Raw genomic sequence first — 113,098 nt, 5'->3', positions numbered from 1 at the left:
GCCGCGCTCGCCGTCCGCAGCACCTGCCACGCCGGCCGCGCGCCCATCGCCGGCCACCAACTCATCGCTCCCAACGACATCTGAGATAGTGACAGAGAGAGATTGAGAGAAGAGGGGAAGAGAGATGTGTGAGAGTATGACAGGTGGACCCTATCTTTTTTAAAAAAAATTGCTTGACTGGATTGCTACGCGGACGCCACGTAGGACGATACCGCTTTGGATTGGGTTGAGAGGGGTTATTCGTCCGGTATAGATAGTTCAGGGTATAAAATGTCTGGTTTTGTGGTTTAGGGGGGTAATTCATACTGTCGTCATAGTTCGGGGAGTAATTCGTACTTTTTCCTATAAAATATGCTCACAATATAATATATATATCGGTGCTAATAAGAGTTTAGTCGGGAAAAAATTATTACATATAGTTTTTCCTCTAGAAGCAACTGATGATAAATGATAATATATCAGTGCAGTGCACAAAGCTTTTGGCTAATTAATACTCCCTCCGTCCATACTCGTAAAAGAAGTTATTTTGGACAGCGACAAGGTCTCCAAAACACAACTTTGACTTCTTATTTTTATAAAAATATTTATTGAAAATGATATATGTATACTTTTATGAAAGTATTTTTCAAGACAAATCTATTTATATATTTTTTACATTTTCAAACTCAACAACTTGAGAGTTATTAATGATTTATATTTCTAAGGTTTGACTTAAACATTGTCCTAAACGATTTTCTTTACGAGTACATAGGGATTAGTTAATTTTCCGAATCCCTGGTAAGATTGAATTTAATTAGGAGGAGAATCAGCATTATTCTAGAGAACTGCTGCTAGCAGAATATCTTGGCCGTCCGTTCGCCGAGGGTTGATCCGATCCGTCCAAAGCTACGCGCTGACTCGTACGTGCATGGGAGGATCGACGAAGCTTCTTGCTAAGGTTTACTATTATTAGAGAGAGAATCATCTAATCAATCACTAATTAAGTACAGATATTACAGAGCTAGCACAGAGTGAAAATAGCCGGCCTAGCCAATTATATATTTTCTTGTATAATTAATCAATCAATTGATTAATTAGCCTGTGTCACTGCGTGTGGTTGATACTGTCAGCTAGCTGCAAACATGACACGTATTAGGCCAGAGCAGGCGATCGATCCATCGACAGCAATTAGCAAATTAAGCCGGCAGATCGATGAGATCGATCTCTCGTGTCATCTCTGTCTTGATCATGTGCATGCCTGGCCGGCCGTGTGCATAACTGCATATGCAATATAGCTCGAGAATATCTGATCGATCAGCGGAATCCGCTACCGAATTAATCGATCGATTTGATTAATCAGATGCTTGATTAATTAATTCCCCTCGTCCCAAAATCAGAACCGTTGATAATTATATTTACTCTCCTGTTAAAAAATAAAAAGACACGTATTATGGCTTTTTACATATGGGTGTGCCAACGTTTATACTTTGACCGTCGTTTTTTCTATAATATATATTAATTATCAACAAGTACAATTTAACATATGATGAAAACATTTGTATATATATGAATTTCATGAGACTACATGCGTGGCATTAAACTCATGTTTTTAGTTCAATTATTAGCTAGGTAAAGTTTTAAAATGTTGGATTTTCCTTGGGAAAAAGAAAGAGGTTTGATTTGAGATTTGTTGCGGACAAACACTATTAGAAAAACATTTTTCTCAAGCGGCCCAAACATATTTTCGTAGGCGGACAAGCCATCCACCTGCACCTCAACGCCTGCGAAAATCAACCATCTTCACAGGCGTACAACAGGTCTGCCTGCGAAAATAGCTCCGAACGCTAAAAAAAATGGGAAGCCACCCATTCCTCATCCAACCCATTCAATTCATCCAGTTCATCCAAAAATCACCGAATCAATTCATCCATTTCATCCAAAATCACCGAATCAATTCTAGCAAAGAAAGCAAATAAAAACAATCAAAAAATCATGGCCGCCGCCCAGCCATCGTCCGCCGCTGCTGCACGTCCGCGCCGGCCGCCACACGGCCGCGGCCCGCCCTCTCTGGCCAAATCTGGGAGGGAGGGGCGGCCGGAAGCCGCCGCCGCCGTGGCCGCGCCGCCTCGACCCCCCTCGCCACCACCGCCCGCCGCCGTGCTCCCCCCACCCCCCTTCGGCCAGATCTGGGAGGGAGGGACCGGGAGCCGCCGGCCACCGCTCTTCCCCCGCCCCTCTCCGGCCAGATCTGGGAGGGAGGGGCTGGGAGCCGCGCCGCCTCGACCCTCCGTGCCGCCGCCGCCGGGAGAGGAGGAGAGGTGGGGAGGGGAGAGGAGGAGAGGTGAGGGGAGGGGAAAGGCCGGCCTTGGGGAGAGGAGGAGAGGTGAGGGGAGGGGATGAGAGGTGAGGGGAGAGGCCGGCCGTGAGGGGTGAGTTATGGACATCAAATTTCTCTCTGATTTATATTTTTGGAGGCGGTCATTTGGCTCTAAGTGTCATGTCCGCCTGCGAAAATAAGATCCCACTTTGGGAAAAATGCTTTTTCTAGTAGTGAAACTTCGTTTCATCCATTTCTAAACTCCTTTTCAAGTCTTATCGACATTTAACATTGCGTTGAATACTCGTTCTTCATGTTCCACGCAATATTGAATGTAATCATCTATTTTAGCAATTGCAGAGAGATGTGTCCTAGTATACATAATCTCTTTATAGTCACCTAATGTTCTCTGTCACCGATATCAATTTTAAGGCTGGTTTTATAACCTATGCAAGACTTGGATGATGGACCTCATCCACGGTGAAACAAATTAAAATGAGCATTTGTCGCCGACATATGGCTCAACAAGGAGGCCGCACCAAGCCCAAGGGAAGCCTCCTTGTTAAGAGAAAAATATAACAAATTAACAAATTATAAGTCCAGTTTATATTATTTAGTGATGAAAATTAATTATGTTTTACATATATATCGTGGGTCGCTATTTATAATCGGAATAAAATTTAAACGCTAAAAAACTTGTTACATTTTTCGATGGCGAAAGTACACACCATACAATCTGGCCAGCAACATATATGGATTACTCCCTCCGTTTCACAATGTAAGTTATTTTAGTATTTTTCACATTTATATTGATGTCATTAACATCAATATAAATGTTGGAATTACTAAAATGATTTACATTGTGAAACGGAGAGAGTAGTTGCTATAGGTGTACATTGTTTCTTCAGTTCCTCACAGTCACCGTGCGTGTACGTACAGGGGAGATGTACGTGACCGTCGTCCTTAATTAGCACCGTATCATATGTACCTAATGTCCTAGAAAATGATTTTCGCAGGTGATTAAATTTAAATGTAGAGAGAGAGCTAGAGAGGCCGTTGGAGGCGGCAAGGACACGGTACAATATATAGGACTAGCTCCATATTTTAATGTATGACGCCGTTAACTTTTTGTTAAACGTTTGACCATTTATCTTATTTAAAAAATTTATGTAATTATCATTTATTTATTATGACTTGATTCGTCATCAAATGTTCTTTAAGCATGACATAAATATTTTCATATTTACACAAAAGTTTTGAATAAAACGAATGGTCAAACGTTGGTCGAAAAGTCTACGGCGTCATACGTATTAATTAAAATACGGAGGGAGTACATCCCCACACGGTCATATATATGTGAGACTCATCAAGAACGAATTAAGCAAATTAAGCACCACAAACCATTAATTCACCACCCTAGCTTAATCAGCTAGTTAATGCCAGCACACTGATAGATCAAGCACACAGTTTTGCTCTAGAGAGAGAGAGGCCATACTAGGTAATGTAGCTTTAATTTGGACTACACCCTGATGAGAGATGTAAACTAATTCACCTAACCTAACTAAAAGCTGGGCCATTGATCATCCCTGCTGCATGATGCATCACATGGCCATTGCCAAAACTGAACTGAATTAACAACAAATGCGTGCATGCATTTGCATTGCATTCTAGCTAGTTAGATACTATTCTAAAGCCAATTAGATACTTAAAAAAATCTCTAATTTAACCAATTTAAATTTCAAAAAAATATATAACCATAGTTTTAAAAATAAAAATTCTTATATTTTCAAACATAAGTTGTACTACCTCCATCTAAAATATAACAATTTTTGACTCTATATCTGGATAAAGATGTATATGTTCACTGGTTCACATACATAGGCTGTGTTTAGATCCAAAGTTTAGATCTAAACTTTAGTCCTTTTCCATCACATCAACCTGTCATACATACACAACTTTTCAGTCACATCATATCCAATTTCAACTAAAATCCAAACTTTACGCCGAACTAAACACAACCATAGTTAAAATTTGCTATATTCTAAAAGATGCATGAGCTAACTAGAATAACATAGTACTAGTACATTTTTTTCAGCAGCAGCAAACAGCAACAGTGAGGAGAGAGAAAAGGTTGAGATCTATAGAGAGAGAGAGTGAGAGAGAGATGTAGAGAGAGAAAGCTAGAGAGATGCGAGAGGAGGAGGATCGATCCGACACATCACGTGGTGGTTTATTCCGTGCATGCGCGTGATAATCAATCAAACTAACTCCCCCCTTAACCACCTTTAATTTTAGATCTCTCTCTCTCTCTCATCACTCATCTTTGTCTCTTTAACTAATTTATTATCAATTAATTTTATTTCGATTTTTTTTCAACTAGCAATGGATCGATGTGTGCATGCAGCTGCTAGCTACTACTCCAGCTAGTTGCTGCCGTTGATTGCTCTGATGGATCTCTGAAAGATACTCCTACTGAACACACACACACACAAGAGGGGCCTGGTTTTGGGTGTAGCTAATTGATGGCCTCACATGGCCACTGTCTGCTTGCATGCTCTGCTCTGCTCTCACTCAAAGTGTTGGTTTTAATTAATTAGTGCTAGTAGTAGTTCTCTTCCTACTTAAGGTTTTGATCATCACTTAAGGTATTTCGAGATGTTCTCAAAATGATCATTATCTAACATGTATCTCTTTATTTATTTGCACAAAGAGTAAATGAGTATTATTGTAACCGACCAAGATTAATTCCTATCGGTATAACTACATGCAATATTTAAAACTTGATATATATATATATATATAATCCACGGGATGCGAAGCAACATAGTGCCTTAACCGATGAAAACTAATCACAAAATGTTGAATGTTTAGTTGTTTTTGGTCTTTAAGCTCTTTGTTTAGGTGATGATCAAAATAAGAGGGAAAAATAAGATGGAGACGAAGTATGTTTCTATGTTGAGGAAGAAGAAGATGCCAATATTTCATTTTCTTATTATGGGATATGTTTGCATTGGGGACAGCTAGCCAAGACCTACACGCGCGCTGGCTCATATGTATGAACATTAGTACACATAAAGTATTAATTATATATTTTTTTATTTCCTTCTCTCATCAGCACGATTGATCGATCGGTCGTTGGGCTTTGCACCTTAATGTGATGGTCAAACCTGTGATAGAATATTAGCCACTAAACGTGCTACGCAGTGCTATGTTTGCTTACAGTGGCTATTAGTCTAATCACAATATAATATAAATTGTGTGGGGTTAATACTATATAGCCCAGGGTTTTCGTCGTGTATAGTAGGTTGGATTATAAATTAAGCCTTGCAGGTTATTCATCTATTTTTCTTTATTTCTAGACTTGTTCTGATATACTCCCTCCGTACTTGTAAAGGAAGTCGTTTAGGACAGTAACACGGTCTCCAAAACACAACTTTAACTTCTTGTTTCTATAAAAAAATATTTATTGAAAAGTGATATATGTATACTTTTATGAAAGTATTTTTCAAGACAAATATATTTATATAATTTTTATATTTTTAAACTTAATAATTTGAGAGTTATTAATGATTTATATTTCCTAGGTTTGAATTAAATATTGCCCTAAACGACTTCTTTTGTGTGTATGGAGGGAGTATATACATTGAGTGCAATTTCGTACATAAATGCAGATTTGAAAATTTGAAATTTATTAGGACCACTTTTGGTAGCACGTCTAGACAAGGGAGATGGCAACATGGGTCCGCTCTTCGTCAACATATATGGAGGATTGTGTCTGGAGACTGGCTGGACAACCTCTAATTAAGTTACTTTCTCCGGGTTAATAATACTTGTCGTTTTGGATAAGGGCACGGTCTAAAAAACAACTTTGACTATTATTTTTCATTATAATATGTATAAAATTATTAGCAAATATATGATCTTATTAAAGTACTTTTTAAGACTAATCTATACATGTAGTCACCATATTTGAAAGACAAATATTTTAAAAATGATTCATAATCAAAGATTCTAAAGTTTGACTTCACCCTTATCAAAACGACAAGTATTATTAGCCCGGAGGGAGTAAGTTCCACCAATGGCCTCTAGCCCGCAATTTTAGTTACTATAGTTGTTTAGTTACATCTAAGATATGACTCATTTGTAGGAATTAAGTTTGTATTGGTCCCACATGTCATCTACTCTCTTATTTCCTATGTTTTAATTCTCTCGCGCTCTTTTCCCATCACTCTATTCGATCTCTCTCTTTGCACTAGAATATAGCCAACAAAACATTATAAGTGTACTCAAGAAACTTGAGTTACGACAACGGGCAGGGCAGAAGCAAGAATGGTGTTACATAGGGCCTGTTTGATAGAGCTCCAATTTCTAAATTTAGCTTTAAGAGTTGAGTTTGGAGTGGAGTTATGTGGAGCTGCTTAAACCCAGCTCCACCTCTCTAGTTCGTTTTGTGAGAGAGCCTATCCAACTCTGCTCCCATTTTAGGTGGAGCTAAAACTGTTTGGCTAGACTCTAGATCCAAGAGAGGTGAGTTGTACTAAACAGGCCCCAAAGACTACACACATACTCCTTCCGTAAGAAAAAAACCAATCTTAGGTTTGAACCTAGACGTCCAGGTTCAAACCCAGGATTGGATTTTTTTTTGACGAAGGGAGTAGACCCCTAAGCTATAAATAGTCCTTACTGAATGATATCAACGGCTCTACTCACTAACTCTATACATTATAACACAATTTAGGAAGTGTATGGGCTTATTTGGCAGAGCTCGAGCTCTAGCTTCATCTATCTTGGAGTTAGAGACTAACCAAATGGTTTCAACCCCACCCAAAAAGGGAGTGGAGCTGGCTAAAGTACACTCTCACAAAATAAACTAGAGAGGTGTAGTGAGGTTTATGCTGCTCCAAAACTTCACTGCATATCCAACTCTTGAACTTAAATTTCAAAGTTGAAAGTTGAGTAAAGTGCAGGGCTATCCCTAATTAAACTTGTGCATGTATGTCATATATATCCCTGAACTCTCAAAGTGTATTTTTGGGTCTCTAAACTTGCATTAGGTGTCATTTAGTTTCAAACGGGCTCCAACCCGCTTTGTATGTTGACGTGGCATGCCTTGGTGATGCCTATGTATCAGTGGAAACCCACATGCCAGTCGCATATAGAAAAAAATACAAACATATTTTTTCTCCTCCCGATTTTTAATTTATTTTTTCAAAACTGAAAACTTTTTTTCTCATCTCTCTCCTCTCTTTTAAAATTTTATTTTTTCTACATGGTTGGCATGTGTATCCCAATGACATGCAGGTGTCACTATGGCATGCCACGTCAGCTCATAGAGCAGGTTAGAGTCCGTTTGGAACTATATGACACTCATGATAAGTTTGAAAACCTAAAAAATGCATTTTGAAAGTTTAAGTATCTAGATGACACAGTTGTATGAGTTTAAGGACTGCCCATATACTTCACTCTTAAAAGTTAAAGCCTTACCAAAACAACTATATAATGAAGATATAGGAGAGCAATACTGTTGCTTTATGGCTACATATTCATTGTAATGTGTGATTATGATGAAAGAAAGAAAATATCTACCCATCCAAAGGCATAAAACTCAACAAAAGTTCTAAAGACTTGATTTGTGCCTAATCATTCAACACCTAAAAATAGACAGTTACTCGAAATATATATAAATAGAGTAATAGCTATTGTCAATTACCACTGTTTGGAACTAACATACTCAAAATAGTTGTTTGTGAGAGATCATGTACTCTGCATGGTAGCAGATGCATATTCCCATATCCCAGGGCCATGTTTGGTTCCATGGGCTAATTATTAGCCCCACCTTTAGCCCTGAATTACTCCCTAAGAATCCAAACAGATGGACTAATTTGAGGCTAAAGTGAATTAGCCCTCCTCAAAACATTAGCCCCTTCAAGGGGTGCTAATAATGGGGCTAATTTTCTGTAGAGACCATAAAAAAGTAGCCCTATCTCCCCTCTCTCTCTCTCATCTCTCTCTACTCTCTCTCCATCTTTTAACTCTGAATTAGCCTATGGATCTAAACATATCACTCTAGACTAATGTTTCGCCTACCAATTCAAGACTAAACATTACTCCCTCCATTCCATAATATAAGGCACAACCATTTTTTTTAGATGTTCCATAATATAAGAAATGCATGCATGTAGGCAATTAACTATGGCCCCTTTTCCATTAAATTATTACTCTCTCCATTCCAAATTGATCTACATATTTCATAGGTACACCAAGACCAAGAAAAGCTAATAACTCTCTCATGTTATATTTACTCTAGCAACATACTCAATGCATGCACCATCCCCAATATTTCCTAGCCAATAACAAATCAAGATATTGCATGTGGGTTATAAATACTTGTGTGCATGGATGCATGCATCAATGTCAATTTATTCTAATGCACAAATAACGAATAGACTCTAATAAATGAACACAATTATGTAGATAATTTAGGAATAACCTCAAAAAAACTATATGTAGATCAATTTGGAATGGAGGGAGTACTTTTTTAAATCTTCTACTCTTATGTTCTCTAATTCTATTGGATGCATGCATTGTATTTATTAGGATAATCCAAAATACAAGATGATAATAATTATTTCTTGGTCTTTGGGTTAGGAGTGGTTATACCTTATATTTTGAAATGGAGGGAGTAGCTCTCAAAATTAGCCCTGGGCTAATATTCCAAACAAGGCCCAAGTCATGTATTATAGGCTATGTTCAAACAAAACTACTTGTTAGTACATCATTAACTAAGTATTAGCTAAAATAGACTTAAAAAGTAGATTAATATTTTTTAAAAAACAATTTTCTCAAAAAAAACTTTAAAAATAATCACCGTTTAGCAATCTATAAAACATGTTTGTGAAAAATAAGAGAGTAGAAAATGAGAACTTAAACTGCGGAACACACTTATTTTTGGCTATGAGTTACATATGTATTATGTCCTACGCCAATTTCAGCCTTTTTTTTAAAACCAAAACAACAACATTCTTCTTCTTCTTCTTTACAAAATCCAAGATAACAATATGTTGGTTGGCAATGTACTCAAAGCAAAGTTGAATAGAACAGACGCGTCCAAAAAATAAAAATAAAACAGGGACACTCCAGTTCGTACGTACTTTCGATATTTTCACAACCAAAATAATTATACAAACAACATGTTAGTAGAATGATAAGATTACTGTACCGCTAACTGTTTCTACAGATTCAAATTATTTCAAAATCATTGACAGTCGACAGCGCAACTTTGAATTCCAGGACTAGTACGTGCACAAGAAAACAAAGAGTGATGGAGCGGAGTGGTACGAATTATTCAAAAAAAACATTTTATTTTACTAGCTATGACAAGAGGCACCCTCTACATAAAAAAAAATGCACACATGACCAAGCCATGAGGAAGAAGAAAAATAAAAAGGGCCCATCTTTTTTATTGCCACAATAATGACAGCAGTTTTGCCGTGCAGGCCGAAATTATTTCCTCTTGTCCCCTCCACCAGCTTTTGTTCAACCCTGTTTCTCTCCCAATTGCAAATATTGTATTTATTATTGAAAAGATTCTTTTTTTTCTTTATACTTTTGAAAGGAAAAAAAATGATATTTGCCACTATCCTGTGGGTAAGCTGTCCCCTTTGTTAGTGTTAAGCCATAAGGTGTTGTGGTGCAGCTTTCTTTATCTGTCTATTTAAGGGCTCTCATCTCCTTCTTTCCCTTCCTTCCTCTCCTTGTCCTCCTCCATCCAGCTCCTCTCAAAGTTTGAGGCTTTTTTCTTTTTTTCTTGTTTTATTTTCTTTCTTGGTAGGAGTAACAATACTAGGGTCTCTTCCTCTTTCTCTCTCTCTTTATCCAAGGAGACGAATCCAGAGGCAAAACTTCAGGTAAACTTGCATGATATGCATCTCACTCTCTGCATATTTCAGCTTCTAATTTTTGAAGATTTTTTTGTTTGTTTGTTTGGTGTGTTCTTGTTGTTCTCTAGAGGAGAGAGCTATGTTCTTTTGTGTACAAAAAGATGTGTTTTTTTTTCATGTTTTTGTATCAAAAGGACAAATCTTAGCAAAACATCGTGCCATGTTGCAAAAATTTGAGAAGATTCGATTTTTTTTAAACCAGTTCCCCTCAAATCTGCTTGAACTCTCCTTTTATCTTCAGAAAACACTCTAGCTCGAGTAAATCTGAGCAAAGATTCAAAAATTTTTAGTCAAAATCTCACAAATCCTCCGAGAAAACCTTTAGATCTACCACATAATCTCTCGAATACTTCAATATTTCACTCTCTAACGATCTCTCTTGCGTTCCTTGTTCTTGCAGGGTTTGTAAAAATTTTTTGGATCTAATCGACTAACTCCAAAAAAAAAAGAAGAAATCAGCGAGAGAGAAAAAAAAGATGAGCCACTTCGCCGCCGCCATGAAGAGCCCTCTCCCCATCGCCGCCTCCGCCGCCGTCGCCACCGGCGGCGACGGCAAGAGCCCGCTCTTCTGCCCCAAACCTCGCCGCCCCGTCGCGCCCCTCCGCTGCCACCACGACATGGATCTCCTCGACCTCCTCCTCTCCAAGGTTGCCATCCATCCATCCATCCCTCTCGCCGCCGACGAGATCGATCTCCGACGAGCTATCTCGCTGACGTTTTTTTTTTCCGATTCGCAGGGGGAGGAGACGCTGTTCTGCGGCTCGCCGCCGCGGCGCGCGTCGAACCCGGTGGTCCACGACAGCCGGTTCGGCCTCGACTGCCCGCCGATGCCGGCGTGGTCGCCGGCGCCACCGGTGGCGCCGCCGGTGGTGGTGCACCGCCCGACGCCGCGGCCGGCGGTGGCGATGCCGATGTCGTCGCCGCGCGGCAGCGGCGGGTGCACGGCGCGCGCGCGGCTCGCGTTCCAGCCGGCGGCCGTCCGCGTCGAGGGTTTTGACTGCCTCGACGGTGGCCGCGGCGGCCGCGGCCATGGCATTACCGCCATGGCCTAAGCTTGTTGCTGCACATACACCCCAAAAAAAAATAACCTAAGAAAACATCACCTCCTCTTCTTCTCCACCATGGATGCCCAAAAAAAACCACAAAAAAGCTTTTCTTGGATTCTTGGTGGAGAGGGGAGGAGAGTGAGGAGGAGAGAGATTAAGCCCTAAATTTAACCCTAAAAAAAACTACTACTACATAATCAATCCATCATCCCATCCTTCCATATAATCCCACAAGTATAATTGAGAGTTTAGGTAATTTACCAAGAAAAATCTTTTTGTATGTAAATAAATCTCAGGTGTCAAGGTCCTTGATGTAAATTCTATGGGGGGTTTAGAAAATTTAGAGGGAGGAGACAGGGACAAAAGGGGTTCATCAAGGAGAGCCCTTTTGGATTTAATCAAAAAAAATTTTTCTCTTCATCTGTCCCTGTAAACTCTCTTTGGGATTTAGTAGCTAATTGAATTAGTAGGTGGGAAGGGGGGTTGGGATTAGTTAGGTATCTGTCCCTAGTTTATTCTATCATGATGATGATGCTTATTTTTGGTTTTTGATGGAATTGTTTTTTGTCCATGCAACCAAGAAATGCAAAGGCCATGGAGATATGTACAAAAGAGTGGCTACAAGAAGAGAGTAAGAGAGCAGCTTAGCTTTAGGTTCAATCAGTGTGAGGGAGACATGAATGATGTATCTGTGAAATCTTTTTCTTTCTTTTTTGTATATTGTAATATCTTGTTGGATTTCCAATGAAGCAATCTGTATAATATGCTATGATTATCAATTATCATCACCACTACTTATAATTTTTGGATTTTTTTTCTTTTTCCTTTTCTCTCCTCTCTTAATCCCTTCCGGTGGTTGAATTGTCCATGGCAACACATGGTTTCCATGTGCCCAAGCAACATTGAGATGTGATAATGATGGAGACCTGCCAATGACTACTAATAAAGGAGCCTCTGTGACTAATCTGAGGCTGACTCATTGAGATCTTAGGGGCCATGTTAAGTAAGTAGTATATTCCAAAATTACTACACCACTTAAATCTATTTTGGTCCCTTTCCTAATGTCATTTTCACCAAGGTACGCTACTGATTTTCTGCTCAAACATCTCAATTTCTTGGGTTAGTCAATCAGCGCAGTTGACACAGCTGATTAGTGGAGTACTAGTTACTGGTACTACTCTTTTGCAGAATTTTGAAGATAAAAACTGCAGAAAAAGGGACACATGGTTTCATTTCTTTTTCACTTGTGCAAGTCAAAATCTCACTATTTCTTTCTTGTAATTCTTGTGCCGGGCAGAGCGTAGGATTGCAGCTAACTTTGTTGTATCGCTCACCTCAAAAGAAGTCTTGGGTCTGAAAAGGAGAGGGCACAGAAAGACGCAAGCAAGCAAGCAGTAGCGTGACAACTTGAGTGCACTTGAGTACAAACATATTCAGGGCATCAGAATGTAGTCTAAAACTAGTCCATAAGCAATAAAATATTATATTCAGCTACCTCACCACATTGTGAAACTAGTCCATATCAAGAAAATAGCAAAAGCTACCCATAAGCATATGGGTTGCCCATATAGAATAAAATATGTTATTTGTCTCTATTTCCTCTCTCCTCCTAATACTAGTTGCTATCTATATACATTGTGAAGATAATAGTTATAGTCCATATATGTGGGTCCTATCTATATGGACTGCTTTTGCTATATACATTGTTGTTGCCCTCAGGCATGGAGTACTGTATATCTATACTAGGGGTGGACAGAAAGCTCGTGGCTCGTTAGCTCGCTCGGCTCGTAACAGGCTCGGCTCGGCTCGTTTGAATTTTCTAACGAGCCGAGCTGGCATTTTAGCTCGTTAGAGATAACGAGCCAGCTCGAGCTGGCTCGCGAGCTGCTCGCGAGCCTTAACGAGCTAGACTCCATCACAGCCCAAAAGCCCAATACAACAAAAAAGCCCAAGCCCAAGACACTGCAAACCCTAGCTAGTCCTCACTCAATTCCCCACTCTCCCCCAGCCGCCGCCGCCGCTTCGCCTCTCCCCCAGCCGCCGCCGCCGCTCAGCCTCTCCCCAAGCCGCCGCCGTCGCTGCTCCGCCTCTCCCCCAGCCGCCGCCGCCGCCGGGAGATCGAGCACCCGTCGCCGCCAGTCTCCGCCTCTCCCCCACCAGCGCCCGCCGCCACCGGTCTCCTCCTCTCCCCCGCCAGCGCCCGCCGCCGACGGGAGATTGAGCGCCCGCCGCCGCTGGTCTCCGCCTATCCCCCACGCCAGCCGCCGCCGGGAGATCGAGCGCCAACGGCCCACCGCCGCCGATCTCCGCCTCTCCCCCAGCGATCCAGCGCCCGCTGCCGCCGGTGCCCGCCCTAGCGCCCGACGCTGCCGGCGAGCTCGAGCTCATCTCCTCCAAGTGCCGGCAGAGCTGCATCGAGTTCATCCCCTCCACCGTCGATGCCGGCGAGCTCGAGCTCGTCTCCTTCAAGTGCCGGCAGAGCTGCATCGAGTTCATCCCCTCCACCGTCGAGCTCCTCCCTGTGTCTGTGGTCGCCGGCGAGCTCGAGCTCGTTTCGTCCGCCGTCAAGCTCCTCCCCTCCTCCCAGCGTCTCTTGCCCCTAGCTCGCGAGCTTAACGAGCTGGCTCGAGCTTGTTGACGAGCCGAGCCGAGCTAGGTTTCTAGCTCGTTAGGATAACGAGCCGAGCCGAGCTAGCTCGTTATCCTAGCGAGCCAGACCGAGCCGAGCCGAGCCAGCTCGACATCCACCCCTAATCTATACCTATGCTGTGTTTAGATCCAGATCTAAACTTCAGTCATTTTACATCACATCAACCTGTCATCACACGCAACTTTTCAGTCACATCATCTCCAATTTCAACCAAAATCCAAACTTTGCGCTGAACTAAACACAGCCACAGGGATTCTTCAGTTTGGGAGGAATTTAGTTCTACAAGAATAAAATTTAGTTCTACAAGAATTTAGTAGTAACAAGGCCGTGTTTAGTTCACCTCCAACTTCCAACTTTACGTAACATCACATCACATCCAAAACTTTTCTACACACATAAACTCCTAACTTTTTTTTCAAACTACCAACTTCCCTTAAACTTTCAACTTTTTTCAGGAACTAAACACAGCTAAAGCTAAGGATTCGTCTTCGGGTGGGGAGGAATTTCATATGAGTTCTACAAGAATAAAATTCTACTATTAGAGCTTCATGGGATTAACAGTAACACACGGTTCTTGCATAAATTTGTTGGGCAAAAATGGACATCGGTGCTTGGGTTTAAATTCCAAAGGATTACATAAATCTTTTTTAGAAAAAAGAGCCCTTATAAATCATAGCTTTCACCACATGCATATTGACTTATCAACCGTAGCCAAATTATAGATTTTAAAACTTAGTACTCCTTCCGTTTCATATTACAAGACTTTCTAACATTATTCACATTCATATAAATGTTAATGAATCTATATACATATATGTCTAAATTAATTAATATTTATATAAATATGAATAATGCTAAAAAGTAATTTTTAAAGTATATTTTGATGTCTTCTCCTCGTAGTCTATTTTTCTACTCCTACATGGCCTTCTCAATCGCTAATAAGACATGTATACAAATTTTATCTATAAATTATTTTTATCTATTTCGTACATTTTTTTCTCTACAACATATTATCCTTAGCTCAATCGATAAGACTATGAAATTGAACCATGCCCGATCAATTCTTTTTACTACAGTTTCATGTACTTGAGCACATCTCATTGCGTTGACTATCCCCGAATTATTTTTCTCAGTTTTTTCAGCTCCTTTTAGTAGTATACTAGTATTTCTTTGTGAAATTTTCCCTGGTCAATTTCAATTTATTAGGAGCATGAGTTATCGGTTGCCATGATGGATTAGAGAGAGTTAACATAGCTGTCCGTCCGTCCGTGTAGTTGGTGGTTAACACGTTGTACTACTGCAGTGCAGACTGCTGGGTATCGAGTACTGACAGGTGGAGAGTGACGTGTGGGGCCCACTCGTGACTAGATCACATCTCATCCCATGCGGCCAGCAGGCCATCCCTAACCGTGTATGCAGAATAAAATAAAGTTTTGGTTCGTTATTTTATACTAGTTGTAGGACCAAAGATTCTCCGGCCATCATATTATTGTCTTCTTTCAATTATTCTGTTTTTTTAATTGTAGAAAATCACAAAACATGTATAAAAAAAAGGTGAAAATGATCGGCCCAAAATTATAGGCCTGTTTGGGGGAGCTTTAGATTCTGAGAAGCAGCTGTTTGTTAGTCAGCTTCTAAGAATCTGGAAAAGCTCTGAAACCTAGCTTCTCCAGTTTCTGGCTTCTTAGTTTATTTTTCAAAATCTGTAACTACAGATTCTCAGAAGCTGTGGACTGTTTGGGGCAGCTTCTAGCAGAAGCAGCTTTTGGAAAAAGCTGCAGCTGGGACAAGCTCCCCCAAACAGGACCATGATTGGTTGAGAAGAGAAGGTAGAGACTGAAGAATTTTATGGATTAGTTTTAATTGGTTGAGATGATGTGGTAGTTGAAGAAATAACTTTAATTTGAGATAAATCTTGAGTGGTAGAAATAGTTTTATTTTAGGATGGAGGGAGTATACTAAGTAGAAGTACTCCAGTAACTCTGCACTCTTTTGAATCATATAAAAAGAAAAAGAAATCCCTTCAAAGACCTCTGCTACATAGAATTTGTCATCAATCTACAAATTCCTTTGCAGTTTCTATGAGGTGAACAGTTTGGTAGGAATTCATAGGAGGAAAAAAAAATTGTGAGATCCAACCCTATGGTTCTTATATTATTCTTTTTCTTGTGGAGATCTTACCCCATGGAGGAATTTCGAAGAAATTATAGAGGACTTCAACTAAATCCTACAAAGGGTTTATTTGGATCAAAGGACTTTTGATTTGTAGAAAAAGTATAGGAAATTTGAAGGATTTCAATCCTATGGAAAAAAATTCCTATGAAAGCCTTTGAAACAGATGATTGAATCCTATACTATCCTTTAAAATTCCAATGGAATGGGTAATCCTATAGAGATTTTGGAGAAAAGTTAGCAAGAGGTCCAATATCTTGGAAAAATTCTATCTCTCTCATCTGATTCCTATGTTTTTCCTGTGGTCCAATCAAACGGTCATTCATGTGTTTTTCTTGTATTTTTCAATCCTCTGTTTTACACCTGCATTCCTGTCGGAATCCTGCATTTTTCCTATTCCTCCGTTTTTCTATTTCTGCGATTCAAAGGGGCCCTTAAAGGAATTTTTGTAGGAAGTGAATCCCGCAAAAACTTTTCCTATAGGATCCTTTGGAATAAAGAAATTACCTCTCACAAATTTTGTGAAATTCTTTACAAATAACCAAAACCATAAGAATTTAGAAGACTCTTAACATTTGGGTCCTATCTTTCATCTGAATCCTTTTTTTTCCGCGCAACATCTAAAAGGCGATTCCTATAGTTTTTTTATATATTTTTCCATCGTACGATTTAAATCGCTATGATATTCTAATTATGCGTTTCTCCTATTCTTATGTTTTAAGAATCACATGTTCCAAAGGAGCCCAAAAACCTTATAAAGTTTGTGTGTTTGAAGGAGAAATTACCAACAACAAAGTTCTACTATACTACAGCTGAATTTTGAATTTCAGAATCATCATTTCAATTCCATATATCTCACAGGTTTCAAAAAGGCCACTTGGTTGACTGCCTTTCTTGAGAGGGTGGAAGTAACTTTATTTCATATTATTCTTTTATCCCCAGCTCATGTGAATAAAGATGAGCCGTCGTTTGATCCCCATGAAATATATTCCGAGGAAAAAGAGAGGAGAAAAAAAGGATCCAAACGTGTCGACACCTGGCTGGTTTACTGTTTATTTCCACGTGGAAATAAGGTCACATCCAACAAGGTCAAAGGCAACAGAAATATTCAGTAAAAATTGTGCAAGTTGCTGTCTGAATCACGCACCCAGTAATCTCACAAGCTAAAAATTTAGCTTCTGATGACCTCAAAAAGTTGAAGCAGATACAACATCAAAATCTGGAGTTTACCAAAAAGTTGCACAACACACATCAACGGAACTGCCGTTTATTCATTGTAGATTTTACACAAAATAAAGCTTTCCAAGATGGAGCTATCCCTTGTACAATATCAGTCTCATAGGCACAAAAACATGACAAATTGTAAAGGAGATTAAAGAGAGAGAGAGAGAGAGAGAGAGAGAGAGAAGGCAGCATGTGTATTATTTTGTTTTTGAAATCAGACCCTTTCTTGTTTTGAAACTATGATCAACTAAAATGGTATCCCCAGAGTTGAAGCCAGGAAGCATGTTGATGAATATTGTGCATACAAGCAGAATACCAAAATTGTTTTTAACACTGGTACTCTCCCTCCAGTCACTATTCACTAATTGATGTTTGATGATGCTTGCCATGGTTGTGATATGGTTTCAGCTATACTTCACAGCCTTGCATGTAATCTGGGGCCTTCGAATTTCATCCTGGCTTTGAATCAAGCGGATCTCTAGGCTGCTGGTGGAGGGGTCAAACCCAGCTCTTTTATAGTCTTCCACAGTTCTCCTTAGGAGTGCCTGCAGAAAATTTCTGTACATATCAAAGCTTCTAGGATAATGCGAGTAAACTTCGAATCTGAATTGTCTTGCACCTAATACTTCGAAAGCAAACTTATCCTAGGCCTTAATGGCTGACTTGTCATTTGCATTGTATAGAAAAGAAAGCCTTCTACAGAACATGTTTGAGCTTAGAATAACACCTAAACTGAACCGGATTTAAACATGGTCGATGTTATATAGAAGAAAGAGGGTTGGCTACAAACAGGTAGCTGCTGATGTCAATCAATAACTGACCATTACGAACTGGGTCCAGCCTGTGATTTCAAATTCCTGTCATAGCTCTAATTACATGAAGCACATAAACCAGGAAACAGGATTGCGAATACACCATGCTGCTAAGCTAGGCATGCAAAACACATGAGCGATCTTAAGTATTAAATAGCAGCACAACTGAGATACCTGCAAACTGGATACCGCCAGTTCAGCCGCCCTCTCAAGGTTATCAGGGTATTTCTGTACAAATCAAAAGCAAAGAGAACTTAGAAGTGGTTTTAAAATGACAAGAAAATTCTATAAGAGCAATGGTAAACTTCATCTGCTTTCGAGAAAAAAATGGTAAAGTTCATCTGGGACCTACATTACTCCATCCTAGTAGAAGGGCAGTTGTTAAATCTCCAGTGCCCTGCAAAGCATTACGAATTCAGGATAAAATTTATGCAACATGAAAGTACTCGATGAAGTAGTTACTGATAGCAATGCTATCAAGACCAAGCTGGCACAGAAGTATTTGTTCAAAGGTAACAAAGAAAAGTTCCTTGCTTACTCCTTTTCTCAACCACCCCTTGATCCACTTATGTCACTTAAAACTTCACAAACACAGTCTAAAAAGGAAAAGAAAACCTAGCCTAGTTTGTGTCTAACCTTGAGACAAGAAATATGCTTTTCTTCATATTAGAGCACTTTTTGGTTGTGCAGCGTTTATAGATATTATGTAGGGTTATTCTTCAACACTACGGCTTTGCCCACACCCTGATATCAAGATCAGCTATGGCAATCTGTTACCTACACAGTGACCTAGATGTTGACTATGAAACCACAAAAAAAGAGCATGGAAAATTACGTCAATATTAGAAAGGATCCCTCTGTCACCACAGTTGAGTGCATACCGTGAAATATGCAGGTATCTTGGGTATCTCAATCTTAAATTGTTCTGGTGGTTGTTCCTGAAAATCAAGACAATAAATTGCCATATGAAGAACAAACTGGAACAATAATATGGATTCAACTTAAAATCATTCCAATGCACCAATTACACAAATAAAACATAAATTGTACTAAAACTGAATCATATATCATCAGGTGTTGACAGCATTCTCAATGGAAATAGCTGGTGCCATTTCTTTTATCCCTATCCTGTTGCATTTTGTTGTAATTGGGAAATATGAATAACTGGTAATCATTTATGAACGAATTATGGTTTTCTGAATTTGTTTTTCTGTGTTACAAGACACCTTGATGAGGAACCTCTACCAGATAGATAATAGCTTTGTCACCACTAAATAGCTAGCAGGACTGAACGCCTGGAACAGATAAACCTCTGCTGTCCCATGATTAAACGTATCTCATTCCATGATGAGGGTTTTAAAAGCTGAAAACTGGATATTCTGGTAAGAAACAAGGGGATTTCAAAAATTTTCCAACTTTTGTACTTTGGCAAGGAACCTGGTTTACACATCAACCTGACAATAGTTCAATACTGTGTACCTAACCTAGTTGACAACTATTCATGAGTACATGTATATATGATAAATCACATCCCTGAGACATCCTGCCGCATGAACTGGCCAGCAGCTCCCAGTAGAGAACATAAATAGCATTGCAAGAGACATAGGGCTCGAATAAGATATGCAAATAAGATTGCTTTTAGGATTTGCTGTCTCCATAAATTGCCAGCATAAGTGTATCTATTGTGTTCTACTCACAATTCCCATTAGGCTTCCTAGGTAAGATAACTTTTGCTGAATAACTGTAGACCAGTAAGTTTTCCGTCTTCAATTGCAGCACACTGACAGCATGTGCAAAGATGTTGATCACATAAACGTTAAAAGTTTACCTTTGCTTTTTTGTGGCTTCCAATGAGGAGCAGCTTATCTTCAATAAGTGCACTAGTTATTACCACCTGAAGGATCATGACAATCAAACAAGTAAATAAACTAGTGACTGCACAGGGGGATCATATGACCCAAAACACTGAATACTTCTCTTGGTTTAACTATCAATCAGATAAGGGTCAAACCTTTCGCGGTCCAGCACTATGTAGCGCATTGCAAGCTTTCAAGCCATCTTCTTCACAGGTAATCCTATCCACTATAAATAATTAGCTCCCTGGTACTAGGTGACAAATAATATAGAAGTCACAGAACGAGACTGGATTTTCCCATAAAAATGGACCTTTCAGACCAAATCAGCAGTAAGCATATTGACAAGCTTTGCTTCTGAAAAGAATTTGTGTGATAATTGTGCTAAGATAACTAGATAAGTTTTTGTGGTATATGAACATAACAAAGAATTACTTGTTTTCTTTTTTACCAAAAGAAGAGCATGACTACCTTAAACCAGTGAGTAGTTCAACTTCAAATTGGTTAGGTGTAAGCATTGTAGCAACTGGGACAACCTAAGGATGATTAGATCACAAAATGAATGTATTAGGATAAGTAATCATATATGGGGGCATGTGCAAGAATTAGAGCATGCTTAAGAATCATGAGAAATAAAATAACATATTTGAAATGACAGACTCTGGCCTAGAGTTTTTCACTTGATAACTAGATCAGCAAAAGTGAACACAAGCTAAGAAGACCAACTTCTGAACACAAGGTGCACAGCTTGGGCTGCTTGGTCCTAACTTACTAACCAATTCCTCTTTGCTCAGAGGGGTTCTAAAGTGTAATCACTTGTTAAAGAGATGTACTTTAACTGTTGCATTCTATTCCCTCAGTTCTTTTTATGTGACGTTGGCTAGTCAAATTTGAACTAGCCAGCATCATACATATAAAGATGGAGGTGGTATAACAAAAGGTAGCAATTCAGTCAAGTGAAGGGATTTGCTTATAGAGGTTGCTCACACACCATGTCGGAAAACAGTCAAAGCTTTCATTTTTACAATCAGCAGCTTTTACATGCCCAAATGCCCAACAATAAGAAATTTCCAGCATTTTATATTTAGCGACTTGAATGGATTAAATCACCTTCTGTTGATAAACAGATATTAAATCCTGAGGGACATATAGTTTCCCTTCATCACCTAGAACCGGGTCACAAACTGCAGAACATTAGCAAACAGATATCAGTCATTCGTAATCAGTCTTGAGCTATGACACAATTGCCCTATAAAATTTGGTAGAGACAAAACACCATAGAGAAGAATAGATAATGAAAGATGAGAAAAGATTACCATATACAAGATCAGGATTGACTGATCGTAATTTGTCAACAACTTGTAGTACAGTAGTTAAAAAGGAAACAGATCCAATATAACCTGAATACCATAAACATCATGTTACTTTTTGTTAAAACACACAAACCTTATTTGGCAGTACAAAGGAGATGGCTAACCGGTATGCATGCCATTGTGATGAAAACATCACCAGAAACAGGAGAGCTTTTTTTTTCTTTGACAAAGGATGGGAAAGTGTAAAATGAAGAAGAAGTCATTCACCTGTTAATAAATGGGTATAATGCAATAAATCGTTTTCCGCCAGCCCTTCAATAAGATCCCACAGCTGACTGCCGTTGAGGACCTGTCCTCTAAATGTTGGGTACCCTGGGATATGAAATAACAGGGAATTATTCAGGTGTGTCAAAGATTGCACGTGCGATGTTGAACGAAGCGCAGCCCACCTCTACCTGTATGATTAGAAAACTGTACCGAGTTTATCGGATCCACATCAAAGCCCAGGAGTTGCAGGGGAAAGACTGCTGATTTGTTGCCAACGTATCCCTAAATTAAAAAAAAAAGGCAGGCCCAACAGACCATACATATCAAAGCGAAAAACTAAAACATAATTCACTACTTGTAAAACAAATCCATCATACACTAAAGAATTCCCCAAAACAACTCAACCAAGTTGTATTCTATGTCAAGGAACTTGCTTCCTGAACTCTCATCTCATCTCATCTCACAGAAGGACAAAGCAGCCTTGGTCGCAAGCTCTGCGCAATCCGATTTAGCAAGCGCTAACGATTTTACTCACATCCTTCATTTTCCCACATACATTATCACAACCAGAGTAACACACCCACAAGAGGCCTAAACTAAACACCTGCACATGTAAAAGCATCCCCAAAAAAAAAAAAAACCACACATCTTGAGAGCACATCACATCTTTGGAGCACAACTCCAAGAACCTCAGATTTGCTCCCGAACCCACTCGATATATATACGCTTCCATGGAATGAGGAATGAAGAGCAGATTGGGATTGAGGGGGGGAAGAAGAAGGAACCTGGACGGTGTGGGACTGGATGCTGAGCACGCGTCCCGTGTCGGAGGGAAGCGCGACGGAGAGCACCGGCGGCCGCGCCATCGCCGTCCTCCGCCGCCGCAGCAACCACCTCTCCTCCCTACAAACAAACAAAAATACCAACACGAGCTCACCAATCAATCCCTCCTCCTCCTCCTCCTCCTCCTCCTCCTAGTCAACAATGGCTACAGGACGGACGAAGCAGAGGGAGAGGAAGGAGAGGTCAAATCATCCAACCTAATCACCTTGACTAACAACTTACTAACCCCAGTTAGTATTATTATTCGTATTAAAATATCAATCCACGCCCACCCTGACCCACCTCAGGAAGAAGAAGAAGAAGCTGGGGCGCGGGGACGACCACCACGAGGGGCACGTGGGGTGGAGGAGCGGCGGCGACGGCACGGCGACGGCGGTCATGCGACGGCGGCGGCGGCGGCGGCGGCGGAGAGGGAGAGGAGAGTGTGTGGTAGGGATGATATGGCGTGATCTGGACCGTCCGTAGATGATCCGACGGCTGGCAGGTACTTGGGTGGATTGGATGGCTGGAATGGACAGTTTGGGCCCAACTGGGCTGGGGCCTAGTGGGGCCCACGTAACAGGCCTAGTTAGTACTTGTGTGCGGGCCTAGTACGGAGATTTTATGGGTATTTTCAGAGAAAAAGTACACCGAAGGTCCCTCAACTTGTCATCGGGATACATAAACATCCTCGAACCGCAAAACCAGATATGCGGGGTCCGTTAACTATACAAAACCAGTAACCCGAGATTCTTCGATTGTTTTGACCCCGGTTTTGGTCTACGTGGCGGCTGAGTCAGCGTGTGACGGAGCGTGGGGCTCCTCACCGGGAGACCGCGCAGGCCCCCCTTTGCCGGTTCGGCCGGGGGCCCTGGGTGAGATTCTAAGCTCCCAGTCTGTGTGTGGAAGGTTCGCGAGAATGGAAACACACAAGACACGGGCGATGTATACAGGTTCGGGCCGCTGAGAAGCGTAATACCCTACTCCTGTGTTTTGGTGGATCTATGTATGAAGAAGCTACAAAAGAGCTGGAGAATCAGAGAGCTCTTACTCTCTCCCTCCCTGATCGTTCTGGATCCGAAAAAATCAATTCCCCTTCTAAGTGGGCAAGGTTCTCCTTTTATACCTCAAGGGGATACCACATGCACCATCTCTCTCTTTTTTGTGGGGACTTATCCTATCTTTTCATAAACAGACGGCGACTTGTATGGTTGCCGTCCGAATGACCTTCTGATGGGACGGCCCATACCTACCTCCACTTCCGCCGGAAGCAGGCGCGACGTGGGAACATGGCTGTCTGCTGACGACATGACCAGTGTCAGACCGGTCACAAATCGGTCATTCTTGTCCACCACGCGTCAGTTTATCAATCTGCAAGTTCGCCCCTCTTCATACAATGTCTTGCTTGTAATGGTTAGGATGAAGCCTGGTATATATCTGACCGGGACCAACGTGCCATCTCCAGGAGCTAACACGCCGGCTCCAGTTAGGGACAAGTGCTTGGAGACTCTCATCCTGACGGGATGGGGCGAGGCGTGCGTCAGACCGCCTGTCGCCACCTAACCCACGATCTGATCGGTCTATGACTAGTCACTGACCGGATAAACGACCGCGCTTCACTGCGTTACATGCGGCGTGACGCGCTCGTCCAAACCGCAATAAATGTGGTTAGGTGAGCCCCGCTATGCTCACCTACCCCATATACGCGGCGCAAAACCCACAAGGGGTCGGGGCGCCTCGGCCCTCGGGGCCGAGCCGGGAGCGGTCCGACCCCTCGGGGAGACAAAGAGAAGGGCGGCCGTATCACCCTCGGGCCCGACCCCCCCCCCGAGGGGGTTAGGCCACGTGGGTGATCGTGTCTGCCTCAAGTCTCTAAGTCATGATACTCCCGGTCCCATGTCACCGACAGTAGCCCCCGGCGTTATGCCAGGGCGATCGCCCTCCTCGAGGGAAGCGGTCGGGCGTGACGCCACTTCCTAAGGCCTGGTGACATGGTGGGGCCGGTCTAAAAATCGGGACAAGCCGGTTCGTTTTTCCTGGAGATATGGCGATGGCGCTTTGGTCGGCGAGCGTAATTAACGCGCGCACGAGATGTTCCATCTCGACTGCCACAGCCGCATATCCACCTCATGCACCGCAAACGGGAGAATGGGATTAGTGGAAGCGTGGGCGCGAGAAACGAGGGGGCAAGATAGTGGGCGCGAGAAACGAGGAGCCGGGCACAGCGTTGGCAAGGGTATAAGGTCGCCGAGGAAGAGATTTGCTTTCTTCCTCTCGCCATTATTCCCCTTGTCTTCGCCGCTTGCGCCCTAACTCCTTGTTTCCTGTGCCCTACCTTCGCCACACGCGCTCGCTCTTAAACATCTCTTCCTCCGGCGTCATGGCACGGGGCTCCGCTTTGCTTGATGGTAGCGTGCTGCCGCCTTCCCGCATCGTGAGCGAGAGGCAGGCCGGGCTGCCGCGCCGCTTCATGCCGGAATCTGCCACCGGCCGGGAGATAGTTACGCTGGGCGAGGGACGCCCGGCGCCATGCTACCCGGGACGGTCCGTCTTCTTCCTCCCTTTTGCAATGGCAGGGCTGGTTCCGCCATTTTCTTCTTTCTTCATGGATGTTCTGGAGTTTTACGATCTCCAGATGGCGCACCTCACCCCCAACGCGGTAATGACATTGGCCATCTTCGCGCACCTGTGCGAGATGTTCATCGGGGTGCGCCCATCCCTTCGGCTGTTCCGGTGGTTCTTCACCGTACAGCCGGTGTCGCCGCCGTCGGTGGTTGGTGGTTGCTACTTCCAGCCGCGGGGGCCGGTGCTAAACCGCTACATTCCCTGCGTCCTCCGCAAGAAGTGGGATGACTGGAAGAGCGACTGGTTCTACACCCCCCTCGCCGACGAAGCGCGCCTCCGACTTCCGAGCCAGCCTCCAGCTGGCGGGCGCCGGTAGATCTGGGAGATGGCTATGACGCCGTCCTCGACCGCCTGGCGGGCCTGCGATCCCTGGGGCTCACAGGGGCCATGGTGTACGGCGACTATCTTCGTCGCCGGATCGCGCCACTCCAGCAGCGCGCCCGGGGTGCCTGGGAGTACACCGGGTCCGAGGACTGTATGAGGACCCACCGGGGGGTCAAATGGGACTGGGTCCCCGAAGACTTCAAGGTAATGATCCAACGGGTGTTGAATCTCAGCTCCGCGGAGGCATCCCTCATCCCCCAAGGAGTCCTCCCCCTCTGCAGCGATCCAGATCGCGCCAACATCCTGACCATCATGCAGGCGGTCGGGGCGTCGGAGGAGCGGGCTCCTCGAGGCCACGATGGCTCGGGCGGGAGCCGCAGGGGGGAACAATCTACCCCGGGAGGGGGTCGTGCTTCTGGGCCCCGTGATGGGGGCTCGGGGGGCAGCCGCCCTGCCGACGTCCGAGGGAAGAGAAAGCAAGAGGGTACTTCCTCCCCATCTCCTCCCCGTGGGGGCGGGGCGGCGCGTGTCAGCAGCAGGCGCCCGGAGGGGGCCGCGCCGACGCCGCAGCCCGAGGGGGAGCGGAAGAAGAAACGGCTCCGCAAGATGGGGGGGACAGAACCATCCCGGGGAAACCTCATTTCCCCTCCAAGGTGGTCGTTTAACCGACCCCCTCGCAGGTTCGTCCCACGCCCATTGTGGCTGTATTCATTCTTCCAACACAAGTTTTCATTCACCCATCTTGTTTGTCTTCTGGCTTTTCTTCTGCTTCAGCGAGATCCCGTCGCGTCCCTCCCGCCATTCCAAGTCCGGCCAGTCTGAGGCCGAGGACCCGGCGACCACAGAGGCCCGGAGGCGGGAATCTGACCGGCGAGAAGCCGCGGATCGCCTTCGGGAAGCCGAGGAGGCCGCTCGGGAGGTCGCCCGGGCTCGCCAGACCGAGGAAGCCGCTCGGGAGGAGGCCGGACTCCGCCAGGCCGAGGCGACGACATCCTCCGAGGCGACCCGTGAAACTGACCGGCAAGAGGCCGTGGATCGCCTTCGAGAAGCCGAGGAAGCTGCCCAGGTGGCCGTCCGAGCTCGCCAAGCTGAAGAAGCCGCTCGGGAGGAGGCTAGACTTCACCAGGCCGAGGCGACAACGACTTCCGAGGCAACTCGCGGCGAGGCCGCGGGTGCATCGCTTGGGCCCACTCCCTCGTGCGACGCTCAGGACAAACCAGGTCCGGGGGACATCCCCGAGTCCGGCACGTCCATCGGCGGGCCAAGCCGCGCGGCATCCTCTTCGAGGCGGCTCTTCCCCACGCCTTCCGTTGCTCCACTGAGCGCAGAACCCCTTCTGCAGGCCTTGGCCGTCGCAAACACCACGGTGTTGGACGGGTTAAATGCCTAGGTGGAGGCGCTGCAAGCAGAGCGGGCGGAGCTCGACGCCGCATGGGCGCGTGTCGAAGAGGGGCGACGCTCGGTGGAGGCCATGGTGGAGGTGGGCCGCAAGGCACACCGCCGGCACGTCTCAGAGCTCGAAGCCCGTCGGAAGGTGCTGGGGGAGATCGCCAAGGAGGTGGAGGAGGAGCGGGGGGCTGCCCTCATCGCCACCACCGTGATGAACGAGGCGCAGGACACCCTCCGCCTTCAATACGGGAGCTGGGAGGCGGAGCTAGGGAAGAAGCTCGACGCCGCCCGGGGGGTCCTTGACGCTGCCGCTGCCCGAGAACGGCGGGCGGCGGAGACCGAGGTGGCATCCCGGCGGCGCGAAGAAGCCCTTGAGGCCCGTGCCATGGCGCTGGAAGAGCGTGCCTGCGTCGTGGAGAGGGACCTGGCGGATCGCGAGGCCGCCGTTGCCATCCGGGAGGCAACGCTGACTGCGCACGAGGCCGCCTGTGCCGAAGAGGAGTCCGCGCTCTGCCTCCGTGAGGACGCGCTCACCGAGCGGGAGCGAGATCTCGAGGAGGCCGAGGCCGCGGCGCAACGGCTGGCGGACTGCCTGTCCCTCCGCGAGGCTGCGCAAGAGGAACAAGCGCGTCGCAATCTGGAAAGTGCCCGCGCCGAGAGGGTCGCACTGAACCAGCGGGCCGCTGAACTCGAGGCGCAGGCAAGGGAGCTGGATGCAAGGGCGTGTAGCGGCGGGGCGGCCACGGGCGAAAGCGACTTAACCGCCCGCCTCGCAGCTGCCGAACACACCATCGCCGATCTGCAGGGCGCGCTAGACTCGTCCGCCGGGGAGGTCGAGGCCCTCCGCTTGGCAGGCGAGGTAGGGCCCGGCATGCTTCGGGACGCCGTCTCCCGTCTAGACCGCGCCGGCCGGCAGGCGGGCCTCTGGGGCGGGCGGACTGCGAAGTACGCCGCCAACCAGGGGGGCCTCGCCCAGCGCCTCTCGGAGATAGCCGGGACTCTCCAACGGCTCCCCGAGGAGCTCGAGAGGACGATTAAGTCATCCTCGAGGGACCTCGCCCGAGGAGCGGTGGAGCTCGTACTGGCGAGTTACCAAGCCAGGGATCCTGACTTCTTCCCATGGACGGCGCTGGACGAGTTCCCTCCCGGGACCGAGGATGGCGCACGCGCGCAGGTCCGGGACGCCGCCGACCATATCGTCCACAGCTTCGAGGGTTCGGCCCCTCGGCTCGCGTTCGCCCTCAACTCCGACGAGGAGGACGATGACGGCGGAGTGGGCGACAGTGGCGACGAGGCTGGCGACCCGGGTGCATCGGAGTGAGCCCCCAGGCCCCCGCCAATCTTTAAATAGTTTCTTCTTTTCTTCTTCCGAGGCCTTCGGGCCCCCTTCTTGTATAGACTAATTTAATCTGCAATCAAATAAAGAGGAAATTTTTTGTGTCAATTCTATTTGTTGTGTGTATAAGACGAGGATGCCTGTGCCGCGGTCCTTTTGTGTCTTGGCTTGAACAAGGGCTCGTGCCCAGGTCCTAGTCCTCAAATGGCTCGGGTCGGGGCTAGTGCCTGGGGAGATCCACATGTCGAGACTGGCCAGGCCGGGAGCGTGGTGACCGAGGGTTATGGGTGACCCGATTGTGGGTTTTTGCCGATTCCCCCCCGGAGTTCACCACGCCCCGGGGCACGGCTCGGTTCTGGGCCCCGTTTGGCGATTTTAGCCGACCCGAGCCCCCGAGGGCAGGATTGAACATGAGTGACCTATTTCAAGTCAAGATCCTTCAAAAGGAAACAACAGCACAGATACAGCCTTTAGGAAATCGAAAATACTTTTATTGAAATACAGATATAAGAGAAATAAGAATATGCATATGTGGTAGCCCCCGGCCAATCCTGCACGCCCGAGGGGGGTGCGGGGTTGGCCCGAGCCCGAAACCTGACACCCGATCCCCCTTTAGGGGTAGAAGCGACGAAGGTGTTCGATGTTCCACGGGTTAGGCAACTCTGTGCCGTCGCCCGTGGCTAGCCGAACGGAGCCCGGCCGGGGGACGCCGATCACTCGATACGGACCCTCCCACATTGGTGAGAGCTTGCTCAATCCAGCACGCGTTTGGACGCGGCGTAGGACGAGGTCGTCGACGCAGAGTGATCGGGCCCGGATGTGGTGCTGATGGTAGCGCCGCAGGCTCTGCTGGTAGCGCGCGGCTCGGAGGGCCGCGCGCCGCCTTCGCTCTTCCAAGTAGTCGAGGTCATCTCTGCGAAGCTGATCTTGATCAGCCTCGCAGTACATGGTGGCCCGAGGGGACCTCAGGGTGAGCTCGGATAGGAGAACTGCTTCCGCGCCGTAGACGAGGAAGAAAGGCGTTTCCCCGGTTGCTCGGCTTGGCGTAGTTCGGTTCGCCCAGAGCACCGCTGGCAACTCCTCGATCCACGAATCGTCGTGCTTCTTGAGGATGTTTAAGGTCTTGGTTTTAAGGCCTCTGAGGATTTCCGCATTGGCGCGCTCCACTTGGCCGTTGCTTCTGGGGTGGGCAGGTGAGGCGAAGCAGAGCTTGATGCCCATGTCTTCGCAGTAATCGCCGAAAAGTTCACTAGTGAATTGGGTGCCGTTATCCGTAATAATACGGTTAGGCACCCCAAACCGGGCTGTGATGCCCTTAATGAATTTAAGTGCGGAGTGCTTATCGATCTTGACGACCGGATAAGCCTCGGGCCACTTAGTGAACTTGTCGATCGCGACATACAGATACTCAAACCCGCCCGGGGCCTGCCTAAACGGTCCCAGGATATCGAACCCCCAGACAGCAAATGGCCATGAAAGTGGTATGATCTGCAGGGCCTGGGCCGGCTGATGGATTTGCTTGGCGTGGAATTGACACGCTCTGCATCGCCGGACCAGGTCGACCGCATCATTGAGAGCTGTCGGCCAATAGAAACCTTGTCGAAAGGCTTTGCCAACCAAGGTGCGCGAGGCGGAGTGGGATCCGCATTCGCCTTCATGGATATCGGCAAGAAGCTCGACGCCTTGTTCCTGAGGAATGCACTTCAGGAGGATTCCGTTAGCCGCACGCCGATAGAGGGTCCCTTCTACCAGCACGTAGCGTTTGGAGATGCGTTGGACGCGTTCACTCCCTTCGCGGTCCTCGGGTAGAGTCTTATCTGTGAGGTATGCTTGGATCTCAGCGATCCAAGCAATCAATCTAAGGGAGCTGGGAGCGCTCCCCTCGGGTCCCGAGGCCTGGACTCCGACGGGCATCGGGGGCCTGTCAGGCGCGTCCGTCTCCCCTAAGGGGTCGGGTCGCGCCGACGGCTGGGCAAGCCTTTCTTCAAAGGCGCCCGGTGGGGTCTGGGCTCGCGAGGAAGCGAGCCGTGAGAGTTCGTCGGCAACCGTGTTATCCCGTCTGGGCACGTGCCGAAGCTCTATCCCGTCAAAATGGCGCTCCATACGCCGTACTTGGCGCACGTAAGCGTCCATCTGCGGGTCAGAGCACCGGTACTCCTTACAGACCTGGTTAACGACCAGCTGGGAGTCGCCTAACACCAGGAGGCGGCGGATCCCCAGTCCAGCTGCCACCCTGAGTCCCGCAAGGAGTCCCTCGTACTCTGCCATATTATTGGTCGCCCGAAAGTCAAGGCGAACCAAATACCTGAGGACGTCTCCGCTCGGCGAGGTCAACGTGACCCCCGCACCGGCGCCCTGAAGAGACAGGGAGCTGTCAAACTGCATCACCCAGTGGGCGGTGTGAGGCAGTTGTGAGGGGCCCGAGCTGGCCTCGGGGACTGAGACGGGCTCGGGAGCTGGGGTCCACTCTGCCACAAAATCGGCGAGGGCCTGGCTCTTGATAGCGTGGCGTGGTTCAAAGTGCAAATCAAACTCAGAAAGTTCGATTGCCCATTTCACCACCCGTCCAGTACCCTCTCGATTATGCAAGATTTGGCCGAGGGGGTAAGACGTAACCACCGTGACCCGATGCGCCTGGAAATAATGGCGCAGTTTCCTCGAAGCCATCAGAATAGCGTAAAGCATCTTCTGGGCCTGAGCGTATCGGGTCTTGGCGTCCCGGAGGGCCTCACTAACAAAGTAGACGGGCCGCTGCACCTTTCGGTGGGGCCGATCCTCTTCGCTAGGGGCCACATCCCTGGGGTGCTCTTTGTCCAAGCGGCCTCGCGGGGTGCACTCGTCTTCTGTGCCGACGACCTCGGGGTCGGAGGACGACAGGGGCGGCCTTCCCACAGTGGCCTCGGGGCCGTCCTGGGGGTCGGGGGCTCCTGGCGTCGTCGGACAAGCGGGCAAAGGGCCAACTCCGGTCGTCAGGGGCCTTAGGCCACCGTTCGGCTCGGGGGCCTCTTCTCCCTGCTATCTCCCGGGTCGAGTCGGCACAGGGTTAGTCTCGGGGTCAGAGGGCGATAGGTGTGGCCTTCCCGCAGTGGCCATCGGGCCATCCTGGGGGTCGGGGGCACCTGGCACCGTCTGACAAGCGGGCAGAGGGCCTGCTCCGGTCGTCGGGGGCCTTGGGCCACCGTTCGGCTCGGGGGCCTCTCCTCCCTGCTCTCTCCCGGGCCAAGCCAGCACAGGGTGGGGGTGCGCGGAATGAGGATTGTCCTCATCGCGCTCCACAACCAACGCCGCACTAACCACTTGCGGGGTCGCCGCTAAGTAGAGTAACAAGGGTTCATTTGGCTCCGGGGCGACCAGAACTGGGGGAGAGCTGAGATACGCCTTCAACTGAGTGAGGGCACGTTCAGCTTCCTCCGTCCAAGTAAACGGCCCGGAGCGTTTGAGGAGCTTAAATAAGGGTAGCGCCTTCTCTCCCAGCCTCGATATGAACCGACTTAGGGCGGCCATGCAACCGGTGACGCATTGCACATCCCTAAGCTTGCTGGGGGGGCGCATCCGCTCTATAGCTCGTATCTTCTCGGGGTTGGCCTCGATGCCTCGGGCAGAGACCAAAAACCCGAGAAGCCTGCCCGCAGGTACACCGAACACGCACTTATCGGGGTTCAGTTTTATGCGGGCGGAGCGGAGACTCTCAAAAGTTTCCGCTAGATCCGAGAGTAAGGTCTCTTGGTTGTGCGTCTTTACAACCAAGTCATCGACATAAGCCTCAACATTACGTCCTATTTGGCTACCCAAAGAAATTCGAGTAGTACGTTGAAAAGTAGGACCTGCATTCTTTAACCCGAAGGGCATTGTCGTATAACAATAAGTTCCTATGGGGGTAATGAATGCAGTTTTTTCCTCATCCTCCCTAGTCATGCGAATCTGATGGTAACCAGAGTATGCATCTAGAAAACACAAAAGATCGCACCCCGCTGTGGAGTCGACAATCTGATCTATGCGAGGCAGGGGGTAAGGGTCCTTAGGACATGCCTTGTTAAGGTCGGTGTAGTCGATGCACATCCGAAGCTTGCCGTTCGCCTTGGGAACGACCACCGGGTTCGCCAGCCACTCCGGATGGATGACCTCGCGGATGAATCCGGCCTCCAGAAGTCGCGCCACCTCCTCGCGGATGAAGGCTTGACGTTCCGGGGCCTGCCGCCGTACTTTCTGCCGGACCGGCCTTGCGCCCGACCGCACGGCGAGACGGTGCTCAATCACCTCCCTGGGGACCCCGGGCATATCCGCCGGTCTCCATGCGAAGACGTCAGCGTTTGCCCGCAGGAAAGAGACGAGCGCGTCTTCCTATTTGCCGTCCAGAAGACCACCGATCCGTGTGGTCTTGGACGGGCCGTCGCCCAGGGCAACCTCCTTGACCGGGACCTCGTCGCATGTGACTATCCGCTGCCTCGGGGCGGCGGGGGCGGAGGTGCCAAGCCTCTCGTCGCCTCCCTCGGGCTTGGACGCGGCGGTGAGGTGGTCCGCGCGCTGCTCCATACAAGCAAGCGCGACTTTGAGGTCGCCATGGACAGAGATGGGGCCACCGGGGCCCGGCATCTTCATCTGGAGGTAGGCGTAGTGGACTGCCGCCATGAACTTCACCAACGCGGGCCTCCCTAGGACCGCGTTGTAGGGCAGACTGAGGTCCGCCACATCAAAGTTCACCCGCTCCGTGCGGAAGTTGGCGGATCCACCGAAGGTGACCGGGAGGTCGATATGACCTAGCGGCCAAGTGTGACCCGGCGTCACACCGATAATCGGCTGGGACGGCCGGAGCACCATCCCCGGGGCCTTGATAGCGTCAAAGGCTGCGGGGGAAAGGATGTTGAGGGCTGCTCCCCCATCAATGAGGACACGCCCCAGCTTCACGTTGCAAACAGTGGGGGAAACCACCATTGCGATCTGTCCTCCCCGGGCAACGCACGGTGGGTGGTCGGTCTGGTCGAAGGTGAGGGCAACCTCCGACCACCGCGCCCGGCGCGTCGCCTCATGAGTAGGGGCCGCGGCCAGAAGCTCTCGCTTCATGGCCTTGAGGCTCCGGCGAGAAACGTGAGCACACGCTCCCCCATCGACAGTGGCAATGGTGGCCCCAGGCTCTTGGAAACCTAGGTCATCATCGCCGTCATCGATGTCCTCGGTGGGGGCCTTCTGCTTGGCCTCACTTCGCCGATTGCCGGAAGGAACCGCCGGGGACTTGCCCTCTCGGCGCTCCTGCCTCCTCTCCTCTTCCCACTTCCTCGTCCGCTCAGCTAAACTTTTGACTGCGCGGCAGTCCGCGAGGTCGTGAAGGGAGGTGTTGTGGACGATGCACCACTTGCCGGTTGGGCGCTCCCTACTGGGAGCGCCGGCCTCCTTCTTTTTGTCGCTCGCAGGCCTCCCCTTTCGGGTGGCCCGCGAAGCGCCCTCGACGGCGAGGACATGACCCTCGTCGTCGGAATGGGCTGACCTCTTCTTCCTCCTCCTGTCACGCCGCCCTGTCCGAGCAGCGGATCCGGGGGCGGCCGAAGCTGCCACACCGGAACCGGAGGGGTTCCAGGTCCATGCCTCTTCCTTACGAGCCACTCGGTCCGCGAGCTGAAAAAGCTCCGCGGTAGTCTGGGGCTCTTTGGAGGCGATCTTTTCGAGCATGCGGTTGTGCCGCACACCCCCCCTGAACGCGTAGATCACCGCGTGTGCAGGGATGCATGGTATGGTGTTGCGGACTTGACAGAACCGCTGAATGTATGAGCGAAGTGACTCATCATCCCTTCGCTGGACTGCATGTAAGTCCGCTTCTTCACCTAGGCGCGGATATGTGCCTTGAAAGTTCATGGTGAACTGTTGGCACAAATCCTCCCAAGAGTGGACGGACGCGGGTGGCAAGTTCATTAGCCAACCCCGTGCCTGTCCCTTCAGGGCCATGGGAAAGAAATTCGCCATGACCCTGTCGTCACCCCCGGCGGCCTCGATCCCGGTCGTGTAGACCTGGAGAAACTCGGCGGGGTTGACGCTCCCGTCATATTTTTCGGCGATGGTGGGCCGGAACCTTGGGGGCCAACGGACGTTCCGAAGGCTCGCCACAAAGGCTCTACAGCCGACACCACCAACCGGGGGCACGGAGGGCTGATCCCCGCGTCCGTGTTGATGTGACACTCCGGACGAGGAGGCGCCCTCCGTTGCGTGGGCAGCACGCCGGCCATTACGCCGGCGCTCGATACTGATGCGGGCATCCGGCCCCCCACGCAGATCTTCCTGGGTCGGAGGCGCTGACGAAGGAGTGGCGGCTGAATGGCGAGCAACAGCCGCCGCTCGCCGCGCCCTCCGCCTTGACGACACGGAGCCGGTGGTAGCAGCGCCAGAGGTCTTGGTGGCGGAGGACCGCCCACTAGCACCTAGGCGCTGCCGTGCCGTCATGACCAAGTTGGCCACGTCGTCCAGCCAACGTTGGGCTGGAGACTCCGGGTCAGGGACAATGGGCGGGTGACGTGGAGGGGGCGGTGGAGTACGAGCTCGACGGCGTGGGTTCGGCTCCCCGTCGTCACCGCTAACACTCGGAGAGAGGTTGTGCGCCTTTGCTTGTTCGGCCATTGGGCTGAACAGGAAAAGCTTGGCGCACACGAAAGAATGCGAGAGCTTAGAAAAACACACGCAAAGCCCCCTACCTGGCGCGCTAGATGACGGAGCGTGGGGCTCCTCACCGGGAGACCGCGCAGGCCCCCCTTTGCCGGTTCGGCCGGGGGCCCTGGGTGAGATTCTAAGCTCCCAGTCTGTGTGTGGAAGGTTCGCGAGAATGGAAACACACAAGACACGGGCGATGTATACAGGTTCGGGCCGCTGAGAAGCGTAATACCCTACTCCTGTGTTTTGGTGGATCTATGTATGAAGAAGCTACAAAAGAGCTGGAGAATCAGAGAGCTCTTACTCTCTCCCTCCCTGATCGTTCTGGATCCGAAAAAATCAATTCCCCTTCTAAGTGGGCAAGGTCCTCCTTTTATACCTCAAGGGGATACCACATGCACCATCTCTCTCTTTTTTGTGGGGACTTATCCTATCTTTTCATAAACAGACGGCGACTTGTATGGTTGCCGTCCGAATGACCTTCTGATGGGACGGCCCATACCTACCTCCACTTCCGCCGGAAGCAGGCGCGACGTGGGAACATGGCTGTCTGCTGACGACATGACCAGTGTCAGACCGGTCACAAATCAGTCATTCTTGTCCACCACGCGTCAGTTTATCAATCTGCATGTTTGCCCCTCTTCATACAATGTCTTGCTTGTAATGGTTAGGATGAAGCCTGGTATATATCTGACCGGGACCAACGTGCCATCTCCAGGAGCTAACACGCCGGCTCCGGCTAGGGACAAGTGCTTGGAGGCTCTCATCCTGACGGGATGGGGCGAGGCGTGCGTCAGACCGCCTGTCGCCACCTAACCCACGATCTGATCGGTCTGTGACTGGTCACTGACCGGATAAACGAGCGCGCTGCACTGCGTTACATGCGGCGTGACGCGCTCGTCCAAACCGCAATAAATGTGGTTAGGTGAGCCCCGCTATGCTCACCTACCCCATATACGCGGCGCAAAACCCACAAGGGGTCGGGGCGCCTCGGCCCTCGGGGCCGAGACGGGAGCGGTCCGACCCCTCGGGGAGACAAAGAGAAGGGCGGCCGTATCACCCTTGGGCCCGACCCCCCCCCCCCGAGGGGGTTAGGCCACGTGGGTGATCGTGTCTGCCTCAAGTCTCTAAGTCATGATACTCCCGGTCCCATGTCACCGACAGCGTGGGACCCACGTGGGCCCATCATGTCAGGTGTCCACGTCACCCTCTCTCTTTCCCCTTTCTTTTTTCTCTTCCCTTTGCCGCGGGTGAGTAGCAAGGAACGGGCGGCGGCCAGCGGAGGCAACTCGCGAGCGCGCGGCGGCCGGCGAAGCGGAGGCACGGAGAAGGAGGCGGGAAAGGAGGGCGGCGCCGCGACAGCGGCCGGCAGCGGCAACCTCGGTGGGGAGGCGGTCGTTCCATGAAAACCTAACCACTACCAACCCTCTTACCCAGATGCGGACAAAGTGGCGAAGCTTGGCGCCGCCGTGTCTGATGGCCGGAGTGAGCGCGTCGCCACTGCAGCGGACAACCCAGAGACACTGGAGGAGGTGATTGGCTTCTCCCCACAGAAGCTTGAGGCCATGGGTGTGGACACGCTCATGATCTAGGCGAAGATGGCCGACGAGGACGTGCCGTTCGAGGTGGCGTTGGCCGCGGGTCACCATCACCGTGTTCGACTCTCTGGTGTCGCCCGACGAGTGGTCGGAGTCAAATGACTCCGACGCCTACATCATGCCGGTGGCGGCCATCCAGTTGTGTGACCCGTCGCGGCGCTACGAGGCGTTGGGCGCGCCGAAGGTCACCGTTGTGCAGTCGGTGAGGCTGCTCGGCGCAGGGGGAACAACAGTGGGAGGTTCAAGGTAAGGAGCGCAGGGGCGCCGGCCGCCTGGAGGCTGTGCTCCGCTTGGATGGCTCGGACCTGGAGGCGGTCACGACGAGGGCCCACCAGGGCCAACCGGAAGACGGCCACCAGGCTAGTGCCTCGCCGGTAGAGCTCGGCTCCGGTGAAGCCGAGAAGAAGGCCGGGCCGGCGTAGACTAGCGCGTCGGCCTCCGTGGAATGGCCGCCGCCACGTAGAAGAGGTGGAGGACGATGCTGGCCTTCGCGCCGCGGCGGGATTTGGCGGGGACGAGGCGGACGGCGATGGCGCCGCCCGCAAGCCACCTCTACCGGCTGCCGCTCAGCCCTATCCGCCATCACACCGCGCGCTCGCCCGCACGCCGCCGTCTTGGTAGATTGGATGGGGAAGAGAGGAGAGAGAGAGAGAGGAGAAGAGGGTATCTAGGCACTGACTCAGCGCCGAAGACCGTGGTCAAAGCGCCACGGTGTACAAAAACAGCGCTACGTAGGACAAATCCGGTGTCAATACTACGCTAGGACCTCGGGTGACCGGTTTTGTAGAGTTAAGGGACCCCATATATCTGGTTTTGTTGAGGGACCTTCGGTGTACTTTTTCCTTTTTTTCAGGGTTGATTGGCTGGGCCTGGAGGCAGATCGCATTAAGCCCGTGTAGTAAAACCTTGTTTTTATTTGTTTGTTTCTCTTCTAGGAAAATTATGTGAAATCTTTGTTTGTGTGTGGTTATTCAGATGGGCCCGTATATATAGGGCTTAATTAATAAATAAAATATATGGGCCATGAAGCCAACCCATGGGATACGTTATTACTGAACTACGTGGTAATTCTATATATATCTATACAAATCATCCCCATACAAATCATCCCCACTTAGTATAATTGCATACTACCTCCGTTTGTAAATATATGACGCCGCTAATTTTTTTTTACAAACATTTAACTATTCGTCTTACTTAAATTTTTTGTCAAAATGTAAAATACAATAAGTCTTAATATGATTACGAAGCTTATGCCACTTGATTTTCCAATTAAATCTAAATACACACAAAGAAAGATGGAAACAATCTATAGTGGTATTTGACCAATAACGGTGTTATAAAGGGGTAATAATTACGGAGTAGTGGTTTTGCTGTTAAACATGAGGATTAGATGAAGATCTAACAAGGTTAATTAATTTATCCATTTAATTGATCAGTTTTGCCTTTTTTTCACTCTTTGTTCGAGGATAATTATGTGGGTATATATATTCATGCAATTTTCATTTATTAGTTTCATAAACTTATTAATCCTCATAGAAAATTGTATATATTTCTCAACCGGGTACTTCTTTTTTTAATTATAAAAAGTAGCAGATTTATTACTCCCTCCGTTTCACAATGTAAGTCATTCTAGCATTTCACACATATTCATATTGATGTCTAGATTCATTAACAACAATATAAATATGGGAAATGCTAAAATGACTTGCATTGTGAAACGGAGGAAGTAATATTTACCATGGGATCTTTAAATTACTCTCTTTTAAATTTGAGCAATACAAATAGCTAAGCCATAGATACTACACAACTAGTGAAACAAACAAGTACAATACGATAAATGCTACTAGAAGTTAAGTGAAACATCAAACACCAACCACTCATGCATACATGATGAGCAAGTCAGCAAATGGTTTTCTGCACATCATATAATAAATGTGGAGTATAAAAGGAGTAATCAGTTGTGGGGGATGCATGATATTTATGTTATCGTAAGCCACGCTATGTCAATTATAAATGAATGAAATTGTTAGACATCAATTGTTCCATATGTGAAACCAATGTAAAATGTAAAATAATACAAAGATATTTACTTTCATACTAGTTTATGAAGACCAAGCAAAAAGTTTGCATAGTGAACTATCAATTTCAATTCGGCAGCTTTCTACTACAAAAGGCAAATATGTTTTCTTTTCTTTTATAGCTCAACATACGTTGAACACATGGATATATAAAAAACTTTAACGGTGAAAATGGCTATGATGTGATTTTGCAAACTATCAAAACAATCCATGAAACTTATAATCTTTGTAATATTATTATGTACAGTTTGACTTTGATGCAGACGTGGCAAAATTCGCATAAATAGGCATTATCATATTTCCTAGAAGAAATTTATATAACACGAAGTGAGACCAATGGCATTGACCACAAAGAAAACAAAAGTGACTCCGCACTATACTAAAACTAACGCAAGATGAAAATTGATCCAACAACAGTGTTGCATTTGCGAGTCACTAGCTATTTGTTTTGCATGTATACACCAATCAGATATCATAATGTCTTAATTTCTTCGCTTCAAATACAAAAGTGCTTACACTGTAACCCATCTACCCGTGCACGTTGGCAATACATGTTACTGCATTCATGCTTAACATCAGTGTTGTACAGCATAACATATGAATTAAAAATTGTCACGGCGTGATCACCTTAATTATTCTCCACTTAAAGCAAAAAAAAAAACTTACAATTAAACGCACCTAATGGCGCACACCGATCCATGCATACGACGATATTTGATACGTTAGTCCAGTGCTACCAAACATAGAATGCTTATCTTCTCCAACTTAGCACGCATGGAAAAATCCACCCAAAGTATTTCCCAAATACAAAGTATCAACCTTTGACACGGTTGAACAAACTGTGTTAGCATTTCGATACAACTTTTTACTACATTCATATCGTGACATTAACAAGTTAGTTTTGCTTTTCATGACAAAGAAAATAAAATAAACCAATACATGATATATTTAATTTGATACTAGTTTATGAGGAACAAGCAAAATGTTTGTTTAGTGTACTATCAATTCTGACAGCTATGTACTGTAAAATGTACTAAATGACAAAGAGGTTTTTTTTTTCCTAGCTCAACATATGTGTTGATTGCACGGATATGGAAAAAAAAACTTTTGCAGTGAAAACACCCATGATGTGATTTTGCAAACTACCAACCAATCTTGTGGTACTAGTGCAATTCGCCATATAATGTCCTCCCTGGATATGCTTACGTGGTAAGTTTGATGCACACATAGTAAAATGCACAGATATAGGCATTGCCACATTTGTTACCAGAAATTCTTATAACACAATAGTGAGACCACTGCTTTTGAACACGAAGGAAACAAATGTAACTCTACATGAAAACTAAAGCATGATGTAAATCCAACCATATTAGATGTTATTCCATTTTGTTTTGCGTGTACAACACAACACTTAGCGATCGTCGTATCATGAGTGTCTTCTTTTCTCCGCTTCAAATACAAAAATGATGACACTAAAACCCATCAGTCGGTGCACATTGATCCATGCACGCGACGACTTTCACGCTTAATGCGAGTGCTGTAGAACACGACACATCAATTAGAAAGCTAGCGTGGTGTAATCACCTGAAATTTCTCCACTCAAAGCCTAAAAAATGCTTACGTTTAAACCCACCTACTGGCGCACACTGATCCACGCATACGACGACACTTCATATGTTACTCCAGCGCTACCCAAAGATAGAATGCTTATCTTTTTCCAGCTCAGCACACACGGAAAAAAAAACCCACCCCACAATATGCAACGCATCGCTCTTTTACACAGTAGAAATATCTGTCTTGATGTTTCGATTCGACTCTCGCTACATTTATACCGTGACATTAACACCACCAAACCTATATCAGATTAATTTTGCTTTTCACACCAAAGTAAAAAAAAAAAGTAAATCAAAACAAAAGGGTTGGAAGAGAAACAAAAAGGTAAAAAAAAAGAGAAAAAAAAAGAAAACCAACCAACCCAAAGTGCCTCCCCTCCTCCTCCTCTTCCCCTCGATAAATACGTAAAAATACCATTTTTTTTTGGTTCCTCGTCGTCGTCGTCGTCGTCGGCCTCCTCCTCCTCCGCTTCGATCTCTCCTCCCATTTCCACGCTCCGGAGGCGGCGGAGGGGGAGCGAGGCGGCGTCCCGCGGCATGCGGAGGAGGAGCTAGGAGCCTCTCTCTCTCTCTGTCTCTCTTGCCTCGGAGGGGGGCCCCACGCCATGCAGACCGGGCCCGCATCGCCGGAGGCGGCGAAGGAGGAGGAGGAGGTGGTGGAGGAGGAGGACGACGAGGAGGAGGGGGAGGAGGATGGGGGAGAGCAGCCGCGGCGGGAGCGGGAGCGGGAGCGGCGGAGGCGGAGGCGGAGGAAGCGGGAGGCGGCGGCGGCGGCGAGCGAGGTGGTGATGGTGAAGCGGGAGCTCCTCGCCCGCTGCATGACGTGCCCGCTCTGCCGCCGCATCCTCCGCGACGCCACCACCGTCTCCGAGTGCCTCCACACCTGTAACCACCCCCCCCCCCACCTCTCTCTCTCCGTGCGGCGCCACCGCACGCCGGAGAGCTCCAAAACCCCCTTTACCACGGCGATCTAGCCGCCGCCGCGTTTCTCGAGCATCGCCGCTGGCGACGGCGAGCTCGCCGCATTTCGTGATCCCGGCGGAAGCTTTGTCATGCTATTATCGCCGATTGGGTTTTCTTTATTTTCTTTTTCTCGCGTTCTTGCGTGATTTTAGGGGGGGATTCTTGACGTGCGTTACCTACGGTTTCGTGTCGCGGCTGCTGCACGTAAATCTGGGGGGAGAGAGAGAGAGAGAGAGAGAGCTTGGGCTTTTGGGGCTCTTGCTGTGTTTTTGTTTGACTTGACCACGTCTATAACTTCTGCTGCTACTTTTTTTTCTCAGCTTGCAGAGATTCTTGCCTTGTGAAGCTCTGCTTCAGTGCATGAATGTGTTTTTAGCTTCAAGATATTGATCTTAACGTGCACTGATATATTTCTGTACTCTTTGATCTTTTATGCGAACCTGGCAAGCCAGCTGCTGCTGCTTTGCTGGCTGTAAACTCGTTGGCATTGTTGTTTGCGATGTGGTATACTTGTTCATGATGTTGTTCAAATGCAATGCTGCATTGCTCTGGTGCGATTCATAGTCTATGATTTATTAATTTTGGCGTAGTAGTGGATGGTAACATATTGGGAGGATTGGTTCAGAGTACATCATTTCCCATTACATGTGGAGTCTCTGTCTCTGAAATGTTAGCATGTATTGGTGGAACTCTACACATAGCTGTGTGAACTCATGGTGCGGTGAGCATTTGCAAACAATTTGGTTCCTCCGCATGCATGAATCAGTGATGAATTTGTCTGAACCGTGTGTGCGCGCCAGTAAGATGTTGGGAATCTCAGATTTGTTTCAAACGCTTGCAAAATCCTTAGTTTCTGTCTGGTATTGTAGAAATGAAATTGCCATTTCTAGGAAACACCTTTTAGGGCTTAAATCCTTGTAGTATAATGTTTTATGCACTTGTTTCACTGTCACATCCATTGTATGGATGCATATAATCTTCCTCTTTGTATGAATGCATATCATCTTCTGTGATTTATCTTCTTATTTTTACTGTTTAGTGATGTATCCGCATACCAGTTTATTAAGCCAAGTGTAGCTTTGTCCAAAAGTAAGACTGCCCAAAGACATCATTATGGATAATATGTGTTGTAATGAGGATGCATGATTGCTTATTTGCTTTATTTCTGTTTATGATGAATATCTTATTATCAAAACATGCACATCTTCCTGTTTCGCTTAAGTCTGCAATATGTTGTTGATGTTTCAACTGTTTACTGTACATGAACCTTGTTGATCAGACGAATTTATTTCCTTTTGACCCTCTTAGTCAAACGTTGGTTTTGAGCATTTTTGTGCTACATGGCCCATTCTAGTAGAAATATCACAGGCTTTTGTTCATTTACATGCACCATTTTCTTTCTCATGGTAGAGAAAAACATGGAACAATTTTATTACACTTTCCATGGAAAAGTTTTTTTTTTCTGTAGATTTCTCGATTTCTGTGATTTTAAGTATATTTCCTTGTCCCACTCTTCTACACTATGAAATATGCACCTATTTATTTACTCACACTTTCTTGTTTGCACTATGCAGTTTGTAGAAAGTGTATCTATAAGAAGATTAATGATGAAGAGCTAGAGCACTGTCCAGTCTGTAAAATTGATCTTGGCTGTGCTCCCCTCGAGAAGCTTAGGTATTATTCTTCTCATAACCTTTTCTTGGGAGAAATTACTTATAGAAGTACATTGTGTCATATTCTTTTCTAACTGTTCTTTTTCTCTGCCATATATGTTAGTTACCACTACTTGACTTCACATAAGTTCCCTGGATTTCTTACTGTAATGCACATATTTCCATTGAACAGGAAGATGTCATAACTTGATATTCGATCACAAATCATCACGATAGATTGTCTTGCTGAACTATAGATAATAACAAATAATAGATGATAACAAGCAAGGTAGGCATGGAAAATTATAAATTCTTAAGCATAAACGATTTATTCAGCTTGTGGATAAGCTGGAATGTGGCTATGTTACTGTCTGTTTGATGAAGTGGTGGAACTATTATGCAGTTACACTCCAGTTATGGTTAGCAATTCTCTGTAATGTTCCAAACCACCAAATAATCTATGTTGCTTAATGCTTCTTGAATCCTATGAGGTTTAACACAGGCATGCATTGTGTAACATTAGATGCCAGTTGTACAATAAGGCTCTCACATAAGAATTCCTTATACAGATGTGGAATTATGGATAATTCTTTGATCAGCAGTGTTGTTTCTTGTTGGCATCATTTTGTTTTTTTAATAATTGTTTGACATGGTTTGAGATCTATGAGTACCATAGCTTCTCTGTCATTGGATCTTCTTTTTTTTGAGGACTTCTGTCAATCATTTGTTCATGAGAAAGCCCATTTAGAGAAGCCTCTGTATTAGGTGGGACTTAACTTGTCTTCACCAGAGACACGCTTGTTGTTACGTGTAACTGAAATGTAGCTATTTGACCAAGATTTGGCAAATAAACTTGATTATGTAACCCTGATGAATCATGGAAATTTTAGTGAAAACAATTTTGGTTGTTGACATGTGGTTCCTCATTTTTTAATATCTTGATTTCAGAGCTGATCACAATATACAAGATGTGAGGTCAAAAATATTTCCATTGAAAAGAAAGAAGGTTAATGCTGAAGAGGTTGAATCTCCTATTGCGCCGCCTGCTAAAAGGAAAGAGAGATCTATCTCTTCATTGGTGGTCAATACACCTGAAATAACACCAAAGAGTTTGACAGGGCGCCGAACAAGGGCATCTACCAGGAAGTCTGCTGCCGCATTACGTGACCTTGGTCCTATCATTCCTCCTGTGAAAAAGGATAGTGATAACACCAATAAGAATGCTGATAATTCAAGCTTGCTGGACAGCTTGAGCAAAGTACCTCAAACAAGAAGACAGGTAAAGAAATCCTCTAGCAATCCAATCGAACCATTCCCTGTTAGCCAGTAGCTTTGTACTTTGTGTTTTCACATTATCTACATGGAGCCTGTGCATCCCCAAGTGCCTTGGAAATTATCAAAAACTAATCAATGGAAGAACCGTTTGCAGGTATTGTCAAATGCGGAAACATCGAGTCATCCCTCCAGTAAAGATAAAGGAGGTGACGATAAGGACTTGGACAAGTCAGAGCTCTGGAGACCTTTAAATTGTCTTGTAGAGGCTGCAAGCAAAACAAAGTCCTATAGATCAAGTTCAGCTGCTAGGGGAAATCAGCCCACTGAATCTCCTAGTAGTGCAAATGCTAGCAGAACTAAGGCTAGGGAGTATCTGCTTAAGTCCAAAGTTCAAGATGAGAAGAAAGAAGTTCCTGTGGCAACAGTTCCGTTTAAAAGGAAAGGACCTGGCCGGGGGAGGAAACCTGCACAACCCCCAGCCGCTGCAGTGTCTAGTCATTCAGCTAGCAAGCATGAAAAATTATTAACCCCTGTATGGTTTTCATTGATTGCATCATTTGACCAGTAAGTCATCATCATAATACCAATTATTCTCAAATTCAGTCCAAACAACCTCCTGCATGTGTTTTCCTTCCCCCTTATCTTCTGTGATCCTATTCTTTTCAGGAAAGGTGCTCCACCCTTGCCGCAGATACCAACCCATTATTTGAGAATAAAGTGAGTCCATGTTCCTCACCTCTGTTTGAAATGCATGTCTGATCTAATTTATAATTTGCACTGAGATGGATGTTCTTGGTGTTTGTATGAAATATACGTATCCAATGGAAATGGAAAAAGCAGGAAACTTGAAAGTTGGTTTGAACATAGAAGGGATAAAGACTATTTCCAGAGACATTATGCCATGACCTTTAGCAATAGTGTCATTTGCATGTGCGTGTATTCGCATAACTGGTTTCCTCCAACGTATATAACCTTTCTGACCTACTATTTGACAAAACTTGATTCCATTTAGCTCCGCATGCATGTGCAGAGGATTTAGATAGACAGATCGGTCATTGGTGATTGGTGGCTAGTTCCTGCAGATAACTGAACATTTGATACCTTGACACCACAACATTCTTTGTTTTCAATTGTGTCAACTACACTGTGCTAAGCGGGAATCCAATTTCAGATTTCCAGCCTTTGAAACCAAATTGGTTGTTCATAAGGTTGTTCCTCAGGTAGTTTCTGCATGGTCTTGTAGTTGTCATAAGGTTGTTTGTGCTGCCCTGGATAGCTTTAGCCTTTAGTCCATCAATAGTGCGTAATTATTTACATATAATCTAAATGGTTTATTACATTTTATTAGCCAACATACCAGCAGATTAGAAGGTCATCCAAAGCTCTAAATTGTATTAATACATTTTGTTGTGAGAAAGTGCTTATTATAGCCAAGGACTGATGGTCTGGTCTGTTCTTGCTAATAACCATGATAGTTAGCCTAGTTGAGGATTCAACTGTCAACTTCAGTAGCTTGCATATTACTTCTTTAGCTTAGTACCTAGTAGCTAATTTTAGCGTAGCTTCAGTTACTTTGTACGCCTGTTGGTGTACTTGGCAGTTATTTAGTTATTTAGCAAAAATATATTCTTTTATTTTTCTTGTAGCTTAACGCATTGTTTATTTATCCATTGATAGAGATGACAATATGCCCGCGTCATCCATCCAAAAGTATATCATGCAGAAGCTCAGTCTTCCAAGTGAGACTGAGGTGAGACTTCTACCCTTCCTGTATTTTTGAGCAACTGTTTTCCTGTACTTTATTTTACTGCAGTTATGAAATATAAGGTTATAAGTAGGCTGCTTGAAAATAATATCCTTAATGTAATTAAACGAAATGCCGTAAATGGTGGTATATCTTGAAACTGAGTAGCTCATTAGCTTAGAAGTAGATATAAGGACACACCTGCTGTTTCTAGCACTTTGTGGTCTATATACCATGTTGTCTGCTAAAATGGCATCCGGGATCTGGCTATCTTCATTTTCTATTTTTACGCGGATGCCAGCTTTGAGTTCAGCATTACAACTCGTCTGAACAGTACCAAACTTTTCATTTGCAGGTTGAAATAAGCTGCTGCGGTCAGCCAGTGAACCCAATTCAACCCCTGCGCAATTTAATAGAGCGGTGGCTGAGGTTCGGCCCAGCTCGCACCTTGCAGACTGTGGTCGGCTCCTCCGGGGGAGACTATGTGATGGTGATATCCTACGGGCGGCCAAAGGCCGCATAGTCTTGAAACGAACCATCTTCAGATGTCCCACCTGTCGACGATCACCGGATTTGGCACAAGGTCGTGAAGTTCCGCCACCCGGGAAAACATATCACCATATATGGGAGGAGGATTCTCTTCTCCCCTGATGACATATACTCAAAAGAAAGCGGCTGTGCCATACTCAAAGCTCCCCTTCCCTCCATTGATGCTGTTGAATGCTGCTCCATTCTGGCAGAATTTGTTAGTTTTTTTTTTCGTTCTTGATATACAGGTAAATTTAAAGTTGCTGTAATTTGGTAGGCGCAGAGAAAACTGGTGTTTAGGTTGGTCAAAGAGAGGATACATAATGTCAGTTTTAGCTGCTCTTCCCTTGGAAGGGATTAAATTGGCTTCAGTTTTTAGTGGACTGCAGCTTGGTTGTATCCTGGATTAATGTTAAACTGATGTGGTACTAGACTGAAAATTGCTTCCAAATCCTAAACCATAAGATCAAAGTGATAGCCAATCTGTTCTTCAATCTTTTCTGTATCATCTGTATGCTAGATTTTTTTTTTCTTTTGCTCCTTTGTTATCCTCTGAGGTCTGTTTGGTACAGCTCCAACTCCAGCTCCACCCCTCCTGGAGTAGGAGCTCAGCCAAATAGTTTCAGCTCTACAAAAATTGGGAGTTGGGTGGAGCTCTCTCACAAAATGTTAGAGTTGTGGAGCTGGAGCTCCAACTCCAGCTCCACCCCTCCTGGAGTAGGAGCTCAGCCAAATAGTTTCAGCTCTACAAAAATTGGGAGTTGGGTGGAGCTCTCTCACAAAATGTTAGAGTTGTGGAGCTGGGTTTAGTCAGCTCCACAACTCCACTCCAGACTCAACTCCTGGAGCTGAGTTGGAGCTGTACCAAACAGGCCGAATGTCACCCATCTTCTGTACCAGCAGACATGCACAGGCTTTATCCCATTGTGAAGCCGTAGCAGTTGTCCATGAGACGATGAGAATTGATTGCTTGATGACATTTATCTGACCTGTCAGTTTTGCTTCAAATTTAAGCTGTCTGAACGTGTGAATAGGGTGAAAAAAAAAGTTTTGATCAGTTTTTTTATCGAGCTTTCTTCAAATTTATATTTTTATGATTTATTATTTTTTTTCTCTATCATTTGAGTCTTCTTTTTTTTGTTAATGAGCTAACCTAACGAGCCGAGCTGAGCCAAGGTGGAAATAACTTCTGTTCAAAATTAAATATTTTTTATTTAAAAGGAAAACTGGATCAATCGAAGCAATTTTGAACTGAGCCAGCTAAACGAGCTCATACTTTGCTTGAGTTGATTAGTACTTCCTCCGTTTCACAATGTAAGACTTTCTAGTATTACCCATATTCATTTAGATGTTAATGAATCTAGACATACATAGATTCATTAACATCTATTAACATCTATATGTATGTGGGCAATGCTAGAAAATCTTACATTGTGAAACGGATGGAGTATCATAGAAGTTCATAACAAACCAAAGTACTGAGTTCAGAAACTGACGAACTTTACATATCATATACTATTACTGCCAGTTTGCACTTGCATGAGTTGCGCACAAAATGGAAGAAAGTGCAACTGCATATGTATGGGTGATGATGACCTAGCAAACCATATGGTTTCTGACCGAAAGACAGTGCATGTTCCTGCCATACGTACTCTGACAGCAGAGATAGCTAAACAGTCAGCATGGTTTGCAAAACCTAGTCGTTGGTAGTTACAGTGGAAAGATGTGAAGCAGTCTGACAGGTGAGGTGAGGCCAAAAGGACGATGCAGTAGCTGCTCAAGGGTTATTCGGATCTTCAGATCAAGCAGCTCTCTTCAGACACTCGATCGCCTCCCTGCATTCATGTAAATTTTTAGTGAAAAATTCTGTTTGGAATTACAAGAGCACCTATCAATTTTAGACGTCAATGTTCCGTGGATTGAGTCAGTCAAGCCAGCAATAGAAGATAAATTTAGCATTACCTTAACGCGTTCTTGACCTCGTCGCTCATGGGGTCAAGTTTCAGTGCCTCCCCGAATGCGTCCACTGCTCCTTTGTAGTCCTTTAAATAGACAAAGGCCATCCACAAGAGTGAGTGAGGCGCAGCTGTGAAAATGTAACTAGATTTTGAGAGCAAAATCGATGACGAGGTTATACCTTCATGAAACTGAGAGCTGCGCCCTCACGGTACCATGCCTTGGACCAACCAGGGCGCAGCATCCTGCACTGCTGTGCATCCAGTAAAGCTCTGTCCCCTTCTCGCTGCCGCAGCCAGCAAAGGCTCCGGTTGGCAAACAAGGTGGCATCAAGTGGGGATTTATCCATTGCCTGCATTCAAGACCAACAGGTGCTGTTTCACATGATTATTTGGAGTAAATTTGAGTGGATCTAACAGGTTACGGAATACAGCGTTTCCCCCTAGCATTCAACTTAACATATCATGAGAAATCACTGTAATTACTTGTAGATGACAATAAAGAGTACTGTTCTTTTACAAGGACCACGGATGGTCCAACACATGTTATTAACAATTTATTGTTCAGCAAAAAAAGTCGTATGGCTACAAGGAAAACTGAAGCCCCTTCATGTTTCCCGTACTTGATATTTTTAGAATTAGCTATTTCTTGTGTAACCTTGTACTGTTCCAAATATGATTGTTAAGTAGAACTTTTACTTTTCTTAGCAATCATGAAAAGAGAGCTGGGCAACATAAGTGACAAACATACCCCCGAAAATAATCATAAAAACAAATACTAAAATTGAAAATCAGCTTCGGATTATAACCCAAATCTCAAATCTGTATCAAGCAGACAATAATTGTGTCGTGCACTTGTGCATTTACCAGGGTGTAGAAGTAGATGGCTGTAAGGTAGTCACCCTTTGCAAATGCTTCCTTTCCTTTCGACTTTGCATCAGACACTTGTTCTTCCACAGGAATAGCAGACTATACAAATAGCATGTTTGGTTATGAAGATTATGTGCATGAGGTATGACAACATTATCAAAAAAATGAGGTATGACAAAGTTCAAACAGTATGCGATGTGTTGCAGTTGGCAAACTAACTATTATGCCCTTGTGACTGATTCAAGGGGAATGCAGCATAAAATGTTCATAAAAAGGCACAATGAATAAGTTAGAACACAGCAACACAAGATATGTTAGAATGAAGCAAGCAATCACCTACATACCTGAGGTTCAATACGTGTGGTTCTCATAGTTCTAATTATCCCGTCAACATTCCAATCTGGCAGACATGGAATAGGTTTTGTCCGAGGAAATAGAATTTCAACAAGCTCTCGTTGACCACGAGCTGCTGCCACCATGATAGGAATCCTCCCTTCCTGCATTGAATTGGTCAGACATTACAAAATGGAAGATGGAAAACATCCCAGTATGAAGAGTAAAAAGGATATCAGTTCAACACTATGACACTCTTTGGGAAACAGTTGCAAGAAAAGCGAAACTGTTAGAGGAACAGAGCATAGCTCGAAGAAAAGCTAGAGAAATTATTCCAATCAAGTACTGATGGGTGAGCCTAGACAAATATCCTGAACAATGGAAGTCCAATAGCATGCTCTGGACCTAGAGATTTCACCATATGAGATAAGTAAACCTATTGTATGGATTAAATCGAATTAAAAATTCACAATTCCAAAACATGCAATGGTGAACTGTCACTATCTACTAGAGCTGCCAATCATGGAATGTCTGATCTAAGTGTAGTCAGAATTAAATCCAAACATATTAATCAGAGTTCATACACACAATATTGAGTTGACATGTCAAACTATACAATGCACTCATGTTCTTAAGAGACCTTTGTTTAGATTATCAGCCAAGTATACAATCACCATATGTGCAAGGCAGATAACATTCAATCCTAAGAGCTGTCAATAACCAGTATGGGGCAAAGGCAGAGGATCCGTTACCTCGTCAGGAATGTTAGGGTCAGCTCCAGCCCCTACCAAGAATTTGACAACATCGGTTAAACTGTCATCAACCGCTTCAGTTAAAGGGGTAGGTCCATTGGTACTATTACCGTTCACATCAGCGCCAGCCTATTGATTTGAAAATATACATAGCAAAGTAAGGTAGCTTTAGAGACAATATCTCAATATAGAACTAAAAAGACATCAACTTTCATCAAATTGACACAATGGCTTTGTTAATATGGGATCTCCTCCCAACCATCTTTTAAAAACCAGGACACATTTAAGCAGAAAAACACATGAGAATACATTAAGTTGGTTGAATATGATACCAGACCTCAACAAGTAGCTTCACGCATTTCAAGGAGTGCCCGCAGCATGCCATCATGAGTGGTGAAAAGATATGATTGACAACTCTGTTGGGCTGAAAAGGAAAAGAATCACAATTTGAAAAAAATGACCAGTCAGATCACAAAATAATAAGAGAGAAAAGCCCACTGCCTCCCAAGTTTCTGCTCTAATTTTTAAAATAAGACATTTAATCATCAAGCCAAGAAAATTTACTGCATTTGTCATTTCATCAATTTATTGGTTCATGTAATCAGGCGACGATAACAACGAGAACCACCACTTACATCAGCACCATGTTCAAGCAGAACCTTCATGGCTTGAACCCGGTCCTTTGAGGCAGCCAAGTGCAGTGGGGCCCCACGATAATTCAGAGGATCCACATGAACTCCTTTGGACAGCAATAGTCTTACAGCCTCATCATGCCCTAGGGCACAACAAAATTAGCACAAAGGTTCAAACAAGATAATCCACAGACAGATATCATGTCATTTGTATGCAAGAAATGCCATATAAGCCATCCTTAAAATCCAGATACGGCAAGTGAACCGAAGAGCACAGTAAGCAGACCATTCTCTGCCGCATTGTGCAGCGGCGTGCAGCCCCTCTCCTCGGGTTTCACCGGGTCACCACCATGATCAAGAAGGTACCCCAAAACCTGAACGTTCCCATCGATCGCGGCATAGAACACTGGCGTTTCACCTACAAGGAGGAAGGCATTTCAGATGTTAGCCACACAGTAGCCTCTCTGGGATTCTTCCGAAAACAATAAACTCCTGGTTCATGCTCTCAAATCGTAAATAAATAATACATCACCAAATGTGCCTGCACGCACCTTTGTGACCAACCGAGTTGACATCAAGGCCCGATTCCTCCACAAGGAACTTGCAGCAATCCAGGTGCCCATGGCTTGCAGCGAAGTGAAGCGCGCTTAGGCCATTCTTGTCCTTGACTCCTCGCAAATCCAACTTCTTCGCCATCTCTACAAAGGATCGATTCCACCAGCAGCAGCAAAATCCGAACAACACAGCCATGTAAGTGAATCAAACAGATTAAAAAAAGGGGGGAAAATATACTGTAGCTAATTCAGCAATCCGCACAAATGGGAGTCCAAACCGTAGAAATCGAGTAAATCCAATCCATCTATCCTCGAATTGGAGGATTTCCATCTAAACTAGCCAGCAAACCGTACGAAATCAATACCCGAATTCGTCATTCCCCCACAAAAAAAAAAAGAACAGTAACCGCACAGAGCATCAAACTTGCAACAACCCCCCGAAACATCACGCGAGCGTCCCGATCCCGGACCGAAACAATGCGAGATGCGCGAGGAATCAGGCGACGGTTCATCGACTCATCACCCCCGAGACGAGACGAGAGAGATGGGGGCAGCGAAGTGGGTGGCGCGCTTACTCCTGAGGAGGCGGAGGTTGCCGTCCTGGGCGGCCTGCAGGGCGACGTCGGAAGGGGAGGGGGCCATCGCGGTTCCAGAAGGTTCTGGAAGGCGGGGGCGTGGTTTTTGGGGAGGGTTTTGGAGAGGAGAGGAAGCGGGTGGAAATGGAAGGAGGAGGCATTAATGGCGGGAAAGGTGGAGGGAGTGGGTGATTCCACGTGGCCTGACAGATGGGGCCTCCGTTCTGGGGTGGGCTGGTCTGGGCCGAGATGATATGGGCCTAGAGAAATTCAGGCCCATGGTTTGGGGGTTCGGAGAATAAAGAAAAAAGTACACCCAGGGTCCCTCAAATTGTCATCGAGATACAAAATCGTCAACCCAATAGATACCGGGCGTCCCTTAAATATCAAAACCGTTCGCTTTAGGTCCCTCGTGGTTTTGACCCCGGTTTTGTTTGGCGTGGTGGCCGAGTCAGCGTGGGACCCACATGGGCCCCACATGTCAGGATGCCACGTCATCTGTCCCTTCCTCTTCTCTCCATTTTCTCCTGGGCAGGCTGGCCAGCGTGTTGGGGAGGAAGTCGACGGGGCGAGGCGGGAGAGGAGGATCGGCGGCGGTGGCCGGCGACCGGCGATGCAGCGGCGGTGGTGACCACGCAGGAGCAGGTGGGTCGGCGGAGCGGGCAGGTGACGACCATCATCTCCGAGCAGTTCCCGCCGGACGTCGACGCCAGCATCGCCACGTTCCGCTGGAGGGAGGCGCTGCAGCCCGACGCCGAGGTGGGGCACGACAGCTGAGTCCACGTCGTCATCCGCTGCTCCGCGTCGGCCTCCACCACTGGCGGCGGCGCGGCGTGCTCCGGCGTGTCCCGGGCGTACGACGCACCCAACGCCATGACACCGCGCGCCTCCAACCTCACCGGCGTGGAGATCTACTCGCTGGTGGAGATGAAATGGAAGGAAAGGAGCGGCACGGTGAAGACAGCGAAGCGGCGCGGCGGTTGGGGAAACGACACGGCGAGGACGGCGGCGGGCGAGCAAGAACGGTAAGCCTCGCAGGTGCTTGGTGAGGGTGCTCGTCGCCATCCCGGTCTTGATCCAGATCTCCGTCAGCGAGGTGGCGAGGACGTTGTCCAGGAGGACCGCCGTCGGCGGCGGCGGCATCGCCGCGACGCTGGGTCGCCCACCGCTCCTCCTTGTCAGCGAGCACGGAGAGGAGGCTGACGCCACCGCCTTGCTCCCCCCCCCCCCCCGGCGCCGCCACCACCTTGCTCCTCCTCGTCGGCGAGCACGGAGAGGAAGCTGCCGCTGCCGACGCCGCCTTCCTCCCCACCCGTCGGGCAGTGCCGCCGTCCTGCCTGGAGCCCCAGAGAGAAGAAGAGTGAGAGAGAGAAGAGGGGAAAGAAAGATAAGGCTGACTTGGACAGGCTGACATATGGGGCCCGCGTGGATCCCACACTGACTCAGTACCCACGTAGGATAAAACCGAGAAAAAACCGCCGAGGGAACTGTTGTGATCGGTTTTAAGGGATCCCGTATATCTGGTTTTACGGTTCGAGAATGTTTTTACCCCGATGACAAGTTGAGGGACCTTCTGTGTACTTTTTCCGAGAATAAAACTGCGAGAATCTTTTTCATACGAGGTCCTCCATGCAAAACAATACGATTATTTTTAACCTCCTGTTATGAAGCTGTGGCGCAGTTTGTACCGTAAGAATCGACTGCTTGATTATTCCGAGTATATATGTTAACCTGACCTGTCAGTTTTGCTTCATATTTGTCAGTAATGGCTAAAATGTGATGTCCATATATACTTTGTTTCGGTTGATTGCTATCATTTCTTTTTTTTTATAGCAACCCAAATTACTGAATACTGAAACTGCCGGACTTCACATATATCATATACAAATATCATGCTGCCAGTCTGCGCTTGCATTAGAGTCGCACACAAAGGGAAGACAAGTGCAGCTGCAATATGTATCGACAATAATCTATCAAACTACAGGAAACTAACAGGAAACTATTTTGATCTCTCAAGGGATGTCCCTTCCCAGCGAACTACTCCTAGTTACTACGTTTTTTTTTTCGACCAAAGGACACAGATGCATGGTGATCAGCTAAACAGTTTAGATAGTTTGGGAAACAGGCCGTTGGTAGTTACACGTAGAGAGAATGTGAGATCAGAGATGTGGCAGTCTGAAAGGTGAGGTCAAAAGGGTGATGCACTGATGCAGCAGCAGCAGCAGCTCAAGGGTTCTTATCTTCTTCAGAGCGTGCAGCTCTCTTCCGACACTCCAACGCCTCTCTGCTTTCACAGGCAAGAAGGTTAGAGTCAAAATATGCTGCTCCTTTCCTGTTTTGATGCTAATGCCCCATGGATTATATTACTCCAGTCAGCAACAAAAGGAAGATGATAGCATCATTACCTTAACGCGATCTTGATCTCGTAGTTCTCAGGGTCAAGTTTCAGCGCTTCCGTGAAAGCCGCCGCCGCTTCTCTGTAGTTCTGTGCATAACAGAGGTAAATGCCAACCACAAGAGCGAGGTAGGCACAAAGTGTACAAACTAATGCGACTAGATTGCAAGAGTGGAAACTCTGACGATGGAGCTACACCTTCAGGAGACTGAGGGCCGCGCCCTCACGGTACCATGCCTTGGACCAACCAGGGCGCAGGGCTTTGCAGCGTCGCGCATCCAATAGAGCGACGTCTCCTTCTCGCAGCCGCAGCCAGCAGAGGCTGCGGTTGGCGAACAAGGTGGCATCAAGTGGGGCTTTTTCCAGTGCCTGCATGCACGCCCAGCAAAGCGTTGTTTCGCATGGTTGTTTGCAGTAAACTTGGATGGATCAAACGTGTTATGGAGCACAGTGTTTATCCCTTTTCATTTAAGATAATATACCATGCCATTAACATGTGAAATGCACTGTGATTAGTTTCCTGATAGAGATGACAATGACGGCTACTGATGCATGTCTTTTGACAAGAACTTACTGGTGTACCACGTATGTTGTGCAGTATTGTTCAGCAAACAAGTTGTACGGCTATGAGGAAAACTGAAACCCCGGCCATTTTTCATGTACTTGACGTATTAGAAGTAGTTATTTGTTGTGCAACCTCGTACTGTTATAAATATAATCCAAAGCTATTTTTCATTTTTCATTTTTCAAGAATAATTTTGGGTAGATTTTTTTACTTGTCTTCTTAACAATCATGAAAAGAGAACAGGGTAATGGAACTGATGAAGAAACCTCTAAATTAATCCAAAGCTGTACAAGAAGACACAAAATTGTGTCATGCATTTACCTTGGTGTAGAAGTAGATTGCTGTAATGTATTCACCCTCTGCAAATGCTTCCTTGGCATTTAACTTCGAATCAGATACTAGTATTTCCACAGGAACTGCATCCTATAACAAATAGCATGTCCCATTATGCAAAGTATGTGTCATATGAGGTATGACAAAGTTCCTACAGCATGCAGCATGTTGTAGTTTGCAAAATAACCACTCTTCCTAGTTCTAAATCACTTCAATTAGAGTAAGGTGTTTCTCTATTAACTTGCGAACTCGGATTAGAAAAATAAAGGGTCCAGGACAACTCATGAATATGTCCATGGGTGTAAACACAGCTCATGAATATGTCCATGGATTATAGCAGTCTACTAGAAAAATATTATGTGGTTGGAATTAAGGATTTTTAGTGCTGGACATAGGTATTAAGGAAGTAGGTGGAATTAAATGTGCGAATGTTGTGAATTGTGATTGGTTGATAAGAGGAAGTAGACAGAGAAATTGAAAGGAGAAAGGTTGTGATTGGTTGAGAAGAGAATGTAGGCAGAGAAGTTATATTTTGGGACAAATTTTGAATGCTAGAAGCTGCTATATTTTGGGATGGATAGAGTAGTTAATAAGCTAATACATGCTATATTGGAGTAAAGTAAGTAATCAGACAGATACCTCAGGTTCGGTACGTGTGAATCTCATAGTTCTAATTATCCCATCAACACTCCAATCTGGCAGACATGGAATTGGTTTTGTCCTAGGAAACAGAATTTCAACAAGCTCTCGTTGACCACGAGCTGCTGCCATCATGATAGGAATCCTCCCATCCTGCAACAAGTGTATTAACTTGCAGGCATTACAAAATGGAAGATGGAAAACAACCCAAGATGGACAGTAAAAAAGATTTGCCAGGCCGGCCCAAGCTAGGCCGACCAAAGTTACTTAAGATTGAGGATACAAAAGATGAGCTCAACACTACGAGATTCTTCTGGGAGAACGGTTGCAAGAAAGGTGAAACTGTTAAATGAACAGAGCAGAACTTGAAGAAAAGCTAGAGAAATTATTCCCTCATAATCCTAGTCAGTGTGATCAAGTACTAGTGGGTGAGTCTAGATGAATACTTAACAACGGAAGTACAATAGTATGTTCTGGACCTAAGTAAATCTGTTATATGAACTATGAGTTCAGAATTCCAAACCATGGATCAGTAAAAAATGTTACTATCTACTAGAGCTTTAAATCATGAAATGCCTGATTGACAGTTGTCAGAGGCAAATCCAAACAGATGTATTAGAGTACATACATACGGTATTGAGTTGGCAAATGATCAAACTATACAATGAGCTTCCGCTCTCGACAGACCTTAGCTTTACATTACCATCCAAATATCCGATCACCGAAAATGTTCAAGGTAGATAACATGACCTTAAAATCATAATGTCAAAAGGTAGTATGAGCCATGATCTGAGGAGCAGTTACCTCGTTACGAATGTTAGGGTCAGCTCCAGCCTCTAGCAAGATTTTGACAATATCGGCTGATCCATCATCAACTGCAAGCACTAAAGGGGTCGTTCTTGGTCCAGTAGAACTTCTATCATTCACATCAGCACCAGCCTATTGAATTGAAAATAGACATCGCAAAGCAATAGAGAAATGCTTTCAACTTGTAGTTCAAAAGACAGCTAATTATATCAAAGCAACATAACTGTTCTACTGTCTACAATCTCCTCCCAACCTTCTTTTGAAAACCATGACACATTTTACCAGAAAAAACATATGAGAATACATCAAATTGGTTCAATATAATACTAGACCTTGATCAGTAACTTCATGCATTTCAAGGAGTGGCTGCAGCAAGCAACAACGAGTGGTGAAAGGACATGGTTGACAACTCTGTTGGGCTGAAAAGGGAATAAATCACAATTTCAAGAACTAGTCAGACCACAAAATAACAATAGAGAAAATGGGCCCACTGCCTGCCCAAGTTTCTGCTCCAGCTTCTGAAACAAATATCATCATCAGGACAAAATTTTTTTTGCCCCATTCATCGTTTCAACTTATTGTGGTCCATTTAATTAGGTGACCACGAGATCAACCACTTACATCAGCACCATGCTCAAGCAGAACCTTCGCAACCTGATCATGGTCATTTGCGGTAGCCAAGTGCAGCGGGGCCCCACTATAATTCAGAGGATCCACATGAACTCCTTTGGACAGCAATAGTCTCACAACATCAACATGCCCTGAGGGCACAACGATGTTAGCACACAGGATTCCTAACAACTTGTATGCAAGAACCATCCTTAAATCCCACAGATGGCGAGTGAACTGAAAAGCATGGAACGCACCGTACTCTGCTGCGTAGTGCAGCGGCATGAAGCCCCCCGCGTTAGGTATGGCTGGGTCACCACCATGATCAAGAAGGTATATTAAAACATTAATGTCCCCGTCACATGCGGCGAGAAGTATTGGTGTCTCACCTGCAAAGAAGGAAGGAAGCATTTGAGATTTTAACACACACATAATAATTTCCTGGTTCCTTCTCCCAATGCGCGAGAAATCATTGATGTGCACGCACCTCTGTGAGAGCCTGAGTTGACATCAAGGCCCGATTCCTCCACCAGGAACTTGCAGATCTCCAGATGCCCATAGCTTGCAGCCAAGTGAAGCGCATTTCGCCCATTCATGTCCTTGAATCCCCGCAGGTCCAACTTCTTGGCCATTTCTACCCAGGATAGATAGATAGATAGATTGCGAGTGAATCAAACAGAAAATTTGGGGGAAACAAAAGGCTAATTCAGAAATCTGCAAACTATGCAATACACATAGCCCCCAATTAGGTATTTCCACCTAAACCAGCGATCAAACAGAACGAAATCAACACCCGATTCGTCAATCGCCACCCAGATTTTTGCTATGAGCTACCGCGCAGAGAACATCGCAGCTGCAACCACCCCAGATTTCCCCCCACATCCGGAATCGTGCATTGCAAACCAGTACACCACACGATCGCACCTTGCCGAATCAATGGGAGATGCTCGCCTCCAAAAAAAAAAAAAAAGAAAGGGAGAGAAAAGAGGGCGATCGATTGATGCTTACCACACAGGAGGTGGAGGTCGCCGTCGAGGGCGGCCTGCAGGACGACGGCGGAGGGGGAGGAGGCCATCTCGGCGGCGGCGCCGCCTTCGCGGGGGCGAGGGTTCCAGAAGGTTCTAGAAGGAGAGGCGCGTGCGCGGAGTAGGGTTTTGGGAAGGGTTTGGAGACGAAGAGGAATGAGCCATTAATGGCGGGGAAGAAGATGGAAAAGGTAGTGGGTGGGCCCCACGTCGCCTGACAGGTGGGCCATCCATTCTCCGTTAGGCCGGGCCGAGAAGCTTAAATGGGCTTAGAGGTAGAAATAGTTGGGCCCATGGTTTTGAGGGCCCATTTGCGAGAATCTTTTTTCATACAAGGGTCTATTTGCAAAATAGTCTTGCATTAACACTCCTTACAAACTTAATTATTGCACGGATTAACTCTAACCAGGTGGCCTAATCAACTGATTAATACTAATTAATTACAAAGGCGAAGGGCCATTGAGTAATTAATTAGCTAGGGTCCCAGCATGGAGGCGACGACGGCGTGCGCGACGATGGCCATGACGCTGAACCGCTCGTTCTCGCGGGGAAGCGCCGCCGCGCCGCCGCCGCCGCCGGCCATGCCCTCGCACCCCAGAGAGACGTACTGCGCCGACTGGAGCACCTCCCGCGCGCCGCGGTACCGCCCGGCGGACACCGACCGCGCCGCCCACTCCAGCGCCGGCACCGCCCCGGCGTACAGCTGCAGGCACGACCGCATCCCCTGCCTCCTCGCCGCCGCCGCCGCCGCCGCCGTGCCGTTGCTGCTGCTGCTGGGATTCTGTTCCAGGGCGCGCGACGCGGCCTCGACGCTGGCCCTCGCCGCGGTCGCGTTCGCCGCCGCCAGCCTCGCCGCCAGCGCCGCCACCTTCCCCGCGCCGCTGGCGGCGCGGCACGGCGACGACGACGACGACGTGTCCCCGCCGCCGCCGCCGCCGCAGAGCGCTGACTTGCAGAGCTCCGGGGTGACGTAGTATCCGCCCAGGTCGCCGCACACGCCGTCCAGCGCCGTCCACGCCGCCCCTCCTCCGCCGCCGCCGCTCCCAGCCTGCACGCCGGCCGCCAAGAACACGACGACGGCGAGGACAACGGCCGCCCGCGCCATGGGCAAGACGGCTCCTCTGTTTCTCTCCTACCTCCTCTGCTTTCTTGGCTAAAGATGACACGCCTTTTATGCTAGAGGAGGAGAAGTGGGTGAGCGAGGAGTGGAAACGCACGCCCTCGCCATGGGCGAGCTTGAGCTTGAGGTTGAAGACGCTCACGTTCTCAGCTACCTCAGCTGCTGCATCACAAACACTTGTCGTCGTCTTCAATGCCACCAGCGCGCAGGCAATCAATGGCGGCAGGGCAGAGTGACGAGGAGTACGTCATCATCAATGCATCCATGGATGGATTCGAGGCTTTGCCAATGCCAGCCAACCAACCAACTACCTCGCCCAGCCGCACACCGGATTGAGATTCATTGAGCTCACACGTAGTACTCTACTACGGCTAAAATTCAATGCTACAATTTTAATTACAATCTGACCGGACGCATCCACAACCAAGATTCATCCACTGTTTCATGAAACTGAGCTTAATGGCTTAACTCGGTAAGGAAAATCGACGTACCGTAGCCGATTTCTGTTGCTATTATCATGTTCATAAATCATAATCATGGAGGATATTTGTTATCCTCTAAAATTTATATGTTTTTGTCAATCTTTTACGGTTACTCATAACGTGCACACACTCACTCCTATAAACATATACACGTACACTCTATCCGTATAAACACCTCCGAAAGACTGGGCCGATATATCTTAGGATTGGCGAAGACACCATAGACGAATCTGTAATGAAGTAACAAGATAAGTGATCTTTCATGGGACAGTACTGGTTGGTCAGTGTTGAGTAGGGTTGGCAGGCGAGCACGCAGTAATGTCTACCTCCAAAACGGCGAAAGTAAATGCATGCCAATCTGATGATGATCCCACTACCATGCATCGCATGCCGCCATTGATTAGCTCACCTAACTCCAACAAGAACAACAAAGAAGAAATTAACAGGAGTAGAGTACACTTTGCATTAGACATCCACCAAGAAGAAACGAGCTCGATCGCTCTGAAGCCATCAATGGCGATGGGGTCCTCCTCATTACTACGCGGCACCGTCCTCCTCGTCGCCGCCGCCGTCGTCCTCGCATCGGCGCCCGTCTCGCCCGGCGGCGGCGGGGTGGACACGGTGGCGGAGTCGTGCAACGCCATCAGGGACTTCGTGGAGGTGGCGTTCTGCGAGGCGGCGCTGCGGTCGAGCGGCCCTGGCGCCGCCACGGCCGACCGCCACGGCCACCTCCTGATCGCGGCCGACCTGGCCGCGGCGCGCGGGGACTCGGCGAGGGACGACGCCGTGGCGGCGGCGGCGGCGGCGCGGGCGAGCGGCGGCGGAGAGCGGGACGGGCTGGAGGCGTGCGGCATCCTGTACGGGTCGTCGGTGGCGGCGGTGCGGCTGATGCGCGGGTACGCGGCGGCGCGGAGCTGGGAGGCGGCGAGGTCGCTGCTGTGGCTGTCGGGGCAGGCCGGGATGGGGTGCGCGGCGGCGCTCGACTCGCCGGCGCCGGGGATGGACAGGGCCAACGAGGATTTCAGCCGGCTCACCACCATGGCCACCGCGCTGCTCAACAGCGTCGCCGCCACCAGCGGCTGAGCTCTCCGCTAGCTCCGGCCACGGCTGACGTGGCATGACATCATCATCCCATCGATGCATGACGTGGCACTCTTTTTTCTTTCTCTTTTTTTTTCTTTTGCCTTTTTTTTTATGGTAGTAGAGATGTTGTGGGAGTTGTTTGATGTAATGTAAGCTGGTGACATAAATAAATAATGGCAATTGCATTTCAAATCAGATTAAAAAGCTTGGAAGTGAGTCAATACCGTAATTAAAATTCTATAAAGTGGTATAAATATATTTCATAATAAACATCTACGTTATACTCCCTTCGTTCTTAAATATTTGATGCCGTTGATTTTTTTAAACATGTTTGAAAAATTTAAGTAATCGTTAATTTTTTTTCCTATCATTTGATTCACTGTAAAAAAATACTTTTACTTTTATGTATACATATAGTTTTACATATTTTACAAAAGTTTTTAATAAGATGAACGGTCAAACATGTTTTAAAAAGTCAACGGCGTCAAATAATTAGGGACGAAGGGAGTATTAAGAAATGGGGATAACCTTCCTTCACATCTCTCTCTCCCCATGGCGGCAACAACCTCCCAAAGGCTGACTCCCTTCTAATGCCACTATTGGGATGGTTTTTTTTTTTGGGGGGGGGGGGGGGGCAAACTGTGTGAGGATGAACCGGTAGTGTGAGGACGAATGAGACACGACGATATATTGGGCCAGGGTGGATCGATGACCCAATAATGGTGACCTAATGGGGAAACAGATCAACCAATCCAAGGCCAAGCTCCATCCCCGGTGCCAAGCTCCTTGGCTAGCGACACCGATCTGAAAGGTGAAGCTCCATTCAGGCGACAATGAACTCACGACAGAGGCGGTATGGGTGGCTTCAAGCTTGCAGTGCAGGCAGAGAGGGTAACGACAAGCTCCACGACCTCAACACTGCTCGCCTCTGCTAGCTCAGCTGCAGTCCATCGCCGCTCTCCTCCAACCTCGGTCGCCCCCAACCTCGGTCTAGCTAGCTTCGCTGCCTATGCATCAAGCGGCGATGGTGGTCGCCAACGCCAACCGAGATCAATCGATCTATATAGAGAGAGAGATGGGGGAGAAGAACAAGAATTTGGGCGGACAAGTGGGATGTGTGACAATCGAGGAAAGATGCTATCTTAATTGAGATTTCCCTTTTAGATCTACTCTACACTGAGCTTCTATCGTCTGTCGCCTTAAACTGAGATTCCCGCTGTTGACTAAGGTTGTGTTCGCAAGTCAAGGTACCCAACTTCCACTCCCTCGTTTTCCTGTGTGCACGCTTTTTGAACTATTAAACGGTACGTCAATAAATTTGTATAGGAAAGTTGCTGTAATTCATAGATAGTTGTTAATTCGTGGGTGGTCTCACAAGTGCTCCAGTGTTAACCTTGAAGCTCTCACTAGCACTGAACTCCCAAAACACACCAACCCATGCATAAAGGGGGCAGAGTCTGATACACACCGGACCTTTCAGCTGGCCGACTGTCCACTCCAGCCTCAGCCCGAACATATCCGTCATTTGATTTCTTTCTTTCTTTTCTTTTTGAGAATCATCCATCTCATTTGGTTTCAAAGGAAGTAATATGCCTCCAGTCCTTGAAACATGTTTTTAACAATTAGTCAAAACATATCTACTCCTAGCTAGGAGGTGATCTAAATGCAATTTCAGTATCTGCAAATATACACAATCTAACCGTGTGCAGGCCAGGCCAGCATCAGCAGCCTTGTTAGTATACTGCTTACGCATGCAGCATCAGGACCGACAAATTTGGTATCGGTTTTTTAGTCTCGGTCTCGGTTCTAACAGGAATTCAACAACATTTTCATATATGCAAAGAAATAATGGAAATTTTCAACATAAAAATCACAAAAAAAAATTCGTAAGCACTTATGAGTAAAGACTCTTATTAGGTTGCATGCATAGAAGAAGTAGGGATGTGAAAATTAGAGTTTAATCCTATTAAACATAGTGGATTATATGTTATATTTAGATATTTTTTTTGATATTTCGGTCTTTTCTGTCTATTCGGTTACCCGAGGAGACTAACCGAATTGACCGAACAAAATTCGGTCTTTCACTACCTAGGACCGAATTTCTCGGTCTCGGTATTTTCGGTCTCGGTCTCGGTCTTTTCGGTTCGGTTTTTTTCTGCCCACCCTTAGCAGCATGACGTACGTAGATGCCTAATTATCTATAGTACTCCACACGCGCCATCCTGTTGCTGCTACCGGCATGTACGCCACCTGTTGCTGCTCACCAGCTGAACAAAGGATGCTGGCGCCGGTTTGCAAGTAGAGACGACACCGACGATCGATGCATGCCTCTAGCTAGCTGCTGCACCGATTGATGAGTCATGAGTGATGTACACTGTACAGATCGATGCCTTTAATTAGAACATGTACAATAATAGCAGGCTATAAACCAGCTATAAACATATTTTAAAGAGATAAAAAAAAAGAGAAGAGCAGCGGGCTACAGATCTGTAGCCAGCTGTAGCATATACTTCAAGATGTAATATATGTATAACAGGTTGGATCAGATATTAATAGTATAGTAAACAACTATTGTATGAATTGGCTATTAAAATGGCTATTAATGTTTTGAAGCTAGTAGTCAGCTATACTATTAAACTTGCTCTTATTCTATCCATGTATGCATCCACAAAGAGATAGACTTTGTTTCTTACTAGTTGGCATAATTCGAATACTATATATGCAGTTAAGGGCATGCTCAATGTATATGGACTACATTGGTGTTATGTTAGGTCCCACTGAAACATATTATCATGTCCACAATGTATATGGCAAGAGTGGATATTAAGGTGAACCCTACAAATCCAAGATTAGCCACTAAAAGAGGGAGAGAGAGTAACACTATTATGAGAGAGGAAAGAATAATATATTTTTTTATTCCTTGCGGGTAGTCTTTATGCATATGGCTAGCTTAAGCAAATGCCACCTATAAGAACTACTCTCACAATATATAAGGTTCACTTAAGAGGCTTAAGACCCACCCTTATAGCTCAAGACAGAGAAGGCTATGTATGGCCGAAGAAGAAGAAGAAGAAGATCACAAGATGAAGGAGGAGGAAAAGAAGAAGAAGCTGGACGGCGACCGGGTGGGGCACCCTCCTGCGCGTGGGATCGATGAGCCGCCGCCTCGAGCCCACCTCACCACTTCCCTGCTGTCTTCGACGTCCTCCTCGTTAGTGCCCCGTCGTATCCAACCCCCACCGCGCCGTCCCTGTCGCACCCGCCGTATCCTCCCGGCCATCGGCCGCCGGCCGCCTACTCGCCATGACCGGGATAGCCGAGCTCATGCAGCCCCCTTCCTCCCCTTCCCGTTCAGACTGACCCTCGCCGTCGGCGCTCTGTCCTCCTCTCACCAATAGAGAAGGGAGAGAAGGGCGAGAGAGAAAAACCAACGCTGACAAGCAGGTCCCACTGGTTTTTATTTATTTTTGATGATTGTATAGTCACGTGTGTGCCACATAGGTTGAAAACCACTTTGGTTTTTGTTAGGGGGGTAATTCATCCAGATTCAAGAGTTTAGGGTGTCCAACGTCCGATATTACAATTCAGGAGGTAAATCGATCGACCTCGATAGTTCGGGGGAGGGTAATTCGTACTTTAATTACTTCGAATTACTTCGAGATCGTTCATGCATATACTTGATAAGGAAGTCGCTATATATGATCTAAAGTAAAATAAAAGTAAGATTCAATTAAAACAGTTTATTGGTAATAAAATAATCCAAACTAAAATTTTCTAATCTTTTTAATTACTTCGAATTGCATGGCAATCTCTCCTAAACGTGATTTGAACTTTCTTACATACTACAAATGGACAACACGGAGATCGATTGGATCAAGAGATGTCCGGTGAGAACCGGCAAGGTAGCATGTCCGGCGCCGGAATGGCCGTGTCTGCTTTTGTTAATTGAGATTGTACGTATACTACGTAGTATCATCGTGCATACAAATCCGTGTCGTCACATGACATACCATTTCACCCCTGGTCGTACGACATCTGGTGCTCATATGCTCCCCCGTCCTATAAAAAACGAATCCAAGATATCAGATATTAATATATTCTAGTAATATAAATTTTGAAATATTTTGTTACTATGAATCTAAAATCAGATGTGGTATTATTGGGTACTAGAGGGTAGTAGGTTGGTTTTTTTATGTGACCGAGGGAGTAGTATGTAAGTACAAAACACTGACACGCCCATGTGATGATGCATGCAACGACGTCGATGTACATAAGGATAGCTACGTGACAGTAATATAATATTCCAATATGCAAGTCCAAAAGGTCAGTTAAGGATAGCGGCGCTCGTTTGGGCCGGTCGGAAGCCTTCTACTCCAGCACGAAAATCGAAGCAGCTTGTCATTAGTATATAATTAATTAAGGTTTTTGTCAAATTTTGGTTGTTTACGATCTTATGTTTATAATATGATATTTCCGATTTTTTCCAAATTTTGGTAGTTTTTGTCCTACTAATAGAGGCTAACCGAACGACGATGGTACGCAAATCATATAAATTAAAAAAAAGTCGATGACATATTATAGAACATGCTAAAGCCAGTGACAAATCGTAGAACTATGAAAAACTCAGTGACATATATGTATATATAATGGATTCTCTCAACCTTAACTAATCCTACTGTTCGCGACCTTGTTTCTAGAGTTGTCCAACCCCAGTGGGCTACCCCCATCCACCTTAAATAGTCCATTCTTCTTTGGTCTACAATTGAATCAAATTGATCTTTATCTCCATCCACAAACCAAAAGTTTCTCAACTTGATATACACTAAAAATTAGTAAAATCATTTTTTTTACTTTTTAATATATCCAGATGGCTAGGTTTTCAAATAGTTTCTTTTTCAAAGGTATATGATCTGTACTGAGGCCATGTTTGATTCAGCTTAGGATTATTATAATCTAGCTTATTAGGAGTAAGCTGAAACAAACCAGTAGATTATTATAATCTATAAGCCAGATTATTATAATCTGATAAGCTGCTCTAGAGGAGCTTCTTTTAGATTATTGAGTGGCTAAAGACCCACTACCCCTACATACTTAAGAAAAATTACCCACCTATACCATCAACCGAACAGATAGCTGAGGGCATTATAGACTTTAGCCTTTCAAACCCAATAATCCATGCCTTCAATAATCCAGACAAACAAACAACTCACAGCTTATTCTATGCCAGCTTATTATAATCCAGCTTATAGTAATCTGGCTTAATAATCTAGATTATAATAATCATAAGCTGAAACAAACAGGGGCTGATACAAGCACAGTCTTACAACCTCACTGCTACAGGGGTCCTTCACAAATAAGTAATGTTACAAATCGATCCCTGAAAATATATAGCCACAAAGGACCTCCTAGTATTACAAGAAAGCGAGACGAGCTTCCATGGAGCTTTGTACACGCAGCCGTTGTACACAGCGGCAAGAAGCTAGCAAATTAAGGGCCCAAGTGATCGATGGAGGTTAATTAGCTAGCTCTTGACTTTGCAGGAGATATATGGGAAATGACCGGCTTAACGTTTGAGGAGATTTGGGGAATGGCCGGCTTAACCTTGAAGGAGAAATCGCCAGCGAACGCTGACCACGTAGAGATTGCATCGGAGTGTTGCAGGTGGCCGAACAATTTTTTTCCTAGATCCTTGTGTTGCCATGAGGTAGGAAAAGAGATGGGGTCTTTTATTTAGGCTAACCTGGGTTTTCTCAAGTGACAATCTGTTTAATTTTTGCTGGCGGTTGGTGAACGGAATTCCTCTTAAATATTTTTACAAGTGTGTGTTTATTAAAACCTCCAGTAAAATTAAAAGGGTGGTGCTATGATTTTTTTTTTAAAAGCAGTGAACCCAACTTGACTAAACAAAATAATATAAACATAGACGCAACATATTCATGTATGGTTTGTTGTGAATCCATATCGGAAGAAATCGGACGAATCAGCTACTCATGCGCGAACCCAACTTGGCTACTCATGCGTGTTGAATGGTGGCTTTATAATTAATAAAATAGGTTATGGACCAAGCTGAATACACGAACTAGAGTGACAATTGAGACGGTTTTTTTACACTGGTGGAGAAAGGAGATTTACTCCCGGTTGGTAACCCCATATACTCCCGGTTATACAATCGGTACAATGAATCCGGAACTAAAGATATCCATCTTTAGTCCCGTGTAAAATAACCGGGACTAAAAATCCATCTTTAGTCCCGGTTGGTGTCACCAACCGGGACTAAAGATGGTGGGAGCAGTTCTGATTGGTCCCTACTTTTTCTTTTTTTAATTGTTTCTTTGCTCAAATCGATATGCTCCCTGCATATCCCGAATCATATCATCAAATCATCCACAAATTTAAGTAGCATCACAGATCTTAGAAAAAATACATCACAACTCAAATAACATCACATATCACAAATACATCACATCACAAATTCTCAAACAAAAAATACATCACAAATCCTAAAAAAAATACATCACAACTCAAATACATCACAGATCAGATCCAATATCACGTATATCACAGATCAGATCCAATAAATCACAGATTGAAAAAAAAACAAAAAACAAATCCGGCGCTGCCGGGAGAGGGGAGGGCGTCGCCGGCTCCCGCCTCCGCGCGCCGACCCAGAGAGGGGAGGGCGCCACCGGCCTCCCCCTCCGCGCGCTCATAACTCAGCTGCCCTCCCTGCCCCTGCCCTCTCGGCCTCTGCACGCGCAGGCCGCCGCGCCAGCTCGCTTGGCTGCCGCCCCTCCCGCCTGGCCGGCCGCCGCCCCTCTAGAGAGGGGAAGGGGAGGGAGGGGAGGGGAGGGGAATGGGAGAGGAATTGATGGAGAAGGAGATAACTAGGCAGGCGCTGTTTAATGAGAGGGGAGGAGAGAGGAGATGGCGCGCGGATAAGATCGAGATGGTGCACGGCTCGGGGTGCTCTTTGCTCTCACGGTTGGTACAAACAACCGGGACTAAAGATCTATTTTTAGTCCCGATTGTTTATATCAACCGGGACTAAGAATATTTGGGGGTCTATCTTGAACCTGACAACTTCTTGAACCGGGACTAAAAATGGTCTTTAGTCCCGGTTGGTAAACTATATATTAAAAATTTTTAACCAGAACTAAAAATAATCTTTAGTCCTGGTTCCTATTAGAACCGGGACTATTGTGGAAATCGGCCGACCCAGTAAAGATCACCTCTAGTAGTGTTATTTACCAAAATAGAAAATAGACTCAACCGAGCTAGCTATCAATGTGTGATATTTTTTACCTCGATCTCTGCCCAATCTAGTTTTGGCATATGTGCTCAGGAGGGATTTAGGCTTTGTTTGGCAAATGTGATTGGAAAATAATATCCCATTCTCCAAAGAACAATATTGCATCCTAGCCATCTATTCTTTACACCTCATTTAATCCTAGCCATTCAACCATTTCCCTTTCTCAATCTCACCTCCCATATCTTATTTGCCAAACACACCCTTCCATATCTTATTTGCCAAACACACCCTTAATTTGTTCCTAATCACAATTGCCGAACGCAGCCTAAGCAGTCTCGATGTTACTAGAACTAAGAGATATATACGGAGAGATATAGATGAAGCTAGCTATATATATACACGCTGCATTGCCAGTGGTAGCGAGGATAATACGCCACACGTATGTTAGCAGACAATTAAGCTAGCAGCTAGCTAGCTCGCTAGCTGATGGCAGCCTGCAGCTAGTACGCCATGTGTCAACTGGCATGGCCGTGCGCTGGCACACACTTGTTCACATGTAGACGATGCTAGCTATGCTTGCATACAACTGAACATGGCCAGGTTTCATAGTTATATAGATAGAGATTGATGCATTTGTTTTATATGTATACAATTCCAAAAGGGATCGATACAATCATATATAGATCGAAAGACAGATGTCGGCATGAATATCAACACGTACGCATGCATGAATGCCTCTTGTGAGCACTGAGCATGATGTGGATATGTATATCCAAAACCTACTTACTCCATATTAGAGATATTGATAGATATACTAGCTAGCTGCATTGAGAACAGTCTCTTCCTCTCTCTCTCTCTGTCTCTCTTCTTCTCGTTTGCATCTTCTAGTTAGCTAGCTCTTGCTTCTATCTCGTGCATAATTTAGAGAAGCAAGAAGCAAGGCCGGCCGGCCGTCGCACGGCGGCTCACCGTCGACGACGTACGGAGATACGTTCATCCGTTTTCATGGCCGGCCGGCTACCACCGTACGACGACGTCGCAGGTACACACATATACTACTCTGTCTCATAAAAAACAAACTCTAGCTGCGTCCAGATTCGTAGCTAGAATTGAATTTCTTTTAGACAGAGAAGGTATATACATATACATACATGTACATGTCTCATATATATATGATACAAGATCTGGATCCATGCATATCTATGAATATATGATCCATGCATATATACTGATCATACATAGATATATGGAGATAATTCAGTAGAAGATATGGATCGATCATGGCCCTGGCGCGCGCATCATTTCATGTAGGGTTATGAACTTATTACGGAGATCGACGACATACTTTTGCATCTTCTTCCCCAGAGGATACGTTATTATTGGTGCTTTTAAATTCATGATTTTTCACGTTATGTTGTTTTATTTGGATATACGTACCAGCTAGCTCGTCGGAGTTAACTAATAATGGTGATTGGCGTTGTTCACCTATATATAGCAGCTTCTGCTTGTACATGAACTTTAATCTTCAAACAGACAGATTAAGTTAATTATATACTCCCTCCGTTTCAAAATATAAGGGATTTTAGATGGATATGACACAAATTCATTATACTAGATATGTCACATCCATCCAAAATCCCTTATATTTTAGGATGGAGGGAGTAGAAGCTATGTGCATATGCATATTATTTCATGGATATATATAGAGCTAGGATAAGAGAACAATATATCAACCCAAGAATTTAAATGATTAATTAAAAACCAAGAAATTAAGTCATCAACCTAAACAAGATTGGGGGAGCACCAGCGGTGTAGTGGTGGAGTCGTGGGTGCATGAATCTACTCATCAGGATTCAGATCATGGTACCAATGAATATTACGTATATGTAGGTATACTTTCAACATGATTTTAGTGAGATCAGGCATATGTGCTGCTGGTTTTCGTCTTTTAGAATATGTGTCAAGGGACACATTTGTGGATGTGAGTGTGGTGTTGCGTGGGTAGTGGTAAAAAAAAAATCTACACAAGATCGAAGTTGAATTTGAACGGGCTAGCTACTAGCTAGCGGATCAGCATGACCTTTTCTTCAAAAGAAATATTGAAACCGTAAGGAAATAAAGGATCCTACGGGGAGAGCATGCACACACATATGGGCTGGCTTTATCACAGTCACAGCTAGCCTTTGTGGTTTTAAGAAAAAAAATCATTCTTTCTGAACTATGTCTTCCACCTGTTTCAGATTAGTCACAGATTACTTGTCATTCAGATTTATCCTAAGTTAAATATCTCTATCTCTGAATATTGATTTGTAGAAATTTGTTAACAACGGATGAATTACATATTACGAGAAAGTTTAATTATTTTGGTGAATTGATAAACATCAATCTTGTAATATTAACAAGTGTATGAATTAATTTTCACAAATTTATGATTAAATATATAAATATCTGACTCAGGATAAAATTAGAATAATAAGTAATTTGAAACTGAGAATTAGGATATAAAACTAAAATGACAAATCATTTGAAATAAAGGCAGTACACCATTTCAACAACGATTTTTCTGAGCCCACACCACAATACTAAAATAAAATATCAAGGACAAACTAGCTATATAAATATCTAAATATATATCCCCTCCGTCAAAAAAAAAAACATATGACTGGATGACGAGTCCCTTACCTAATACTCCATTTCTCAGCTTGTGTCAACATCGGCAATATAACCTTTGTTTTTTCTTCTATTGCAGATGACATGATCAGTTTTAGATTATGGTGCGGAACTTAGAACATTATAAGAACTTAAAAGGAGAGTGCAATAGTACCTTCCTATATGAGTTATAGAAAAACTCACCATATTAGAGACACATCATCTATAACGGTTCAATCTTGAACTGTCGATAAACAATCGTTACTGATATGATTAAACTAATTATCTATAGCACATGCACTCACTAATGTAAACGCACACTCGTACATCATATATCTATGAGTACCTTTGATAAATGCACACTCGTACATCATATATCTATGAGTACCTTTAAAAGACCAGGTCGTCATATCTTGAGATCGACGAAGTCACCACGAATATATATTTCTCTATAGATCGATATGGCGTATACTATTGCAAGAATAATTAGCCGTGAATACAAGCAGGTAGCTATATATGCCAAGTTCTAGTAGTACTTAATTTGAATCAGGTGAGGTTTCACTGCTCCAAGAAACCTAACACAGCCTTAGCTAGCCAATTAGGCTATTCTCTATACATTGAGCCGTTACAAAATAACCGGTTAAAGATGAATACCAGGTTCTGTAGTGTCTACTATGCTCATACACGCACGTAGAACGTCCATGCACGTTCGATCGATCAAGATATTTACATATGCTGATATACATGCATCCTCTCTCGACACACATAGCATGTACTTATGCTAGCTTAGCTAGCTAGCTAGGCACGTACATACATAGACAATACACTGTACACGTTATTATGTTGTACACGTAACACACTAGTGTATTGTACTGTACGGCGCAGCTGCTGCTGCACGCAAAATTATGTATATTTGGAACAATCTAGAACATAATACCATATATAAGTTGCTGATGTACTGGTGAACAACTTTATATAAGTCGTTTAATTTTTTTCTTAGTCAAACTTATTTAAATTTGACTAAGCTTGTATAAAAATATACTAACATTTTTAATACAAAATAAATATATTATTAAAATATATTCTATGTTAAATTTAATAGAACTAATATGGTATTGTAGATGTTACTAATTTATTCTTTAAACTTAATCAAATGTAAAGAATTTTGACTAAAAGAAAAGTCAAACGATTCGTATAATATCAAACGGCGGGAGTATATCGATCGGACCTGTTCGATGGATATCGACGATATATCGATATGGGCCGTCGATCGACGCACATGCGGTCATGTGATGGGATTTAAGCAAACGTTCACCATGCATGGATAAGCTAGCCAACGAAATGTTGTTTTTAAAAGATATCGCTCTAGGTAACTAAATTGTATACATCATTAAAGGAAGATTAATTACAGGCAAATCATGCAAGAAAGTAAAACGAAGACAGTTCCGATTGGTCATGAATGAGTTGGTTCGAATAAGTAACAATCATATTCTACTATGTTGTTAAATATCTTCTGCCATACTCCCTCCGTTCCAATAAAAACCAATCTAAAATTGAATTTGACATAATGAATCTGGACATAATATTACAAGGTTGGTTTTTATTGTGACGGAGGAAGTATTATTAAAAGAAGCTAGCTTGAAGATTGAGGGAGCTCATGCATGCATGTTCATTTTGGAGGTACAGAAATAATTACCAAGGCAATGAGTGGAAGAAAGAGTGAAAGATTTACACCATTAAATTGTGATAGGTTCAGAACTCTAGATTATAACGTTGAAGATTGATACAACAATTGTATCTATGAAAATAGCTAGAAAGTTAAGAATTTTATATACCAAATCCAATTCCATTTTTTTTAAAAAGGGGCTAATTTGCTTTGTTCCAGCGCAAAAATCATGGAGTTGAAAAATACCATCTCACGTGCGATTGACATGTGGGCCCATACCATCTCACTTGGGATTGACATGTGGGCCCACGCCCCACATTTCTCACTTGTCTCTACGATTGAGTTTTTTTTTTCCAAATTTACTCTATTTGAAAATACAGCTTGTGCAAAATTATGAAAAAGTTATGTGGAAAAATCTCCGCTAATTAAAAGATATTACCTCCGTCCATAAATATATATAAGTGATTGATCCTGGCAACAAGTAGGTACGCTTCATAGTCAGAATCCTTATATTTATATTTATGAATGAAGTCATAATCCTTATATTTATGGATGAAGTAAGTAGAAAATAATTCACAACAAATTAGTTGGCCCATAGTGCAGTTCGACCAAAATTATATACCACAACTATGTATGCGCGGGAGCCGTCAATATGACATCTAACAGACACCGAGACATAATTCGTTTGTCAAGATCAGCCCAAGATATAAATTACTAGTGATTTTGGATTGTGTACAATGGCTACATGATAGATAGCTACTCCTTCCAATGCAAGAAGACTTCATCTCTACCCACTCACTTGTCCCACAAAGACTTTAACTTTAGAGTTTGAGAAAGTGGAAAACAAATATATACAGTAAAGTTTCAAAAGGCATGAGATAAATGCATTGGAATTTAACAAAGTGAAAAGCATTATATCTTTTGGCTTTGTATTGGTGTGTGCGAGATATGTAAGTATTAAAAAGTAAAGTATTTTTTTTGGAACACAGAGGTAGTATTAATTACTTTAAAAAAGTGGAAAGCATTCTAGTCTTCCGGCTTTGTATTGATGTGTATAAGATAGATAATTAGAAATAAAGTTTTATTTTTGGAACGGTGGTAGTATTAATTAAGAGGTATATATATACCTCTTAATTACTCCCTCCGGTTAAAATTATCTGTCTATTTTATCATCGGAAAAATAAAAAGACTAGGTGCAAAGTCATTTGCACGGTCAGAAACGACAAGTACTTCTGTTTGGAGGGAGTACCACTAGTTGCGATAATTAATGAAGAGGTACCATACTTTGCATGAACTTACTCCCTCCGTCTCATTTTAAATACAAATATAAGTTTCCATGTCTAACTTTGAATGTCCGTCTTATTTATTTAGTATTTTTATTGTTATGAGATGATAAAACTACATGAAGTACTTTATACGTGACTTAAGTTTTTAAATTTTTTCAAAAACTTTTTAAATAAGACGGACAGTCAAAGTTATGCACGGAAAATCATGGCTACACTTAAAATGAGACGGAGAGAGTATAACTCTTAATTTAATATACCACCCCATTATGATCGGTAATCACAAAACGTAAAATTAAAACCAGTAATTAATTAACATTTGTTTCCTAGAATCAAACACACATGGAGAGATGACATCACACGTACTGTATTGTCCCATCCTAAGTAGGGATGAAACCGGAGCGGATAGTTTCCGTCCGCTCCGGATAAAAACGAATACGGATACCTCTCGGATCGGATAATTCTCGGATAGTTCGGATACGGATACGAATACGGATATTTTCTCTCGGATACGAATACGAATATGGTATCAGGGTTTCCGTCGGATACGGATAATAATTCGGATATCCGGTGAACAGTGCTATTCGGATATCCGCAGAAGCCACAAGACATACCCCATTTCTTTATAACTCTATGACCTTCAATATACCTTTTTAGATTTTAATAGTAGTTCATCTCTTAACACTAGTCCACATTATTAATATTATTTAAAATTTTAAAAATATTTATAAATTATACTATATTTTATATAAAATGATCTAAATATATATGTTGATATTTGTTTCTATTAGAAGTTGAATTGGTTTTCGTGTTCCGAGAAAAATTTGTTTCCGTATTCGTGTCCGATCATATTCGATTCTTATTCGTATTCGAGATAGTCCGTATTTGTTTCCGTATTCGAGCTATCTATATTCGTTTCCGTATCCGGCAAAAAATATGAAAACGAATATGGTATGAGTATTATCCGTCCGTATCCGCTCCGTTTTCATCCCTAATCCTAAGGGGCTAGCTAACTGAGATGTATATACCGCCTTACTAAACGGATAGGATCAGAATGGTACATGCAATAATGGATTTAATACAAGTAGCATGTCCAGATTTATAGTATTAATTAGAAATATCTCATCCGATTCTAAGTTATATATTTTGAGACGAAGAGAGTAACAAACAATATATCCGGTCAAAGTAGACCTGCATGCTTGGTATCTAGATACAAGCTAGCTAGCGTATATATGTATAATACAATGCACTAGAGGTATTAGCTTGGGTTGCGTAAGAGTCAGGTGAATAACGCATGGGCGTGCATGGAGCACTCGTCGTCGTCTTCCTCTCAGCTCTCATATCTCCGGCGACCTTTCAAACCCTTTGCTACCTTGTGCTACATGCATTGCATCCTCCATGCATCGATCTATCCATCAGATATCATCTATCTACGACAAATTAACATCTCTCTCTCTCTCTCTCGATCGATCTCTTACCAAAAAAAAATCTCTCTCTCTTTCACCCTGTTTGGCAGAGTTCTAACTTTCAGAGGTGATCTAAACCCTGACAAACAGTTTTAGCTTCATCTAAAAGAAGAATGCCAGATGCTAAAATGTTCTCACAAAACGACTAAAGATATAGTGCTGGGTTTAGATTGGTCCACAACTTTACTCCAGACCTTAAATTTAGAAGTTTAAGTTCTGCCAAATAAACACTAATTTAACATTAGTGGCAGCTACTCCCTCCGTCCCAAAATATAACAACTTTTAGCTCTCAGGATTTGTCCTAAAATATAACAACTTCTTCACCAACATTCTTTTCACAACCAATCACAACTCTCCACCATTCACTTTTCCCACCTACCTCCACTACTCATCTAATCACAACCATCCACTACTCACTTCTACCTACTTTCTTAATAACCGTGTCCAATCCTAAAACTTCTTATATTTTGGGACGGAGGGAGTAGCTAGTATGAACACAAGCATCCACTGGTGTGCAGGTCTCGCAGTATATATAGGGAGAGCTATAGGGCGCCATTGCATTGGTGTTTACAAGCTAGCTAGAGACCAAGTTAAGCTGCTTAATTAGTACGTAGTGCAGTTTTCACACACATGGCATTCATGAATCGCCAAGATCCAGAAGCATCTGGGTTCTTCTCCGACGACGACTCCGGCCAAACCGCCGCAATCGCCGCCGCCGCCGCCATGGAGAACGAGGATTTCTCCTATATGCTGCGTGAATTTGACTACTACACGTATGGCAGCTATATCTACTTCTGTCACTCATTTATTGCATCGCAAGCTAGCATACATGTATATAGTTGGGTAGAACTAAAAAGGCAGTATGTATATATTATTGATGTATCATGCACAAAGCATATATATATATCTTGTACACTATTAGTGCTTCTTGCTCCAACTATATATATGAGCATTTAATTTACTTTCAAAATTAATAACAGTACTATATGAGCATGAAATTAATTCTACAGGAAGAGAAATTTCGCCTCCCTTGATTTGTATATATAGTGCATATATTTTGTTCAAAATCTTGGAAATTTGATTGTCTGAAATCGATCAAAATTAATACTACAAATTGATGTGCGTTCACGAAAAAAAAAACTACGAATTGGTGTTTTGTCTGATCGTATAAATATTCCTACAATGAATGTGACACATATATATATGTGGTATTGTATATGTGCATTTTGAACTGGTCATGAATTATACAGTAATTAGGAACAAATTAACGCAAGAATGAGATGTTCAACAACAAATTGATGGTCATGAGATGTCCTACTACTATATATACTAGTTGCATATGCATGGGATCAGCAAAGCATATATATGTTATCCAACTCTACGTGTCACTCAAGCCGTTGATGCATGCATATATATCTACGTCTTTCTCATGTACAGAAGCAGTGAAGATCTCTTCGAGTTGATGTGGCAAGGAGGAGGAGGAGGAGGAGCCAGCAGCTTCGACCAGCCGCCGCCGCCGGTTTCCTACCACCGCCTGTCGCCGCCGCCGCCGGCGATGGGGACGACGACGACGACGTTACTGCCGGAGCAGCCACTAGTTGATGATCATCATCTCCCAGCTGCTGCTGCTGCTCCTCCATCGGAGGAAGAGATGGCAGCGTGGCTCTATCCGATCGTCAGTGGCCACGAAGTCGCCGGCGGCGGGTGGCGGTCGCCGGAGGCTCAGGATGACCGGCGAGCCGCACCGGCGCCGGAGAAGAAACAGATGGAGAAAATGCCGGCGGCGGCATCGCCAACGACGACGATGAATAAGGTGCGTGTAATAATTCCATTAATTAATTTAGACAGGTCGGTATATATATGTGACTGTGATATGATTGAAGATGATCGGAGTAAATCATCTACAGAGTAATTTTTTCATGACTACTTATCTCCTTAAGAAATGAAATTACTTTCCCTAATTAATATCTAACTGAAAAATTATAGGATCGAGTGTAGCCCCTCAAAGTTTAAATTTAAATTCGTGTCCTTTTAAATTTGCTTAAACTTTTGGGTGAACTGTCTGGTGCGTAAACAATTCGATAATATCGATAGTTAATTAATTTCTCTTCGAACCAACCCTTTATCTCGCTTATTAGTTACTTCCTCCGCTTCATATTATAAGTCGTTTGATTTTTTTAATAAAATTAAACTTCTTTAAATTTAATCAAATTTATAAAAAATATACTAATAATATTTTCAATGCAAAACAAACTTATTATCAAAATATATTCAATGTTAAATGTAATGAAACTATTTTGTGTTGTAAATGTTGCTAATATTTTATAAGCTTAATCAAAAATAAAGAAATTTGACTAAGAAAAATATCAAACGACATACAGTGTGAAACGGATGAAGTACTTGATTAATAAGCTGATTAGTGAACCATATCTCTCAGCTGATCTCTGTACATTAATTCTGGAGCTGATCACTCTGAATCTCTGATGAGCCTGATCGTCATGCATGTATCACAGGATGAAACAAGCGACGACTCCGGCGAGAGGAAGAAGAAGAAGGCGTCATCAGCGGCAGGAAAAAGCAAGCAAGCATCACCACGCGGCTGCAGGAGCTCACAACCTTACAGAAAAAGTGGGGATTCGATCGATGAACTCTTCACTAAATTTCATGTGTCCATATATACTAATATGAACTCTTGCATGCATCCATCCATCCATCTAGTTTAATTGATCGAAATTTCTGGATGCATCTGCAGAGGCGGAGGTTCAAGATAACTGAGAGGTTCAGGACGCTGCAGCGTCTCGTCCCCGGATGCGATAAGGTCAGTCAGCGGTAAAAACTTTCAGTAATTTACTGTTTTTTTTTGGTAAATGATGTCCTGTTGTTTGTTTTTTATTTCATTGCAGCGAGATAGTTATGAAAATTTTTAAAACATTTTAAGAACATATATAGATCAATATATGCATATATCATTACACAAATTTGCAGGTTTAGATTTGAAAAGAAGAGATAAAAATATGGCTGTGAACATACACGTATTTAGATTTTAATTTGTTTCAACTTGTTTTTTGGATAATGGATTTTTTTTATTTTGACTTGTATAGGTAGAATTTAACTATTTTATTTATCTTGTCATGCGATTTAATTTAATTGAAATTAGAATAGCAAATGAAATTAATTACGAACAGATTATTAAAAATAATTAATCAATAGGATATCGATGTGTGTCGTCATGCATCGTGAGTGGACAAACTAAATGACTTAACTGAAGAATTTGTCGCATGCTGCTGCATGCGTGCGTGCATTCTCTGAATCAGAATCGATCAATTAATAATTTCTAGTACTACTACCTCAGTTTTTTAAAATAGATGACGCCGTTAACTTTTTCTCAAATGTTTGACCATTCATTTGATTCAAAAAATTTACATAATTATAATTTATTTTATTATGAGTTATTTTATCATTTATAGTACTTTAAATGTGATTTATATCTTATATATATATTTATATAAAATTTTTGAATAAGACGAATGGTCAAACATGTAAGAAAAAAATCAATGGTGTCATCTATTAAAAAACGGAGGGAGTACATGTCATATAAGTTTCCAAAAACAAATAAATTATATGTGTGCTTCGATCATCACTGACACGGCCGGCATCCATGGCGATGGATGGATGGATGCGTCCATAAATTTCAGTCCAACCAGGCGTCGACGCTGGACCAGACAATCCAGTACATGAAGTCGCTGCAGCACCAGCTCAAGGCCATGTCCGTCGTCGGCTCGCCGCCGGCGCTGCTGTACCCCGCCGCCGTGCACCCGCAGTCGTACATGCATCCACCGCCACCGCCGCCGCCGGTCACGATGCCGATGCATCCAGGGATGGTTCTTGCTGCTCCTCCTCCAGGGGCGGCGCCGCCGCCCGGCCCTCCGGCGATGGTGCCATTCGGAGCTATGCTCCCTTACCCTCCCTACCCGGCGGTGCTGCTGCCGCCGCCGGCGGCGGCGACACTGTACGGACGGCCGCCGGCCCCCGCTCCCGGCGTTGCAGCTCGTCGACATGGATCCAGCGGCGGCGGCAGAATTAGCAAGAGCAGTAGCAGCAGCCTGTGCAAGAAATTGTAATTGGTATGTGTAGAAATTAATTAGTGAGCATATACTTAAATTAATCCAAGAACTAGTACATATTTTATGTATTGTTGTGTTCCTTAATTACTTGGCTCTTTTTTCTTTTCAGGGATGCCATAACAAACACGCCTGCAAGAGAGAAACAAAATCAGCCAAATCATGCATGCTTCAAACCGGGGATTATTCGTTGTCAAAATTGAAGTTACTATAGGAGAATTAACCATTTTATTTTGAGAGCCTTCTTACTCTTCCTCATGATGACACATGCGAAGAGTGTTATATTGTTAATTAATTTTTGGATTCCATCAACTAGAACCTCAAGTGTATAATTAGTTAATTTATTGTACTGAGTAAAAAAGTGCATGAGCACTAGTAGATCTAGAGGTATATGTATGCGTAGGGTTGTACTACTCCTTTGTTTCTTGCAAAAATGTTTGACGTTTGAACTGACTAACGTCAAAAAAACAATAAAAAGAGTAATATATATGAAGAAGTTGACTAATCTGTAGGTATATATGTTCGTGGTTCTTTATATTGTCAAAAATGAATCAATAGATTAGATAATTTCACGATTTAGTTAAGGACAAAGAAGTGGAGCTGCAGCAAGCTAGTCCAAACCAATCAAGACACATATTTATATCCATAGCTAGCTAGCTTGTACTGAGATTTATTTGTAATATTCATTTCAAAGGGTATATATATGATTTCATTTGTTATATAGTATAACACTACAGGAGAACTGATTTTTGCTCGGATGACAAAAATCACATTTGTCCCGATTCGAATAGGAACCGGGACTAAAAATCATTTTTAACCATGGTTCAAAAGCTATCAGGCCCCATCAACCAGGACTAAAGAACAATTTTTCGTCCACCATCTTTAGTCCTGGTTGGTGATGGTGGACTAAAAACCGATCTTTAGTTTCGGTTGGTGACACCAATCAGGACTAAAGATATTTTTAGTCCTGGGACTAAAGATACATCTAGGGTTAGTTTAAAAAGAAAGCATATTTAAGTCAGATGTGTGTAGTAGGCGGGATGGTAACACGCGTGAGGGCTAATGTGAGATATCTTGATTTCGAATTCCACATCCAACACATTTTTTTTTGACTTGGTATGCGTCTTTAGTCCTTGGTTATTTCAACTGTGACTAAAAATAGGTATTTTTAGTCACGGTTGTACAAACGGGACTAAAAATTGTTGTGAATCGAAACTAAAGTCCCTTTCTCCAGCAGCGCAAGGCAAAGTTTGTCCCCTTTGGTAATCTATGTTTGAGTTATCCCTATTTTGTTTCCTACTACCAGTGATAATTCTCGTTAGTAGAAAGTGATCCTAACCATGAATTTATGAATTCTACTGCAAGTAATACAAAATATTTCTGCTACCGTACTTAATGTGGTAGTAGATCGAAATAGATATGATCTATTGGATTAGAAAAGTTCAATGGCCTAGATTGATTTCTACTACGGAGTATGTTTACAAACATAATTCTGTTTTAGTGCATATAGCGGGAGCTGCGGTACCCCACCCGCCCCTCTCTCCCGCTCCTCCCTGCTTCAGCCCTCTCTCCATGCTACTCCATCCCCCCCTCCTTTGTACGAACGAGCCTATGGTGGTGAAGGCAAAAATTTTTTGGAGACCGTGCTCTTATCCAAAACGACAAGTATTATTAATTCGGAGGAAGTAATTTTTTTTCTCGCTCTCTCTTCTCTCTCTCTCCCTGCTCGACCTTTCTCACCGGTTGATGATCAATTCATACTAAAGCACACAGATCAGTACATGCACTTAATTATACAGTTTATACATAACCATTTTCAGGGGCGGACTTAGACCTGCCCGTACGTCCTAGGCCATGGCCCAGGGCCTGGGGTTGAAAGCCCATGGGTCGAGACTTATTTTCATCATGGTAGGTTGGGATATTGAAATATTAATAGGCATAAGTCTATTTTGTCTCCCTTAACTCATTTTCCTGCTTGAATAACCTCCCTCAACCCTAAAACTGTATAACGCCTCTTCTATCTTCAAAAGAGCGGTTTTTACTGACGTGGCAAGTTAACCGTGGTTGACTCGCTTAATCAGCTGGTGGCACCCATTGTCAGGGTTACGGGTTAGGTATACCCTTTACCCTTCGATATACGTCACATATCGGTATAGCATGCCCACGCGCATACGGATACTCTTTGCATACAGGAAGGAAACCCTTCACGGAGTTTACGGACGAAAAGAGTCCTACTCGGACAAGACTGGGTCGTCAATGTATCGTGTAGGGTCTGATGTCTCCGAGTTCTACTTGAAAACCGCCTGACTTGTGATATAAAAGGGACCCTCCGGGGAGGACCTAGGGCATCGAATCTCAGAGCCAACACAACCCCCACAGCCTACGAAGTCGGAGCCTGCAGGAGCCAAACCGCCAGGGATCTAGTCGAACCAACTCGACTACGATCTCGCCGGATCCCTCGAGTTCCACCGTTCCCTTTGTAATCTGTGTTTTCCATCATATAATCCCACATCAACTGGATTAGGGCTATTACCTATTAAGGGGCCTGAACCAGTATAATCTTCATCTTCTGTTTGCTTGATGTCGTACTACGTAGATCCTTGTACCAACGTACCTCAATACCCTCTATATCCGGTCTACGGGTATCACCCGTCGACACCCATGACTTACCACTCATATCATCTTATTAATATACTCATGAAAACTCACGTGTCTCCGAAAACTCCTGAAACTTATTAATATAATACGTAGATACTAAGTGTGATCATTTGTGACTTTGCTGGGACGAAGCGTGGCGGCGTCCATGGTGATGATGAGGGCATGGTGCGGGCATCGTCGGCGCCGCCGGGACGAGCTGATGGTGGGTGGTGGTGAAGCGGCGACGCCGTCGCCGTCGCCGGCGGTGACGGCGGCGCCGGCATGCAGCCGAAGACAACTCCACGGCCGCCATGTGGCAGGCACAACGGGCGCGGCATGACGCCGTAGCCTGATCCGTTTGAAATCACCTATATACTCCCTCCAATGATGCCGTTGACTTTTTTAAACATGTTTGACCGTTTGTCTTATTCAAAAAGTTTAAGTAATTATTAATTATTTTCCTATTATTTGATTTATTGTTAAATATACTTTTATGTATATATATAGTTTTACACATTTCACAAAAGTTTTTGAATAAGACGAACGGTCAAACATATTTAAAAAGGTCAACAGCGTCAAAAATTTACAAAAGGAGGGAGTATATAAATATGGATCGAAATACGGTAGCTAGGTATGCGTAGGCTATGGATGATCATCTGATGATACTTCCTTTTACATCGTGTTTGACCATTTACTTATTCAAAACTTTTTTAAGAAATATTTTTTTTCCTTGGCCTGATTTATGAGTAAATAAACTTTAAATATTACTTATAATATTTAATATGTGTATAAAATCATTAAGTAAGATGAATGGTAAAATGATGTCATATATTAAAAAATGAAGATAGTATATTAGAAGTCCCTTTGTTTAGTATCGCCTTTTTTTTTTATGACGTTAGTTAGTGAAAAATAAACTAACCAACATCATACATTTTTGGATGGAGATAATAACATATATAATCTCAAATTAATTTCATTAAATGCAATTGAATATATTTGATGATATGTTTGTTTTATGCTATATATTTTCAGTAAAATTGATTAAACTTAAAAAAAATCAAAATAATTTATAATATGAAATAGAGAAGTATTATATAAAAAAAAGGCAGCTAGCTAGTACCTGCAGTTGGTATTGGAGATACTTGATGTGTTGCATGACCCCGTCCAGCGTGGACACCTTGTCAGTCTGAAGAAAATAAAACCGGCCACGTAAGGTGCCACGTCACATCCGTGCCCACGCATGCAAAGCATGCCAACCAGCGTCAGCGACATTATTATGTTCAACGTAACTCTCTTTAAACATTAGTGGTATATAATTCCTGGTAAATTAAATAATTTATTTAGTTATTCTCTCTGTTTTATGTGAAAAGTCATTTAACTTTCTTCTTAGTCAAAATTGTTTAGATTTGATTAAATTTATAAAAAAAATTAACAACATCTATAATTTCAAATTAATTTTACTAATTTTAATATTAAATATATTTGATAAATGATAACATGTTTGTTTTGTATTAAAATTATTAATATATTTTTTATAAATTTGATTAATATATGAAATGGAGGGCTACCTTGCTAGAACGGGGGCAGGGCACTAGTCGCTAGCTGCGGCGTCCTCAACTTGTCGTTGATCTTGTCGCGCCGTCTCTACATGCCAAAAAAAATATAATTATTTATTAATAATAACCAGCTTAATTAATTAAAATTAATACTTATATATCACCACGTATATATATAAAGATATTTCCATCTAAGTACTGATGTTTATTCTGTTGTTGACTCTTTAAAATCTGCTTCTCGTAATAACTAAAACTCAATCTATCTATTATATTATTAAAGGAATAGAAAAAGGAGCCTCCACGTTTGCTCTCATGGTCTAGAAATTCTCACATTAATCAGAGAAAAAAAAAGGCAGAGTCCATATAGAAATACAATTTAGAAATAGCTGAAATTCGAAATTAAAAAATAAGGAATATTAGAAGAGGAGACTAGAGTCCATATAGAAATACAATTTAGAAATAGTTGAAATTCGGAATTAAAAAATAAGAAATATTAGAAGAGGAGACTAGAGTCCATATAGAAATATAATTAGGAAATAACTGAAATTCGGAATTAAAAATAAGAAATATTAGAAGTAGAGTATGGAGTCTATATAGAAATTCAATTAGGAAATAATAGAAATTCGGAATTAAAAATAAGGAATATTAGAAGTAGAGTATAGAGTCCATATAGAAATACAATTAAGAAAAAAAATAGAAATTCGGAATTAAAAAATAAGGAATATTAGAAGTAGAGTATAGAAGAATTTAAAACTAACTAAAATTCGGAATAAACATAATAAAACTAAAAGTAGAGTTTTGAGTCCGTATAAAAATATAATTTAAAAATAACTAAAATTCGAAATTAAGAAAAACATGGGAAGAATAGTTTAAATTCAATATAGGAATACAATTTAGAAGTAACTGAAATTTGAAATTAAAAATTAAAGAATATGGAAAGATGGGTTTAGAGTCCACATAGAAATACAATTAGAAATAATAAAAATTCAGAAATAAAAAAAATAATATTGGAAGAAGAGCTTAAAGTCTATATAGAAATACAATTTACAGAAAATTAGGAATTAAAAAAAAGAAATATTAAAAGACGAGTCTAGAGTCCATATAGGAATATATATAATTTTTAAATAACTAAAATTTGATATTAAAAATAATTAATAACTAACACGTATATAAAATACAATATGAATATTACACATTTGTAATTTTGTAAAGTTATTGCAAAATTTAAAATTATGATGTCATTTTAATATATTTGAATAATATAATGAGAAAATATATATGCTATTATATAAGAAAAATATACTGATGCTAGCCGCGCAATCTGCACGGGCCACCATGCTAGTTAAAGTAATTACACGTTAATAACTTTTTATTTATATTTTTATGCAGAAATTAATGAACACAAGGTGAGTAGGGTACCTGTTCTGCGGCTCTCCCAGCAGAGGATCTCTTGCTGCAGGCCGCCAGCATATCCCGAGCAGTAGACCTCCTTCGCCGGAGATGCCGCGTCACCGCCGCCGATATCGCTGCGCTGTATGCACCAGCCAGTTACACCTAAAAGTCTAAATTGATAGGGAAAGGCGGGCAATTCACTTTATACACTCCAACAGCCATCTTGGCCTCACCGGCGCCGCCGCGACGACCGAGCTCCTCTCAGGCAGTAGTCCGGCCCAGCGGCTGACCTCCGCTGGAATATGTACTCGTAGCTGCACTACTGCTCGTTGGTATCGTCGTCACCGGCGACGACGACGACTGTCCCAGCAGCGGAGGCCGAGGTGGAGGCGGCGCCACCGCCGGCGAGATTACCATCTCCGCGGGACCACCTCCAGCAGGCCGGCCAGTTCGCTGACCGCATGGATCATCAATCGATCGAACACGTGCGTGCGCAAACAAGCTCTGATTTACTTACGTCATGTAGAGGTCATATATAGGGCGTGGGCATGACGGGATCGATCGTCGTCGTCGTCGTCGTCTTCTCCGTGGCCGCCGGCGGCGATGATCGTCTCCGTCACCTCACGGTCGACTGATATGGATCTAGCTAGCTAAGCTATTAAATTTTGCCTGACGTCGACATGCCGGTAAAGAAAGGCGGCGGCGGCGGCGGCGTCGAAGTCGTGTGCAATTGCAAGCGATCGAGTTGGTGGTCTCATCGGCGGCCAGTACGTTCGTCGCCGCGCGAGCGTGCCAAGGTAAGGGGACGCGTGGCGAGGAAAGGACACAAAGCCACCAAAATCTACCTAGGCCCGGGAACCGTACGTGCTGCCCACGTAGACGATGAACGTGCCACGTAGGCATGTGCCTGCCACGTCTACATACGCAGCATGGCTTCGGTTTATACCTACAACGCATTCGATAGTTTCGGTGGTTTACCTACAGAAACATTCGATAGTTTTTAGGAGAAAAAACCTTCCAACCTATACACGTGGACCGATATGACGTAATGTTCAATAGTATAGCCCATTAGTAGCTCTAATTCATCTATAGCCAATATAATGGCCAATTCATACAATAGTTGCTTACTATACTATTAATATATGGTCCCACCTGTCATAAACACATTGTGTCTTGGAGTCCGTACTGCAGCTGGCTACAAATTTATAGGGGCCGCTGCTCTTCTCTCTCATCGTTTATCTCATTAAAATATGTTTATAGCTGGCTAATAGCCTGCTATTGTACCTGCTCTAATGGTAACTTTCGCTATAGCAAAGCACATGGATGCATGGAAGTCTGAGTAGTTCAAAGAGTCGGTCTTGAAAGCCAGAGTATTGATAGGAATATCGGGAAATCCAAAATTGCAAATTGGACTTGTTTTCATATATTTGTATACGACGAAATCTGGGGGAAAAATTATATTCCTTTCAATATGGAAGTCCCAAATGATCCAGGGGGCGGAGCGGTGGCAGCCTCCAGCTGCGCCCACCGGCCTTGGCGGCGGTGCAGCAGGGCTGCGGGCGCTTGTGGCGACGGTGGCTAGCCGAGTTTCGACGACCGGTCCCTTGGCCGCCTTGGCCGGTTCTGGTCGATGCAGCAGAGGAGTGTGGGTGATGGTAGATTGCATCGAGGGTTGACTGCTTGTGAGACGTCGTGGACTATTGTGTGGTCGTCGATGTGGAGGTGCTTGTGTGGGTAATGTGTAGACGCTGGCGAAAGCCTTGCCGTGCCTTTGGCCGGTTCGATGACGACGACGCCGCGCCGTTTCCCTTCTTGAATGCGTTGTCATGGCGCTCTCCCATTTGCCCCCATAAATTTCCAGGTGAAAACCTTGCTCCGGCTTCGGACGAGCGGCGGCGGCGTTACGCATCGTGTCCTCCTTGGGGGCGTCGCTTCAGGGAAATTCTTTTACATCGATGACTATTGATGGTCTCTTCGGTTCAAAAGCTTTCTTTCCTTGGTGTTTTCGAGGCCTAAGCCTCTTGGGTCCACTTCGTTCTGTGGTGGGCGACACACTTTTCGGTTGCTTCTGCGGATGAAGTCGGAGCTGCTCGCTGTTGGGGTGCAGCGACGCTTGGCTGATGTCCATTGTGGATGTCGGAGCTGCTTTCGCTTTGGCGGCTTTCGTGGCTTCAGTGTTGTTGCGGTGGTGAAGTCGGCGCTGCTGGGTCGCTTGGGCGGCTAGCTCGGCAACGATAACACCTCTTTGTGATGTCGGAGCTGTTGTGTCACTTTTGTGTTTAGCTTGGCAACAATGTCCTGCTTTTGGGCTCCGCTGTTGTTGTTGTTGTTAGTTGTGTAGTTACGTCCCATGCTTTTTTATGTTTATTGGGTTTCAGCGGTTCCCCATAATTAACCGTGCAGCTGTATGGTTTTCGGGCCCAGTTTCCCTTGTAAACTGGGTCATTGTCTCTTGTTTGTACAGTTTCTCCCTCTCTTAATATAAAACAAGCAATGCTGGCTTAGGTTTAAAAAAAAAAAGAAAGAAAGTTAAGTTAGCTTTTTTCTTTATCTCTTAGTGGAACCTAATATATAGCAAACCGATGTGGCATATCACACGATCTGTGCATGCATCAAATTAAACGTACTAGATTTTTACCACACCTTAATTTTGAGGTGCAAACCTCCTGATTATTAGGGATAGATGTGAGCCATATAATTGTTGTAGTACTACCTCTGTTCTATAATAATTGTATTTTTAGGATTTAAATTTGTCCCAATATAGTTGTCACAAATAGAGTACTAATGCCCACACTAATCACTTTTCATTCAAATTTCTCACTATTTTACCCTCAACTACCCTCCCACTTTTACATATATACCATTTAATAATAAGGAGCATTATAGTTTTCTTCTTAAACCTTAATATAGGCTAAACAACATAAAATTACAATTATTCTGGGACGAAGGTACTCCCTCCGTTTTATAATGTAAGACTTTCTAGCATTGCCCACATACATATAGGTGTTAATGAATCTAAACACATACATATATATATAGATTCATTAACATCTAAATGAATGTGGACAATGCTAAAAAGTCTTACATTGTAAAACGGAGAAAGTAGCACATACCTTGTATATGCTACTCAGAATGTGGATCTCTACAACTCCACATGTAACTGCTTGCGAAAATCGCAGGCACCTTTAGATCACAGGAGCTCCTCATCATTATTGTTTTAGTGATATACCCGTAAATTAAAATAAAATACTGGTGCATGCAAAAAATCATTTTTTGTAAAGCAGTGTACATATATATACATGTGTTGCTAACCATTTCCCTGTAACTATTTATCATCCTAGCTACGTACCTAGTTGTGTTGCAGGTTATATTACAATAATAAAGGGTTAATAAATAGGTTAGTTATGTATTAATTGTTGCGCGCGGCCCGTATTGCGGAATTGGTATGGAACAATCTTAGACACTATATTGGACAATGGGAAAGTGACAAATTAGTTTTTGGGAAATTTCTTCTCTGGCTTATATATACATCCAAACCTCTCACGTACGTGGTTTACACATGAAGACTATGTTTGGAACTTGGTTCGCTAATGTACATACTCTCGTCGTATCATAATAAATCAACCTCGTACTAGAATGCGTCAATGAATCTATCTACTAGAATCATTGTATTAAAATGTTAACACATCAGTATGAGGTTTGTTTATTTTGGGATAGAGGGATCGGAGTATAGTGCAACACACTCTCTTGTGTGCACATCTCATGCTATCCACTAAAACAAAACTATGTGTGTAAACATATATTGGAAACACCATAAGAACGATGGTCCGTAGTACTCCCTCCATCTACTTTTGCTTCCTATGCGTGATGCGGAATAATTCCGAGGAAAAAATGCTGATGAATAGTTTTTATTAGCATTGACACCTTAATTACACACACATATCACAATTTTCAGTGCAGATAACACGGTGAACACATACACTAACACTCCAATAGCACATATCCATGCATTAACAGAAGTACTCAATCCGTTTCACAATATAAGTCATTCTAATATTTCCCACATTTATATTGATGTTAATGAATCTAGACATATATATCTATCTAGATTCATTAACATTAATATGAAATTCATTAACATCAATATGAATATGGGAAATGCTAGAATGATTTACATTGTGAAACGGAGGAAGTAGTATTTTCCATGATCCTTGGCGTCATTGCAGCCAGTCTATTGCTAATTTCTTTACAGTGTTTTCAGATTCAGCCAAGAGTGGCCTAGGCAACCTCGAGGACGCAGATTCAGTGACATGACCCACATGTCGGTGACTCTATATCACCGAGAATGTCACGGGGGAATGTCACCGAATTCCAATCCCAACCTCGAGGGAATGATGAACAGCGCGCTCCACCTTCTTCTCCCCGGCGTTGAAGTAAGCTATTCCAGCAGTTGCAACTTGCAAGTACTATCAGACACATGAATTAATCCTCAGATATCTTCATTTAATTTGGTATTCTTCAAGTTCTATTAGTCCCCCTTAAACATTCATGGCACTAAGATTAGTCAACTCCTTTAACATTATTACTCCCTTTATTATTTTTATATTTGACGTTGGTTAGTTCAAACGTCAAACATTTTTGGAAAGGATCGAGTAGTACAACCCTGAGCATACATACTTCGAGACTACTAGTGCTCATGCACTTTTTTTCTTTGTACAATAAATTAACTAATTATACAGTTGAGGTTCCGGTTGATGGAATCCAAAATTAATTAACAATCACACATAACATGGTTGCAGGTATGATCATGACGAAGAGTAAGAAGGCTCTGAATGAAATGGCCAATTATATTCTCCCAATTGAAGTCACTTCAATTTTGACAACGAAATATATCCCCGGTTTGAAGCATGATTTGGCTGATTTTATTTTTCTCTCTTCAGATTCACTCTTGCACGCGTGTTTGTTATGGCATCCGAAAAAAAAAGAGCCAAGTAATTAAGGAACACAACAATGCATAAAATATGTACTAGTTCTTGGAGTTTTATTATCAACTCGAATTAATTTAAGGATGCTCACTAATTAATTTCTACACATACCATGCAATTACAATTCCTTGCGCAGGCTGCTGCTACTGCTCTTGCTAATTCTGCCGCCGCCGCTGGTGGATCCATGTCGACGAGCTGCAACGCTGGGAGCGGCGGCCGGCGGCCGTCCGTACAGCGTCGCCGGCGGCGGCGGCAGCAGCACCTCCGGGTAGGGAGGGTAAGGGAGCATAGCTCCGAACGGCATCATCGTCGCCGGAGGGCCGGGCGGCGGCGCCGCCCCCGGAGGAGCAGCAGCAAGAACCATCCCGGCAGGCATCGGCGCCATCGTGACCGGCGCCGCCGCTCCGGCCACCGGTGGCGGCGGCGCCGGTGGATGCATGTACGACTGCGGGTGCACGGCGGCGGGGTACAGAACCGCCGCCGCCGGCGAGCCGACGGCGGACGTGGCCTCGAGCTGGTGCTGCAGCGACTTCATGTACTGGATTGTCTGGTCCAGCGTTGACGCCTGGTTCGACTGAAATTTATGGACGCATCCATCCATCCATCGCCATGGATGCCGGCCGTGTCAGTACTCAGTGAAGGAATCGATAGAAAACTTCCGCAAGTTTTTTTTTCCTCCCAAAGTTCTAGTTTCGTGGTTATCGGATGGTCTTAAGATTCGTGCATCAAGACAAAATAATCGCTGGAAAGAAATCTAATTTCACACATGTCATGCGTAAGATTCTAGACTCCAAGTGGTAGCCAATTAATCAAACGTTAGTTGAATACAAGTTTTTACTATATCATAGTTATGCATGTAGTTAAAGAACAGTTACAGATTAGTTAAAATGTATTTATATTTTAGTTATGATATGGTTACATTTAAAAATTTTAGTGAATTTGAAAATTTTCACTAAAGAAACTTACGACTCAGACGACACAACATATTATATATTATAATTCATCGATTCTGATTTAGAGAATGCACGTACGCATGCATGCGACAAATTTTCAGTTTAGTCATTTAGTTTGGTCCACTACTCACGATGCATGACGATACATCTATATCCTATATTGATTAAATTGTAATAATCCGTTCTTAATTTCATTTGTTATTAATTCTAAGTTCAATTAAGTTAAATCGCATGAAAAGATATATAAATAGCTAAATTCTACCTATACAAGTTGAAATAAAAAAAATTCATTATCCAAAAAACAAGTTGACATAAAATTAGGAACAAATTAAAATCTAAATACGTATATTGTTTTTCTTAGGGTTTTGAGGGTAAATACGTATATTGTTCACAGCCATATTTATCTCTTCTTTTCAAATTTAAACCTGCAAATTTGTGTAATGATATATGCATATATATTGATCTATGTTTTAAAATTTTCATAAGTATCTCGCTGCAATGAAATTTAAAGAAAACAAGAGGGCATCATTTACCCAAAAAAAAATTACTGAATGTTTTTCTACTGGTTGATCTGATCCTTATTGCATCATTTACCTTATTATCGCATCCTGGGACGAGACGTTGCAGCGTCCTGAACCTCTCAGTTATCTTGAACCTCCGCCTCTACAGATGCATCCAGAAATTTCGATCAATTAATTAGATGGATGGATGGATATGCGTGCATATATACAAGAATTCATTGATCGAATCCCCACTTTTTCTGTAAGGTTGTGAGCTCCTGCAGCGTGGCGATGCCTGCTTGCTTTTCCTGCCGCTGATGATGCCTTCTTCTTCTTCTTCTTCCTCTCGCCGGAGTCGTCGCTTGCTTCGTCCTGTGATATATTACGATGTCAGAGATTCAGAGTGATCAGTTCAAGAATTAATGTACAGAGATCAGCTGAGATATGGTTCACTAAACAGCTTATTAATTAATAAGCGTGAGAAAGGGTAGGTTCGAAGAGAAATTGATTAACTACTGATATGATCGACTTGTTTAAGTAAATTAAATCTTTGATGGAGAATTAGCTGCACTCGATCCAATTTTCAGTTTCGCTTCTTTCTCACTCAACATTAATGTTTAATGTATATAGATGTTCTACTCTGATCATGTTCAATCATATCACACATATAGACATGTCTAAATTAATTAATGGAATGATATATATTACACGCACCTTGTTCATCGTCGGCGATGCCACCGCCGGCATGTTGTCCATCTGTTTCTTCTCCGGCGCCGGCGGTGCGGCTCGCCGGTCATCCCCAGCCTCCGGCGACAGCCACCCGCCGGCGGCGACTTGGTGGCCACCGACGATCGGATACAGCCACGCCGCCATCTCTTCCTCCGATGGAGGAGCAGCAGCAGCAGCTGGGAGATGATCATCAACTACTGGCTGCTCCGGCAGTAACGTCGTCGTCGTCGTCCCTGGCACAATGATTCCCGCCGGCGGCAGTAGCGGCGGCGGCTGGTTGAAGCTGCAGGCTCCTCCTCCTCCTTGCCGCATGCATCAACTCGAAGAGATCTTCACTACTTCTGAACATGAGAAAGACATATATATATATGTATGCACGCACATCGACTTAACGGCTTGACACGTAGAGCTGGATAAAGTACATATGCTTGCTGATCCCATGCATGCAGCTAGTATATATAGCAGCAGCAGCAGCAGCAGTACATGCATCTCATGACCATCAATTTGTATAGAACATCTCATTCTTGCGTTAATTTGTTTCCAACTACTGTAATTCATGACCAGTCAAAATTAATGCACATAGTACCACATATATATGTCACATTCAATTCGTTGTAGGATTTATACGATCAGACAAAACATCTCAATTTGTAGTATTGATTTTGATCGTTTTCAGACAATCAAAAACTTCCAAGATTTTGACCAAATTATATGCACTATATATACAAATCAAGGGACGCGAAATTTCTCTTCCTATAGATTAATTTCATGCTCATATAGTACTACTATACTGTTATTAATTTTGAAAGGGAAATGCTCATATAGTTGGAGCTAGCAGCACTACTAATAATGTATATATGCTTTGTGCATGATATATCATAATATATACATAGTTCGTCCTTTTTATTTCTACCCAAACTATATATCTCTCCGTTTCTTTTTGTTTGACGCCGGTTAGTTCAAAATTGCACTAATCAACGTCATTCATTTGGAAACAGAAGTAGTAGATATATGTAGGCTTTGCGATGCAAAATGAGTGACAGAAGTAGTAGCTGCCATACGTGTAGTAGTCAAATCCACGCAGCATGTAGGAGAGGTCATCGTTCTCCACGGCGGCGGCGGCGGCGGCGGCGATTGCGGCGGTCTGGCCGGAGTCGTCGCCGGTGAAGGACCCAGCTGCTTCAGTATCTTGACGATCCATGAATACTAGTGTGAGTGTGAGTGTGTGTGTGAAAACTGCGCTACGCACTAATTAAGCAGCTTAACGTACTTGGTCTAGCTAGCTTGTACAACACTAATACTGGCGCCCTATAGCTCTCCCTATATATACTGCGAGACCTGCACACCAGTGGATGCTTGCGTTCATACCGTAGCTAGCTAGCTAGCTGCCACGTGGATTTAATTAAGCTACTCCCTCCGTTTCACAATGTAAAACTTTCTAGCATTGCCTACATTCATCTATATGAATGTGGGTAATGTTAGAAAGTCTTACATTGTGAAATGGAGGAAGTAGCTAGAAGGCTGGCATGCAGTAGTGTCATTCATGAATCGCGAAGATACTGAAACAGCTGGGTTCTTCACCGACGAAGACTCTAGCTAGACCGACGACTAGAATTTGTTTGGCAGGACTCAAACTTCTAAATTTAAGGTATGGAGTAAAGTTATAAACCAATCTAAACCTAAGCCCTGCATCTCTAGTCGTTTTGTGAGAGCATTTTAGTCTGCTAATATACACTCTTTGTTTAGATGGACCTAAAAACTATTTGCCTCGGCTCTACCTCTAAAAGTTACAACTCTGCCATGCAAACAGGGCGAGAGTGAAAAAGAAATTATATGGTACTAGGTGCTACAATATATTTACGGCATCCGCTTACCCGATGGAAACACGTGTTGGAATACAAATCTCAAAGCATTATCTTCTTCTTCTTTCTTTTCAGTTTTTCTTCTCCGAACAGTGATGAACGGCCACCGCTTGGGCTGGCACGGTCGATTTTATGCCCGCGGTTAATCTTGATCAAATATATCTATTCTTATCAATTTTATGCATGCGGTTCATCTTGATCATATATATCTACTCTAATCAATTTTATGCATGTGGTTCATCTTGATCAAATATATATATCTTCGTTGAATCGCCCTAGCTAGAAAAGAAAATCAATAGGCAAATATTTTTGATCCTTCGAGACGTTCACCAATGACCAACAAAATAGGTCGATGAGACCTGGCATCGATCCTTGCGCAATCTTGTTGTAAATCCTCCGGCCGACAACCTTGATTCGCCATTGTACTGTACTACTGCCCTTGTCGATGACGAGCGTTGCAACTTTTGGTCTCATCTTACTGATGTCAGGTGCTTGAGCTACATATGTTCTAGTATTAATATAATCTACTCTGTCAGCCGTCATTAGAGGATTTACAACAAGATTGCTACCAAGAGATTACGTATAATCTCTCCAAAAAATTTGTTTTTGTTTCCTAAACTGAAAATAAGTATCATCCGACAACTGATCCCTCCAAGAGAGGCCTAATCATGTCTCAGAGAAGAAAATTTGAAAGGAAAGTAGAGAGGGAGAAGATGATGCTTTGATATTTGTTGTCCAACACACATGTTTAATTTCCATCTGTTAATTAATAGGTGCGTATATTGTAGCACCTGGTGCCGTATAATTTTTTTCCGGGTTAGAGAGAGAGAGATTTCTTTTGGGGAAAGAAATCGAGAGAGATATTATTGATGTTATTGATGTTAACCTTGATCATGCATGGAGGATGGCAGGATGCGGTGCATGTAGCGCAAGCAGCAAAGAGTTTAAAAGGCCGCCGGAGATGAGAGCTGAGGAAGACGACGACGATCGAGTGCTCCATGCGTTACTGACCTGACCTTTACGCAGCCCTAGCTAGCTAACACCTAATTAAACTCGATCGATCATCTACTACTGCATTGTACTCCCTCCATCCCAAAATGTTTGACTCCGTTGACTTTTTTAAAAATGTTTGACCATTCATCTTATTCAAAAAATTTAAGTAATTATTAATTCTTTTCCTATCATTTGATTTATTGTTAAATATACTTTTATGTATACATATAGTTTTACATTTCACAAAAATTTTTGAATAAGACGAACGGTCAAATATATTTAAAAAGTCAACGGCTTCAAACATTTTGGGAAGGAGGGAGTATTACATACGCTAGCTAAGTAGCTAGCTTGTACGTATACATGTGATACATGTGATACCTACATACCAATGGTGGAGAAACCATCTTTCGTCGGTCAGGCTAATTCCACAATAGTCCTGGTTGCAACAAAAACCGGGACTAAAGATGCCCGTTAAAGATCATCTTTAGTCCCACCCCTATATATATGTCTTCTTCCTCCTCCAGCCCGAGCAAGCTTCAAAATTTCTTCAAAAAAAGAGGGGAGGTCATGCCAAAATTTCTAGTGAATTTATTTTGGCGATTATATACAAATCGGAGGTGCCTAAAAGGTTAGCAACTTCATCCTTCAATGTTTTTTTTTTCATATTACATTTGGAGCTATGTTTTGCACACTTTTTTGTCTCCAAAATTTTGTTGTTAGTTGATGAGAGAGAAAATTTGTGTGGGGAAGAAAGAATATATAGAAATTTAGTTTATTTGCTAAAGAAGGTTTTATAAAATAGTTGAGAAGGAAAATATAGTGAAAGTTAATCTTGAATAATAGAAAACAAACTAAAATGAAAAATTAAAATAAATACAACACATTAATATTAGTTTAAAACTTTATAAATAGTAAATATATAATTATTTGGTGTAATATTTCATAATTTTTGTATAAATAATGATATGTCATTATTGTGTGACTGTTGAAAGAGTTTGTAATTATTTTATAATTATTGTATGACTGTCATTATTGTACGAATAATTATGTGTGTACGATTTTTTTTCATGTCATGTAGATGGATCGGCAATGGATGTACGCTGACCGGCGGTCCAAAGAGTTTATTGACGGCGTGCATTATTTTTTGAGAGTGGCCGAAGCTAACAGGCAAAAGGGTTTTATTTGTTGTCTATGCAATAAGTGTAAGAATCAGAAAGAGTATTCTGCATTCAGGACTATTCATTTCCACTTGTTTGAGTCGGGGTTCATGCCAAGCTATAATTGTTGGACATCCCACGGAGAGCAAGGTTTTGAAATGGAAGAAGATGAAGTGGAAGACGATAATATTCTGGACTTTGCTCAGTACGCTGGATTTGAAGGAAATCAAACGGGCGAGGAGGAAAGGGATGCTGATGGTAACAACGTTGCGGATGATCTTGGTCAGATGTTGCAGGACGCCAAGGAGGATTGCGAAAGTGAAAAGGGGGCCCATAAATTGGACAAGATGTTAGAGGACCACAGAACATCGTTGTACCCAGGTTACGAGCAGGGGCACAAAAAGTTGGATACCACTCTGGAGTTCTTGCAATGGAAAGCAAAAAATGGTGTTAGTGACAAGGCATTTGGCGATTTATTGAAACTCGTCAAGAACATTCTTCCGGAGGGAAACAAATTGCCCGAGATAACGTACGAGGCCAAGAAGATAGTCTGCCCTCTAGGACTGGAAGTTCGGAAGATTCACGCATGTCCGAATGATTGTATCCTATATCGCGGTGAGGAGTACGAGAACCTAGAAGCATGCCCTGTTTGCAAAGTACTACGATACAAGATTAGACGAGATGATCCAGGAGAAGTTGACGGGCAGCTAACGAAGAAGAGAATTCCTGCTAAGGTGATGTGGTATTTCCCTATAATACCACGGCTAAGGCGTTTGTTCAGGAATAAGGGGAATGCTAGAATGATGCGATGGCACGCTGAAGAGCGTCAACAGGACGGGATGCTGAGACACCCCGCCGATGGTTCGCAGTAGCGAAACATCGACAGAAAATTTAAAGACTTTGGAAAGGATGCACGAAACATACGGTTTGGTTTAAGTACGGATGGCATGAATCCTTTTGGAGAGATGAGCAGCGGCCATAGCACTTGGCCCATTACGATGTGTATCTACAACCTCCCCCCGTGGCTATGCATGAAGAGGAAGTACATAATGATGCCGATTATAATTCAAGGCCCCAAGCAACCTGGTAACGATATCGATGTGTACCTAAGACCACTGGTCGAAGATCTTAAACTGTTGTGGAAGAAGGAATGTGTCCTCGTGTGGGATAAGGACAAACAGGAGGAGTTTAACCTACGAGCGCTGCTATTCGTAACCATCAACGATTGGCCTGCACTTAGCAACCTATCCTGGCAGTCCAACAAGGGGTACAAGGCTTGCAGTCACTGTATGGATGAAACAGAAAGTACGTATCTTAAGCACTGTAGGAAGGTTGTGTACATGGGTCATCGTCGATTCCTTGCAGCAAACCACCCGGTACGGAAGAAAGGCAAGCACTTTGAACATAAGGCGGACCACCGTACGAAGCCTAAACATCGCAGCGGGAATATAGTGTTTGCTATGGTTAAAGATCTTAAAGTAGTGTTTGGAAAGGGGCCTGGCAGCCAGCCTATAGAGAGCGAAGATGGTCACGCGGCGATGTGGAAAAAGAACTCTATATTTTGGGAGTTACCCTATTGGGAATTCTTAGACGTCCGCCATGCAATCGATGTGATGTACCTCACTAAGAATCTTTGCGTAAACCTTCTTGGCTTCCTAGGTGTATATGGAAAGTCGAAAGATACACTGGAAGCACGTAATGATCTGAAGCATATGGAACAACGCGGTGACCTTCACCCGGAACCAAAGGAGAAAGGAAGCCATTACTTGAGTCCAGCCAGCTACACTATTAGCAAGGCAGAGAAGGAAAGTATGTTTGAATGCTTGGAGAGCATCAAGGTACCGTTTGGATACTCCACGAATATAAAGTGAATAATAAGCACGAAGGAGAAGAAGTTCACAAATCTAAAGTCTCATGACTGTCACGTGTTGATGACACAGCTGCTATCAGTTGTAATAAGGGGTATCCTCCCAGACAATGTCCGGGCAACAATAACAAAGCTATGTGCTTTCATGAACGCAATTTCGCAGAAGGTCATCGATCCTGATAGATTAGAAGCCCTGCAAAATGATGTGGTGCAATATCTTGTCAGCTTTGAGTTGATATTTCCACCTTCATTTTTCAATATAATGACGCATCTGCTTTGTCACCTTGTCAAAGAGATCGGTATTCTCGGTCCTGTGTACCTACACAACATATTTCCTATTGAGAGGTACATGGGCGTTCTGAAGAAGTATGTTCGTAACCGTGCTCGTCCAGAGGCAAGCATCGCCAAGGGGTATAGAACAGAGGAGGTCATTGAATTATGCGTAGAATTTATCGAAGACCTTCGCCCAATCGGGGTACCTGAATCACGCCATGAAGGAAGAAAGGGAACTCTTGGAAGGAAAGCAATAATGACGGTAGACAACAATTTATTCCGTAAAGCCCATTTCACGGTTCTGCAACAATCCTCATTGGTGGCTCCCTACATCGAGGAGCACTTGGCTCTAGTTCGCGCCAGAAACATCGGTAAGTCCGATGCATGGATTACAAGGCATCACATTGATACTTTCTCCACGTGGCTGCGACAACATCTCATGGGTAACGAGACGATTAACCAACAACTAGCCTTCCTGGCGAGGGGACCATCTGGCTCGATCGTGATATTCCAGGGATATGAAATGGGTACACATTCTACACAAGGGCCCAAGACATGAAGAGCACGAACCAGAACAGTGTTGTTTGTATCGATGCCATGGGACACGATGGTACAACTGACACGTATTACGGTGCCATCGAGGACATGGGAACTTGACTATGGACCTCTCAAGGTCCCTCTGTTCCGGTGCCAATGGGCTAGGTTGACTGGTGGAGGCGTAACGATTGATGACAGTGGGATGACAACGGTTGACCTTAACAAGATTGGATACTCGGACGAACCTTTTGTCCTTGCCAATGATGTAACCCAAGTTTTCTACGTCGAGGACATGTCTAGCAAAGGAAAAAAGGGCAAAGGGCCTGACGAGCCGAAGCGCCACGTGGTTCTCCCAGGAAAAAGAAAAATCATCGGAGTGGAGGATAAGACTGACGAGGATTACGATCAGTTTGATGGGCAACCCCCTTTCACGGTGACGATTGACATCCTCCTATCAAATGAAGACACCCCTTACTCACGTAGCGATCACAAGGAAGGAACAATAGTGAGGAGAAAGTACGTGCGGTCAACCGTCACCGCCAATGTATTGCCGTAATTGTTCTGTACACGATGTAAACTATGTTGGATGTACTGAATATCCATATAAATCAATTGTTGTATGGCATATGTTAATTATGTATGATTATTAGAATTTTTATCAAATTGAAATCATCCATATGCTAGTTATATATGATTATTAGATTTTTTATTAATTATGTATGATTATTAGAATTTTAATCAAATTAAAATCATCCATATGCTAGTTATATATGATTATTAGAATTTTTAAAGGTTTTAAATCATGCACGTGGTATTTACATATGTTAATTAGAATTTTCAACAATTTAATATCATGATATGCTAGTTATATATGATTATTAGATTTTTTATTAAAATCATGCATGTGGTATTTACATATGTTAATTAGAATTTTCAACAATTTAATATCATGATATGCTAATTATATATGATTATTAGATTTTGTATTAATTTTAAATCATGCATGTGCTATTTATATATGATTATTAGAATTTTTAACAATTTTAAATCATTCATGTGCTTATTATATATTATCCACGTATTCTACTACATATTACAATAATTTTTCGAAGGTTTTATCATCAATTGTTCGACTTTAAATAATTGTAATGCATTATTTACTATTTTAGAAACACATATGCAATGAAATTCAAGACACAGCTGCTATTATCTTTAGTCCCGGTTCCTAACCCTAACCGGGTTTAAAAAGAATTTGGAAATAGCGGGAAAAGATCTTTAGTCCCGGTTGGTGAGAACAACCGGGAGTAAAAATATCTTCACTCCCGGTTCATAACAACAACCGGGACTAAAGATTCTTTAGTCCCGGTTGTTGTTATGAACCGGGAGTGAAGATATTTTTACTCCCGGTTGTTCTCACCAACCGGGACTAAAGATCTGAGGGTATATATATTCCCGGTGCGCCCTCGTCTTCTCCACCAACATACGGTTAGCAAATACATCCTATATATCTAACAAATATTTTTTGTATGCACAGATGGCTGATCGCGATGAGGAACAGATACTATACGATACAATCGCAGAGGGAAGCAGCCAGTACTGGAACGAAGAAGAGGGGAACAACGATCCAAACCAGTACTTGAACGAGGAGGGGAATGTGGAGAGGGATGCGGAGGGGAACAAGGAGGGGAACGATGCGGAGGAGGCTAGTGGAAGTCATCCCTCGGCTGGACAGAAGAGGGCACGCGGACAACGAGGTGCCGTGAAGAAGATAGAGGGTCGGCACATCATAGCTGAGGTGGACGAAGACGGCCGACCTAGTGCCCCGGCAGAAGCAGCCAAGAATTTTGTATGCCACAGCGGTTGGGTTGTGAGGGACAACGTGCCTGTCAGCACGGTGTACTGGCGCAAAACAAGGGCACGCGGGGATAATGACAGCTTTGTCCCGGACTCAGAGAAAGAGATGCTGTGGACCACAATGCTCGAGACGTTCACGCTACCCGCGGGTACGGAGAACATAGTGAAACAGTGGACTCTGAAGAAAATGGCAGAACAGTTTCAGAGCTTCAAGTGAGATTTCTACAAGAAATACATCTTGAAGGGACTAACACCGAACTTCGACGTATTCCTAAAGCTAAGGGATCATTGGGACGAGTTCGTTGCTTACAAAACAGGGCAACAAGGGTGTCGGTGACATGGGGCCGGGGGTATCGTGACTAGAGGCTTGGGTAGCCGCGGTCACCCACGTGGCCTGACCCCCTCGGGGGGGTCGGGCCCGAAGGTGACGTGGCCACCCCTCCCTCTGTCTCCCCGAGGGGTCGGGCCGCTCCCGTTTCGGCCCCGAGGGCTGGGGCGCCCCGACCCCCTGTGGTTTTGGCGCCACGTGTGTGGGTTAGGTGAGCACAGCGGGTTCACCTAACCGCATTTATAGCAGGTTGGACGAGCGCGCCACGCCGCATTTAATGCGGCGTAGCTCACGCTTATCCGGTCCGTGACCGGTCGCGGTGAGTGACCGGTCACAGACCGGTCAGATCGCGGGTTAGGTGGCAACAGGCGGCCTGTCACACGCCTCGCCCCGTCCCGTCGGAATGATGAAAGCTTCCTGGCTCTCGTCCCTAGCCGGAGCCGGCGTGCCAACTCCAGGAGTTGGTATGTCAGTCCCGGTCAGATCCATTCCAGGCTTCAGTGCAAGTATGGCAAGGAAGTCGCTGGCCATTAAATGAAGGTTGAAATGGGCGTCCACCGGAAAAGCGGGCGAGCGGGGCAGGAGGCGTGTGCTCTGCTTGTCAGAGGTCATTTCCGGCTGTAGACTAGCCCTCATTGTAAAAAGCATGTTTCCCTTCTTAGGCAGCTAGAGGCCCATGTGGTGACCCCTGACCAGATAAAAAGGAGGCCCAGGCCTAAGAAAAGAAAAAAAAGAAAGAAAGAGGAGAAGAGAGGAGGGGAGTTGGGACTCTGGCGAATGGTTTCTAGAGCCTGAACTCTCTCTCGCTCTCGGTTCTCTGGATTCCTTCACTCACAGATCCACCAGAACACAGGAGTAGGGTGTTACGCTTCTCAGCGGCCCGAACCTGTCTACGTCGCCCGGGTCTTGTGCATTTCCTTTCTCGCTGACGTTCCTCAGATCGAGGGCGAAGAACCTCACTTAGCGCCCCCGGCCGAACCGGCAAAGGGGGGCCTGCGCGGTCTCCCGGTGAGGAGCCCCACGCTCCGTCATCTGGCGCGCCAGGTAGGGGGCGCGCGTGTTTTTCTAAGCCCTCGTCCTCTTTCGTGTGCGCGAAGCTTCTCCCGCTCAGCCCAATGGCCGAACGGGCAGTGGCGCACAACTTCTCTCCGAACGCTAGCGGTGACGACGGGGAGCAGAACCCGCGCCGTCGGGCTCGCACCCCACCGTGCCCCTCTCGCCGAAATCTTGGGCGGGGGGAGGCGCTCGGGGAGTTCGGAGGATCCGCGACTTCGCCGCCCGCGGGCGACGGGGGAGGGCAGCGAGACGGGGCGCGTCGCCGCCTCGTCTACGGCGATGGCGGCACGCCCCAGGGCGCGCTCCAGGCTGCGGGCGCGCTCCTGCGTCACCCGCCCGTCGTCCCCGATCCAGAGACTCCAGCCCGACGTTGGCTGGATGATGTGGCCGACTTGGTCATGACGGCGCAGCAGCGCCTAGGCGCCGGCGGGCGGTCCTCCGCCACCGAGGCCTCTGGCGCTGCCGCCGCCGGCTCCACGTCGTCGAGGCGGAGGGTGCGGCGAGCGGCGGCCGTTACCCGCCGTTCGTCCGCCATTCCCTCGTCAACGCCTCCGACCCAAGAAGATGTGCGTGGGGGGCCGGATGCCCGCCTCGATATCGAGTGCCGGCGCGACACTCGTCGCGCCGCCCACGCAACGGAGGGCGCTTCCTCGTCCGGAGCGCCACTTCGGTCCGGGCACGGGGGCCGGCCCCCCGTGTCCCCGGTTGGCGGTGCCGGCTGTCGAGCCTTTGTGGCGAGCCTTCGGAACGTCCGTTGGCCCCCAAGGTTCCGGCCCACCATCACCGAAAAATACGACGGAAGCGTCAACCCCGCCGAGTTTCTCCAGATCTACACGACCGGGATCGAGGCCGCCGGGGGTGACGACAGGGTCATGGCGAATTTCTTCCCCATGGCCCTGAAGGGTCAGGCGCGGGGTTGGCTAATGAACTTGCCACCCGCGTCGGTCCACTCTTGGGAGGATTTGTGCCAGCAGTTCACCACGAACTTCCAGGGCATATATCCACGCCCAGGCGAAGAAGCGGACTTGCATGCGGTACAGCGAAGGGACGATGAGTCTCTTCGCTCGTACATTCAGCGGTTCTGTCAAGTCCGCAACACCATACCGTGCATCCCCGCACACGCGGTGATCTACGCGTTCAGGGGGGGCGTGCGGCACAACCGCATGCTCGAGAAGATCGCCTCCAAGGAGCCCTAGACCACCGCGCAGCTTTTTGAGCTCGCGGACCGTGTGGCTCGCAAGGAGGAGGCCTGGACCTGGAACTCCTCCGGTTCTGGTGTGGCAGCTCCGGCCGCCCCCGGGTCCGCCACTCGGTCAGGGCGGCGGGACAGGAGGAGGAAGAAGGGGCCGGCCCGTTCCGACGACGAGGGTCATGTCCTCGCCGTCGAGGGCGCTTCGCAGGCCCCCCGAAAGGGGTTGCCTGCAAGCGACAAAAAGAAGGAGGCCGGCGCTCCCAGCAGGGAGCGCCCAACCGGCAAGTGGTGTACCGTGCACAACACTCCCCTCCACGACCTCACGGACTGCCGCGCGGTCAAAAGTTTGGCTGAGCGGACGAGGAAGTGGGAGGAGGAGAAGAGGCAGGAGCGCCGTGAGGGCAAGACCCCGGCGGCTCCCGCCGGCAACCGGCGAGGTGAGGCCAAGCAGAAGGCCACCGCCGAGGACATCGACGATGGCGACGATGACCTGGGGTTCCAGGAGCCTGAGGCCACCGTCGCCACCGTCGATGGGGGAGCATGCGCTCACGCTTCTCGCCGGAGCCTCAAGGCCATGAAGCGAGAGCTTCTGGCCGCGGCCCCTACCCATGAGGCGACGCGGCGGGCGCGGTGGTCGGAGGTTGCCCTCACCTTCGACCAGACCGACCACCCGCCGTGCGTTGCCCGGGGAGGACAGATCGCGATGGTGGTTTCCCCCACCATTTGCAATGTGAAGTTGGGGCGTGTCCTCATAGACGGGGGTGCAGCCCTCAACATCCTTTCCCCCGCAGCCTTTGACGCCATCAAGGCCCCGGGGATGGTGCTCCGGCCGTCCCAGCCGATCATCGGTGTGACGCCGGGGCACACCTGGCCGCTGGGTCATATCAACCTCCCGGTCACCTTTGGTGGTTCCGCCAACTTCCGCACGGAGCGGGTGGACTTCGATGTGGCGGACCTCAGTCTGCCCTACAACGCGGTCCTGGGGAATCCCGCGTTGGTGAAGTTCATGGCGGCGGTCCACTACGCCTATCTCCAGATGGAGCAGCGCGCGGACCACCTCGCCGCGGCGTCCAAGCCCGCGGGTGGCGACGAGAGGCTCGCCACCTCCGTCCCGGCCGCCCCAAGGCAGCGGATGGTCACGTGCGACGAGGTCCCGGTCAAGGAGGTTGCCCTGGGCGACGGCCCGTCCAAGACCACACGAATCGGTGGTCTTCTGGACGACAAATAGGAAGACGCGCTCGTCTCCTTCCTGCGGGCAAACGCCGACGTCTTCGCCTGGAGACCGGCGGACATGCCCGGGGTCCCCAGGGAGGTGATTGAGCACCGTCTCGCCGTGCGGCCGGGCGCAAGGCCGGTCCGGCAGAAAGTGCGGCGGCAGGCCCCGGAACGTCAAGCCTTCATCCGCGAGGAGGTGGCGCGACTTCTGGAGGCCGGATTCATCCGTGAGGTCATCCATCCGGAGTGGCTGGCGAACCCGGTCGTCGTTCCCAAGGCGAACGGCAAGCTTCGGATGTGCATCGACTACACCGACCTTAACAAGGCATGTCCTAAGGACCCTTACCCCCTGCCACGCATAGATCAGATTGTCGACTCCACCGCGGGGTGCGACCTTTTGTGTTTTCTAGATGCATACTCTGGTTATCATCAGATTCGCATGGCTAGGGAGGACGAGGAAAAAACTATATTCATTACCCCCATAGGAACTTATTGTTACACCACAATGCCCTTCGGGTTAAAGAATGCAGGTCCTACTTTTCAACGTACTACTCGAATTTCTTTGGGTAGCCAGATAGGACGCAATGTTGAGGCCTATGTTGATGACTTGGTTGTGAAGACGCGCAACCAAGAGACCTTACTCTCGGATCTAGCGGAAACTTTCGAAAGTCTCCGCTCCGCCCGCATAAAGCTGAACCCCGATAAGTGCGTGTTCCGCGTGCCTGCGGGCAAGCTTCTCGGGTTCTTGGTCTCTGCCCGAGGCATCGAGGCCAACCCCGAGAAGATACGAGCTATAGAGCGGATGCGCCCCCCAGCAAGCTTAGGGATGTGCAGTGCGTCACCGGCTGCATGGCCGCCCTAAGTCGGTTCATATCGAGGCTGGGAGAGAAGGCTCTACCCCTATTTAAGCTCCTCAAACGCTCCGGGCCGTTTACCTGGAAGGAGGAGGATGAGCGGGCCTTCACTCAGTTGAAGGCATACCTCAGTTCTCCCCCAGTCCTGGTCGCCCCGGAGCCAGATGAGCCGTTGTTACTCTACCTGGCGGCAACCCCGCAGGTGGTCAGCGCGGCGTTGGTCGTGGAGCGCGACGAGGACAACCCTCACTCCGCGCATCCCCACCCTGCGTCGACTCGACCCGGGAGAGAGCAGGGTGGAGAGGCCCCCGAGCCGAACGGCGGCCCAAGGCCCCCGATGGCCGGAGCTGGCCCTCCGCCTGCTTGTCCGACGGTGCCAGGCGCCTCCGACCCCCAGGATGGCCCCGGGGCCACTGCGGGAAGGCCGCGCCTGTCGCCCTCTGACCCCGAGGTCGTCGGCACAGAAGCCGAGTGCGCCCCGCGTGGCCTCTCGGACGAAGAGCGCCCTGGAGATGCGGCCCCTGGCGAAGAGGATCGGCCACGCCGAAAGGTGCAGCGGCCTGTCTACTTCGTTAGTGAGGCCCTCCGGGACGCCAAGACCTGATACCCTCAGGCCCAGAAGATGCTTTACGCTATTCTGATGGCTTCGAGGAAGTTGCGCCATTATTTCCAGGCGCATCGGGTCACGGTGGTTACGTCTTACCCCCTCAGCCAAATCTTGCATAACCGAGAGGGTACTGGACGGGTGGTGAGATGGGCAATCGAACTCTCTGAATTCGATTTGCGCTTTGAACCACGCCACGCGATCAAGAGCCAGGCCCTCGCCGACTTTGTGGCGGAGTGGACCCCAGCTCCCGAGCCCGTCTCCGTCCTCGAGGCCAGCTCGGGCCCCTCGCAGCTGCCTCACACCGCCTACTGGGTGATGCAGTTCGACGGCTCCCTGTCTCTTCAGGGCGCCGGTGCGGGGGTCACGTTGACCTCGCCGAGCGGAGACGTCCTCTGATACCTGGTCCGCCTCGACTTTCGGGCGACCAACAATATGGCGGAGTACGAGGGACTCCTTGCGGGACTCAGAGTGGCAGCTGGACTGGGGATCCGCCGCCTCCTGGTGTTAGGCGACTCTCAGTTGGTCGTTAACCAGGTCTGTAAGGAGTACCGGTGCTCTGACCCGCAGATGGACGCTTACGTGCGCCAGGTGCGGCGTATGGAGCGCCACTTCGACGGGATAGAGCTTCGGCACGTGCCCAGACGGGATAACGCGGTCGCCGACGAACTCTCAAGGCTTGCTTCCTCGCGAGCCCAGACCCCACCGGGCGCCTTTGAAGAAAGGCTCGCCCAGCCGTCGGTGCGACCCGACCCCCTAGGGGAGACGGACGCGCCTGAACGGCCCCCGAGGCCCGTTGGAGTCCAGGCCTCGGGACCCGAGGGGAGCGCTCCCAGCTCCCCTAGATTGATTGCTTGGACCACTGAGATCCAGGCGTACCTCGCAGATAAGACTCTACCCGAGGACCACGAAGGGAGTGAACGCGTCCGGCGCATCTCCAAGCGCTACGTGCTGGTGGAAGGGACCCTCTATCGGCGCGCGGCTAACGGAGTTCTCCTGAAGTGCATTCCTCGGGAACAAGGCGTCGAGCTTCTCGTCGATGTCCATGAAGGCGAGTGCGGAGCCCACTCCGCCTCACGCACCTTGGTTGGCAAGGCCTTTCGCCAGGGTTTCTATTGGCCGACGGCTCTCAACGATGCGGTCGACCTGGTCCGGCGGTGCAGGGCGTGCCAGTTCCACGCCAGGCAAACCCATCAGCCGGCCCAGGCCCTGCAGACCATACCTCTTTCGTTGCCGTTTGCTGTCTAGGGGCTCGATATCCTGGGTCCGTTCAGGCAGGCCCCGGGCGGGTTCGAGTATCTGTATGTCGCTGTCGACAAGTTCACTAAGTGGCCCGAGGCTTATCCGGTCATCAAGATCGATAAGCACTCCGCCCTTAAATTCATCAGGGGCATCACTGCTCGGTTTGGGGTGCCTAACCGTATCATTACGGATAACGGCACCCAGTTCACTAGTGAGCTCTTCGGTGACTACTGCGAAGACATGGGCATCAAGCTCTGCTTCGCCTCCCCCGCCCACCCCAGAAGCAATGGCCAAGTGGAGCGCGCCAACGCGGAAATCCTCAAGGGCCTCAAAACCAAGACCTTCAACATCCTCAAGAAGCACGGCGACTCGTGGATCGAGGAGCTGCCAGCGGTGCTCTGGGCGAACCGAACCACGCCAAGCCGAGCAACCGGGGAAACGCCTTTCTTCCTCGTCTACGGCGCGGAGGCGGTCCTCCCATCTGAGCTCACCCTGAGGTCCCCTCGGGTCACCATGTATTGTGAGGCTGATCAAGATCAGCTTCGCCGAGACGACCTCGACTATTTGGAAGAGCGAAGGCGGCGCGCGGCCCTCCGAGCCGCGCGCTACCAGCAGAGCCTGCGGCGCTACCATCAGCGCCACGTCCGGGCCCGATCACTCTGCGTCGACGACCTCGTCTTACGCCGCGTCCAAACGCGTGCTGGACTGAGCAAGCTCTCACCAATGTGGGAGGGTCCGTATCGAGTGATCGGCGTCCCCCGGCCGGGCTCCGTTCGGCTGGCCACGGGCGACGGCACAGAGCTGCCTAACCCGTGGAACATCGAACACCTTCGTCGCTTCTACCCCTAGTGGGGGTCGGGTGTCATGTCTCGGGCTCGGGCCAACCCCGCACCCCCCCGGGCGTGCAGGGTTGGCCGGGGGCTACCACATGCATATACTTACCTTTTTTCTCTTCCGTACTTCAATAAAAGCATTTTCGATTTCCTGAGGACTGTGTCTGTGCCATCGTTTCCTTTTGAAGAATCTTGGCTTGAATTAGCACCCTCGTGCTCGACCCTGCCCTCGGTGGCCTCGGCCGGCTAAAATCGCCAAACGGGGCCCAGAACCGAGCCGTGCCCCGGGGCGTGGTGAACTCCGGGGGGGAATCGGCAAAGGCCCACAATCGGGTCATCCATAACCCTCGGTCACCGCGCTCCCGGCCTGGCCAGTCTCGACACGTGGATCTCCCCAGGCACTAGCCCCGACCCGCGCCGTTTGAGGCTGGGACCTGGGCACGAGCCCTTGTTCAAGCCAAGACACAGAAGGACCGCGGCACAGACCATCCTCGTCTCATACACACAACAAATAGAGCTGACGCAGAAATTTCCTCTTTACTTGATTACAGATTAAATCAGTCTATACAAGAAGGGGGCCCGAAGGCCTCGGAAGAAGAAGCAAAAGTTATTAAGACTGGCGGGGGCCTGGGGGCTCAATCCGACGCGCCCGGGTCGTCGGCCTCGTCGTCGCTGTCGTCCGCACCGTCGTCACCGCCCTCCTCGTCGGAGTCGAGCGCGAACGCGAGCCGAGGGGCCGTACTTTCGAAGCTGTGGACGATGTGGTCGGCGGCGTCCCGGACCTGCGCGCGCGCGCCGTCCTCGGTTCCGGGAGGGAACTCTTCCAGCGCTGCCCACGGGGAGAAGTCAGGGTCCCTGGCCTGGCAGCTTGCCAGTACAAGCTCCACCGCCCCCCGGGCGAGGTCCCTCGTGGATGACTTGATCGTCTCCTCGAGCTCCTCGGGAAGCCGCTTGAGGGCCCCGGTCATCTCTGAGAGGCGCTGGGCGAGGCCCCCCTGGTTGGCGGCGTACTTCGCGTGCCGCCCGCCCCAGAGGCCCGCCTGCCGCCCGGCGCGGTCTAGACGGGAGACGGCGTCCCGAAGCATGCCGGGCCCTACTTCGCTCGCCAAGCGGAGGGCCTCGACCTCCCCGGCGGACGAGTCCAGCGCGCCCTGCAGCTCGGCGATGGTGTGTTCGGCGGCTGCGAGGCGGGCGACTAGGTCGCCGTGGCCCGCGGCCGCCCCGCCGCTGCGCGCTCTCCCGTCCAGCTCCTTCGCCCGCGCCTCGAGCTCAGCGGCCCGCTGATCCAGTGCGGCCCTTTCGGCGCGGGCGCCTTCCAGATTGCGGCGCGCTTGCTCCTCCCGCGCTGCCTCGCGGAGGAACAGGCTGTCCGCCAGCCGCTGCGCCGCGGCCTCGGCCTCCTCGAGAGCTCGCCCCCGCTCGGTGAGTGCGTCCTCGCGGAAGCGGAGTGCGGACTCCTCTTCGGCGCAGGCGGCCTCGTGCGCCGCCAGTGTTGCCTCCCGGGTGGCGACGGCGGCCTCGCGGTCCGCCAGGTCTCTCTCCTTCGCGTCCAGGGCGCGGGCGCGCTCCTTCAGCGCCGTGGCGCAAGCCTCAAGGGCCTCTTCGCGCCGCCGGGACGCCGCCTCGTTCTCCGCCGCCCGCCGTTCCCGGGCAGCGGCGGCGTCAAGGACTCCCTGGGCGGCGTCGAGCTTCTCCTCCAGCTCCGCCGCCCGGCTCCCGTATTGGAGGCGGAGGTCGTTCCGCGCCTCGTCGAGCACGGCGGTGGCGATGAGGGCAGTCTCCCGCTCCTCCTCCACCTCCCTGGCGATCTCCGCCAGGTCCCTACGACGGGCCTCGAGCTGTGAGGCGTGCCGGCGGTGTGCCTTGCGACCCGCCTCCACCATGGCCTCCACCGAGCGCTGTAACACCCTGAAAATTCGACCGACAAAACCAAAACTCTAAAAATACGGATTTTCAAAAACTTTTTAAACTAATTGCATCATGCCGATCTTATTCGTCTATTTTATCTGGAGTTGATCTCGAAGATTATTAATCGTGAGTAAAGAATAGTTAATTAGAAATAAACCTTAAAAACAAATTGGTAAAATAAATATAAATTAAAAATAAAGATTAGGTGTGGATAGTAATAAATAAAATATTATCGCGACCATATTTGGATCAATTAAATTTCATTGCGATGGAATAAGAATTAACCCTAATTAAAACTCAAATAAATTATATAAAAATAAAATATGAGTAATATTAATCTAGGGTGAATTCATTAGTTAAGATAACACGAATATTGAGTAAAATGCATATATGTAAAATTAGGAATTGTGGAATCAAATTTAGATGGAAAATACACTAAAATCGGGATAAATAGGAAAAGTCACTGTTCATTGCGCCTAAGGTGTTCGATGTGGTCCCTAGCCTTCCCCCTCCTCTCCCACCTCTGCCCCTAGCCACCCCGAGCCCGTCCATCGCGTCGCCGCTGCCGCGCCGCGTCGCCGTCGCGTCGCCGTCATCACGCGCCGCGCGCCATCGCCGTCGCCATCGTCGCCGTCGGCCTCGCGCCCCGTCCCGCCGCCTCGAGCCCCGTGCCGCCGCCTTGTGCCCTGCGCCGCCGCTGCCACGCTGTCGCCGCGCCGCACGCCCACCTGCCGCCGTGCAACCGTCCCGTCGCCGCGCCGCGCGCCCGTCCCGTCGCGCCGCTGTCCCGCCGTCCCGCGCGCCCTCGCGCCCGTCACCGACCGTCCCGTCGCCGCACCGCGCGCCCGTCGTGTCGCCGCTGCCGCCCCGTCCCGTCGCCTCGCGCCCCGCGCGCCGCCTCGCGCCCCGCGCCCCGCGCGCCGCTCGCCCATCGCGTCGCCGCCTCGCGTCCCGCGCCGCTGCCGCGCCGCGTTATCTTCGCGTCGCCGTCGCCGTCACACCTAGCCGCGCCGAGCCCCGCGCGCCGCCCCCAGCCCCGCCGCCCCTCCCCTCTCCTTCTCCCCCTCTTCCCTATAAATATCCCCCCTCCCCCATTCTCTCCACTCCATCTCCCCCTTCCTCTCCCCTCTCCCTTCTCCACTGCGCCGCCGTTCCCGTGCCGCCGCGCTGCCGTTCCCGCGCCGCCGTGCCGTCGCTCCTGTGCCACCGTGCCGCCGCTTCTGTGCCGTCGTACGCCACCGTCGCCACCGCCGTCATCGCCGCTGCTGCCGTCGGTGAGCCGCCCTCCTTCCCCCTCGCGTCCACCGCCGCCACCGCTCGGGTAGGAGGGAGAGCCGAGAGAGAGAGAGAGAGCAGAGAGAAAGAGAGGAAGAAGAAAAGAAACCGAGAGAGGGAGAAGCCGAGGAAGAGAGAAAGGAGCCGGGAGGGAGAGAAGAAAGGGAAAAAGAAAGAGAGGAGAGAAAGAAAAGAAAAGGAAAAGAGAGAAAAAGAGAAAAAGAAAAGGGAAAAGAGAAAAGAAAAGAAAAAGGAAAGGGAGAAAAAGGAAAAGGAAATAAATAGGAAATTAGACGGAGTTTGGGGAAGTTTAGAAAATTTAAAATAATTAGAATTTAATTATAGATTAATTATAGTCGTAGAATTGCAAAATTTAATATAAATTATGGATTATTCTTGGTAATTTCTATAAGAAATCAATTCGCGGTAGTAATTTAGATGTAATTAATAACTAAACAAATAGATGAATTCTTATAGATTATTATAGATTATTTTTGGGTAATCCCTATAAGTAATCGATTCACGGTAGAAATTCGGATTTAATCGCTAGGAATTTTAGACGTATATTATATTTAATCGTTTAGTCATAGACTAAATTAAATTGTATAATATTTCTAGGATTTCGTCCAATATTTAGCTCGTAATAGAAATTTCTAACCTATTATATACAATGCTCGGGGAGAGTAAATTATTGACAACGAAATAATTATACCCGCAAAGTAGTTTAAATCGAAATTGGGTTTGCCGTAGTTTGCAGATAGTAAAGTTAATAAAAAGGAATCGACTTTCGCATTCGACTTTCATTTGGATTTATTTGGATTTTTATTTGAATTCTAACCGAATTCAAATCAATTTTTGCACGTAACTATAGAGCCCGAGGGAGTTGCGGATCCAAGCGAAGGCCAAGACCCGCAAGACTTTGAGCAAGGCAAGTCATCACTATTCCTTGAACATATTGATTATAATTGCGAAATTGTTTTGTTTACAAATAAAATTGCATGCAATGATGAACATCCTACTTGTGATTATGCCATGCCTTGATTATTGTTTACCCTTAAATCTTTGTAACCATGTTTACGTATGAGTCCCTAGTCAACTATGACAATTGCTTAGAAATGCTATTCTAGAATCATGCATACTCATATTTATCAAATGCTATATGCTTGGGCAATTACCTTTGGGAAGGTAATTGAGATGCGGCATGTGAAGACATGAGCGCCACATTGCCATGATGTTGATGACATGATTTGTGAAAGGAGAAATAAAATTAAACAACTGTTTTCGACTGGGGCGGACGGAGGATTTGGGTGGTATCTGGAAAAGGCTAGTACCGTCCCCGGTCAATTAAGGACCGAGCCATGAAGTTAAGCATGAAACGACCCCCGTACAACCGCATCCCTGCATAGATGGTTCACCCCTGAGTGAGGCAGGTGCGCTACGATGGGACAGCCGTTGAGGTAGGGCCGAGAGGCGTGCCCTACATCGGTGTCGCCATTGGTAGGACTGCCATGAGTGTGTGAGAGAGAGAACTTAACTTGAACCATAATTTAATATGTGTGTGAGACTTCTCTTTCCCGGGAGCGCCAGAACTCCTCTCACTGCTAGAAACATGGACGCCTAGAGTGCATGAGGATTTAAGTTCATGGAGCGGGTACTGCCAATGCGAGGTTATCGAAAAGCTTTGCCGTGACGCGTCTCATGTGTTGGGACGAGGCTCATGTGTTGGGCAGTCGCGGAGTGCGGGTAAAGTGTACATCCACTGCAGTGTGAGTAAACCAAATCTATTCGAATAGCCGTGCTCGCGGTTATTGAGCACCGGGACATGTATTATACTTGGCTAGACTCTAAATTCTTTAACTTGTGTGGGATGGGATATTGCATGATGATTTTTATGCTGATGGAGCCACTTCCTGAGAGGCGGGAATGTGGACGTCCTCAGAAAACCATAACGACTCAATGACGGGAAGCTATCCTTGG

The 113,098-nt window shown here is 45.8% G+C and overlaps 11 protein-coding genes, 1 long non-coding RNA gene and 1 pseudogene across 14 annotated transcripts; 7 read left to right on the top strand and 6 right to left on the bottom strand.

The window, feature by feature from the left end:
• The first annotated feature begins 10,052 nt into the window (after window positions 1-10,052).
• On the top strand, window positions 10,053-12,083 carry LOC9271366 (uncharacterized). The gene is made up of 3 exons (XM_015764495.3): window positions 10,053-10,203; window positions 10,637-10,883; window positions 10,974-12,083. Exons 2-3 carry the CDS (start codon window positions 10,713-10,715, stop codon window positions 11,286-11,288), a joined length of 486 nt encoding a protein of 161 aa, XP_015619981.1. The 5' UTR covers window positions 10,053-10,203; window positions 10,637-10,712; the 3' UTR covers window positions 11,289-12,083.
• Window positions 12,084-17,355: 5,272 nt separating this feature from the next.
• Window positions 17,356-22,879, bottom strand: LOC4352717 (pyridoxal kinase). Its single transcript, XM_015764494.3, has 13 exons — window positions 22,699-22,879; window positions 22,359-22,476; window positions 21,762-21,855; window positions 21,574-21,678; window positions 21,310-21,393; window positions 21,104-21,177; window positions 20,465-20,529; window positions 20,152-20,215; window positions 19,969-20,034; window positions 19,022-19,078; window positions 18,493-18,537; window positions 18,315-18,368; window positions 17,356-17,873 (listed from the first exon to the last, which is right to left on the bottom strand). The coding sequence occupies exons 1-13, from the start codon at window positions 22,794-22,796 to the stop codon at window positions 17,733-17,735; spliced, it is 1,065 nt and encodes a 354-aa protein (XP_015619980.1). The 5' UTR covers window positions 22,797-22,879; the 3' UTR covers window positions 17,356-17,732.
• Window positions 22,880-40,400: 17,521 nt separating this feature from the next.
• LOC9267271 (E3 ubiquitin protein ligase DRIP2) lies at window positions 40,401-46,650 on the top strand. The gene is made up of 7 exons (XM_015765253.2): window positions 40,401-40,879; window positions 42,532-42,631; window positions 43,558-43,888; window positions 44,039-44,448; window positions 44,551-44,601; window positions 45,562-45,634; window positions 45,984-46,650. The coding sequence occupies exons 1-7, from the start codon at window positions 40,600-40,602 to the stop codon at window positions 46,149-46,151; spliced, it is 1,413 nt and encodes a 470-aa protein (XP_015620739.1). The 5' UTR covers window positions 40,401-40,599; the 3' UTR covers window positions 46,152-46,650.
• Window positions 46,651-47,635: 985 nt separating this feature from the next.
• Window positions 47,636-51,963, bottom strand: LOC4352715 (uncharacterized). Of its 2 annotated transcripts, XM_015763362.2 has the most exons (12): window positions 51,828-51,963; window positions 51,250-51,396; window positions 50,985-51,116; window positions 50,702-50,841; window positions 50,404-50,490; window positions 50,177-50,195; window positions 50,067-50,098; window positions 49,326-49,478; window positions 48,979-49,080; window positions 48,294-48,464; window positions 48,119-48,198; window positions 47,636-47,991 (listed from the first exon to the last, which is right to left on the bottom strand). In XM_015763362.2, the coding sequence occupies exons 1-12, from the start codon at window positions 51,892-51,894 to the stop codon at window positions 47,958-47,960; spliced, it is 1,164 nt and encodes a 387-aa protein (XP_015618848.1). In that variant the 5' UTR covers window positions 51,895-51,963; the 3' UTR covers window positions 47,636-47,957. The 2 variants fall into 2 exon arrangements, with proteins under 2 accessions (XP_015618848.1, XP_015618847.1); XM_015763361.3 differs by having other exon boundaries at window positions 50,067-50,195.
• A 1,710-nt stretch (window positions 51,964-53,673) lies between these two features.
• Window positions 53,674-59,502, bottom strand: LOC4352713 (uncharacterized). 2 transcript variants are annotated; one of them, XM_015763531.3, is made up of 11 exons: window positions 58,184-59,502; window positions 57,663-57,809; window positions 57,433-57,564; window positions 57,188-57,327; window positions 56,899-56,985; window positions 56,564-56,698; window positions 55,760-55,912; window positions 55,109-55,210; window positions 54,421-54,591; window positions 54,233-54,312; window positions 53,674-54,111 (listed from the first exon to the last, which is right to left on the bottom strand). In XM_015763531.3, exons 1-11 carry the CDS (start codon window positions 58,248-58,250, stop codon window positions 54,054-54,056), a joined length of 1,272 nt encoding a protein of 423 aa, XP_015619017.1. In that variant the 5' UTR covers window positions 58,251-59,502; the 3' UTR covers window positions 53,674-54,053. The 2 variants fall into 2 exon arrangements, with proteins under 2 accessions (XP_015619017.1, XP_015619019.1); XM_015763533.3 differs by having other exon boundaries at window positions 54,233-54,304.
• LOC4352712 (uncharacterized) lies at window positions 58,636-59,502 on the bottom strand. The gene has a single exon (XM_015763534.3). The coding sequence runs from the start codon at window positions 59,303-59,305 to the stop codon at window positions 58,676-58,678; it is 630 nt and encodes a 209-aa protein (XP_015619020.1). The 5' UTR covers window positions 59,306-59,502; the 3' UTR covers window positions 58,636-58,675.
• Window positions 59,503-60,264: 762 nt separating this feature from the next.
• On the top strand, window positions 60,265-61,080 carry LOC4352711 (pectinesterase inhibitor 8-like). Its single transcript, XM_015764018.3, has one exon. It carries the CDS (start codon window positions 60,316-60,318, stop codon window positions 60,883-60,885), a length of 570 nt encoding a protein of 189 aa, XP_015619504.3. The 5' UTR covers window positions 60,265-60,315; the 3' UTR covers window positions 60,886-61,080.
• Window positions 61,081-68,800: 7,720 nt separating this feature from the next.
• Window positions 68,801-69,646, top strand: LOC136354648 (uncharacterized). The gene is made up of 2 exons (XR_010738212.1): window positions 68,801-69,176; window positions 69,377-69,646. It is a non-coding gene; the product is annotated as an uncharacterized lncRNA (long non-coding RNA).
• Window positions 69,647-73,062: 3,416 nt separating this feature from the next.
• Window positions 73,063-79,826, top strand: LOC112936058 (uncharacterized). The gene is made up of 6 exons (XM_066306161.1): window positions 73,063-75,971; window positions 76,636-77,011; window positions 77,712-77,826; window positions 77,951-78,016; window positions 78,894-79,322; window positions 79,432-79,826. The coding sequence occupies exons 1-4, from the start codon at window positions 75,829-75,831 to the stop codon at window positions 77,971-77,973; spliced, it is 657 nt and encodes a 218-aa protein (XP_066162258.1). The 5' UTR covers window positions 73,063-75,828; the 3' UTR covers window positions 77,974-78,016; window positions 78,894-79,322; window positions 79,432-79,826.
• LOC9267151 (uncharacterized) lies at window positions 78,867-79,319 on the top strand. Its single transcript, XM_026021819.1, has one exon. The coding sequence runs from the start codon at window positions 78,867-78,869 to the stop codon at window positions 79,317-79,319; it is 453 nt and encodes a 150-aa protein (XP_025877604.1).
• Window positions 79,827-90,007: 10,181 nt separating the features above from the next.
• LOC107277594 (transcription factor APG) lies at window positions 90,008-92,383 on the bottom strand. Its single transcript, XM_015763829.2, has 4 exons — window positions 92,057-92,383; window positions 91,598-91,714; window positions 91,437-91,505; window positions 90,008-90,463 (listed from the first exon to the last, which is right to left on the bottom strand). The coding sequence occupies exons 1-4, from the start codon at window positions 92,381-92,383 to the stop codon at window positions 90,008-90,010; spliced, it is 969 nt and encodes a 322-aa protein (XP_015619315.2).
• A 4,437-nt stretch (window positions 92,384-96,820) lies between these two features.
• Window positions 96,821-100,302, top strand: LOC136354610 (uncharacterized; annotated as a pseudogene).
• A 7,890-nt stretch (window positions 100,303-108,192) lies between these two features.
• LOC136354692 (uncharacterized) lies at window positions 108,193-110,879 on the bottom strand. The gene is made up of 2 exons (XM_066306216.1): window positions 110,368-110,879; window positions 108,193-109,846 (listed from the first exon to the last, which is right to left on the bottom strand). Exon 2 carries the CDS (start codon window positions 109,819-109,821, stop codon window positions 108,574-108,576), a length of 1,248 nt encoding a protein of 415 aa, XP_066162313.1. The 5' UTR covers window positions 109,822-109,846; window positions 110,368-110,879; the 3' UTR covers window positions 108,193-108,573.
• Window positions 110,880-113,098: the final 2,219 nt, after the last annotated feature.

This window comes from Oryza sativa, chromosome 12 (assembly GCF_034140825.1).
Source record: "Oryza sativa Japonica Group chromosome 12, ASM3414082v1".
Taxonomy (NCBI): Eukaryota; Viridiplantae; Streptophyta; class Magnoliopsida; order Poales; family Poaceae; genus Oryza; species Oryza sativa.
Note: the sequence above shows the minus strand (reverse complement) of the source record. Positions and strands in the feature narration are given on the sequence as shown.

What these genes read in the sequence shown, in the direction of transcription:
- LOC9271366 (XM_015764495.3), top strand. Translation starts at nt 10,713, where the DNA reads ATGAGCCACTTCGCCGCCGCCATGAAGAGCCCTCTCCCCATCGCCGCC. An exon ending in TCGACCTCCTCCTCTCCAAG is followed by an intron (nt 10,884 to 10,973) that starts GTTGCCATCCAT and finishes TCCGATTCGCAG; the next exon opens with GGGGAGGAGACGCTGTTCTG.
- LOC4352717 (XM_015764494.3), bottom strand. Translation starts at nt 22,796, where the DNA reads ATGACCGCCGTCGCCGTGCCGTCGCCGCCGCTCCTCCACCCCACGTGC. An exon ending in AGATACCTGCATATTTCACG is followed by an intron (nt 18,538 to 19,021) that starts GTATGCACTCAA and finishes AATGCTTTGCAG; the next exon opens with GGCACTGGAGATTTAACAAC. An exon ending in TTCTACTAGGATGGAGTAAT is followed by an intron (nt 18,369 to 18,492) that starts GTAGGTCCCAGA and finishes TGATTTGTACAG; the next exon opens with AAATACCCTGATAACCTTGA.
- LOC9267271 (XM_015765253.2), top strand. Translation starts at nt 40,600, where the DNA reads ATGCAGACCGGGCCCGCATCGCCGGAGGCGGCGAAGGAGGAGGAGGAG. An exon ending in CTCCGAGTGCCTCCACACCT is followed by an intron (nt 40,880 to 42,531) that starts GTAACCACCCCC and finishes TGCACTATGCAG; the next exon opens with TTTGTAGAAAGTGTATCTAT. An exon ending in GTCTTCCAAGTGAGACTGAG is followed by an intron (nt 45,635 to 45,983) that starts GTGAGACTTCTA and finishes TTTCATTTGCAG; the next exon opens with GTTGAAATAAGCTGCTGCGG.
- LOC4352715 (XM_015763361.3), bottom strand. Translation starts at nt 51,894, where the DNA reads ATGGCCCCCTCCCCTTCCGACGTCGCCCTGCAGGCCGCCCAGGACGGC. An exon ending in CAACCTCCGCCTCCTCAGGA is followed by an intron (nt 51,397 to 51,827) that starts GTAAGCGCGCCA and finishes GATCCTTTGTAG; the next exon opens with AGATGGCGAAGAAGTTGGAT. An exon ending in GCGTGAAGCTACTTGTTGAG is followed by an intron (nt 50,196 to 50,403) that starts GTCTGGTATCAT and finishes TCAAATCAATAG; the next exon opens with GCTGGCGCTGATGTGAACGG.
- LOC4352713 (XM_015763531.3), bottom strand. Translation starts at nt 58,250, where the DNA reads ATGGCCTCCTCCCCCTCCGCCGTCGTCCTGCAGGCCGCCCTCGACGGC. An exon ending in GCATGAAGTTACTGATCAAG is followed by an intron (nt 56,699 to 56,898) that starts GTCTAGTATTAT and finishes TCAATTCAATAG; the next exon opens with GCTGGTGCTGATGTGAATGA. An exon ending in CAATCTACTTCTACACCAAG is followed by an intron (nt 54,592 to 55,108) that starts GTAAATGCATGA and finishes GCGTGCATGCAG; the next exon opens with GCACTGGAAAAAGCCCCACT.
- LOC4352712 (XM_015763534.3), bottom strand. Translation starts at nt 59,305, where the DNA reads ATGGCGCGGGCGGCCGTTGTCCTCGCCGTCGTCGTGTTCTTGGCGGCC.
- LOC4352711 (XM_015764018.3), top strand. Translation starts at nt 60,316, where the DNA reads ATGGCGATGGGGTCCTCCTCATTACTACGCGGCACCGTCCTCCTCGTC.
- LOC112936058 (XM_066306161.1), top strand. Translation starts at nt 75,829, where the DNA reads ATGGCATTCATGAATCGCCAAGATCCAGAAGCATCTGGGTTCTTCTCC. An exon ending in CAACGACGACGATGAATAAG is followed by an intron (nt 77,012 to 77,711) that starts GTGCGTGTAATA and finishes CATGTATCACAG; the next exon opens with GATGAAACAAGCGACGACTC. An exon ending in CTCACAACCTTACAGAAAAA is followed by an intron (nt 77,827 to 77,950) that starts GTGGGGATTCGA and finishes ATGCATCTGCAG; the next exon opens with AGGCGGAGGTTCAAGATAAC.
- LOC9267151 (XM_026021819.1), top strand. Translation starts at nt 78,867, where the DNA reads ATGGATGGATGCGTCCATAAATTTCAGTCCAACCAGGCGTCGACGCTG.
- LOC107277594 (XM_015763829.2), bottom strand. Translation starts at nt 92,383, where the DNA reads ATGCGGCAAGGAGGAGGAGGAGCCTGCAGCTTCAACCAGCCGCCGCCG. An exon ending in CATCGCCGACGATGAACAAG is followed by an intron (nt 91,715 to 92,056) that starts GTGCGTGTAATA and finishes AATATATCACAG; the next exon opens with GACGAAGCAAGCGACGACTC. An exon ending in CTCACAACCTTACAGAAAAA is followed by an intron (nt 91,506 to 91,597) that starts GTGGGGATTCGA and finishes ATGCATCTGTAG; the next exon opens with AGGCGGAGGTTCAAGATAAC.
- LOC136354692 (XM_066306216.1), bottom strand. Translation starts at nt 109,821, where the DNA reads ATGGTGGAGGCGGGTCGCAAGGCACACCGCCGGCACGCCTCACAGCTC.